At 61.5% G+C, this 122,449-nt stretch overlaps 25 pseudogenes; all 25 read right to left on the minus strand.

Moving 5' to 3' along the window:
• Positions 1-20,188: 20,188 nt before the first annotated feature.
• Positions 20,189-20,306, minus strand: LOC142862958 (uncharacterized; annotated as a pseudogene).
• A 3,404-nt stretch (positions 20,307-23,710) lies between these two features.
• Positions 23,711-23,828, minus strand: LOC142862956 (uncharacterized; annotated as a pseudogene).
• Positions 23,829-37,545: 13,717 nt separating this feature from the next.
• Positions 37,546-37,664, minus strand: LOC142862952 (uncharacterized; annotated as a pseudogene).
• Positions 37,665-41,036: 3,372 nt separating this feature from the next.
• On the minus strand, positions 41,037-41,155 carry LOC142862874 (uncharacterized; annotated as a pseudogene).
• A 9,350-nt stretch (positions 41,156-50,505) lies between these two features.
• LOC142862838 (uncharacterized) lies at positions 50,506-50,624 on the minus strand (annotated as a pseudogene).
• A 3,438-nt stretch (positions 50,625-54,062) lies between these two features.
• On the minus strand, positions 54,063-54,181 carry LOC142862825 (uncharacterized; annotated as a pseudogene).
• Positions 54,182-57,621: 3,440 nt separating this feature from the next.
• On the minus strand, positions 57,622-57,740 carry LOC142862826 (uncharacterized; annotated as a pseudogene).
• A 3,442-nt stretch (positions 57,741-61,182) lies between these two features.
• Positions 61,183-61,301, minus strand: LOC142862827 (uncharacterized; annotated as a pseudogene).
• A 3,433-nt stretch (positions 61,302-64,734) lies between these two features.
• LOC142862829 (uncharacterized) lies at positions 64,735-64,853 on the minus strand (annotated as a pseudogene).
• A 3,426-nt stretch (positions 64,854-68,279) lies between these two features.
• Positions 68,280-68,398, minus strand: LOC142862840 (uncharacterized; annotated as a pseudogene).
• A 3,427-nt stretch (positions 68,399-71,825) lies between these two features.
• On the minus strand, positions 71,826-71,944 carry LOC142862830 (uncharacterized; annotated as a pseudogene).
• Positions 71,945-75,356: 3,412 nt separating this feature from the next.
• LOC142862945 (uncharacterized) lies at positions 75,357-75,475 on the minus strand (annotated as a pseudogene).
• Positions 75,476-78,879: 3,404 nt separating this feature from the next.
• On the minus strand, positions 78,880-78,998 carry LOC142862841 (uncharacterized; annotated as a pseudogene).
• Positions 78,999-82,423: 3,425 nt separating this feature from the next.
• LOC142862842 (uncharacterized) lies at positions 82,424-82,542 on the minus strand (annotated as a pseudogene).
• Positions 82,543-85,956: 3,414 nt separating this feature from the next.
• LOC142862843 (uncharacterized) lies at positions 85,957-86,075 on the minus strand (annotated as a pseudogene).
• A 3,411-nt stretch (positions 86,076-89,486) lies between these two features.
• On the minus strand, positions 89,487-89,605 carry LOC142862831 (uncharacterized; annotated as a pseudogene).
• A 3,416-nt stretch (positions 89,606-93,021) lies between these two features.
• On the minus strand, positions 93,022-93,140 carry LOC142862849 (uncharacterized; annotated as a pseudogene).
• Positions 93,141-96,544: 3,404 nt separating this feature from the next.
• Positions 96,545-96,663, minus strand: LOC142862733 (uncharacterized; annotated as a pseudogene).
• A 3,415-nt stretch (positions 96,664-100,078) lies between these two features.
• On the minus strand, positions 100,079-100,197 carry LOC142862852 (uncharacterized; annotated as a pseudogene).
• Positions 100,198-103,588: 3,391 nt separating this feature from the next.
• LOC142862875 (uncharacterized) lies at positions 103,589-103,707 on the minus strand (annotated as a pseudogene).
• Positions 103,708-107,104: 3,397 nt separating this feature from the next.
• Positions 107,105-107,223, minus strand: LOC142862853 (uncharacterized; annotated as a pseudogene).
• A 3,397-nt stretch (positions 107,224-110,620) lies between these two features.
• On the minus strand, positions 110,621-110,739 carry LOC142862876 (uncharacterized; annotated as a pseudogene).
• Positions 110,740-114,143: 3,404 nt separating this feature from the next.
• On the minus strand, positions 114,144-114,262 carry LOC142862734 (uncharacterized; annotated as a pseudogene).
• A 3,397-nt stretch (positions 114,263-117,659) lies between these two features.
• On the minus strand, positions 117,660-117,778 carry LOC142862877 (uncharacterized; annotated as a pseudogene).
• A 3,397-nt stretch (positions 117,779-121,175) lies between these two features.
• LOC142862947 (uncharacterized) lies at positions 121,176-121,294 on the minus strand (annotated as a pseudogene).
• Positions 121,295-122,449: the final 1,155 nt, after the last annotated feature.

The following is a 122,449-nucleotide window of genomic DNA, read 5'->3' on the forward strand; positions in this document are numbered from 1 at the left end:
ACCCACGGGAGACGGGGAGGCAAAGCGCAGTGTGGATCTGGCTTTGTCCACTCACCCACGGGAGACGGGCAGAGAGGGTGCTGTGTGGATCTGGCTATGTCCACTGACTCACGGCAGACGGGCAGACAGGGCGCAGTGCGGATCTGGCTGTGTCCACTCACCCACGGCAGACGGTCAGGCAGGGTGCAGTGAGGATCTGGCTGTGTCCACTCACCCACGGCAGACGGTCAGGCAGGGCGCAGTGCGGATCTGGCTGTGTCCACTCACCCACGGGAGACGGGCAGGCAGGGTGCAGTGCGGATCTGGCTGTGTCCACTCGCCCACCGGAGAGTCGCAGGCAAGTCGCAGTGTGGATCTGGCTGTGTCCACTCACCCACGGGAGACGGGCAGAGAGGGTGCTGTGTGGATCTGGCTATGTCCACTGACCCACGGCAGACGGGCAGGCAGGGAGCAGTGCGGATCTTTCTGTGTCCAATCACCCACGGCAGACAAGAAGGCAGGGCGCAGTGCAGATCTGGCTGTGTCCACTGACCCACGGGAGACGGGCAGGCAAGGGGCAGTGTGGATCTGGTTGTGTCCACTGACCCACGGGTGACGGGTAGGCAAGGCGCTGTGCGGATCTGGCTGTGTCCACTCACCCACGGCAGACGGTCAGGCAGGGCGCAGTGCGGATCTGGCTGTGTCCACTGACCCACGGGAGACGGGCAGGCAAGGCGCAGTGTGGATCTGGCTGTGTCCACTCACCCACGGGAGACGGGTAGGCAAGGCTCAGTGTGGATCTGGCTGTGTCCACTCACCCACGGGAGACGGGCAGAGAGGGTGCTGTGTGGATATGGCTATGTCCACTGACCCACGGCAGACGGGCAGGCAGGGCGCAGTGCAGATCTGGTTGTGTCAACTCACCCACGGCAGACGGGCAGGCAGGGCGCAGTGCGGATCTGGCTGTGTGCACTAACCCACGGGAGACAGGCAGGCAAGGCGCAGTATGGAACTGGCTGTGTCCACTCACCCACGGGAGATAGGCAGAGAGGGTGCCGTGTAGATCTGGCTATGTCCAAAGACCCACGGCAGACGGGCAGGCCGGGCGCAAAGCGGATTTGGCTGTGTCCCCTCACCGACGGCAGACGGTCAGGCAGGGCGCAGTGCGGATCTGGCTGTGTCCACTCAACCATGGGATACGGGTAGGCAAGGCGCAGTGTGGATCTGGCAGTGTCCACTCACCATGGGAGACGGGCAGGCAAGGTGCAGTGTGGATCTGGCTGTGTCCACTCACCCAGGGGAAACGGGCAGAGAGGGTGCTGTGTGGACCTGGGTATGTCCACTGACCCACGGCAGACGGGCAGGCAGGGCGCAGTGCGGATCTGGCTGTGTCCAATCATCCACGGCAGACGGGCAGGCAGGGCGCAATGCGGATATGGCTGTGTCCACTCACCCACGGGAGACGGGCAGGCAAGGCGCACTCTGGATCTGGCTGTGTCCACTCACCCACGGCAGACGGGCAGACAGGGCACAGTACGGATCTGGCTGTGTCCACTTACCCACGGGAGACGTGCAGGCAAAGCGCAGTGTGGATCTGGCTGTGTCCACTCACCCACGGGAGACAGGCAGAGAGGGTGCCGTGTGGACCTGGCTATGTCCACTGACCCACGGCAGACGGGCAGGCAGGGCGCAGTGCGGATCTGGCTGTGTCCCCTCACCCACTGCAGACGGTCAGGCAGGGCGCAGTGCGGATCTGGCTGTGTCAACTCACCCACAGGAGATGGGTAGGCAAGACGCACTGTGGATCTGGCTGTGTCCACTCACCCACGGGAGACGGGCAGAGAGGGTGCTGTGTGGATCTGGCTATGTCCACTGACCCACGGCAGACAGGCAGGCAGGGCGCAGTGCGGATCTGGCTGTGTCCAATCACCCACGGCAGACGGGCAGGCAGTGTGCAGTGCGGATCTAGCTGTGTCCACTCACCCACGGCAGACGGTCAGGCAGGACGCAGTGCGGATCTGGCTGTGTCCACTCACCCACGGCAGACGGGCAGGCAGGGCGCAGTGCGGATCTGGCTGTGATCACTGACCCACGGCAGACGATCAGGCAGTGTGCAGTGCGGATCTAGCTGTGTCCACTCACCCACGGCAGACGGTCAGGCAGGGCGCAGTGCAAATCTGGCTGTGTCCACTTACCCACGGGAGATGGGCAGGCATAGCGCAGTGCGGATCTGGCTGTTTCCAATCACCCCCGGGAGACGGGCAGGCAGGGCGCAGTGCGGATCTGGCTGTGTCCTCTCACCCACGGGAGACGGGCAGAGAGGGTGCTGTGTGGATCTGGCTATGTCCACTGACCCTCGGTAAACGGGCAGGCAGGACGCAGTGCGGATCTGGCTGTGTCCAATCACCCACGGCAGACGGGCAGGCAGGGTGCAGTGCGGATCTGGCAGTGTCCACTCACCCACGGGAGACGGGCAGGCAAGGCGCACTGTGGATCTGGCTGTGTCCACTCACCCACGGCACACGGGCAAGCAGGGCACAGTGCGGATCTGGCTATGTCCACTCACCCACGGGAGACGGGGAGGCAAAGCGCAGTGTGGATCTGGCTGTGTTCACTCACCCACGGGAGACGGGCAGGCAAGGCGCAGTGTGGATCTCGCTGTGTCCACTCACCCACGGGAGACGGACAGAAAGGGAGCTGTGTGGATCTGGCTATGTCCACTGACCCACGTCAGACGGGCAGGCAGAACGCAGTGCGGATCTGGCTGTGTACTCTCACCCACGGCAGATTGTCAGGCAGGGCGCAATGCGGATCTGGCTGTGTCCACTCACCCACGGGAGACGGGTAGGCAAGGCGCAGTGTGGATCTGGATGTGTCCACTCACCCACGGGAGACGGGCAGAGAGGGTGCTGTGTGGATCTGTCTATGTCAACTGACCTACGGCAGACGGGCAGGGAGGGCGCAGTGCGGATCTGGCTGTGTCCACTGACCCACGGCACACGGGCAGGCAGGGCGCAGTGCGGATCTGGCTGTGTCCACTCAGCCATGGCAGACGGTCAGGCAGGGCGCAGTGCGGATCTGGCTGTGTCCACTCACCCAAGGGAGACGGGCAGGCAGGGAGCAGTGTGGATCTGGCTGTGTCCACTCACCCACGGGAGACGGGCAGGCAAGGTGCAGTGTGGATCTCGCTGTGTCCACTCACCCACGGGAGACGGACAGAAAGGGAGCTGTGTGGATCTGGCTATGTCCACTGACCCACGTCAGACGGGCAGGCAGAACGCAGTGCGGATCTGGCTGTGTACTCTCACCCACGGCAGATTGTCAGGCAGGGCGCAATGCGGATCTGGCTGTGTCCACTCACCCACGGGAGACGGGTAGGCAAGGCGCAGTGTGGATCTGGATGTGTCCACTCACCCAAGGGAGACGGGCAGAGAGGGTGCTGTGTGGATCTGTCTATGTCAACTGACCTACGGCAGACGGGCAGGGAGGGCGCAGTGCGGATCTGGCTGTGTCCACTGACCCACGGCACACGGACAGGCAGGGCGCAATGCGGATCTGGCTGTGTCCACTCAGCCACGGCAGACGGTCAGGCAGGGCGCAGTGCGGATCTGGCTGTGTCCACTCACCCAAGGGAGACGGGCAGGCAGGGCGCAGTGCGGATCTGGCTGTGTCCACTCACCCCGGGAGACGGGCAGAGAGGGTGCTGTGTGGATTTGGCTATGTCCACTGACCCACGGCAGACGGGCAGGCAGGGCGCAGTGAGGATCTGGCTGTTTCCCCTCACCCACGGCAGACGGTCAGGCAGGGCGCAGTGCGGATCTAGCTGTGTCCACTCACCCACGGGAGACGGGTAGGCAGGACGCAGTGTGGATCTGGCTGTGTCCACTCACCCACGGGAGACGGGCAGAGAGGGTGCTGTGTGGATCTGGCTATGTCCACTGACCCACGGCAGACGGGCAGACAGGGCGCAGTGCGGATCTGGCTGTGTCCACTCACCCACGGCAGACGGTCAGGCAGGGCGCAGTGAGGATCTGGCTGTGTCCACTCACCCACGGCAGACGGTCAGGCAGGGCGCAGTGCGGATCTGGGTGTGTCCACTCACGCACGGCAAACGGGTACACAGGGCGCAGTGCGGATCTAGCTGTGTCCACTCACCCACGAGAGACGGGTAGGCAAGGCGCAGTGTGGATCTGGATGTGTCCACTCACCCACGGGAGACGGGCAGAGAGGGTGCTGTGTGGATCTGTCTATGTCAACTGACCTACGGCAGACGGGCAGGGAGGACGCAGTGCGGATCTGGCTGTGTCCACTGACCCACGGCACACGGGCAGGCAGGGCGCAGTGCGGATCTGGCTGTGTCCACTCAGCCACGGCAGACGGTCAGGCAGGGCGCAGTGCGGATCTGGCTGTGTCCACTCACCCAACGGAGACGGGCAGGCAGGGCGCAGTGCTGATCTGGCTGTGTCCACTCACCCCGGGAGACGGGCAGAGAGGGTTCTGTGTGGATTTGGCTATGTCCACTGACCCACGGCAGACGGGCAGGCAGGGCGCAGTGAGGATCTGGCTGTTTCCTCTCACCCACGGCAGACGGTCAGGCAGGGCGCAGTGCGGATCTAGCTGTGTCCACTCACCCACGGGAGACGGGTAGGCAGGACGCAGTGTGGATCTGGCTGTGTCCACTCACCCACGGGAGACGGGCAGAGAGGGTGCTGTGTGGATCTGGCTATGTCCACTGACCCACGGCAGACGGGCAGACAGGGCGCAGTGCGGATCTGGCTGTGTCCACTCACCCACGGCAGATGGTCAGGCAGGGCGCAGTGAGGATCTGGCTGTGTCCACTCACCCACGGCAGACGGTCAGGCAGGGCGCAGTGCGGATCTGGGTGTGTCCACTCACGCACGGCAAACGGGTACACAGGGCGCAGTGTGGATCTGGCTGTGTCCACTCACCGACGGGAGACGGGGAAGCAAGGCGCAGTGTGTATATGGCTGTGTCCACTCACCCACGGGAGACGGGCAGGCAGGGCGCAGAGTGGATCTGGCTGTGTCCACTCACCCACGGGAGACGGGCAGGCAAGGCGCAGTGTGGATCTCGCTGTGTCCACTCACCCACGGGAGACGGACAGAAAGGGAGCTGTGTGGATCTGGCTATGTCCACTGACCCACGTCAGACGGGCAGGCAGAACGCAGTGCGGATCTGGCTGTGTACTCTCACCCACGGCAGATTGTCAGGCAGGGCGCAATGCGGATCTGGCTGTGTCCACTCACCCACGGGAGACGGGTAGGCAAGGCGCAGTGTGGATCTGGATGTGTCCACTCACCCACGGGAGACGGGCAGAGAGGGTGCTGTGTGGATCTGTCTATGTCAACTGACCTACGGCAGACGGGCAGGGAGGGCGCAGTGCGGATCTGGCTGTGTCCACTGACCCACGGCACACGGGCAGGCAGGGCGCAGTGCGGATCTGGCTGTGTCCACTCAGCCATGGCAGACGGTCAGGCAGGGCGCAGTGCGGATCTGGCTGTGTCCACTCACCCAAGGGAGACGGGCAGGCAGGGCGCAGTGCGGATCTGGCTGTGTCCACTCACCCCGGGAGACGGGCAGAGAGGGTGCTGTGTGGATTTGGCTATGTCCACTGACCCACGGCAGACGGGCAGGCAGGGCGCAGTGAGGATCTGGCTGTTTCCCCTCACCCACGGCAGACGGTCAGGCAGGGCGCAGTGCGGATCTAGCTGTGTCCACTCACCCACGGGAGACGGGTAGGCAGGACGCAGTGTGGATCTGGCTGTGTCCACTCACCCACGGGAGACGGGCAGAGAGGGTGCTGTGTGGATCTGGCTATGTCCACTGACCCACGGCAGACGGGCAGACAGGGCGCAGTGCGGATCTGGCTGTGTCCACTCACCCACGGCAGACGGTCAGGCAGGGCGCAGTGAGGATCTGGCTGTGTCCACTCACCCACGGCAGACGGTCAGGCAGGGCGCAGTGCGGATCTGGGTGTGTCCACTCACGCACGGCAAACGGGTACACAGGGCGCAGTGCGGATCTGGCTGTGTCCACTCACCGACGGGAGACGGGGAAGCAAGGCGCAGTGTGTATATGGCTGTGTCCACTCACCCACGGGAGACGGGCAGGCAGGGCGCAGTGTGGATCTGGCTGTGTCCGCTCACCCACGGGAGACGGGCAGAGAGTTTGCTTTGTGGATCTGGCTATGTCCAGTGACCCACGGCAAACGGGCAGGCAGGACGCAGTGCGGATCTGGCTGTGTCCAATCACCCACGGCAGACGGGCAGGCAGGGCGCAGTGCGGATCTGGCTGTGTCCACTCACCCACGGGAGACGGGCAGGCAAGGCGCACTGTGGATCTGGCTGTGTCCACTCTCCCACGGCACACGGGCAAGCAGGGCGCAGTGCGGATCTGGCTGTGTCCACTCACCCACAGGAGACGGGCAGGCAATGCGCAGTGTGGATCTGGCTATGTCCACTCACCCACGGGAGACGGGCCGAGAGGGTGCTGTGTGGATCTGGCTATGTCCACTGACCCACGGCATATGGGCTGGCAGGGCGCATTGCGGATCTGGCTGTGTCCCCTCACCCACGGCAGACGGTCAGGCAGGGCACAGTGCGGATCTGGCTGTGTCCACTCACCCACGGACACGGGCAGAGAATGTGCTGTGCGGATCTGGCTATGTCCACTGACCCACGGCAGACGGGCAGGCAGGGCGCAATGCGGATCTGGCTGTGTCCACTCACCCACGGGAGACGGGCAGGCAAGGCGCTGTGTGGATCTGGCTGTGTCCACTCACCCATGGGAGACGGGCAGGCAGGGCGCAGTGCGGATCTGGCTGTGTCCACTCACCCACGGGAGACGGGCAGGCAAGGCGCAGTGTGGATCTGGCTGTGTCCTCTCACCCATGGGAGACGGGCAGAGAGGGTGCTGTGTGGATCTGGCTATGTCCACTGACCCACGGCAGACGGGCAGGCAGGGCGCAGTGCGGATCTGGCTGTGTCCACTCACCCACGGGAGACGGGCAGGCAGGGCGCAGTGCGGATCTGGCTGTGTCCACTCACCCACGGGAGACTGGCAGGCAGGGCGCAGTGCGGATCTGGCTGTGTCCACTCACCCACGGGAGACGGGAAGGCAAGGCGCAGTGTGGATCTGGCTGTGTCCAATCACCCACGGGAGATGGGCAGAGAGGATGCTGTGTGGACCTGGCTATGTCCAATGACCCACGGCAGACGGGCTGGCAGGGCGCAGTGCAGATCTGGCTGTGTCCAATCACCAACGGCAGATGGGCAGGCAGGGCGCAGTGCGGATCTGGCTGTGTCCACTCACCCACGGCAGATGGGCAGGCAGGGCGCAGTGCAGATCTGGCTGTGTCCAATCACCAACGGCAGATGGGCAGGCAGGGCGCAGTGCGGATCTGGCTGTGTACTCGCACCCACGGAAAACGGGCAGGCAAAGCGCAGTGTGGATCTGGCTGTGTCCACTCACCCACGGGAGACGGGTAGAGAGGGTGCTGTGTGGATCTGTCTATGTCCACTGACCCACGGCAGACGGGCAGGCAGGGCGCAGTGCGGATCTGGCTGTGTCCACTCACCCACGGGAGACGGGCAGGGAGGGCGCAGTGCGGATCTGGCTGTGACCACTCACCCATGGGAGACGGGCAGGCAGGGCGCAGTGTGGATCTGGCTGTGTCCACTTACCCACGGGAGACGGGCAGGCAAGGCGCAGTGTGGATCTGGCTGTGTCCACTCACCCACAGGAGACGGGCAGAGAGGGTGCTGTGTGGATCTGGCTATGTCCAGTGACCCATGGCAGATGGGCAGGAAGGGCGCATTGTGGATCTTTCCGTGTCCACGCACCCACTGGAGATCGGCAGGAAGGGCGCATTGTGGATCTTGCCATGTCCACGCACCCACTGGAGATGGGCAGGCAGGGCCCAGTGTGGATCTTGCCGTGTCCACACCCCCACGGTAGATGGGCAGGCAGGGCGCTGTGTGGAACTGGCTGTGTCCACTCACCCACGGGAGACAGGCAGGCTGAGCGCCGAGTGGATCTTGCCGTGTCCACACACCCACGGGAGACGGGAAGGAAGGGTGCAGTGTGGATCTGGCTTGTCCAATCTCCAATGGGTGATGGGCAGGCAGGGCGCAGTGTGCAACTTGCTGTGTCCATGCATCCACTGGAGACGGGCAAGCTGGGCGCAGTGTGGATGTGTCTTTGTCCACTCACCCCTGGGAGACGGGCAGTCAGTGCACAGTCTGGAACTGGCTCTGTCCACTCACCCACGGCAGACGGGCAGACAGGGCTCTGTGTGGAACTGGCTGTGTCCACTCACCCACGGGAGATGTGCAGGTAGGGCGCAGTGTGGGACTGGCTGTGTCCACTCACCCATGGCAGACGGGCATGCAGGGCGCAGTATGAAAATGGCTGTGTCCCCACACCCACGAGAGCCGGGCAGCAAGGCTCTGTGTGGAACTGGCTGTGTCCACTCACCCACGGGAGACGGGCAGGCAGGGCGCAGTGTCGATCTGGCTGTGTCCACTCACGCATGGGTGACGAGAAGGCAGAGCGCAGTGTGGAACTGGCTATATCCACACACCTACGGGAGACGGTCAGGCATGGTTCTGTGTGGATCTGGATGTGTCCACACACCCATGGAAGATGGGCAGGCAGGGCGCAGTGTGGATCTGGCTGTGTCCACTCACCCATGAGTGACGGGCAGGCTGGGCGTAGTGTGGGACTGGCTGTGACCATTCACCCATGGGAGACGGGCATGCAGGGCGCAGTATGGATGTGGCTGTGTCCACTCACCGACGGGAGACGGGCAAGCAAGGCTCTGTGTGGAACTGGCTATGTCCACTCACTCATGGGAGAGGGGCAGGCAGGGCGCTGTGTGGATGTGGCTGTGTCCCCAAACCCAAGGGAGACGATCAGGCATGGCGCAGTGTGGATGTGGCTGTTTCCACTCATCCACGGGAGACGGGCAGTCAGGGCACAGTGTGGAACTGGCTGTGTCCACACACCCAAGGGAGACTGGCATGCAGGGCGCCGTGTGTTTCTGGCTGTGTCTACTCACCCATGGGTGACGGGTAGGCAGGGCGCAGTGTGGAACTGGCTGTGCCACAACCCATGGGAGATGGGCAGGCCGTGCGCTGTGTCGATATGGGTGTGTTCACACACCCATGGGAGACGGTCAGGCAGGGTGCTGTGTGGATCTGGCCGGGTCCACACAACCACGGGAGACGGGCAGGCAGGGCGATGTGTGGATCTGGCCATGTCCACAAACCCACGGAAGACGGACAGACAGGGGGCAGTCTGGATGTGGCCATGTCCACCCACCCACGGTACACGGGCAGGCAGGGCGCAGTGTGGAAATGGCTGTGTCCACTCACCCACGGGAGACGGGCAGGCTGGGCGCTGTGTGGATGTGGCTGTCTCCACTCACACACGGGAGACGGGCATGTAGGGCGCAGTGTGTAACAGGCTGTGTCCACTTACCTACGGGAAACGGGGAGGCAGGGCACAGTGTGGATCTTGCCGTGTCCACACACCCACAGGAGACGGGCAGGCAGGGTGCAGTGTGGATGTGGCTGTGTCCACTCACCAACGGGAGACGGGCAGACAGGGCACATTCTGGAACTGGCTGTGTCCACGCACTCACAGGAGACATGCAGACAGGGCTCTGTGTGGAACTGGCTGTGTCCACTCACCCATGGGAGATGGGTAGGCAGGGTGCAGTGTGGATTTGCTGTGTCCACTCACCCACGGGTGAAGGGCAGACAGGGCGCTGTGTGGATCTGGCTGTTTCCACACACCAATGGGATATGTTCAGGCAGGGCACTGTGTTGATCTGGCTGTGTCCACACACCCAAGTGAGACGGGCAGGTAGGGCGCAGTGTGGATCTTGCATTGTCCACACACCCACGGGAGACGGGCACCAGTGGGCAGTGTGGAACTGGCTGTGTCCACTCACCCATGGGTGACTGGCAGACAGGGCGCAGTATGGAACTGGCTGTGTCCACACACACACGGGAGATGGGCAGGCAGGGCGCAGTGTGGATGTGGCTGTGTCCACTCACCAAAGGGAGACGGGCAGACAGGGCACATTCTGGAACTGGCTGTGTCCACTCACTCACAGGAGACGTGCAGACAGGGCTCTGTGTGGAACTGGCTGTGTCCACTCACCCACGGGAGACGGGCAGGCAGGGCGCAGTGTGGATCTTGCTGTGCCCACACTCCCATGGGAGACAGGCAGGCAGGGCGCAGTTTGGATCTGGCTGTGTCCACACACCCATGGGAGACTGGCAGGCAGGGCTCTGTGTGGTACTGGCTTGTCCACTTACTCACGGGAGACGGGCAGGCAGGCGCAGTATGGATGTGGCTGTGTCCAAAAACCCAAGGGAGACGGTCAGGCAAGGCGCAGTGTGGATGTGGCTGAGTCCACTCATCCACGGGAGATGGGAAGGCTGGGCGCCGTGTTGATCAGGCTGTGTCTACTCACCCACGGAGGACGGGCAGGCAGGGTGCAGTGTGGATCTGGCTGTGTCCACTCTCCCATGTGTGACAGGCAGGCAGGGCGAAGTGTGCAACTGGCTGTGTCCACACACCCAACGGACACGAGCAGGCAGGGCGCAGTGTGGATGTGCCTGTGTCCATTCACTCATGGGAGACGGTCAGGCAGGGCGCAGTTTGGATATTGCCATGTCCACACACACACGGGAGATGGGCAGGCAGTGCGCTGTGTGGAACTGGCTGTGTCCACACACCCACCAGAGATGGGCAGGCAGAGGGTACTGTGGATGTGGCTGTGTCCTCTCACCCATGGGAGACGGGCAGGCAGGGCGCAGTGTGGATCTGGCTGTGTCCACTCACCTACGGGAGACGGGCAGGCAGGGCGCAGTGTGGATCTTGCCGTATCCACACACATACGGGAGACGGGCAGGCAGGGCGCAGTGTGGATGTGGCTGTGTCCACTCACCCACGGGAGATGGGCAGACAGGCCACAGTCTGGAACTGGCTGTGTCCACTCACCCACGGGAGACGGGCAGACAGGGCTCTGTGTGGAACTGGCTGTGTCCACTCACCCACGGGAGACGGGCAGGCAGGGCACAGTGTGGATCTTGCTGTGTCCACACACCCATGGGAGACAGGCAGGTACGGCGCAGTGTGATTCTGGCAGTGTCCACTCACCCATGAGTGATGGACAGGCAGGGCACAGTGTGCAACTGGCTGTGTCCACACACCCACGGGAGACGGGCAGGTAGGGCGCAGTGTGGATTTGACTGTGTCCACTCACCCACGGGAGTCGGGCAGGTAAGGCGCAGTGTGGAAATGGCTGTGTCCACTCACCCACGGGAGATGGGCAGGCAGGGTGCAGTGTGGATCTTGCCATGTCCATACATCCATGGGAGACAGGCTGGCAGGGCGCAGTGTGGATGTGGCCGAGTCCTCTCACCCACGAAGAGACGGGCAGGAGGGCGCAGTGTGGATCTTGCTGTGTCCACACACCCACCGGAGACGTCAGGTAGGGCGCTTTGTGGAACTGGCTGTGTCCACAGACCCATGAGAGACAGTGAAGCAGGGTACTGTGTGGATGTGGCTGTGTCCACTCACCCACGAGAGACGGGCAGGCTGTGTGCCGTGAGGATCTGGCTGTGTCCACTCACCCACGGGTGACGGGCAGGCAGGGCGCTGTGTGGATGTGGCTGTCTCCACTCACCCACGGGAGACGGGCATGTAGGGCGCAGTGTGTAACAGGCTGTGTCCACTTACCCACGGAAAACGGGGAGGCAGGGCACAGTGTGGATGTGGCTGTGTCCACTCACCAACGGGAGACGGGCCGACAGGGCACATTCTGGAACTGGCTGTGTCCACTCACTCACAGGAGACGTGTAGACAGGGCTCTGTGTGGAACTGGCTGTGTCCACTCACCCACGGGAGATGGGCAGGCAGGGCGCAGTGTGGATCTTGCTGTGTCCACACTCCCATGGGAGACGAGCAGGCAGGGTGCAGTGTGGATTTGGCTGTGTCCACACACCCACGGGAGAAGGGCAGGCAGGGTTCAGTGTGGATCTTGCCGTGTCCACACATACACGGTAGACGGGCAGGCAGTGCACAGTGTGGAACTGGCTGTGTCCACTCACCCATGGGTGACGGGCAGACAGGTCGCAGCATGGAACTGGCTGTGTCCACACACCCACCGGAGACACGCAGGCAGGGCACAATGTAGATGTGGCTGTGTCCTCACACCCACGGGAGACAGGCACGCTGGGCGCCGTGTGGATCTGGCTGTGTCCAAACACCCACGGTAGATGGGCAGGCAAGGCGCAATGTGGATGTGCCTGTGTCCACTCACCACGGGAGACGGGCAGGCAGGGCGCTGTGTGGATGTGGCTTTGTCCACACACCCACAGGAGAGGGCAGGCAAGGCACAGTGTGGATCTGGCTTTTCCACTCATCCAAGGGTGACTGGCAGGCAGGGCGCAGTGTGAAACTGTCTGTGTCCACTCACCCACGGGAGACATACAGGAAGGTCACAGTGTGGAATGGCTATGTCCACTCACCCACAGGAGACGGGCAGGCAGGGTGCAGTGTGGATGTGGCTGTGTCCACTCACCAACGGGAGACGGGCAGACAGGGCACAATCTGGAACTGGCTGTGTCCACTCACTCACAGGAGACGTGCAGACAGGGCTCTGTGTGGAACTGGCTGTGTCCACTCACCCACGGGAGATGGGCAGGCAGGGTGCAGTGTGGATCTTGCTGTGTCCACAATCCCATGGGAGACTGGCAGGCACGGCGCAGTGTGGATCTTGCTGTGTCCACATACCCACGGGTGAAGGGCAGGCAGGGCGCTGTGTGGATCTGGCTGTTTCCACACACCAATGGGATATGTTCAGGCAGGGCACTGTGTTGATCTGGCTGTGTCCACACACCCAAGTGAGACGGGCAGGTAGGGCGCAGTGTGGATCTTGCCTTGTCCACACACCCACGGGAGATGGGCACCAGTGGGCAGTGTGGAACTGGCTGTGTCCACTCACCCATGGGTGACTGGCAGGCAGGGCGCAGGGTGGATCTGGCTGTGTCCACTCACACACGGGAGACGGGCAGACAGGGCGCAGGGTGGATCTGGCTGTGTCCACTCACACACGGGAGACGGGCAGACAGGGCGCAGGGTGGATCTGGCTGTGTCCACTCACTCATGGGTGACGGGCAGGCAGGGCACACTCTGGAACTGGCTGTGTCCACACACACACCGGAGACGGGCAGGCAGGGCGCTGTGTGCATCTGGCTCTGTCCTTGCACCCAGGGGAGACGGGTAGTCAGGGCTCAGTGTGGATCTGGCTGTGTCCACTCACCCACGGTAGACGGGCAGGCAGGGCGCACTATGGATGTGGCTGTGTCCACTCACCCAAGGGAGAGAAGCAGGCAGGGCACTGTGTGGAACGGGCTGTGTCCACACACCCATGGGAGACGGTCAGGCAGGCCTCTGTGTGCATCTGGCTGTGTCCACTCACCCACGGGAGTCAGGCAGGCAAGGCGCTGTGTGGAACTGGATGTGTCCACACACCCATGGGAGACAGTCAGGCAGTGTGCTGTGTGGATGTGGCTGTGTCCACTCACCCACGGGTGAGGGGCAGGCAGGACGCCGTGTGGATCTGCCTGTGTCCACTCACCCATGGGTGATGGGCAGGCAGAGCTCTGTGTGGATCTGGCTGTGTCCACTCACCCACAGTAGACGGGCAGGCAGGGCGTAGGGTGGAACTGGCTGTGTCCACTCACCCATGGGAGACGGTAAGGCAGGGCGTTGTGTGGATCTGGCTGTGTCCACACACCCACGGTAGACGAGCAAGCAGGGCGCTGTGTGGATTGGCCGTGTCCACACACCCACGGGAGACTGGCAGGCAGGGCGCAGTGTGGATGTGGCCGTGTCCACAAACCCACGGGTGACGGTCAGGTAGTGCGCTGTGTGGATCTGGCTGTCTCCACTCACCCACGGGAGACGGGCAGGCAGGGCGCTGTGTGGATCTTGCTCTGTCCACTCACCCATGGGAAACGGGCAGGCAGGGCGTTTTGTGAATCTGGCCATGTCCACATACCCACGGGAGATGGGCAGGATGGGAGTAGTGTGGATGTGGCCGTGTCCACACACCCACGGAAGACGGGCAGGCAGTGCGCTGTGTGGATCTCGCTGTGTTCACTCACCCACGGGAGACGGGCATGCCGGGCGCTGTGTGGAACTGGCTGTGTCCACACACCCATGGGAGAAGGGCAGGCAAGGGGCTATGTGGATGTGGCTATGTCAACTCACCGACAGGAGACGGGCAGGCTGGCAGCCGTGTGGATTTGGCTGTGTCCACACACCCATGGGAGACCGGCAGGCAGGGCGCTGTGTGGAACTGGCTTTCTCCACTCACCCAGGGGAGACGGGCAGGCAAGGCGGTGTGTGGATCTGGCTGTGTCCACACACCCACGGGGGACGGGCAGGCAGGGTGCTGTGTGGATTTGGCTGTGTCCACACACCCACGGGAGATGGGCAGGAAGGGCGCTGTGTGGATCTGGCTGTGTCCACACACCCATGGGAGACAGGCAGGAATGGCGCTGTGTGGATCTGGCTGTGTCCACTAACCCACAGGAGACGGGCAAGCAGGGTGCAGTGTGGATCTGGCTGTATCCACACACCCTTGGGAGACGGGCAGGCAGGGCGCTGTGTAGATCTGTCTGTGTCCACTCACCCATGGGAGACGGCCTGGCAGGGCGCAGTGTGGATCTCGCTGTGTCCACACACCCACGGGAGACGGGCATGCAGGGCGCTGTGTGGATCTGGCTGTGTCCACACACCCACGGGAGACGGGCAAGCAGGGCGCAGTGTGGATGTGGCCGTGTACACAAGCCCACGGGAGACGGGCGTGCAGGGCGCTGTTTGGTCTGGCTGTGTCCACTCACACATGGGAGAGGGTCAGGCAGGGTGCTGTGTGGATGTGGCAGTGTCCACTCACCCACGGATGATGGGCAGGCTGGATGCCGTGTGGATCTGGCTCTGTCCACTCACCCACGGGAGACGGGCAGGCAGGGCGCAGTGTTGACCTGGCTGTGTACACACACCCACCGGGGACGGGCAGGCAGGGCGCTGGGTGGATTTGGCTGTGTCCACTCACCCACGGGAGATGGGCAGGCAGGGCGCTGGGTGGATCTGGCTCTGTCCACTCACCCACGGGAGATGGGCAGGCAGGGCGCTGTGTGGATCTGGCTGTGTACACACACCCACGGAAGATGGGCAGGCATGGTGCAGTGTGGATGTGGCTGTGTCCACTCACCCATGGGAGACGGGCAGGCAGGGCGCAGTGTGGATGTGGCTGTGTCCACTCACCCTTGGGTGATGGTCATGCAGGGCGCAGTGTGGAAATTGCTGTGTCCACACACTCACCGGAGTCGGGCTAGCCATACGCAGTGTGGATGTGGCCGTGTCCACTCACCCACGGGAGATAGGCAGGAAGGCGCAGTGTGGAACTGGCTGTGTCCACACACCCACGGGAGACAGGAAGGCAGGGCGCAGTGTGGATCTGGCTGTGTCAACTCACCCATGGGAGACGGGTAGACAGGGCGCAGTGTGGATCTTGCCGTGTCCACAAACCCACGGGAGATGGGCAGGCAGGGTGTTGTGTGGATCTGGCTGTGTCCACACACCTATGGGAGACGGTCAGGCAGGGAATTGTGTGGATGTGGCCGTGTTCACACACCCACAGGAGAAATGCAGGCAGGGCGCTGTGTGGAACTGGCTGTGTCCACACACCCATGGGTGACGGGCAGGCAGGGGGCAGTGTGGAACTTGCTGTGTCCACACACCCACTGGAGACGGACAGGTAAGGCACTGTGTGGACATGGCTGTGTCCACTCACCCATGGGACATGGTCACGCAGGGCGCTGTGTGGACCTGGCTGTGTCCACTCACCCTCAGGAGACAGGCAGGCAGGGCGCTGTGTGGATCTGGGTGTGTCCACACACCCACGGGAGACAGGCAGGATGGGCGCCGTGTGGATCTGGCTGTGTCCACTCACCCATGGGAGATGGGCAGGCAGGGCGCTGTGTGGAACTGGCTGTGTACACACAGCAACCGGAGACAGGAGGGAAGTGCGCAGTGTGGATGTGGCTGTGTGGACTCACCCATGGGAGACTCAGGCAGGGCGCAGTGTGGATCTTGCTCTTTCCACTCACCACGGGAGGCGGGAAGGCAGGGTGCAGTGTGGAACTGATTGTGTCCACACTCCCAACGGTGACGGGCAGGCAGGGCGCAGGGTGGAAATTGCCGTGTCCACACACCCACCGGAGACGGACAGGTAGGGTGCTGTGCAGACGTGGCTGTTTCCACTCACCCACGGGAGATGGGCAGGAAGGGTGCTGTGTGGACGTGGCTGTGTCCACTCACCCACGGGAGACAGGCAGGCAGGGCAATGTGTGGATCTGGGTGTGTCCACACACCCACCGGAGACAGGCAGGCTGGGCCCCATGTGTATCTGGCTGTGTCCACTCACCCATGGGAGACGGGCAGGCAGGGTGCAGGGTGGGTCTTGCCGTGTCCACACACCCACGGGAGACGGGCAGGCAGGGTGCAGGGTGGGTCTTGCCATGTCCACACACCCACGGGAGACGGGCAGGCAGAGTGCAGGGTGGGTCTTGCCGTGTCCACAAAGCCACGGTAGACAGGCAGGCAGGCACAGTGTGGATCTGGCTGTGTCCTCTCACCCATGGATGATGGGCAGGCAGGGCGCAGTGTGGAACTGGCTGTGTCCACACACTCACCGGAGTCGGGCAAGCAGGACGCAGTGTGGATGTGGCCGTGTCCACACACCCACGGGAGATAGGCAAGAAGGAGCAGTGTGGAACTGGCTGTGTCCACACACTCACGGGAGACGGGAAGGCAGGGCGCAGTGTGGATCTGGCTGTGTCAACTTGCCCATGGGAGACGGGTAGTCAGGGCGCAGTGTGGATCTTGCCCTGTCCACAAACCCACGGGAGATGGGCAGTCAGGGTGTTGTGTGGATCTGGCTGTGTCCACACACCCATGGGAGACGGTCAGGCAGGGTATTGTGTGGATATGGCCGTGTCCACACACCCACGGGAAACAAGCAGGCAGGGCACTGTGAGGAACTGGCTGTGTCCACACACCCATGGGTGACGGGCAGGCAGGGGGCAGTGTGGAACTCGCTGTGTCCACACACCCACCGGAGACGGGCAGGTAAGGCACTGTGTGGACGTGGCTGTGTCCATTCACCCACGGGACATGGTCAGGCAGGGCGCTGTTTGGACGTGGCTGTGTCCACTCACCCTCAGGAGACAGGCAGGCAGGGCGCTGTGTGGATCTGGTTGTGTCCACACACCCAAGGGAGACAGGCAGGCTGGACACCGTGTGGATCTGGCTGTGTCCACTCACCCACGGGAGACGGGCAGGCAGGGCGCTGTGTGGAACTGGCTGTGTCCACACAGCAACCGGAGATGGGCAGGAACTGCGCAGTGTGGATGTGGCTGTGTCGACACACCCACGGGAGACGGGAGGCTGGGCGCAGTGTGAAACTGGCTGTGTCCACACACCCACGGGAGACAAGCAGGCAGGGCGCAGTGTGGATCTGGCTGTGTCCACTCACACATGGGTGACAGGCAGGCAGGGCGCAGTTTGGAACTGGCTGTGTCCACACACCCATCGGAGACGGGCAGGCAGGGCGCTGTGTGTATGTGGCTGTCTCCACTCACCCACGGAAGTTGGGCAGGCAGGGCGCAGTGTGTAACTTGCCGTGTCCATACTCGCATGGGAGACGGGCAGGCAGGGCGCAGTGCTGATGTGGCTGTGTCCACTCACCAACGGGAGACGGTCAGGTAGTGCACAGTGTGGAACTGGCCGTGTCCATACTCCCACGGGAGATGGGCAGGCAGGGCGCAGTGTGGATGTGGCCCTGTCCACAACCCACGGGAGATGGGCAGGCAGGGCGCAGTGTGGATGTGGCCGTGTCCACACACCCATGGGTGACGGGCAGGCAGGGCACAGTGTGGAACTTGCTGTGTCCACACACCCACCAGAGACGGGAATGCAGGGCGCAGTGTGGATCTGTCTGTGTCTACTCACTCAGGGGAGACGAGCAGGCAGGGAGCTGTGTGGAACTGGCTGTGTCCACACACCCATGGGAGACGGGCTGGCAAGGCACTCTGTGGATCGGGCTGTGTCCACACACCTACGGCAGACGGGCAGGCAGGGCGCTGTTTGGATCTGGCTGTATCCACTAACCCACGGGAGACGGGCAGACAGGGCGCTGTGTAGATCTGTCTGTGCCCACTCACTCACGGGAGACGGTCTGGCAGGGTGCAGGGTGGATCTGGCTTGTCCAATCTCCAATGGGTGACGGGCAGGCAGGGCGCAGTGTGGAAATGGCTGTGTCCACGCACCCACTGCAGACGGGCAGGCTGGGTGCAGTGTGGATGTGGCTTTGTCCACTCACCCCTGGGAGACGGGCAGGCTGGGCGCTGTGTGGATGTGGCTGTCTCCTCTCACCCACGGAAGATGGGAAGGCAGGGCGCAGTGTGGAACTAGCTGTGTGTACTCACCCAAGGGAGACGGGCAGGCAGGGCACTGTGTGGATCTGGCTGTTTCCACACACCCATGGGATACGTTCAGGCAGGGCGCTGTGTGTATCTGGCTGTGTAAAAACACCCACGGGAGACGGGCAGGAACGTTGCTGTGTGGAACTTGATGCGTCCACACACCCACCGGAGGTGGGCAGGCAGGGCATAGTGTGGAACTGGCTGTGTCCACACACCCATGGGAGACTGTTAGGCAGGGTGCTGTGTGGATGTGGCTGTGTCCACTCACCCACCTGAGATGGGCAGGCTGGGCACCTTGTCGATCTGGCTGTGTCCACTCACCCACGGGAGACGGACAGGCAGGTCGCAGTGTGGATGTGGCTGTGTCCACTCACCCTCGGGATATGGGCAGGCAGGGCACAGTGTGGATGTGGGAGTGTCCACCCACCCACGGGAGATGGGCAGACAGGGCACAGTCTGCAAATGGCTGTGTCCACTCACCCACGGGAGACGGGCAGACAGGGCTCCTTGTGGAACTGGCTGTGTCCACACACCCACGGGAGACGGGCGGGCAGGGCGCAGTGTGGAACTGGCAGTGTCTAATCACCGATGGGAGACGGGCGGGCCGGGCTCTGTGTGGATCTGGCTGTGTCCACTCACCCATCGGAGACAGGCAGGCAGGGCGAAGTGTGGAACTGGCTCTGTCCACTCACCCACGAAAGACGGGCAGGCAGGGCGCAGTGTGGAACTGGCTGTGTCCACAAACCAACGGGAGGCGGGCATGCAGGGCTCTTTGTGGAACTTTCTGTGTCCACACACGCACGGGACATGGGCAGACAGGGCACAGTGTGGAACTTGTGTATCCACTCACCCATGGGTGACGTGCAGGCTGGGCTATGTGTGGAACTGTCAGTGTCCACACTCCCACGGGGCACGGGCAGACAGGGAGCAGTGTGGAACTTGCTGTGTTTACACATCAAACAGAGACGGGTAGGCAGGGCGCTGTGTGGACGTGGCTGTGTCCACTCACCCACGGGAGAGGGGTAAGCTGGGCGCCGTGTGGATTTATTGTGTCCCCTCATCCACGGGAGACGGGTAGGCAGGGCGCTGTGTGGAACTTGTTGTGTCCACACACCCACCAGAGACAGGCGGGCAGGGCGCAGTGGATGTGACTGTGTAAACTCACCCATGGGAGACGGGCAGTCAGGGCGCAGTGTCGAACTGGCTGTGTACACAAACCAAAGGGACACAGGCAGTCAGGGCGCGGTGTGGATCTAGCTGTGTCCACTCACCCATGGGAGACGGGCAGGCAGGGCTCTGTGTGGATCTGGCTGTGTCCACACACCCATGGGAGACGGGCAGGCCGTGCGATGTGTCGATCTGGGTGTGTCCACACACCCATGGGGGACGGTCAGAAAGGGTGCCAGACCTTTGGTCTGACACCTGACAGTCCAGATGCCACGCATGCCGCCGCGTGGCGGCGGTGTCACGGCTCGGGACAAGAGGAGGCCCCACGGTGCGGGCTGGGGCGCCTGGCACCGCGACGGGCGCTGAGGGTGGGGGTGACCCCCCTGACCGCCGCCGCGCTCCCAGAAAGGGGATAGAGCAAGTGGAAAAGAAAAAAAAAAGAAAAAAAAAGCCTACGGGACCGGTATTCCCAGGCGGTCTCCCATCCAAGTACTAACCAGGCCCGACCCTGCTTAGCTTCGGAGATCAGACGAGACCGGGCGCGTTCAGGCCAGCGTGGCCAGAGAGGGTGGAGGGCGCCCCTGCCCCGCTCAAGAAGCGGAGCCTAACTGCGCTTCCCCTCGCCGGGCCTGTTGCGTTAGTCGGCCGGGTCCCGCGGGCTCCGCGGGACTGGGGAGAGGGGCGGGGCGGTGGGGGGGCTGTACACACACACACACACACACACACACACACACACACACACAGAGATGGGCCTCCAAGGCTGGACCCGCCAAGGTGGAGACCTTCCAGCCCCCCTCCTCTCCTCGCCTCCTTCACCTACCTGACCCCACCCCCAGCGCGCCGCCCCTGCTGACTGCGCATGCGCACGGGGCGCTCGACCTTTGCCCCCAGCCAGGGCCCGCCCTCCCCCACAAACCCTTTCAGCTGTGCCCCCCGCCCTGTGCGTGGGCTGCCGCCTATTCCCCAGGGCCAGGGCTGGGGCACAGCGCATGGGGGAGGGGAGCGAGTGTAGGGGCGTCTCTCGGGATGTGTCCCATGGGTGTGGTGGGGTGGGATGGGGTGGTTTGGGGGGCTCTGAAGAAATCAATCCCCTCCATCTCCTCCCTCTGGAAAACCCCCAAGCCCTTGGAGAACTGCCCGCACCGCTACCGTGGGGGCTGGGACCCTCCTCTGTGTCCTCCTGTGGCCCAGTCCAAGGGGCCTGGGCCTGGCCAGGGCTGCATTGGACCCCGACCACCCTGGCGTGTGGACTCGCTAGAAATCGGCGATTAGATATTGGATTCCAGCTTCATTGAGGTCATTTCACTAATGAGTGCACCGGAGTTTCCTAATCCATCTGTGAGGGTGGCAACTGAAAGAGAATTTTAAAGCTGACAGAATAGGCGAGGGAAGGCATAGGAGATTTCCACACCCAGCAAGGAAGACTTTCCCGAAATGGAAGAAAGAAACGAGCAAACAGAGACACCGGTAGCCCGCCCGGATCAGAGTCTGCCCCTGAGAGAAAGTACCCTGACCAGGTTCACCCGTGGGTGGTTGGCGAGCTAGCGGCATTCAGAAGAGCGAGGCCCGCAGTCTGTGCGGAAGACACCTGCACTCGGGTGTGTGTGGCAGCACAATTCACAAGCAGCTCCAGATGTTAAACCAAGGAGAAGCCAGAGAGTTCCCAACGCCCCAGGTGTCCTCAGCCCACGACCGGCTGCTGTGGGAATGCAAAGCCCAGCTCCTTGTCTCAGAGCGGGACAACCAGGAGGTGTGATGTACACCCCGGGGTTCCCAGGAGGATCAGGCTGAAGCTGGGACTTGGCCTCAAAGTGTCCCCTCGCCTGGCCACCCCCTTCCCCTTCCTGCTCCTCTACTCCTGGTGCCCCTCCATCCAGGGGCCAGACCTTAAAGAGTCACCGCAAGAGAATCCTGGTCCCAAAGGAGCCTTCTGGGGGACCCCTGCTGAGAGAGGTTGTGGGCATGGCCCGCTGGGGCTCTGCCCGACCCAGGGCTGAGAGATGCAACCTCCCAGCTCTGGGTCCCTGCAGGAAGTGTTGGCAAGCACAGGGCCAGTCCTCCAAAGGCCCAGGTGCAGGGAGCCCAGGCCAAGCAGCCTGTGGAAGAAGCCACATGCCTTGCCACCCCGGGAACAGGACTGCAGGTCACGGCCCCTCCCACATCCTCCTCCTCCTCCTCCTCCTCCCCCCCACCCTGACATGGCCCAGGGCTCAGAGACACCTCAGACTCTTGCTACCCAAAGTGCAAAGGGCATCAGTTGCTCCTCCAAACCCCCCGCCCAGCAGACCACGTTGTCCAGCCAGCCCCCGGGCCTCCCTGGGGTGCCCAGCACAAAAGGGCAGACACCCACCGGACCCTCAATCTCAGTTTTCGGATGTTTTTGCCACTCTAAGGACCCGCGGGCCAGCTGGGCCTTCTGGCAGGACAGAGAGCCCCGGAATCCGACGTGGAGAGCTGCGTGTGGAGAGCTGCGTGTACGTCCCCATCAGGAGGCCGTCCCCACCTCCGCCGCTCTCCCCTCGCGGGGAGCGGCAGCCGCAGGGCCTCAGGGAAGACACCAGGCTGGGCCCCCACGGCACAGCGGGGGCACGTCCCCCACACGCGACTTAGGGATGGCTGCTCGAGACTGCTGCGTCCACCCTGCTGCCGGGTTTCTGGAGGGCTTCCTGGAAGCAGCGTCCACACCAAGCCCTTGGAAGGCCCAGGCGACGGGGGAGCCGGTCATGTAGGGGCCGAGGATGGTGACGGGCAAGGAGGAGCATGTCAGGCAGGGGCCGAAGACGGTGACGGTGACGGTGACGGGCAGGGTAGGAAGGAGCCGTTCAGGCAGGGGCCAAGGACGGTGACGGGCCTGGCCGGGGAGGAGTGTGTCAGGCAGGGGCACAGGAGACGGGCGGGGTAAGGGTTATGGTTACAGTTAGGGCACAATTCACAATCGCAAAGATGTGGAAGCGACCCGAGTGCCCATCCATCCAGGAGTGCATTAATTAAATCTGGCACGTGGACACCACGGAGTGCCATTCGGCTATGAGGAGCAGCGGTGAGAGGGCACCTCTCGTGTTCTCCCGGCCAGAGCTGGAACCCGTTCCAGTAAGCCAAGTGTCCCAAGAATGGACACACGAGCACCACGTGAGCGCGCTCACCACCAAATTGGTACGAACGGATGGACACCTAAGTGGACACAGAGGAATCACCTTCATCGGGTGGGTGTCGGGCGGGTGGGGGGAGGGGATGGGCATACACATCCATTAGGAATGGGGTGGGTGCGCACCGACTGGGGGATGGGCGCACTTGAAGCTAATGACCCGAGGGGGGAGGCTGGGAGAGGGCAACGTACCCGACCTTAACATTGGTACCCCCACAGTACGCTGGAACAACATGAGAGGTAAATGAATAAGAACACAGGGGGGAGGGGGGCACGGGCAACACATGTCACCTGGATACTTGGACTCCCATCAACTGCTTGAAAAGAGAGAGAAAAGAAAATGCAATAATAGAGGTAAGAGACACGTTTTAAAAATAATGAATCCGAAGAGAAAAGTAAAAGGAGGCCTGTGGAGCAGGTCTGGGTGTGACTCCGGATCCCCCAACATCAGGTGCCACCACCAAAGATTCCTACGTGGAGCCCATAGAACCCCAAAAGCAACGGGACGAGTTCTGGTCACATACTCCCTCAAAATGACATCCTGGCCTTCTTCTGGAACTCCCTCCCCTCTCAGACTCTCAAGGTTTCCTCCAGCGTGTCGGTTCCCACAGACCAGACCTTTGGTCTGAGACCTGACAGTCCAGATGCCACGCATGCTGTCGCGTGGGGCGGTGTCGCGGCTTGGGACAAGAGGAGGCCCCACGGTGCGGGCTGGGGTGCCAGGCACCGCGGCGGGCGCTGAGGGTGGGGGTGACCCCCACCCCGGTCCGCCGCCACGCTCCCAGAAAGGGGACAGAACAAGAGGCAAAAAAAAAAAAGCAGCAGCAGCCTACCGCACCCGGTATTCCCAGGCGGTCTACATCCAAGTACTAACCAGGTCCGACCCTGCTTAGCTTCCGAGAACAGACGAGATCCTGTGCGTTCAGGGTGGTGTGGCCCAAGACGGTGGAGGGCGCCCCTGCCATGCTCAAGAAGCCGAGCCTCTCTGTGCTTCCCCGCTGCCTCCTCCCGCCCCAGGCCCCGCGCTGGGCCAGGACTGTTGAGTTCGCTGGCCGGGTCTGGCGGGCTCCGAGGGACAGGGGTGACGGGCGGGGCGGGGCGGGCCGGGGTGGGGAGCTGTCTCTCTATACACACCCACACACACTCACACTCACTCAACAAGATGCGATTCCACGGCTGGACTTGCCAAGGTGGAGACCTTCCAGCCCCCCTCCTCTCCTCGCCTGGCCTACTTCACCTACCAGCTGCCCAACCCCCAGTGTGTCCCTGCTGCTGCCACTGCTGACTGTGCATGCCAGGCTCTTGCCCTTTGACCCCAGCCAGGGGCCGCCCTCCCCCACAACCCCTTTCAGCTGCGCCCCCCCAGCCCTGTGGGTGGGCTGCCCCCTATTCCCCCAGACCAGGTCCCGGGCACAGTGCAAAAGGGAGGGGAGCGAGTGTATGGGGCGTCTCTCTCTCTCTCTCTCTCTCTCTCACTCTCTCTCTCTCTCTTGGGATGTGTCCCATGGGTGGGGTGGGGTGGCGTGGTTTGTGTGGCGCTGAAGAAATCAGTCCCCTCCATCTCCTACCTCTGGAAAACGCCCAAGCCCTTGGAGAACTGCCCGCACCGCTACCGTGGGGGCCGGGACCCTCCTCTGTGTCCTCCTGTGGCCCAGCCCAAGGGGCCTGGGCCTGGCCGGGGCTGCATTGGACCCCGACCACCCCGGGGTGTGCACTTGCTAAAAATCGGCGATTAGATATTGGATTGGAGCTTCATTGAGGTCATTTCACTAATGAGTACAACGGAAAGAGTTTCCTAATCCATCTGTGAGGGTGGCAACTGAAAGAGAATTTTAAAGCTGACAGAATAGGAGAGGGAAGGCATAGGAGATTTCCACACCCAGTAAGGAAGCCTTTCCCGAAATGGAAGAAAGAAAGGAGCAAACAGAGACACCGGTAGCCCGCCCGGATCAGAGTCTGCCCCTGAGAGAAAGTACCCTGACCAGGTTCACCCGTGGGTGGGTGGCGAGCTAGCGGCATTCAGAAGAGCGAGGCCCGCAGTCTGTGCAGAAGACACCTGCACTCCGGTGTGTGTGGCGGCACGATTCACAAGCAGCTCCAAATGGTACCAGAAAGAGAAGCCAGGGAGTTCCTGATGCCCCAGATGTCCTCAGCCCAGTACTGGCTGCTATGGGAACGCGAAGCCCGGCTCCTGGTCTCAGAGCGGGACTGCCAGGAGGTGTGATGTACAGTCCGGGGGGTGCCCAGGAGGATGAGGCTGAAGCTGGGACTTGGCCTCAAAGTGTTCCCTCGCATGGGCAGCCCCTTCCGCTTCCTGCTCCTCTGCTCCTGGTGCCCCTCCATCCAGGGGCCAGACCTCAAAAATCACCTGCAGGAGAATCCTGGTCCCAAAGGAGCTTTCTGGGGGACCCGTGCTGAGAGAGGTTGTGGGCATGGCCCGCTGGGGCTCTGCCCGACCCAGGGCTGGGAGATGCAACCTCCCAGCTCTGGGTCCCTGCAGGAAGTGTCGGCAAGAACAGGGCCGTTCCTGCAAAGGCCCAGGTGCAGGGAGCCCAGGCCGAGCAGCCTGTGGAAGAAGCCTCCAGGGCTCAGAGACACCTCAGACACTGCTACCAAAGTCCTAAGGGCATCACTTGCTCCTCCAAAGCCTCTGAGCAGACCGCGTTGTCCAGCCAGCCCCTGGGCCTCCCTGGGGTGCCCAGCACAAAAGTGCAGACACCCACCGGACTCGCAATATCAATTTGAGGATGTTTCTGCCACCCTGAGGACCCGCAGGCCAGCTGGGACTCCGGGCAGGACAGAGAGCCCCGGAATCCGACGTGGAGAGCTGCGTGTACGTCCCCATCAGGAGGCGGCCCCCACCTCCATGGCAAGGCTCTCCCCTTGCGGGGAGCGGCAGCCACAGGGCATCAGGGAAGACACCAGGCTGGGCCCCCGCGGCACAGCCAGGGCACGTCCCCCGCATGCGAGTCGTCGCGGCCGCCCTGCTGCCGGGTTCCTGGAGGGCTTCCTGGAAGCAGCGTCCACACCAAGCCCTTGGAAGGCCCAGGCGACGGAGGAGCCCGTCAGGCAGGGGCCGAGGACGGTGACGGTGACGGGCCGGGCGGGAAGGAGCAGGCAGGGGCAGAGGAGACGGGCTGGGTAAGGGTTAGGGTTATAGTCTGGGCACAATTCACAATCGCAAAGATGTGGAAGCGACCCGAGTGACCATCGATCCACGGGTGCATTAATAAAATGTGGCACGTGGACACCACGGAGTGCCGTTCAGCTATGAGGAACAGCGGTGAGAGGGCACCTCTCGTGTTCTCCCGGCCAGAGCTGGAACCCGTTCCAGTGAGCCAAGTGTCCCAAGAATGGACACACGAGCACCACGTGCGTGCGCTCGCCAGCAAATTGGTAGGAACCAATGGACACCTAAGTGGACACAGAGGGATCGCTTTCATCGAGTGGGTGTCGGGCGGGCCTGGGGAGGGGATGGGCATGCACATCCATTAGGAATGGGGTGGGTGCACACCAACCGGGGCATGGGCGCACTTGAAGCTCTGACCCCACCCGAGGGGGGGGCGGGGAAAGGGCGATGCACCTGTGGACGGAAAAAATCCAAGCCCTGAAATATTTGAAAGAAGTTTATTTTGAGCGAAATTTGAGGACCATGACCTGGAGCCACTCTCAAGAAGCCTTGAGCAAGTGGGCTTGCTGTAGCTGGGTTACAGTTTAGTTTTATATATTTTTAGAGAGACAAAGGTTATAGGCAAGGTCACAAATCAATACATGAGAGGCATACATTGGTTTGGCCCAAAAAGGTGGGACATCTCGAAGCGGGGGCTTACAGGTTATAGGTGGGTTTAAAGATTCTTTGGCTGGCAATTGGCTGAGAGGGTTAGACTTTATCTAGAAGACCAGAAAGGATATGCTTACTTTAAGATAAGGTTGTGGGCACTCTGGGAGGTCCAGACAGGAGGACATTTTAAATTTACAATAGGCACCTGCTAAGATGTTTTAAGATGCTTTAAATTTAAGTATAGGCGCCTGCTAGGATACTCAGTTAAGACATTTTAGATTTATGATAGGCATCTGCCAGGATGCTTGAGTTAAGACAGGGGCTTCTTATCTTTTAGGTGATGTTAATGCCATACCAGAATCAGGTCAGGAAGTAAACCACTGCTTCGTTTGGTTAACAAAAGCCGCTTTGTGGGAATTTACCCTTTGTCAGCCTAACCCTGCTGGCCTCCTTACCATTTGCCAGCCTAACCTAGCTGGCCTCCTTAGGAAGGAGTTTTTAGCAAAAAATTAGAGTTTAGTCCTCAGTTCCCCCTGTTGGCCAAAGATCATTCCATGGAATGCATGTGTAGGCCAACAACCAGCATGATGTCCCATGGCGCTAGGAAGGCTCAAATTTAGAGTTGTCTATCTGGTCCCACGGTGCTAGGAAGGCTCATTCCTAGAGTTGCCTATCTGGTCCCATGGTGCTGTAGAATAGGCGGTGTTGTATCTTAGGGGAGGGACTTGACTCTACTTGATTTAGTAGCCAATTGTTAAAAGGGGCCAGATAGAGTCAGGCCTCGGGCTTAGTCTAAAAACACGTCTTGGACCAGATCTATTTTGCAAGCTATCATGATCTGGGCCTTTGATTGATTTTTTTTTTTCCTTTTTCTGTATCTGGTATAGCATTTACAAGAAACATATAATAATATGGCAATGAGTGTCATAAAAGTACTAAACAGAAGGTGCCCAAGAAAGTCATAGGTAGAATCAGAAGGTAGCAAGCAGCCTAACCAGCCAAAAAATCCTCTGCATGCATCATCATATTTTTTAATCAGACTTATAATATGTTTATCTTTTTTATCAACAGTCAATTGAACTTTATGGTAAATTTTATTTGAGGATTGTAAAACTGATACCAATTTGGAGTCTAATAAGTTTAATTTTTCCTCTGGCCAATTAGTCTCCATAGGTATAACATCCTGAGGAGGGTATAAATTGAATTTGAGAAACATTTGATCTTTAATATTTAAATTATTATAGGACTTGTTTACAGTTAGCAAATTTATTTTTCTCACCACCTTTGTGTTACACCATATACTAGTATTTAGGAGGGCAAAGGAGGCTTTGTTACAAAAGAAATATAATTCTATAATGTCATTTTGTTTTTTCTCCCAGCAAAATCGGCCCTTTTTCATATACCAGATGTTATGTTCTATGGGGGTGGATACTAGGGGCCAAATCTGGGAGAAATCAGGGTTTTAAGTGTTTTGAGGGCATAGCCATTTTCCTTTTTTATTTTTACAATCTGAGAGGGAAATGGGATGCCAGGTGTTTTTATCAGCTAAAATAGCCCATCGACTTTTTATGGGGAGTATTTTGGTATTATTGACAATGGTTTTAATGCCAGCTAGTTGAACTACAGGATATTGTTGAGCCTCATTTAACTTTGGTGCCAGAATTTTTAAAATATAATGTTTAAGATTACATCTACCATCTAAAAATTTTTATAGATTTGGGGAACCATATATTTTCCATAGGTGCCTAGACTGAGCCTTAGCACTGAGTATTGTAGGCCATTGTTTTATAGCCACTTTAGATTCTATTTGTAATAACATGGATATGAGTCCTTGTTGGGTCAGAGCACATGCTCGCTCCCACCTCTGGGTTTGGGCGTATGTCTTTAGGGTTTGTCTGGTCTCTTCTATCTACTTTATTAGAGCTGCATTATCTTTTAGGGCAGCTTTCCATCCCTTTTCTTTTTTTTGGAACAGCATTTTTTTTATGTGGCCTATTTTTGAGAGGGAATCTTTTTTTAGGGAATGTCTCTCCTCATTAGCTGCGAATTTAGCTTGCCCCAATATACCTAACCCAGCTCCAATTTTTTCCGTGAGATGGCGTTTTAGTCTTTTGGATGGCCAATTTTGGTGTATCCACCAGGAATGCTGTTGCCATTGTATACTAATGGCCTCAGTGCAATTTGGATAAATAGAGTTAACCCAGAACCGCTGGGTATCCCAGACAATTGTCAGATGGGTGGAGGTTACTCCTAAGTATGCCTTTGTCTGAGTGTGCCATAAGGCTTTTCAGAGGCGCCCTTGTCTTAGGGTGGAATTTGTACTGTCAGGGACTTCTGTCCACCAACTGACTCCCATAAATAGTTTTTTATGGGCAGTGTCAGTGTGGTTGGTGCTGGACAAGGGCATCCAGCCACAAGCACAGGGCTGGTGGTTGTCTGGGCAGCTTATGCTGTGACAGTTTACACAGGAAGCTGCTAGGTTTCTCCCATCATACCCAGGCAGTTGTCTGAGTTTGTCATCACCAATGTCTATTGTGACGCAGTATTTTATCTGATTAGATCTCCTCAATAATCGTCCTGAGGCATTATTTGGTAAATATTTCTGCAGGGCATTATACTTGGTTAAGGCTTTATAATAGAGGTACCCTGCAAAGGAGGCCCCTCTAGGGAGATTTACAGTGGAACTGTTTCATTCAGTGGCCTTCATTTCATCCTGATCTATGTCATACCAAATGATATGATTTTTACCGGCAGGGAAGGTAGTGAGATTTGCAGGAAGCCAGGAAAAATCTTTAGGTTTAAAGAGAACAGGAGTGTGGGGTAGGCAGATAGGGGAAATTATGGGAAGGAGGATGATCAGGTGAAATATTTTTTTAATCTTAACAAGGAAATTTATAACCATATCCATTTAGAAAGTTATACCAAGGGAGATTTTACAAATCCCAAACAACCTCTTGGGGGTCTTGGTTAAGGCATTTAGGGTTTGCAGCAATATACTCTATAGCAAATAAAGTAAGAATGAGAGCTATTTTAGGGTTTATGAGGACTGGCCTGGTCCAATGTCTTGGGAAGACACTCCGCTTCAGTTGTTGCTTTGGACGTCGCTTTGGAGGCCGATTGAGACTCAGATGTTTTCTGAAGTCGTAGGCGGGTGTCAGAGATTAATTTAGAAGTCCAGGTGTGGTCGGGAGCGTGGTCAGGCACTCGTTTTAGATGTGAGACATGAATCCAAGAGGCGACCCCCTTTAATTTTGCAGCACAAGAGTTAGTTAAGAGTACCTGGTAAGGTCTTTTTTAGCGAGGTTGTAAGGAGTCTTTGAGTTGGTGCCTTTTCCAATAAACAAAGTCACCTGGCTGTAATCCATGATCCTTGGGGTCTTTAGCTCCCGTAAGCTCACTGTGGAAAGACTCTGTTATCATCTTTGCATTATTTGTTAGAGCTTTAAGTAGTCCCTGACAATAATGTAGTATTTCTCCTTTAAGTAAGGCTGGCTCATATAAGCCCTCGTCCAGCCTCATAGGTCTCCCTGTTATTATTTCATAAGGTGATAGACAGTGCTTCCCAAAGGGAGAGGATCTAAGGTTAAGCAAAACCAGTGGGAGGGCTTTTGGCCAGGGGAGGTTAAAGGCCTCAGTTAATTTAGCTGATTGAGTTTTTATTGTGCCATTTGTTTGTTTTACCAACCCAGACGACTGAGGATGATAGGCACAATGGAAATGTTGTATTATGGGCCAAATTTTGCAGATGGATTGGATAATTTGTCCTGTAAAGTGAGTTCCACGATCACTGTGTAACTCAGAAGGGATTTCCCAAACTGGAATGATTTTTTCCAGCAGTATTTTGCCTACTGTTAAGGCAGTAGCCCTCCGACAAGGAAATGCTTCTACCCAATGGGAGAACATGCAAACCAGGACCAATACATATTTGTAATTCTGGGATGGTGGCATCTGGATAAAATCCAGTTGCCAAACTTTAAATGGTCCTGCAGGCAAAGGAAAGTGGCCTTGGGAGCCATGCAAAGGCTTGCCAGGGTTATGTTCTGGACATATAGTATAACGAAAATATACCTTTTGGGCTATTGTGGGGGATGGTTTTTAGAAATATTGTTTTTTTTCATAATATCATTTTTTCAGGGGCCCAGTGAGTCATTTTATGAATGAATTGAAGGAGAGGAAATTGTGCACCTAAAGGAACTATAGGTTTTTTGTTGGGACCCAGCCACAACTCCCTATTTGGGTCAAATACACCTCCCTTTTGCTGCCAGATTTGTTTTTTTTTAGGGGTTGATGCCTATTGGTACTGTAAAAGAATGTTAGTGAGAGTGTCGGTGGGTCGGAAGGGGCATTCTCGTACAGGACAGGTCATCTTTCCTAGGGCAGCATTCTTTGCTGCAGCATCAGCTAGATTGTTTCCCTTAGCTATTTTAGTGTTATCTTTGGAATGCCCAGGAATTTTTATGATTGCCAGTTGTTTAGGCATTTGAATTGCTTTTAATAGCTCTGAGACTTGGTGCCCATTTCTTATAGGTTGTCCAGATGAGGTAAGAAATCCTCTCTGTTTCCATAGCATGCCAAAATCATGGGCTATTTTAAAGGCATAGCGGCTATCAGTGTATATATTAGCTACCTTCCCTTCAGCCAAAATATAAGCTCTAGTTAATGCTATTAATTTAGCCATTTGGGCTGATTTTACTCCTTTGAGTTGGGCGCTTTTTATTATGTCTACCGTGGAAGTGACAGCATATCCCGCCTGATAATGTCCCTGATGGTCCTTTAAATAAGAACCAAATTAACTCAGCATTCTCGATAGGAGTTTCCTGCAAATCTGCTCTAGGAGAGAGTAAGATATCAGTTAGTAGACTGCAGTCATGTTTTTCCTCTTGCTCACCTGGAAGAGGGAGAAGAGTTGCAGGGTTAAGAATATTGCAGCGCTTCAAAGTGATGTTAGGGGCAGGAAGCAAAAGCACTTTATAGGCGACTTACAGAATAGTGTTGAGTGTGGTGAGAGTTTAGGAGAGATTCCACAGAATGAGGGGCATAAATTATTAGTGGGGACCCCAGGACAAATTTCTCAATTTTTTTATATAAAATGGCTGCAGCTGATATGGCTCTCATATAAGGGGGGTGTCCTTTTGCTACTGGGTCTAACTGTTGGCTGAAATAACCAACTGGCCTGTGACTGTCGCCATGCTTTTGAGTTAATACTCCAAGCGCATTTCCATCTACTTCATGTATAAAAAGGAAAAAAGGAAGGCTATAGTTTGGGTGTCCTAAAGCAGGTGCCTGGGTAAGAGCCTGTTTTAAATCCTCTATATATTGCTTTTCACTTTCCCCCCAGCAAATTGGGTCTGGTTGGTGATGCTTTAGTTTTTTGTATAAGGGCTGGGCCATTAATGAGTAGTTTGGAATCCAACTTCTGCAGTAGCCTGTTAGCCCTAAGAACCCTCTTAATTGTTTTTTTGTTTTGGGCAAAGGAAAGGCCATGATGGCAGAGATTCTTTCTGGGTTTATAAGAAGTCCCTTTGGGAAAATTGTGTGCCCTAAGTATTTAACTTGGGGGAGCCTAAATTGTAATTTATCTCTGGACACTTTGTGTCCCTTTAAGGCAAGCTGTTGCAGCAGGTATATAGTGTCTTCTCTGCATTCACTCAGGGAGGGTGAACACAACAGCAAATCATCCACATACTGAATCAGAGTAGATTCATTTTGGAATACAATATCATCTAAATCTGCCTTTAATATTTGAGAAAAATATGTAGGATTTTCAGAGTAACCCTGGGGCAAGACTGTCCATGTATACTGGCGATTTTCCCAAGTGAAGGCAAAAAGATATTGACTATCCTGATCTACAGGTATGCTAAAGAAAGCACTGCATAAGTCAATGACAGAGAAGTGGCTGGCAGTGATAGGAATATTGGACAGTAAGGTGTGGGGGTTAGGGACGACAGGATGCCTCGGAACCACTGTTTTATTTATGGCTCTTAGGTCCTGAACAAACCGCCAGCCTTTCCCATTTGGTTTTCTGACTGGGAGGATTGGTGTGTTACAAGGGCTGGTGCAGGGTATTATGAGTCCTTTATCTAAGTAGTCCTGAATGATTGGCTTGATTCCTAGTAAGGCTTCAGGCCTAAGGGGGTATTGTTTAATGTTTGGCAGGGGTTTAGACTCATCTATGGTGATCTCTATGGGAACTGCTGGCTTAATTTGTCCAATATCCATGGAAGAGTTTGCCCATAGAGAATCTGGTATTTTGGATAAGAAAGGCTCTACGTCCCCCTGTTCAAAATCTCCATTAACCTCAGCAAGCATGATACTGCATGTAGGGTTTTGTAAGTCTTCTGTGTCTCCCAAATTGAGAATCATCTCTCCCTTCTGTGAAAATGAGATGTGGGCATTATGGGTCTCTAAGAAATCCCGTCCCAGCAGGTGCATAGGAGCACTATCTATTAAAAGGAAAACATGCTGTCCTATAAGCTCTCCCAATTGATATTGGAGTGGATCAGATTTAAAGGCAACAACTGGGGAGTTTGAAACCCCTACCATTTGAATTTTTACTTTACTTTGAGGGAGAGGGTTTTTAATTAAGGTGGGGTTGAGGACTGACAGCGTGGCACCAGTGTCCACAAGGGCTCTGGTGTCTTTTTTTTTTTTTTTTTTTTTTTTGAGACAGAGTCTCGCTTTGTTGTCCAGGCTAGAGTGAGTGCCGTGGCGTCAGCCTAGCTCACAGCAACCTCAAACTCCTGGGCTCGAGCGATCCTTCTGCCTCAGCCTCCCGAGTAGCTGGGACTACAGGCATGCGCCACCATGCCCGGCTAATTTTTTATATATATATCAGTTGGCCAATTAATTTCTTTCTATTTATAGTAGAGACGGGGTCTCGCTCTTGCTCAGGCTGGTTTTGAACTCCTGACCTTGAGCAATCCGCCCGCCTCGGCCTCCCAAGAGCTAGGATTACAGGCGTGAGCCACAGCGCCCGGCCTGGTGTCTTTTTTATTTATGGATATTTCTATTTCCCCTAGAGTGTTTGTTAGAAGTAAGGGGAAAACCCTCTCTATTCCCTCGGAGCCTCCCTATTCTGGTTTTAAAGTTTCTTTGGTGCCTCCCTCTAAGGCCTTTTGCTCCTTTTGTGCAAGCACCCATTTAAGTTTTTTACAATCTTTTTTAAGGTGTCCCTTTTTTTTGCAGTAATAATAAATCACTTTCTCGGTGGCCAGCTGCGATCTCTGCAGGGGACGGAACCCCTCCGACCTTTTGACTTGGTTACTAAGTTGCTTTAGCTGTAAACTCATAATCTTGGAGGCCGTTTTCTTTTGCTTCTTAACTATTGTTTGTGACAACTGGCTGCTAGTGGGCAGAGAAGCCCAGGCCACATTATTTTTTTTTATCAGGGTTACTAATTTGTCGTCTAAGCCTTGTACAAATCCAGAATTTAGTAAAGTGTCACTTTTACCATGCTCAAAATTTTTAGGAGGTATCCCTGAATATTGTTTGAATGTTTTCTTAAACCTGTTATAAAAGTCAGGTATGGTTTTATTTGGGCGTATTTTACATTGTTGCACTTTTGCCCAATCTATAACTTTAGGGAAAATCTGTGGTAAGTTTTTATAGAGGCGGTCACAGAGCTCCCTGCATTTTTTTTTTATTTGCATCTATTTTATCAAAATCTTTTAAAGGTTGTTTTTAACCTGCTACCCTGAACCATTTTTTAGCTTTGTTTTTGGGGACTAGTAACTCAATTAGCTGATACAGGTCAGAGAAACCTGGATCATAGGTCTTAAGTGTTAATTGGAATTCTCTGGCAAACCCGAGGGGGTCTTGAGTTGGATCAGGGAACCCAGACACCAGAGCCTTTAACTCTGTCTTGGTCCAGGGTGTATATAATATATTAGGGTCCCCTCTCCCAGTGGGTTTTATTTTAAAGGGAGCAACAACTATTTTATCTTCTTTTTTAGCTATTTTTGATCCTTTTACAGCTCGAGGCGAAGGAATAGGGGAAAGAGGGGGGAAAATGAAATCATCAGGATAAGGAAATTTAGAGAACAGAGGGTTAGGGGGAGCAGAAGGAGAGACAATTTTTGGAGCGTTCCTGATTTTAGAAGCGGCTTCTGCTAGTTTCTTTAATTCTGAGACAGTCTCAAGTATTTTTTTATTAACTTCCTGGAGGGAGGCAAGTTTATCATTCTCTCTTTTGGATGATTCCAAGTGCCAGCAATAGTATGATTTTTATTTATTTTTCTTAATTTGAGAACCTAGTTTTTTTAGTTTAGCACGCAAGAAAACCAATTTGGGAATATTGAAAGTTCCCCATTTTGGAAACCTCAGACCTAGGTCATCTTTAGTAAGATCTTTCCATTTATATAAATACTTGCAAGTAGAGGCGCCATAATTATTAAACATAAAATCAGCTGGGGTGCCTGAAGGAGGTCGTTCTTTTTGCCTTTTCTCATTTTTACATAATTTGTTTCCCATTTTTTTTTTTTTTTTTAAGAAGGAACCGAACTGTGGTCTAGGGTTTGGTGTAGTGGATCAGAGTGTGCTGCTTGTGGGTGGGGCTCCTCAGTGCTTCACCACTGATTCGGTCCCACCCTCTTATGTGTCCCAGTTTCTCTCTTTGGGGGTCTAGTACCTCTGAGAGGGCTCAAAACGCCGAGTGATCAGCTCTTATGCGCGTTTTCTGGACGAGCCTTTTTTAAAATTAATTTGTTGGGCGGTTCCCTGTGGGGCTACTCCCGCCTCGGGGAATCGCCCCAGGCAACTCCCAATCAGGGCTCTGGTCACCCAGGGCTACCTTAGGTCTGGGAGGAGTAAGCTGCCCCTTATCTTTGGAGCTGAGAAACTCAGTCTCTCATTTATCTACCAATAGGACAGTTGGGTTCCTTATGCAAATATGCAGACAAGCCAATCGAAATTGGTCTTTGAGAGGAAAAAGGCAGCAGAGAAAGCCCTTCAGAGTGCACTTTTACATCAAATTAGGGTCCCAAACAACAATTTTTAGGAAGAGAATAGACAGCTCAGAATAAACTGGGACCTTTGACCAAGAGTGGGAGGTCCGGATCTCAGGAGGACTTACCGGTTCCCGCCGGAGGAGCGGCTAGAAGTCAGAAGGGCTTCAATGGGCCCGTGCTGATACCTTAGCTCCGGGTTCGGGCGACTCCTTCAGGGGTCCCGAGTCTTCTCTGAGATCCTGCCGACTACGCCAAAATTGTGGACGGAAAAAATCCAAGCCCTGAAATATTTGAAAGAAGTTTATTCTGAGCCAAATTTGAGGACCATGACCCGGAGCCACTCTCAAGAAGCCTTGAGCGAGTGGGCTCGCTGTAGCTGGGTTACAGCTTAGTTTTATATATTTTTAGAGAGACAAAGGTTATAGGCAAGGTCACAAATCAATACATGAGAGGCATACATTGCTTTGGCCCAAAAAGGTGGGACATCTCGAAGCGGGGGCTTACAGGTTATAGGTGGGTTTAAAGATTCTTTGGCTGGCAATTGGCTGAGAGGGTTGGACTTTATCTAGAAGACCAGAAAGGATATGCTTACTTTAATTTTTTTTTTCTTTTGAGACAGAGTCTCACTTTGTTGCCCAGGCTAGAGTGAGTGCCGTGGCATCAGCCTGGCTCACAGCAACCTCAATCTCCGGGGCTCAGCGATCCTACTGCCTCAGCCTCCCGAGTAGCTGGGACTACAGGCATGTGCCACCATGCCCGGCTAATTTTTTGTATATTTTTAGTTGGTCAATTAATTTCTTTCTATTTTTGGTAGAGACGGGGTCTAGCTCAGGCTGGTTTCGAACTCCTGACCTTGAGCAATCCGCCCCCCCTCGGCCTCCCAAAGTACTAGGATTATAGGCATGAGCCACCATGCACGGCAGGATATGCTTACTTTAAGATAAGGTTGTGGGCACTCTGGGAGGTCCAGACAGGAGGACATTTTAAATTTACAATAGGCGCCTGCTAGGATGTTTTAAGATGCTTTAAATTAAAGAATACGCGCCTGCTAGGATGCTCAGTTAAGACATTTTAGATTTATGATAGGCATCTGCCAGGATGCTGGAGTTAAGACAGGGGCTTCTTATCTGTTAGGTGATGTTAATGCCATACCAGAATCAGGTCAGGAAGTAAACCACTGCTTCGTTTGGTTAACAAAAGCCGCCTTGTGGGAATTTACCATTTGCCAGCCTAACCCAGCTGGCCTCCTTAGGAAGGAGTTTTTAGCAAAAAATTAGAGTTTAGTCCTCACACCCGACCTTAACATTGGTACCCCCACAGTCCGCTGGGGGAAAATGAGAAATAAATGAATCAGAAAACAGGGGGGAGGGAGGCATGGGCAGTACATGTCACCTCAATACTTGTACTCCCATAATCTGCTTGAAAAGAGAGAGAAAAGGAAATGCAACAATAGAGATAAGAGACACTTTTTAAGAAAATGAATCCGAAAAGAAATGTGAAATGGGGCCTGTCCAGCAGCTCTGGGTGTGACTCCGGATCCCCCAACATCAGGTGCCACCACCAAAGATTCCTACAGTGTAGCCCATAGAACTCCCAAAGCAACGGGACGAGTTCTGGTCACATACTTGCTCAAAATGACATCCTGGGAATTCTTCTGCAACTCCCTCCCCTCTCAGACTCTCAAGGTTCTCAAGGTTTCCTTCAGCGTGTCGGTCCCACACACCAGAGCTTTGGTCTGACACCTGACAGTAGAGATGGCACGCATGCTGCCGCATGGCGGCGGTGTCACCGCTCGGGACAAGAGGAGGCCCCACGGCGCCGGGTAGGGCGCCAGGCACCGCGGCGGGCACTGAGGGTGGGGGTGATCCGCCGGACCGCGGCCCCACTCCCAGAAAGGGGACAGAACAAGAGGCAAAAAGGAAAAAAAAAAAAAAAAGCCTATGGCACCCGGTATTCCCAGGCGGTCTCCCATCCAAGTACTGACCAGGCCCGACACTGCTTAGCTTCGGAGATCAGACGAGACCGGGCGCGTTAACGGCGGCGTGGCCAGAGATGGCAGAGGGAGCCCCTGCCCCGCTCAAGAAGCCGAGCCTCTCTGCGCTTCCCCGACGCCTCCTCCCGCCCCAGGCCCCGCGCCAGGTCGGGCCTGTTGAGTTCACTGGCCGGGTCTGGCGGGCTCCGCGGGACTGGGGTGATGGGCAGGGTGGGGCGGGCAGGGAGAGGCGGGCCAGGGTGGGGGGCTGTCTCTCTACACACACACACTCACACTCACTCACTCACACAAGACGCGCCTCCAAGGCTAGACCCGCCAAGGTGGAGACCTTCCAGCCCCCCTCCTCTCCTCCCCTCCCCTCCTTCACCTACCCCCCCCACACCCCCAGCGCGCCGCCACTGCTGACTGCGCACGCGCCCGCAGGGCGCTCGACCTTTGCCCCCAGCCAGGGGCCGCCCTCCCCCACAACCCCTTTCAGCTGAGCCCCCCGCCCTGTGCATGGGCTGTAGCCTATTCCCCCGGGCCAGGGCTGGGGCACAGCGCATGGGGGAGGGGAGCGAGTGTATGGGGCGTCTCCCTCTCGGGGTGTGTCCCATGGGTGGGGTGGGGTTGGGTGGCGTGGTTTGTGGGGTGCTGAAGAAATCAGTCCCCTCCATCTCCTACCTCTGGAAAACGCCCAAGGCCATGGAGAACTGCTGGCACCGCTACCTTGGGGGCCGGACCCTCCTCTGTGTCCTCCTGTGGCCCAGTCCAAGGGGCCTGGGCCTGGCCGGGGCTGCATTGGACCCCGACCACCCTGGCGTGTGGACTCTCGAAAAATCGGCGATTAGATATTGGATTTGAGCTTCATTGAGGTCATTTCACTAATGAGTGCACCGGAAAGAGTTTCCTAATCCACCTGTGAGGGTGGCAACTGAAAGAGAATTTTAAAGCTGACAGAATAGGAGAGGAAAGGCATAGGAGATTTCCACACCCAGTAAGGAAGTCTTTCCCGAAATGGAAGAAAGAAACAAGCAAACAGAGACACCGGTAGCCCGCCCGGGTCAGAGTCTGCTCCTTAGAGAAAGTACCCTGACCAGGTTCACCCGTGGGTGGGTGGCGAGCTAGCGGCATTCAAAAGAGCGAGGCCCGCAGTCTGTGCAGAAGACACCTGCACTCGGGCGTGTGTGGCGGCACGATTCACAAGCAGCTCCAAATGGTACCACAAAGAGAAGCCAGGGAGTTCCCGACGCCCCAGGTCTCCTCAGCCCAGGACTGGCTGCTGTGGGAACGCGAAGCCCGGCTCCCGGTCTCAGAGCAGGACAACCAGGAGGTGTGATGTACACCCCGGGGTTCCCAGGAGGATCAGGCTGAAGCTGGGACTTGGCCTCAAAGTGTCCCCTCACATGGCCACGCCCTTCCCCTTCCTGCTCCTCTACTCCTGGTGCCCCTCCATCCAGGGGCCAGACCTTACAGAGTCACCCGCAAGAGAATCCTGGTCCCAAAGGAGCCTTCTGGGGGACCCCTGCTGAGAGAGGTTATGGGCATGGCCCGCTGGGACTCTGCCCGACCCAGGGCTGAGAGATGCAACCTCCCAGCTCTGGGTCCCTGCAGGAAGTGTTGGCAAGCACAGGGCCAGTCCTCCAAAGGCCCAGGTGCAGGGAGCCCAGGCCAAGCAGCCTGTGGAAGAAGCCACGTGCCATGCCACCCCGGGAACACGACTGCAGGTCACGGCCCCTCCCACCTCCTCCTCCTCCTCCTCCTCCTCCCCCCCCCACCCCGACATGGCGCAGGGCTCAGAGACACCTCAGACACTTTCTACCCAAAGTCCAAAGGGCATCAGTTGCTCCTCCAAACCCCCCCCCCCGCCCAGCAGACAGCGTTGTCCAGCCAGCCCCTGGGCCTCCCTGGGGTGCCCGCCACAAAAGTGCAGACACCCACCGGACCGTCAATCTCAGTTTTCGGATGTTTTTGCCACTCTAAGGACCTGCAGGCCAGCTGGGGCTTCTGGCAGAAAGAGAGCCCCGGAATCCAACGTGGAGAGCTGGGTGTACGTCCCCATGAGGAGGCGGTCCCCACCTCCCCAGCTCTCCCCTTGTGGGGAGCGGCAGCCGCGGGGCCTCAGAGAAGACACCAGGCTGGGCCCCCGCCACACAGTGGGAGCACGTCCCCCGCAGGCCACTTAGCTAAGGCGGCCAGTGGACGGTTGGGTTGCGCGAGACGCTGGGGCAGCCCTGCTACCGGGTTCCTGGGAGGGCGTCCTGGAACCAGCGTCCACACCAAGCCCTTGGAAGGTCCAGGCGATGGAGGAGCCCCATCAGGCAGGGGCAGAGGACGGTGACAGGTGACAGGCCAGGCGGGAAGGAGTCAGTCAGGCAGGGGTCGAGGAGGAGACGGGCTGGGTAAGGGTTAGGGTTAGAGTCAGGGCACAAGTCACAATCGCAAAGACCTGGAAGCAACCCGAGTGCCCATCGACCCACGAGTGCATAAATAAAATGTGGCGCGTGGACACCACGCAGTGCCATTTGGCTATGAGGAGCAGCGGTGAGAGGGCACCTCTCGTGGTTCTCCTGGCCAGAGCTGGAACCCGTTCCAGTAAGCCAAGTATCCCAAGAATGGACACACGAGCACCACGTGCTCGCGCTCACCGGCAAATTGGTATGAACCGATGGACACTTAAGTGGACACAGAGGAATCACCTTCATCGGGTGGGTGTCGGGCAGGCGGGGGGAGGGGATGGGCATACACATCCATTAGGGATGGGGTGGGTGCGCACCGACTGGGGGATGGGCGCACTTGAAGCTCTGACCCGAGGGGGGAGGCTGGGAGAGGGCAACGTACCCGACCTTAACATTGGTACCCCCACAATACGCTGGAACAACATGAGAGGTAAATGAATAAGAACACAGGGGGGAGGGGGGCACGGGCAACACATGTCACCTGAATACTTGTACTCCCATCATAAGCTTGAAAAGAGAGAGAAAAGAAAATGCAATAATAGAGATAGGAGACACTTTTTAAAAATAATGAATCCGAAGAGAAAAGTAAAAGGAGGCCTGTGGAGCAAGTCTGGGTGTGACTCCGGATCCCCCAACATCAGGTGCCACCACCAAAGATTCCTACGTGGAGCCCATAGAACCCCAAAAGCAACGGGACGAGTTCTGGTCACATACTCCCTCAAAATGACATCCTGGCCTTCTTCTGGAACTCCCTCCCCTCTCAGACTCTCAAGGTTTCCTCCAGCGTGTCGGTTCCCACAGACCAGACCTTCGGTCTCACACCTGACAGTCCAGATGCCACGCATGCTGCCCTGTGGTGGCGATGTCGCGGCTTGGGACAAGAGGAGGCCCCACGGTGCGGGCGGGGGCGCCAGGCACCGCGGCGGGCGCTGAGGGTGGAGGTTGCGCTCCCAGAAAGGGGACAGAACAAGAGGCAAAAAAAAAAAAAAAAAAAAAGCCTACCGCACCTGGTATTCCCAGGCGGTCTCCCATCCAAGTACCAACCAGGCCCGACCTTGCTTAGCTTCCGAAAACAGACGAGATCCGGCGCGTTCAGGGTGGTGTGGCCCTAGACGGCGGAGGGCGCCACTGCCACGCTCAAGAAGCCGAGCCTCTCTGCGCTTCCCCGCCGCCTCCTCCCGCCCCAGGCCCCGCGCCGGGCCGGGACTGTTGAGTTCGCCGGCCGGGTCCGGCGGGCTCCGAGGGACAGGGGTGACGGGCGGGGCGGGGCGGGCCGGGGTGGGGGGCTGTCTCTCTATACACACACACACACATACTCACAGTCACTCACACTCACAGAAGATGCGCCTCCACGGCTGGACTGGCCAAGGTGGAGACCTTCCAGCCCCCCTCCTCTCCTCGCCTGGCCTCCTTCACCTACCCGCTGCCCACCCCCAGCGAGTCTCCGCCGCTGCCGCCACCGCCTCCGCCGCCGCCGCTGACTGCGCACGCGCGGGGCGCTCGCCCTTTGACCCCAGCCAGGGGCCGCCCTCTCCCACAACCCCTTTCAGCTGTGCCCCCCCCCCCCCCCCGTGCGTGGGCTGCCGCCTATTCCCCCAGGCCAGGGCTGGGGCACAGCGCAAGGGGGAGGGGAGCGAGTGTATGGGGCGTCTTCCTCTCAGGATGTGTCCCATGGGTGGGGTGGGGTGGCGTGGTTTGTGGGGTGCTGAAGAAATCAGTCCCCTCCATCTCCTACCTCTGGAAAACGCCCAAGCCCTTGGAGAACTGCGGGCACCGCTACCGTGGGGGCCGGGACCCTCCTCTGTGTCCTCCTGTGGCCCAGTCCAAGGGGCCTGGGCCTGGCCGGGGCTGCATTGGACCCCAACCACCCTGGTGTGTGGACTCGCGAAAAATCGGCGAGTAGATATTGGATTCCAGCTTCATTGAGGTCATTTCACTAATGAGTGCACCGGAAAGAGTTTCCTAATCCATCTGTGAGGGTGGTAACTGAAAGAGAATTTTAAAGCTGACAGAATAGGAGAGGAAAGGCATAGGAGATTTCCACACCCAGTAAGGAAGCCTTTCCCGAAATGGAAGAAAGAAACGAGCAAACAGAGACACCAGTAGCCCGCCCAGATCAGAGTCTGCCCCTGAGAGAAAGTACCCTGACCAGGTTCCCCGTGGGTGGGTCGCAAGCTAGCGGCATTCAGAAGAGTGAGGCCCACAGTCTGTGCGGAAGACACCTGCACTCGGGTGTGTGTGGCTGCACAATTCACAAGCAGCTCCAGATGTTAATCCAAGGAGAAACCAGGGAGTTCCCAACGCCCCAAGTGTCCTCAGCCCACGACCGGCTGCTGTGGGAATGCGAAGCCCGGCTCCCGGTCTCAGAGCGGGACAACCAGGAGGTGTGATGTACACCCCGGGGTTCCCAGGGTGTACATCACCCAGGAGGATCAGGCTGAAGCTGGGACTTGGCCTCAAAGTGTCCCCTCGCATGGCCACGCCCTTCCCCTTCCTGCTCCTCTACTCTTGGTGCCCCTCCATCCAGGGGCCAGACCTTAACAGTCACCCGCAAGAGAATCCTGGTCCCAAAGGAGCCTTCTGGGGGACCCGTGCTGAGAGAGGTTGTGGGCATGGCCCGCTGGGGCTCTGCCCGACCCAGGGCTGAGAGATGCAACCTCCCAGCTCTGGGTCCCTGCAGGAAGTGTTGGCAAGCACAGGGCCAGTCCTCCAAAGGCCCAGGTGCAGGGAGCCCAGGCCAAGCAGCCTGTGGAAGAAGCCACATGCTGTGCCACCCCGGGAACAAGACTGCAGGTCACGGCCCCTCCCACATCCTCCTCCTCCTCCTCCCCCCCACCCAGACATGGCCCAGGGCTCAGAGACACCTCAGACTCTTGCTACCCCAACTGCAAAGGCCATCAGTTGCTCCTCCAAACCCCCCGCCCAGCAGACCACGTTGTCCAGCCAGCCCCCGGGCCTCCCTGGGGTGCCCAGCACAAAAGTGCAGATAGCCACCGGACCCTCAATCTCAGTTTTCGGATGCTTTTGCCACTCTAAGGACCCGCAGGCCAGCTGGGCCTTCAGGCAGGACAGAGAGCCCCGGAATCTGACGTGGAGAGCTGCGTGTACGTCCCCATGAGGAGGCGGTCCCCACCTCCGCGGCTCTCCCCTTGTGGGGGGCGGCAGACGCAGGGCCTCAGGGAAGACACCAGGGACACTTAGGTATGGCTGCTCGAGACTGCTGCGGCCACCCTGTTGCCGGGTTTCTGGAGGGCTTCCTGGAAGCAGCGTCCACACCAAGCCCTTGGAAGGCCCAGGCGACGGAAGAGCCCGTCAGGCAGGGGCCGAGGACAGTGACAGGCTGGGCATGAAGGAGCCGGTCAGGCAGGAGCCGAGGACGGTGACGGGCCGGGCCGGGTGGGGAGGAGCGAGTCAGGCAGGGGCCCAGGTGATGGCCCGGGCGGGGAGGAGGGTGTCAGGCAGGGGCAGAGGATGGTGATAGGCCGGGCGGGAAGGAGCCATTCAGGCAGGGGCCCAGGACAGTGACGGGCCTGGCGGGGAGGAGTGCGTCAGGCAGGGGCACAGGAGACGGGCGGGGTAAGGGTTAGGGTTACAGTTAGGGCACGATTCACAATCGCAAAGATGTGGAAGCGACCGAGTGCCCATCCATCCAGGAGTGCATTAATAAAATGTGGCGCGTGGACACCACGGAGTGCTATTCGGCTATGAGGAGCAGCGGTGAGAGGGCACCTCTCATGTTCTCCCGGCCAGAGCTGGAACCCGTTCCAGTAAGCCAAGTATCCCAAGAATGGTCACACGAGCACCACGTGAGCGTGCTCACCGGCAAATTGGTACGAACGGATGGACACCTAAGTGGTCAGAGAGGAATCACCTTCATCGGGTGGGTGTCGGGTGGGTGGGGGGAGGGGATGGGCATACACATTTATTAGGAATGGGGTGGGTGCCTACCGACTGGGGGATGGGCGAACTTGAAGCTCTGACCCGAGGGGGGAGGCTGGGAGAGGGCAAGGTACCCGACCTTAACATTGGTACCCCCACAATACGCTGGAACAACATGAGAGGTAAATGAATAAGAACACAGGGGGGAGGGGGGCACGGGCAACACATGTCACCTGAATACTTGTACTCCCATCATAAGCTTGAAAAGACAGAGAAAAGAAAATGCAATAATAGAGGTAAGAGACACTTTTTAAAAATAATGAATCCGAAGAGAAAAGTAAAAGGAGGCCTGTGGAGCAGGTCTGGGTGTGACTCCGGATCCCCCAACATCAGGTGCCACCACCAAAGATTCCTACGTGGAGCCCATAGAACCCCAAAAGCAACGGGATGAGTTCTGGTCACATACTCCCTCAAAATGACATCCTGGCCTTCTTCTGCAACTCCCTCCCCTCTCAGCCTGTCAAGGTTTCCTCCAGCGTGTCGGTTCCCAAGGAGCAGACGCTGTGTGGATCTGGCCGTATCCACACACCCACGGGAGACAGGCAGGCAGGGCGCTGTGTGGAACTGGCTGTGTCCACTCACGCATGGGTGACGAGAAGGCAGAGCGCAGTGTGAAACTGGCTATGTCCACAGACCGACAGGAGACAGTCAGGCAGGGGTTTGTATGGAAGTGGCTGTGTCCACACAAACACGGGAGAAGAGCAGGCAGGGCGCAGTGTGGACCTGGCTGTGTCCACTCACCTATGGGAGACGGGCAGGTAGGGCACAGTTTGGAACTGGCTGTGTCCACTCACCCAGGAGAGACGGGCAGGCAGGGTGTGGTATAGATCTGGCTGTTTACACACACCCATGGGATACGGTCAGGCCGGGCGCTGTGTGGATCTGGCTGTGTCCACACACCCATGGGAGATGGGAAGGCAGGGCACTGTGTGGAACTTGCTGTGTCCACACAGCCACCGGAGACGGGCAGGTAGGGCGCAGTGTGGAACTGGCTGTGTCCACTCACCCACAGGAGACGGGCAGGCAGGGCGCAGTGTGGATGTGGCTGTGTCCAATCACCCATGGGAGAGGGGCAGGCAGGGCTCTGTGTGGAACTGGCTGTGTCCACTCTCCCACGGGAGACAGGCATGCAGGCGCAGTGTGGATGTGGCTGGATACACGCACCCACGGGAGACGGGCAGGCAGGATGCTGTGTGGAACTGGCTGTGTCCACACACCCATGGGAGACAGGCAGGCAGGGTGTAGTGTGGATCTGGTGTTTCCACAAACTCACGGGACACAGGCAGGCTAGGCGCTGTGTGGATCAGGCTGTGTCCACACACTCACGGGAGACAGGCAGGCAAGTTGCAGTGTGGAACTGGCTGTGTCCACACACCCATGGGAGACCGGCAGGCAGGGCGCAATGTGGACTGGCTTTGTCCACACACCCACGGGAGATGGGCAGGCAGGTATCTGTGTGAAACTTTCTGTGTCCACTCACCCACTGGAGATGGACAGGCAGGGCACAGTGTGGATGTGCCTGTTTCCACTCAACCATGGGTGACGGGCACTCAGGGCGCAGTGTGGATCTGGCTGTGTCAACTCAGCCATGGGAGACGGGCAGGCAGGGCACAGTGTGGAATTGGCTGTGTCCGCACACCCACGGGAGACGGGCAGGCAGGGCGCAGTATGGATGTAGCTGTGTTCACTCACCCAAGGGAGACGGGCAGACTGGGCACAGTGTGGAACTGGCTGTGTCCACACACCTACGGGAGACGGGCAGGTAGGGCGCAGTGTGGATCTGGCTGTTTCCACACACCCATGGGTGATGGGCGGGCAGGGCGCCTTGTGGAACTGGCAGTGTCTAATCACCCATGGGAGATGGGCAGGCAGGGCTCTGTGTGGAACTGGATGTGTCCACTCACCTATGGGAGATGCGCAGGCAGGGCGCAGTGTGGATGTGGCTGTGTCCACTCACCCATGGGTGACGGGCAGGCAGGGCGCAGTGTGGAACTGGCTGTGTCCAAGAACCAACGGGAGGCGGGCAGGCAGGGCTCTGTGTGGAACTTCCTGTATCCCCACACCCACGGGACATGGGCAGGCAGGACGCAGTGTGGAACTGGCTGTGTCCACACACCCACCGGAGACGGGCAGGTAAGGCGCAGTGTGGACGTGGCTGTGTCCACTAACCCATGGGAGACAGGCAGGTAGGGCGCTGCGTGGAACTGGCTGTGTCCACACTCCATCGGGAGACGGTCAGGCAGGGTCCTGTGTGGATGTGGCTGTGTCCACAAACCCAAGGAAGACGGGTAGGCAGGGCGCAGTGTGGATGGGGCTGTGTCCACTCACCCATGGGAGACGGTCAGGCTGGGAGCCGTGGGGATCTGGCTGTGTCCACTCACCCACGGGAGATGGGCAGGCATGACGCTGTGTCCACAAACCCAAGGAAAACGGACAGGCAGGGCGCAGTGTGGAACTGACTGTGTCCAAACACCCACGGGAGTCGGGAAGGCAGGGCGCAGTGTGGATCTGGCTGTGTCCACTCAACCATGGTTGACGGGGAGGCAGAGAGCAGTGTGGATCTTGCCGAGTCCACACAACCACGGGAGGCGGGCTGGCAAGCCTTGTAAGGGTCTGGCTCTGTCCAAACACCCATGAGAGACAGTCAGGCAGGGTGTTGTGTGGATTTGGCCGTGTCCACACCCACAGGAAACGGGCAGGAAGGGCGCTGTGTGGAACTGGCTGTGTCCACACACCCATGGGGACCGTTAGGGAGTGCGCAGTGTGGAACTTGCTGTGTCTACACACCCAATGGAGATGGGCAGGAAGGACGCTTTGTGGATGTGGCTGTGTCCACTCACCCTCGGGAGATGGGCAGGCAGGGCGCTGTTTAGAACTAGCTGTGTCCACACACCTATGTGAGACGGTCAGACAGGGTGCTTGTGGATGTGGCTGTGTCCAGAAACCCACGGAACTGGCTGTGTCCACTCACCCACGGGAGACGGGCAGGCAGGGTGCAGTGTGGATGTGGCCGTGTCCACACATCCATGGTAGACGGGCAGGCAAGGCGCTGTGTGGATCTGGCTGTGTCCACTCACCCACAGGAGACGGGCAGGCAGGGTGCTGTGTGGATCTAGCCGTGTCCACACACCCACGGGAGACGGGCAGGCAGGGCGCAGTGTGGATCTGGCCGTGTCCACACACCCACGGGAGACGGGCAGGCAGGGCGCAGTGTGGATGTGGCTGTGTCCAATCACCCACGGGAGATGGGCTGGCAGGGCACAGTGTAGATCTTGCCATGTCCACACACCCACGGGAGATGGGCAGGCTGGGTGCCGTGTGGATCTGGCTGTGTCCACTCAGACACGGGAGACGTGTAGGCCGGGCGCAGTGTGGATCTGGCTGTGTCAACACACCCCCGGGAGATGGGCAGGCAGGGCGCAGTGTGGATCTGGCTGTGTCCACTCACCCTTGGGTGACGAGCAGGCAGGGCGCAGGGTGGAACTGGCAGTGTCTCCTCGCCAACGGGAGACGGGCAGGCAGGGCGCAGTGTGGATCTGGCTGTGTCCACTCACCCTTGGGTGATGAGCAGGCAGGGCGCAGGGTGGAACTGGCAGTGTCTACTCGCCCACGGGAGACGGGCAGGCAGGGTGTTGTGTGAATCTGGCCGTGTCCACACACTCACGAGAGACGGGCAGGCAGGGCGCATTTTGGAACGGGCTGTGTCCACAAACCCATGAGAGACGGTCAGGCAGAATGCTGTGTGGATGTGGCTTGTCAACACACACACGGGAGACGGGCAGGCTGGGCGCATAGTGGATCTGGCTGTGTCCACACACCCAAGGGAGACAGGAAGGTAGGGCACAATGTGGATATGACTGTGTCCACTCACTGACGGGAGACTGGCAGGCAGGGTGCAGTGTGGAACTGGCTGTGTCCACTCTCCCACGGGAGACGGGAAGGTAGGGCGCAGTGTGGAACTGGCTGTGTCCACAAACCAACGGAAGACGGGCAGGCCTGTTGCAGTATGGATATGGCTGTGTCCACTCTCCCACGGGAGACGGGAAGGTAGGGCGCAGTGTGGATCTTGCCATGTCCACACATCCACGGGAGACGGGCAAGCAGGGCGAAGTGTGTATGTGGCTGTGTCCACTCACCCACGGGAGACGGGCAGGCAAGGCGCAGTGTGGATCTGGTTGTGTCCACTCACCCAGGGGAGACGGGCAGAGAGGGTGCTGTGTGGATCTGGCTATGTCCACTGACCCACGACAGACGGGAAGGGAGGGCGCAGTGCAGATCTGGCTGTGTCCACTCACCCACGGGAGACGGGCAGGCAGGGTGCAGTGTGGATCTGGCTGTGTCCACTCACCCACGGGAGATGGGCAGAGAGGGTGCTGTGTGGATGTGGCTATGTCCACTGACCCACGGCAGACGGGCAGGCAGGGCGCAGTGCGGATCTGGCTGTGTCCACTCACTCACAGCTGACGGGCAGGCAGGGCGCAATGCGGATCTGGCTGTGTCCACTCACCCACGGCAGACGGGCAGGCAGGGCGCAGTGCGGATCTGGCTGTGTCCACTCACCCACGGGAGACGGGCAGAGAAGGTGCTGTGTGGGTCTGGCTATGTCCACTGACCCACGGCAGACGTGCAGGCAGGGCGCAGTGCGGACCTGGCTGTGTCCACTGACCCACGGCAGACGAGCAGGCAGGGCACAGGGCGGATCTGGCTGTGTCCACTCACCCACGGGAGACGGGCAGGCAAGGCACAGTGTGGATTTGGCTGTGTCCACTCATCCACGGGAGACAGTCAGAGAGGGTGCTTTGTGCATCTGGCTATGTCCACAGACCCACGGCAGACGGGCAGGCAGGGCGCAGTGCTGATCTGGCTGTGTCCACTAACCCACGGCAGATGGGCAGGCAGGGCGCAGTGCGGATCTGGCTGTGTCCACTCACCCACGGGAGACGGGCAGGTAGGGCGCAGTGCGGATCTGGCTGTGTCCACTCAGCCACGGGAGACGGGCAGGCAAGGCGCAGTGTGGATCTGGCTGTCTCCACTCACCCACGGAGGACGGGCAGAGAGGGTGCTGTGTGGATCTGGCTACGTCCACTGACCCACGGCAGACGGGCAGGCAGGGCGCAGTGTGGATCTGGCTGTGTCCACTGACCCACGGCAGACGGGCAGGCAGGGCGCAGTGCGGATCTGGCTGTGTCCACTCACCCACGGGAGACGGGCAGGCAAGGCACAGTGTGGATCTGGCTGTGTACATACACCCACAGGAGACGGACAGAGAGGGTGCTGTGTGGATCTGGCTATGTCCACTGACCCACGGCAGACGGGCCGGCCGTGCGCAGTGCGGATCTGGCTTGTCCACTCACCCACGGCAGACGGGCAGGCAGGGCGCAGTGCGGATCTGACTGTGTCCACTCACCCACGGGAGACGGGCAGGCAAGGCACAGTGTTGATCTGGCTGTGTCCACTCACCCACGGGAGACGGGCAGAGAGGGTGCTGTGTGGATCTGGCTATGTCCACTGACACACGGCAGACGGACAGGCAGGGCGCAGTGCGGATCTGGCTGTGTCCACTCACCCACGGGAGACGGGCAGGCAAGGCGCAGTGTGGATCTGGCTGTGTCCACTCACCCACGGGAGATGGGCATAGAGGGTGCTGTGTGGATCTGGCTATGTCCACTGACACACGGCAGACGGACAGGCAGGGCTCAGTGCGGATCTGGCTGTGTCCACTCACCCACGGCAGACGGGCAGGCAAGGCGCAGTGCGGATCTGGCTGTGTCCACTCACCCACGGGAGACGGGCAGGCAAGGTGCAGTTGGATCTGGCTAGTGTCTGCGCACCAACCGGGGCATGGGCGCACTTGAAGCTCTGACCCGAGGGGGGAGGCGGGGACAGGGCGATGCAGCTGACCTTAACATTGGTACCCCCACCATACGCTGGGAGAAAATGAGAAATAAATGAATCAGAAAACGGGGGGGAGGGGGGCACGGGCAATACATGTCACCTCAATACGTGGACTCCCATGATCTGCTCGGAGAGAGAGAGAAAAGGAAATGTAATCATAGAGATAAGAGACACCTTTTCAGAAAATGAATCCGAAAAGAAAAGTAAAATGAGGCCTGTGGAGCAGGTCTGCGTGTGACTCCGGATCCCCCAACATCCAGTGCCACCACCAAAGATTCCTACGTGTAGCCCGTAGAACCCCAAAAGCAACGGGACGAGTTCTGGTCACATACTCGCTCAAAATGACGTCCTGGAATTCTCCTGGAACTCCCTCCCCTCTCAGCCTCTCAAGGTTTCCTCCAGCGTGTCGGTTCCCACAGACCAGACCTTTGGTCTGACACCTGACAGTCCAGATGCCACGCATGCTGCCGCGTGGCGGCGGTGTCACGGCTCGGGACAAGAGGAGGCCCCACGGTGCGGGCTGGGGCGCCAGGCACCGCGACGGGCGCTGAGGGTGGGGGTGATCCCCCGGACCGCCGCCGCGCTCCCAGAAAGGGGACAGAACAAGAGGCAAAAAACAAAAAAAACAAAAGCCTACGGCGCCCGGTATTCCCGGGCGGTCTCCCATCCAAGTACTAACCAGGCCCGACCCTGCTTAGCTTCGGAGATCAGACGAGACCGGGCGCGTTCAGGCCGGCTTGGCCGGAGACGGTGGAGGGCGCCCCTGCCCCGCTCAAGAAGCCGAGCCTCTCTGCGCTTCCCCTCGCCGGCCGGGTCCGGCGGGCTCCGCGGGACTGGGGAGAGGGGCGGGGCGGCGTGGGGGGCTGTCCACACACACACACACACACACACACACACACGCGCGCGCGCGCGAGATGGGCCTCCACGGGTGGACCCGCCAAGGTGGAGACCTTCCAGCCCCCCTCCTCTCCTCGCCTCGCCTCCTTCACCTACCCGCCCCCCACCCCCAGCGCGCCGCCGCTGCTGACTGCGCACGCGCGCGCGCGCGCGCGGGGCGCTCGACCTTTGCCCCCAGCCAGGGGCCGCCCTCCCCCACAAACCCTTTCAGCTGTGCCCCCCGCCCTGTGCGTGGGCTGCCGCCTATTCCCCAGGGCCAGGGCTGGGGCACAGCGCATGGGGGAGGGGAGCGAGTGTAGGGGCGTCTCTCGGGATGTGTCCCATGGGTGGGGTGGGGTGGGGTGGGGTGGTTTGGGGGGCTCTGAAGAAATCAATCCCCTCCGTCTCCTCCCTCTGGAAAACCCCCAAGCCCTTGGAGAACTGCGGGCACCGCTACCGTGGGGGCCGGACCCTGCTCTGTGTCCTTCTCTGGCCCGGTCCAAGGGGCCTGGGCCTGGCCCGGGGTGGATTGGACCCCAACCACCCCGGGGTGTGGACTTGCTAAAAATGGGCGATGAGCTATTGGATTCGAGCTTCATCTGGGTCATTTCACTAATGAATGCACCGAAAAGAGTTTCCTAATACATCTGTGAGGGTGGCAACTGAAAGAGAAATTTAAAGCTGACAGAATAGGCGAGGAAAGGCACAGGAGATTTCCAAACCCAGTAAGGAAGCCTTTCCCGAAATGGAAGAAAGAAAGGAGCAAATGAAAACACCGGTAGCCCGCCGGGGTCAGAGTCTGCTCCTTAGAGAAAGTACCCTGACCAGGTTCACCCGTGGGTGGGTGGCGAGCTAGCGGCATTCAGAAGAGCGAGGCCCACAGTCTGTGCAGAAGACACCTGCACTCGGGCGTGTGTGGCGGCTCGATTCACAAGCAGCTCAGATGTTAAACCAAGGAGAAGCCAGGGAGTTCCCAACGCCCCAGGTGTCCTCAGCCCACGACTGGCTGCTGTGAAAATGCGAAGCCCGGGTCCCGGTCTCAGAGCAGGACAACCAGGAGGTGTGATGTACACCCCGGGGTTCCCAGGAGGATCAGGCTGAAGCTTGGACTTGGCCTCAAAGTGTCCCCTCGCCTGGCCACCCCCTTCCCCTTCCTGCTCCTCTACTCCTGGTGCCCCTCCACCCAGGGGCCAGACCTTAAACAGTCACCCGCAAGAGAATCCTGGTCCCAAAGAAGCCTTCTGGGGGACCCGTGCTGAGAGAGGTTGTGGGCATGGCCCGCTGGGGCTCTGCCCGACCCAGGGCTGGGAGATGCAACCTCCCAGCTCTGGGTCCCTGCAGGAAGTGTCGGCAAGAACAGGGCCAGTCCTCCAAAGGCCCAGGTGCAGGGAGCCCAGGCCAAGCAGCCTGTGGAAGAAGCCACGTGCCGTGCCACCCCGGGAACACGACTGTAGGTCACGGCCCCTGCCACCACCTCCTTCTCCTCCTCCTCCTCCTCCTCCTCCTCCTCCTCCTCCTCTCCCCGACATGGAGCAGGGCTCAGAGACACCTCAGACGCTGCTAGCAAAGTCCAAAGGGCATCGGTTGCTCCTCCAAAGCGCACCCCCGACCCCCAGCAGGCCGCGTTGTCCAGCCAGCCCCTGGGCCTCCCCGGGGTGCCCGGCACAAAAGTGCAGACACCCACCTGACTGGCAATATCAGCTTGAGGACGTTTCTGCCACTCTAAGGACCCGCAGGCCAGCTGGGCCTCCGGGCAGGACAGAGAGCCCCGGAATCCGACGCGGAGAGCTGGGTGTACGTCCCCACCAGGAGGCGGTCCCCACCTCCACGGCTCTCCCCTTGCGGGGAGCGGCAGCCGCAGGGCCTCAGAGAAGACACCAGGCTGGGCCCCCGCGGCACAGTGGGGGCACGTGCCCCGCGCGCGACTTAGCGAGGGCTGCGCGAGACTGCTGCGGCCGCCCTGCTGCCGGGTTCCTGGAGGGCTTCCTGGAAGCAGCGTCCACACCAAGCCCTTGGAAGGCCCAGGCGACGGAGGAGCCCGTCAGGCAGGGGCCGAGGTGGGGAGGAGCGAGTCAGGCAGGGGCCAAGGTGATGGGCCGGGCGGGGAGGAGCGTGTCACGCAGGGGCAGAGGACGGTGACAGGCCGGGCGGGAAGGAGCCGGTCAGGCAGGGGACCAGGACAGTGACGGGCCTGGCGGGGGAGGAGCGCCTCAGGCTGGGGCAGAGGAGACTGGGCTGGGTAGGGGTCAGGGTTACAGTTAGGGCGCCATTCACAATCGCAAAGATGTGGAAGCGCCCCGAGTGCCCATCGATCCACGGGTGCATTAATGAAATGTGGCGCGTGGACACCACGGAGTGCCGTTCAGCTATGAGGAACAGCGGTGAGAGGGGAGGGCACCTCTCGTGTTCTCCCGGCCAGAGCTGGAACCCGTTCCAGTAAGCCAAGTGTCCCAAGAACGGACACAAGAGCGCCACGTGCGCGCGCTCGTCAGCAGATTGGTAGGAACCGATGGACACCTAAGTGGACACAGAGGAATCGCCTTCATCGGGTGGGTGTCGGGCGGGCGTGGGGAGGGGATGGGCGTGCACATCCATTAGGAATGGGGTGGGTGCGCACCAACCGGGGCATGGGCGCACTTGAAGCTCTGACCCGAGGGGGGAGGCGGGGACAGGGCGATGCAGCTGACCTTAACATTGGTACCCCCACCATACGCTGGGAGAAAATGAGAAATAAATGAATCAGAAAACGGGGGGGAGGGGGGCACGGGCAATACATGTCACCTCAATACGTGGACTCCCATGATCTGCTCGGAAAGAGAGAGAAAAGGAAATGTAATCATAGAGATAAGAGACACCTTTTCAGAAAATGAATCCGAAAAGAAAAGTAAAATGAGGCCTGTGGAGCAGGTCTGCGTGTGACTCCGGATCCCCCAACATCCAGTGCCACCACCAAAGATTCCTACGTGTAGCCCGTAGAACCCCAAAAGCAACGGGACGAGTTCTGGTCACATACTCGCTCAAAATGACGTCCTGGAATTCTCCTGGAACTCCCTCCCCTCTCAGCCTCTCAAGGTTTCCTCCAGCGTGTCGGTTCCCACAGACCAGACCTTTGGTCTGACACCTGACAGTCCAGATGCCACGCATGCTGCCGCGTGGCGGCGGTGTCACGGCTCGGGACAAGAGGAGGCCCCACGGTGCGGGCTGGGGCGCCAGGCACCGCGACGGGCGCTGAGGGTGGGGGTGATCCCCCGGACCGCCGCCGCGCTCCCAGAAAGGGGACAGAACAAGAGGCAAAAAACAAAAAAAACAAAAGCCTACGGCGCCCGGTATTCCCGGGCGGTCTCCCATCCAAGTACTAACCAGGCCCGACCCTGCTTAGCTTCGGAGATCAGACGAGACCGGGCGCGTTCAGGCCGGCTTGGCCGGAGGCGGTGGAGGGCGCCCCTGCCCCGCTCAAGAAGCCGAGCCTCTCTGCGCTTCCCCTCGCCGGCCGGGTCCGGCGGGCAACGCGGGACTGGGGAGAGGGGCGGGGCGGCGTGGGGGGCTGTCCACACAGACACACACACACACACGCGCGCGCGCGCGCGCGCGCGAGATGGGCCTCCACGGGTGGACCCGCCAATGTGGAGACCTTCCAGCCCCCCTCCTCTCCTCGCCTCGCCTCCTTCACCTACCCGCCCCCCACCCCCAGCGCGCCGCCGCTGCTGACTGCGCACGCGCGCGCGCGCGCGCGCGGGGCGCTCGACCTTTGCCCCCAGCCAGGGGCCGCCCTCCCCCACAAACCCTTTCAGCTGTGCCCCCCGCCCTGTGCGTGGGCTGCCGCCTATTCCCCAGGGCCAGGGCTGGGGCACAGCGCATGGGGGAGGGGAGCGAGTGTAGGGGCGTCTCTCGGGATGTGTCCCATGGGTGGGGTGGGGTGGGGTGGGGTGGTTTGGGGGGCTCTGAAGAAATCAATCCCCTCCGTCTCCTCCCTCTGGAAAACCCCCAAGCCCTTGGAGAACTGCGGGCACCGCTACCGTGGGGGCCGGACCCTGCTCTGTGTCCTTCTCTGGCCCGGTCCAAGGGGCCTGGGCCTGGCCCGGGGTGGATTGGACCCCAACCACCCCGGGGTGTGGACTTGCTAAAAATGGGCGATGAGCTATTGGATTCGAGCTTCATCTGGGTCATTTCACTAATGAATGCACCGAAAAGAGTTTCCTAATACATCTGTGAGGGTGGCAACTGAAAGAGAAATTTAAAGCTGACAGAATAGGCGAGGAAAGGCACAGGAGATTTCCAAACCCAGTAAGGAAGCCTTTCCCGAAATGGAAGAAAGAAAGGAGCAAATGAAAACACCGGTAGCCCGCCGGGGTCAGAGTCTGCTCCTTAGAGAAAGTACCCTGACCAGGTTCACCCGTGGGTGGGTGGCGAGCTAGCGGCATTCAGAAGAGCGAGGCCCACAGTCTGTGCAGAAGACACCTGCACTCGGGCGTGTGTGGCGGCTCGATTCACAAGCAGCTCAGATGTTAAACCAAGGAGAAGCCAGGGAGTTCCCAACGCCCCAGGTGTCCTCAGCCCACGACTGGCTGCTGTGAAAATGCGAAGCCCGGGTCCCGGTCTCAGAGCAGGACAACCAGGAGGTGTGATGTACACCCCGGGGTTCCCAGGAGGATCAGGCTGAAGCTTGGACTTGGCCTCAAAGTGTCCCCTCGCCTGGCCACCCCCTTCCCCTTCCTGCTCCTCTACTCCTGGTGCCCCTCCACCCAGGGGCCAGACCTTAAACAGTCACCCGCAAGAGAATCCTGGTCCCAAAGAAGCCTTCTGGGGGACCCGTGCTGAGAGAGGTTGTGGGCATGGCCCGCTGGGGCTCTGCCCGACCCAGGGCTGGGAGATGCAACCTCCCAGCTCTGGGTCCCTGCAGGAAGTGTCGGCAAGAACAGGGCCAGTCCTCCAAAGGCCCAGGTGCAGGGAGCCCAGGCCAAGCAGCCTGTGGAAGAAGCCACGTGCCGTGCCACCCCGGGAACACGACTGTAGGTCACGGCCCCTGCCACCACCTCCTTCTCCTCCTCCTCCTCCTCCTCCTCCTCCTCCTCCTCCTCTCCCCGACATGGAGCAGGGCTCAGAGACACCTCAGACGCTGCTAGCAAAGTCCAAAGGGCATCGGTTGCTCCTCCAAAGCGCACCCCCGACCCCCAGCAGGCCGCGTTGTCCAGCCAGCCCCTGGGCCTCCCCGGGGTGCCCGGCACAAAAGTGCAGACACCCACCTGACTGGCAATATCAGCTTGAGGACGTTTCTGCCACTCTAAGGACCCGCAGGCCAGCTGGGCCTCCGGGCAGGACAGAGAGCCCCGGAATCCGACGCGGAGAGCTGGGTGTACGTCCCCACCAGGAGGCGGTCCCCACCTCCACGGCTCTCCCCTTGCGGGGAGCGGCAGCCGCAGGGCCTCAGAGAAGACACCAGGCTGGGCCCCCGCGGCACAGTGGGGGCACGTGCCCCGCGCGCGACTTAGCGAGGGCTGCGCGAGACTGCTGCGGCCGCCCTGCTGCCGGGTTCCTGGAGGGCTTCCTGGAAGCAGCGTCCACACCAAGCCCTTGGAAGGCCCAGGCGACGGAGGAGCCCGTCAGGCAGGGGCCGAGGTGGGGAGGAGCGAGTCAGGCAGGGGCCAAGGTGATGGGCCGGGCGGGGAGGAGCGTGTCACGCAGGGGCAGAGGACGGTGACAGGCCGGGCGGGAAGGAGCCGGTCAGGCAGGGGACCAGGACAGTGACGGGCCTGGCGGGGGAGGAGCGCCTCAGGCTGGGGCAGAGGAGACTGGGCTGGGTAGGGGTCAGGGTTACAGTTAGGGCGCCATTCACAATCGCAAAGATGTGGAAGCGCCCCGAGTGCCCATCGATCCACGGGTGCATTAATGAAATGTGGCGCGTGGACACCACGGAGTGCCGTTCAGCTATGAGGAACAGCGGTGAGAGGGGAGGGCACCTCTCGTGTTCTCCCGGCCAGAGCTGGAACCCGTTCCAGTAAGCCAAGTGTCCCAAGAACGGACACAAGAGCGCCACGTGCGCGCGCTCGTCAGCAGATTGGTAGGAACCGATGGACACCTAAGTGGACACAGAGGAATCGCCTTCATCGGGTGGGTGTCGGGCGGGCGTGGGGAGGGGATGGGCGTGCACATCCATTAGGAATGGGGTGGGTGCGCACCAACCGGGGCATGGGCGCACTTGAAGCTCTGACCCGAGGGGGGAGGCGGGGACAGGGCGATGCAGCTGACCTTAACATTGGTACCCCCACCATACGCTGGGAGAAAATGAGAAATAAATGAATCAGAAAACGGGGGGGAGGGGGGCACGGGCAATACATGTCACCTCAATACGTGGACTCCCATGATCTGCTCGGAAAGAGAGAGAAAAGGAAATGTAATCATAGAGATAAGAGACACCTTTTCAGAAAATGAATCCGAAAAGAAAAGTAAAATGAGGCCTGTGGAGCAGGTCTGCGTGTGACTCCGGATCCCCCAACATCCAGTGCCACCACCAAAGATTCCTACGTGTAGCCCGTAGAACCCCAAAAGCAACGGGACGAGTTCTGGTCACATACTCGCTCAAAATGACGTCCTGGAATTCTCCTGGAACTCCCTCCCCTCTCAGCCTCTCAAGGTTTCCTCCAGCGTGTCGGTTCCCACAGACCAGACCTTTGGTCTGACACCTGACAGTCCAGATGCCACGCATGCTGCCGCGTGGCGGCGGTGTCACGGCTCGGGACAAGAGGAGGCCCCACGGTGCGGGCTGGGGCGCCAGGCACCGCGACGGGCGCTGAGGGTGGGGGTGATCCCCCGGACCGCCGCCGCGCTCCCAGAAAGGGGACAGAACAAGAGGCAAAAAACAAAAAAAACAAAAGCCTACGGCGCCCGGTATTCCCGGGCGGTCTCCCATCCAAGTACTAACCAGGCCCGACCCTGCTTAGCTTCGGAGATCAGACGAGACCGGGCGCGTTCAGGCCGGCTTGGCCGGAGGCGGTGGAGGGCGCCCCTGCCCCGCTCAAGAAGCCGAGCCTCTCTGCGCTTCCCCTCGCCGGCCGGGTCCGGCGGGCAACGCGGGACTGGGGAGAGGGGCGGGGCGGCGTGGGGGGCTGTCCACACAGACACACACACACACACGCGCGCGCGCGCGCGCGCGCGAGATGGGCCTCCACGGGTGGACCCGCCAATGTGGAGACCTTCCAGCCCCCCTCCTCTCCTCGCCTCGCCTCCTTCACCTACCCGCCCCCCACCCCCAGCGCGCCGCCGCTGCTGACTGCGCACGCGCGCGCGCGCGCGCGCGGGGCGCTCGACCTTTGCCCCCAGCCAGGGGCCGCCCTCCCCCACAAACCCTTTCAGCTGTGCCCCCCGCCCTGTGCGTGGGCTGCCGCCTATTCCCCAGGGCCAGGGCTGGGGCACAGCGCATGGGGGAGGGGAGCGAGTGTAGGGGCGTCTCTCGGGATGTGTCCCATGGGTGGGGTGGGGTGGGGTGGGGTGGTTTGGGGGGCTCTGAAGAAATCAATCCCCTCCGTCTCCTCCCTCTGGAAAACCCCCAAGCCCTTGGAGAACTGCGGGCACCGCTACCGTGGGGGCCGGACCCTGCTCTGTGTCCTTCTCTGGCCCGGTCCAAGGGGCCTGGGCCTGGCCCGGGGTGGATTGGACCCCAACCACCCCGGGGTGTGGACTTGCTAAAAATGGGCGATGAGCTATTGGATTCGAGCTTCATCTGGGTCATTTCACTAATGAATGCACCGAAAAGAGTTTCCTAATACATCTGTGAGGGTGGCAACTGAAAGAGAAATTTAAAGCTGACAGAATAGGCGAGGAAAGGCACAGGAGATTTCCAAACCCAGTAAGGAAGCCTTTCCCGAAATGGAAGAAAGAAAGGAGCAAATGAAAACACCGGTAGCCCGCCGGGGTCAGAGTCTGCTCCTTAGAGAAAGTACCCTGACCAGGTTCACCCGTGGGTGGGTGGCGAGCTAGCGGCATTCAGAAGAGCGAGGCCCACAGTCTGTGCAGAAGACACCTGCACTCGGGCGTGTGTGGCGGCTCGATTCACAAGCAGCTCAGATGTTAAACCAAGGAGAAGCCAGGGAGTTCCCAACGCCCCAGGTGTCCTCAGCCCACGACTGGCTGCTGTGAAAATGCGAAGCCCGGGTCCCGGTCTCAGAGCAGGACAACCAGGAGGTGTGATGTACACCCCGGGGTTCCCAGGAGGATCAGGCTGAAGCTTGGACTTGGCCTCAAAGTGTCCCCTCGCCTGGCCACCCCCTTCCCCTTCCTGCTCCTCTACTCCTGGTGCCCCTCCACCCAGGGGCCAGACCTTAAACAGTCACCCGCAAGAGAATCCTGGTCCCAAAGAAGCCTTCTGGGGGACCCGTGCTGAGAGAGGTTGTGGGCATGGCCCGCTGGGGCTCTGCCCGACCCAGGGCTGGGAGATGCAACCTCCCAGCTCTGGGTCCCTGCAGGAAGTGTCGGCAAGAACAGGGCCAGTCCTCCAAAGGCCCAGGTGCAGGGAGCCCAGGCCAAGCAGCCTGTGGAAGAAGCCACGTGCCGTGCCACCCCGGGAACACGACTGTAGGTCACGGCCCCTGCCACCACCTCCTTCTCCTCCTCCTCCTCCTCCTCCTCCTCCTCCTCCTCCTCTCCCCGACATGGAGCAGGGCTCAGAGACACCTCAGACGCTGCTAGCAAAGTCCAAAGGGCATCGGTTGCTCCTCCAAAGCGCACCCCCGACCCCCAGCAGGCCGCGTTGTCCAGCCAGCCCCTGGGCCTCCCCGGGGTGCCCGGCACAAAAGTGCAGACACCCACCTGACTGGCAATATCAGCTTGAGGACGTTTCTGCCACTCTAAGGACCCGCAGGCCAGCTGGGCCTCCGGGCAGGACAGAGAGCCCCGGAATCCGACGCGGAGAGCTGGGTGTACGTCCCCACCAGGAGGCGGTCCCCACCTCCACGGCTCTCCCCTTGCGGGGAGCGGCAGCCGCAGGGCCTCAGAGAAGACACCAGGCTGGGCCCCCGCGGCACAGTGGGGGCACGTGCCCCGCGCGCGACTTAGCGAGGGCTGCGCGAGACTGCTGCGGCCGCCCTGCTGCCGGGTTCCTGGAGGGCTTCCTGGAAGCAGCGTCCACACCAAGCCCTTGGAAGGCCCAGGCGACGGAGGAGCCCGTCAGGCAGGGGCCGAGGTGGGGAGGAGCGAGTCAGGCAGGGGCCAAGGTGATGGGCCGGGCGGGGAGGAGCGTGTCACGCAGGGGCAGAGGACGGTGACAGGCCGGGGGCGGGAAGGAGCCGGTCAGGCAGGGGACCAGGACAGTGACGGGCCTGGCGGGGGAGGAGCGCCTCAGGCTGGGGCAGAGGAGACTGGGCTGGGTAGGGGTCAGGGTTACAGTTAGGGCGCCATTCACAATCGCAAAGATGTGGAAGCGCCCCGAGTGCCCATCGATCCACGGGTGCATTAATGAAATGTGGCGCGTGGACACCACGGAGTGCCGTTCAGCTATGAGGAACAGCGGTGAGAGGGGAGGGCACCTCTCGTGTTCTCCCGGCCAGAGCTGGAACCCGTTCCAGTAAGCCAAGTGTCCCAAGAACGGACACAAGAGCGCCACGTGCGCGCGCTCGCCAGCAGATTGGTAGGAACCGATGGACACCTAAGTGGACACAGAGGAATCGCCTTCATCGGGTGGGTGTCGGGCGGGCGTGGGGAGGGGATGGGCGTGCACATCCATTAGGAATGGGGTGGGTGCGCACCAACCGGGGCATGGGCGCACTTGAAGCTCTGACCCGAGGGGGGAGGCGGGGACAGGGCGATGCAGCTGACCTTAACATTGGTACCCCCACCATACGCTGGGAGAAAATGAGAAATAAATGAATCAGAAAACGGGGGGGAGGGGGGCACGGGCAATACATGTCACCTCAATACGTGGACTCCCATGATCTGCTCGGAAAGAGAGAGAAAAGGAAATGTAATCATAGAGATAAGAGACACCTTTTCAGAAAATGAATCCGAAAAGAAAAGTAAAATGAGGCCTGTGGAGCAGGTCTGCGTGTGACTCCGGATCCCCCAACATCCAGTGCCACCACCAAAGATTCCTACGTGTAGCCCGTAGAACCCCAAAAGCAACGGGACGAGTTCTGGTCACATACTCGCTCAAAATGACGTCCTGGAATTCTCCTGGAACTCCCTCCCCTCTCAGCCTCTCAAGGTTTCCTCCAGCGTGTCGGTTCCCACAGACCAGACCTTTGGTCTGACACCTGACAGTCCAGATGCCACGCATGCTGCCGCGTGGCGGCGGTGTCACGGCTCGGGACAAGAGGAGGCCCCACGGTGCGGGCTGGGGCGCCAGGCACCGCGACGGGCGCTGAGGGTGGGGGTGATCCCCCGGACCGCCGCCGCGCTCCCAGAAAGGGGACAGAACAAGAGGCAAAAAACAAAAAAAACAAAAGCCTACGGCGCCCGGTATTCCCGGGCGGTCTCCCATCCAAGTACTAACCAGGCCCGACCCTGCTTAGCTTCGGAGATCAGACGAGACCGGGCGCGTTCAGGCCGGCTTGGCCGGAGGCGGTGGAGGGCGCCCCTGCCCCGCTCAAGAAGCCGAGCCTCTCTGCGCTTCCCCTCGCCGGCCGGGTCCGGCGGGCAACGCGGGACTGGGGAGAGGGGCGGGGCGGCGTGGGGGGCTGTCCACACACACACACACACACACACACACACACACGCGCGCGCGCGCGCGAGATGGGCCTCCACGGGTGGACCCGCCAAGGTGGAGACCTTCCAGCCCCCCTCCTCTCCTCGCCTCGCCTCCTTCACCTACCCGCCCCCCACCCCCAGCGCGCCGCCGCTGCTGACTGCGCAGGCGCGCGCGGGGCGCTCGACCTTTGCCCCCAGCCAGGGGCCGCCCTCCCCCACAAACCCTTTCAGCTGTGCCCCCCGCCCTGTGCGTGGGCTGCCGCCTATTCCCCAGGGCCAGGACTGGGGCACAGCGCATGGGGGAGGGGAGCGAGTGTAGGGGCGTCTCTCGGGATGTGTCCCATGGGTGGGGTGGGGTGGGGTGGGGTGGTTTGGGGGGCTCTGAAGAAATCAATCCCCTCCGTCTCCTCCCTCTGGAAAACCCCCAAGCCCTTGGAGAACTGCGGGCACCGCTACCGTGGGGGCCGGACCCTGCTCTGTGTCCTTCTCTGGCCCGGTCCAAGGGGCCTGGGCCTGGCCCGGGGTGGATCGGACCCCAACCACCCCGGGGTGTGGACTTGCTAAAAATGGGCGATGAGCTATTGGATTCGAGCTTCATCTGGGTCATTTCACTAATGAATGCACCGAAAAGAGTTTCCTAATACATCTGTGAGGGTGGCAACTGAAAGAGAAATTTAAAGCTGACAGAATAGGCGAGGAAAGGCACAGGAGATTTCCAAACCCAGTAAGGAAGCCTTTCCCGAAATGGAAGAAAGAAAGGAGCAAATGAAAACACCGGTAGCCCGCCGGGGTCAGAGTCTGCTCCTTAGAGAAAGTACCCTGACCAGGTTCACCCGTGGGTGGGTGGCGAGCTAGCGGCATTCAGAAGAGCGAGGCCCACAGTCTGTGCAGAAGACACCTGCACTCGGGCGTGTGTGGCGGCTCGATTCACAAGCAGCTCAGATGTTAAACCAAGGAGAAGCCAGGGAGTTCCCAACGCCCCAGGTGTCCTCAGCCCACGACTGGCTGCTGTGAAAATGCGAAGCCCGGGTCCCGGTCTCAGAGCAGGACAACCAGGAGGTGTGATGTACACCCCGGGGTTCCCAGGAGGATCAGGCTGAAGCTTGGACTTGGCCTCAAAGTGTCCCCTCGCCTGGCCACCCCCTTCCCCTTCCTGCTCCTCTACTCCTGGTGCCCCTCCACCCAGGGGCCAGACCTTAAACAGTCACCCGCAAGAGAATCCTGGTCCCAAAGAAGCCTTCTGGGGGACCCGTGCTGAGAGAGGTTGTGGGCATGGCCCGCTGGGGCTCTGCCCGACCCAGGGCTGGGAGATGCAACCTCCCAGCTCTGGGTCCCTGCAGGAAGTGTCGGCAAGAACAGGGCCAGTCCTCCAAAGGCCCAGGTGCAGGGAGCCCAGGCCAAGCAGCCTGTGGAAGAAGCCACATGCCGTGCCACCCCGGGAACACGACTGTAGGTCACGGCCCCTGCCACCACCTCCTTCTCCTCCTCCTCCTCCTCCTCCTCCTCCTCCTCCTCTCCCCGACATGGAGCAGGGCTCAGAGACACCTCAGACGCTGCTAGCAAAGTCCAAAGGGCATCGGTTGCTCCTCCAAAGCGCACCCCCGACCCCCAGCAGGCCGCGTTGTCCAGCCAGCCCCTGGGCCTCCCCGGGGTGCCCGGCACAAAAGTGCAGACACCCACCTGACTGGCAATATCAGCTTGAGGACGTTTCTGCCACTCTAAGGACCCGCAGGCCAGCTGGGCCTCCGGGCAGGACAGAGAGCCCCGGAATCCGACGCGGAGAGCTGGGTGTACGTCCCCACCAGGAGGCGGTCCCCACCTCCACGGCTCTCCCCTTGCGGGGAGCGGCAGCCGCAGGGCCTCAGAGAAGACACCAGGCTGGGCCCCCGCGGCACAGTGGGGGCACGTGCCCCGCGCGCGACTTAGCGAGGGCTGCGCGAGACTGCTGCGGCCGCCCTGCTGCCGGGTTCCTGGAGGGCTTCCTGGAAGCAGCGTCCACACCAAGCCCTTGGAAGGCCCAGGCGACGGAGGAGCCCGTCAGGCAGGGGCCGAGGTGGGGAGGAGCGAGTCAGGCAGGGGCCAAGGTGATGGGCCGGGCGGGGAGGAGCGTGTCACGCAGGGGCAGAGGACGGTGACAGGCCGGGGGCGGGAAGGAGCCGGTCAGGCAGGGGACCAGGACAGTGACGGGCCTGGCGGGGGAGGAGCGCCTCAGGCTGGGGCAGAGGAGACTGGGCTGGGTAGGGGTCAGGGTTACAGTTAGGGCGCCATTCACAATCGCAAAGATGTGGAAGCGCCCCGAGTGCCCATCGATCCACGGGTGCATTAATGAAATGTGGCGCGTGGACACCACGGAGTGCCGTTCAGCTATGAGGAACAGCGGTGAGAGGGGAGGGCACCTCTCGTGTTCTCCCGGCCAGAGCTGGAACCCGTTCCAGTAAGCCAAGTGTCCCAAGAACGGACACAAGAGCGCCACGTGCGCGCGCTCGCCAGCAGATTGGTAGGAACCGATGGACACCTAAGTGGACACAGAGGAATCGCCTTCATCGGGTGGGTGTCGGGCGGGCGTGGGGAGGGGATGGGCGTGCACATCCATTAGGAATGGGGTGGGTGCGCACCAACCGGGGCATGGGCGCACTTGAAGCTCTGACCCGAGGGGGGAGGCGGGGACAGGGCGATGCAGCTGACCTTAACATTGGTACCCCCACCATACGCTGGGAGAAAATGAGAAATAAATGAATCAGAAAACGGGGGGGAGGGGGGCACGGGCAATACATGTCACCTCAATACGTGGACTCCCATGATCTGCTCGGAAAGAGAGAGAAAAGGAAATGTAATCATAGAGATAAGAGACACCTTTTCAGAAAATGAATCCGAAAAGAAAAGTAAAATGAGGCCTGTGGAGCAGGTCTGCGTGTGACTCCGGATCCCCCAACCTCCAGTGCCACCACCAAAGATTCCTACGTGTAGCCCGTAGAACCCCAAAAGCAACGGGACGAGTTCTGGTCACATACTCGCTCAAAATGACGTCCTGGAATTCTCCTGGAACTCCCTCCCCTCTCAGCCTCTCAAGGTTTCCTCCAGCGTGTCGGTTCCCACAGACCAGACCTTTGGTCTGACACCTGACAGTCCAGATGCCACGCATGCTGCCGCGTGGCGGCGGTGTCACGGCTCGGGACAAGAGGAGGCCCCACGGTGCGGGCTGGGGCGCCAGGCACCGCGACGGGCGCTGAGGGTGGGGGTGATCCCCCGGACCGCCGCCGCGCTCCCAGAAAGGGGACAGAACAAGAGGCAAAAAACAAAAAAAACAAAAGCCTACGGCGCCCGGTATTCCCGGGCGGTCTCCCATCCAAGTACTAACCAGGCCCGACCCTGCTTAGCTTCGGAGATCAGACGAGACCGGGCGCGTTCAGGCCGGCTTGGCCGGAGGCGGTGGAGGGCGCCCCTGCCCCGCTCAAGAAGCCGAGCCTCTCTGCGCTTCCCCTCGCCGGCCGGGTCCGGCGGGCAACGCGGGACTGGGGAGAGGGGCGGGGCGGCGTGGGGGGCTGTCCACACACACACACACACACACACACACACACGCGCGCGCGCGCGCGAGATGGGCCTCCACGGGTGGACCCGCCAAGGTGGAGACCTTCCAGCCCCCCTCCTCTCCTCGCCTCGCCTCCTTCACCTACCCGCCCCCCACCCCCAGCGCGCCGCCGCTGCTGACTGCGCAGGCGCGCGCGGGGCGCTCGACCTTTGCCCCCAGCCAGGGGCCGCCCTCCCCCACAAACCCTTTCAGCTGTGCCCCCCGCCCTGTGCGTGGGCTGCCGCCTATTCCCCAGGGCCAGGACTGGGGCACAGCGCATGGGGGAGGGGAGCGAGTGTAGGGGCGTCTCTCGGGATGTGTCCCATGGGTGGGGTGGGGTGGGGTGGGGTGGTTTGGGGGGCTCTGAAGAAATCAATCCCCTCCGTCTCCTCCCTCTGGAAAACCCCCAAGCCCTTGGAGAACTGCGGGCACCGCTACCGTGGGGGCCGGACCCTGCTCTGTGTCCTTCTCTGGCCCGGTCCAAGGGGCCTGGGCCTGGCCCGGGGTGGATCGGACCCCAACCACCCCGGGGTGTGGACTTGCTAAAAATGGGCGATGAGCTATTGGATTCGAGCTTCATCTGGGTCATTTCACTAATGAATGCACCGAAAAGAGTTTCCTAATACATCTGTGAGGGTGGCAACTGAAAGAGAAATTTAAAGCTGACAGAATAGGCGAGGAAAGGCACAGGAGATTTCCAAACCCAGTAAGGAAGCCTTTCCCGAAATGGAAGAAAGAAAGGAGCAAATGAAAACACCGGTAGCCCGCCGGGGTCAGAGTCTGCTCCTTAGAGAAAGTACCCTGACCAGGTTCACCCGTGGGTGGGTGGCGAGCTAGCGGCATTCAGAAGAGCGAGGCCCACAGTCTGTGCAGAAGACACCTGCACTCGGGCGTGTGTGGCGGCTCGATTCACAAGCAGCTCAGATGTTAAACCAAGGAGAAGCCAGGGAGTTCCCAACGCCCCAGGTGTCCTCAGCCCACGACTGGCTGCTGTGAAAATGCGAAGCCCGGGTCCCGGTCTCAGAGCAGGACAACCAGGAGGTGTGATGTACACCCCGGGGTTCCCAGGAGGATCAGGCTGAAGCTTGGACTTGGCCTCAAAGTGTCCCCTCGCCTGGCCACCCCCTTCCCCTTCCTGCTCCTCTACTCCTGGTGCCCCTCCACCCAGGGGCCAGACCTTAAACAGTCACCCGCAAGAGAATCCTGGTCCCAAAGAAGCCTTCTGGGGGACCCGTGCTGAGAGAGGTTGTGGGCATGGCCCGCTGGGGCTCTGCCCGACCCAGGGCTGGGAGATGCAACCTCCCAGCTCTGGGTCCCTGCAGGAAGTGTCGGCAAGAACAGGGCCAGTCCTCCAAAGGCCCAGGTGCAGGGAGCCCAGGCCAAGCAGCCTGTGGAAGAAGCCACGTGCCGTGCCACCCCGGGAACACGACTGTAGGTCACGGCCCCTGCCACCACCTCCTTCTCCTCCTCCTCCTCCTCCTCCTCCTCCTCCTCTCCCCGACATGGAGCAGGGCTCAGAGACACCTCAGACGCTGCTAGCAAAGTCCAAAGGGCATCGGTTGCTCCTCCAAAGCGCACCCCCGACCCCCAGCAGGCCGCGTTGTCCAGCCAGCCCCTGGGCCTCCCCGGGGTGCCCGGCACAAAAGTGCAGACACCCACCTGACTGGCAATATCAGCTTGAGGACGTTTCTGCCACTCTAAGGACCCGCAGGCCAGCTGGGCCTCCGGGCAGGACAGAGAGCCCCGGAATCCGACGCGGAGAGCTGGGTGTACGTCCCCACCAGGAGGCGGTCCCCACCTCCACGGCTCTCCCCTTGCGGGGAGCGGCAGCCGCAGGGCCTCAGAGAAGACACCAGGCTGGGCCCCCGCGGCACAGTGGGGGCACGTGCCCCGCGCGCGACTTAGCGAGGGCTGCGCGAGACTGCTGCGGCCGCCCTGCTGCCGGGTTCCTGGAGGGCTTCCTGGAAGCAGCGTCCACACCAAGCCCTTGGAAGGCCCAGGCGACGGAGGAGCCCGTCAGGCAGGGGCCGAGGTGGGGAGGAGCGAGTCAGGCAGGGGCCAAGGTGATGGGCCGGGCGGGGAGGAGCGTGTCACGCAGGGGCAGAGGACGGTGACAGGCCGGGCGGGAAGGAGCCGGTCAGGCAGGGGACCAGGACAGTGACGGGCCTGGCGGGGGAGGAGCGCCTCAGGCTGGGGCAGAGGAGACTGGGCTGGGTAGGGGTCAGGGTTACAGTTAGGGCGCCATTCACAATCGCAAAGATGTGGAAGCGCCCCGAGTGCCCATCGATCCACGGGTGCATTAATGAAATGTGGCGCGTGGACACCACGGAGTGCCGTTCAGCTATGAGGAACAGCGGTGAGAGGGGAGGGCACCTCTCGTGTTCTCCCGGCCAGAGCTGGAACCCGTTCCAGTAAGCCAAGTGTCCCAAGAACGGACACAAGAGCGCCACGTGCGCGCGCTCGCCGGCAGATTGGTAGGAACCGATGGACACCTAAGTGGACACAGAGGAATCGCCTTCATCGGGTGGGTGTCGGGCGGGCGTGGGGAGGGGATGGGCGTGCACATCCATTAGGAATGGGGTGGGTGCGCACCAACCGGGGCATGGGCGCACTTGAAGCTCTGACCCGAGGGGGGAGGCGGGGACAGGGCGATGCAGCTGACCTTAACATTGGTACCCCCACCATACGCTGGGAGAAAATGAGAAATAAATGAATCAGAAAACGGGGGGGAGGGGGGCACGGGCAATACATGTCACCTCAATACGTGGACTCCCATGATCTGCTCGGAAAGAGAGAGAAAAGGAAATGTAATCATAGAGATAAGAGACACCTTTTCAGAAAATGAATCCGAAAAGAAAAGTAAAATGAGGCCTGTGGAGCAGGTCTGCGTGTGACTCCGGATCCCCCAACATCCAGTGCCACCACCAAAGATTCCTACGTGTAGCCCGTAGAACCCCAAAAGCAACGGGACGAGTTCTGGTCACATACTCGCTCAAAATGACGTCCTGGAATTCTCCTGGAACTCCCTCCCCTCTCAGCCTCTCAAGGTTTCCTCCAGCGTGTCGGTTCCCACAGACCAGACCTTTGGTCTGACACCTGACAGTCCAGATGCCACGCATGCTGCCGCGTGGCGGCGGTGTCACGGCTCGGGACAAGAGGAGGCCCCACGGTGCGGGCTGGGGCGCCAGGCACCGCGACGGGCGCTGAGGGTGGGGGTGATCCCCCGGACCGCCGCCGCGCTCCCAGAAAGGGGACAGAACAAGAGGCAAAAAACAAAAAAAACAAAAGCCTACGGCGCCCGGTATTCCCGGGCGGTCTCCCATCCAAGTACTAACCAGGCCCGACCCTGCTTAGCTTCGGAGATCAGACGAGACCGGGCGCGTTCAGGCCGGCTTGGCCGGAGACGGTGGAGGGCGCCCCTGCCCCGCTCAAGAAGCCGAGCCTCTCTGCGCTTCCCCTCGCCGGCCGGGTCCGGCGGGCAACGCGGGACTGGGGAGAGGGGCGGGGCGGCGTGGGGGGCTGTCCACACACACACACACACACACACACACGCGCGCGCGCGCGCGAGATGGGCCTCCACGGGTGGACCCGCCAAGGTGGAGACCTTCCAGCCCCCCTCCTCTCCTCGCCTCGCCTCCTTCACCTACCCGCCCCCCACCCCCAGCGCGCCGCCGCTGCTGACTGCGCACGCGCGCGCGGGGCGCTCGACCTTTGCCCCCAGCCAGGGGCCGCCCTCCCCCACAAACCCTTTCAGCTGTGCCCCCCGCCCTGTGCGTGGGCTGCCGCCTATTCCCCAGGGCCAGGACTGGGGCACAGCGCATGGGGGAGGGGAGCGAGTGTAGGGGCGTCTCTCGGGATGTGTCCCATGGGTGGGGTGGGGTGGGGTGGGGTGGTTTGGGGGGCTCTGAAGAAATCAATCCCCTCCGTCTCCTCCCTCTGGAAAACCCCCAAGCCCTTGGAGAACTGCGGGCACCGCTACCGTGGGGGCCGGACCCTGCTCTGTGTCCTTCTCTGGCCCGGTCCAAGGGGCCTGGGCCTGGCCCGGGGTGGATTGGACCCCAACCACCCCGGGGTGTGGACTTGCTAAAAATGGGCGATGAGCTATTGGATTCGAGCTTCATCTGGGTCATTTCACTAATGAATGCACCGAAAAGAGTTTCCTAATACATCTGTGAGGGTGGCAACTGAAAGAGAAATTTAAAGCTGACAGAATAGGCGAGGAAAGGCACAGGAGATTTCCAAACCCAGTAAGGAAGCCTTTCCCGAAATGGAAGAAAGAAAGGAGCAAATGAAAACACCGGTAGCCCGCCGGGGTCAGAGTCTGCTCCTTAGAGAAAGTACCCTGACCAGGTTCACCCGTGGGTGGGTGGCGAGCTAGCGGCATTCAGAAGAGCGAGGCCCACAGTCTGTGCAGAAGACACCTGCACTCGGGCGTGTGTGGCGGCTCGATTCACAAGCAGCTCAGATGTTAAACCAAGGAGAAGCCAGGGAGTTCCCAACGCCCCAGGTGTCCTCAGCCCACGACTGGCTGCTGTGAAAATGCGAAGCCCGGGTCCCGGTCTCAGAGCAGGACAACCAGGAGGTGTGATGTACACCCCGGGGTTCCCAGGAGGATCAGGCTGAAGCTTGGACTTGGCCTCAAAGTGTCCCCTCGCCTGGCCACCCCCTTCCCCTTCCTGCTCCTCTACTCCTGGTGCCCCTCCACCCAGGGGCCAGACCTTAAACAGTCACCCGCAAGAGAATCCTGGTCCCAAAGAAGCCTTCTGGGGGACCCGTGCTGAGAGAGGTTGTGGGCATGGCCCGCTGGGGCTCTGCCCGACCCAGGGCTGGGAGATGCAACCTCCCAGCTCTGGGTCCCTGCAGGAAGTGTCGGCAAGAACAGGGCCAGTCCTCCAAAGGCCCAGGTGCAGGGAGCCCAGGCCAAGCAGCCTGTGGAAGAAGCCACATGCCGTGCCACCCCGGGAACACGACTGTAGGTCACGGCCCCTGCCACCACCTCCTTCTCCTCCTCCTCCTCCTCCTCCTCCTCCTCCTCCTCTCCCCGACATGGAGCAGGGCTCAGAGACACCTCAGACGCTGCTAGCAAAGTCCAAAGGGCATCGGTTGCTCCTCCAAAGCGCACCCCCGACCCCCAGCAGGCCGCGTTGTCCAGCCAGCCCCTGGGCCTCCCCGGGGTGCCCGGCACAAAAGTGCAGACACCCACCTGACTGGCAATATCAGCTTGAGGACGTTTCTGCCACTCTAAGGACCCGCAGGCCAGCTGGGCCTCCGGGCAGGACAGAGAGCCCCGGAATCCGACGCGGAGAGCTGGGTGTACGTCCCCACCAGGAGGCGGTCCCCACCTCCACGGCTCTCCCCTTGCGGGGAGCGGCAGCCGCAGGGCCTCAGAGAAGACACCAGGCTGGGCCCCCGCGGCACAGTGGGGGCACGTGCCCCGCGCGCGACTTAGCGAGGGCTGCGCGAGACTGCTGCGGCCGCCCTGCTGCCGGGTTCCTGGAGGGCTTCCTGGAAGCAGCGTCCACACCAAGCCCTTGGAAGGCCCAGGCGACGGAGGAGCCCGTCAGGCAGGGGCCGAGGTGGGGAGGAGCGAGTCAGGCAGGGGCCAAGGTGATGGGCCGGGCGGGGAGGAGCGTGTCACGCAGGGGCAGAGGACGGTGACAGGCCGGGGGCGGGAAGGAGCCGGTCAGGCAGGGGACCAGGACAGTGACGGGCCTGGCGGGGGAGGAGCGCCTCAGGCTGGGGCAGAGGAGACTGGGCTGGGTAGGGGTCAGGGTTACAGTTAGGGCGCCATTCACAATCGCAAAGATGTGGAAGCGCCCCGAGTGCCCATCGATCCACGGGTGCATTAATGAAATGTGGCGCGTGGACACCACGGAGTGCCGTTCAGCTATGAGGAACAGCGGTGAGAGGGGAGGGCACCTCTCGTGTTCTCCCGGCCAGAGCTGGAACCCGTTCCAGTAAGCCAAGTGTCCCAAGAACGGACACAAGAGCGCCACGTGCGCGCGCTCGCCAGCAGATTGGTAGGAACCGATGGACACCTAAGTGGACACAGAGGAATCGCCTTCATCGGGTGGGTGTCGGGCGGGCGTGGGGAGGGGATGGGCGTGCACATCCATTAGGAATGGGGTGGGTGCGCACCAACCGGGGCATGGGCGCACTTGAAGCTCTGACCCGAGGGGGGAGGCGGGGACAGGGCGATGCAGCTGACCTTAACATTGGTACCCCCACCATACGCTGGGAGAAAATGAGAAATAAATGAATCAGAAAACGGGGGGGAGGGGGGCACGGGCAATACATGTCACCTCAATACGTGGACTCCCATGATCTGCTCGGAAAGAGAGAGAAAAGGAAATGTAATCATAGAGATAAGAGACACCTTTTCAGAAAATGAATCCGAAAAGAAAAGTAAAATGAGGCCTGTGGAGCAGGTCTGCGTGTGACTCCGGATCCCCCAACATCCAGTGCCACCACCAAAGATTCCTACGTGTAGCCCGTAGAACCCCAAAAGCAACGGGACGAGTTCTGGTCACATACTCGCTCAAAATGACGTCCTGGAATTCTCCTGGAACTCCCTCCCCTCTCAGCCTCTCAAGGTTTCCTCCAGCGTGTCGGTTCCCACAGACCAGACCTTTGGTCTGACACCTGACAGTCCAGATGCCACGCATGCTGCCGCGTGGCGGCGGTGTCACGGCTCGGGACAAGAGGAGGCCCCACGGTGCGGGCTGGGGCGCCAGGCACCGCGACGGGCGCTGAGGGTGGGGGTGATCCCCCGGACCGCCGCCGCGCTCCCAGAAAGGGGACAGAACAAGAGGCAAAAAACAAAAAAAACAAAAGCCTACGGCGCCCGGTATTCCCGGGCGGTCTCCCATCCAAGTACTAACCAGGCCCGACCCTGCTTAGCTTCGGAGATCAGACGAGACCGGGCGCGTTCAGGCCGGCTTGGCCGGAGGCGGTGGAGGGCGCCCCTGCCCCGCTCAAGAAGCCGAGCCTCTCTGCGCTTCCCCTCGCCGGCCGGGTCCGGCGGGCAACGCGGGACTGGGGAGAGGGGCGGGGCGGCGTGGGGGGCTGTCCACACACACACACACACACACACACACACGCGCGCGCGCGCGCGCGCGCGAGATGGGCCTCCACGGGTGGACCCGCCAAGGTGGAGACCTTCCAGCCCCCCTCCTCTCCTCGCCTCGCCTCCTTCACCTACCCGCCCCCCACCCCCAGCGCGCCGCCGCTGCTGACTGCGCACGCGCGCGCGGGGCGCTCGACCTTTGCCCCCAGCCAGGGGCCGCCCTCCCCCACAAACCCTTTCAGCTGTGCCCCCCGCCCTGTGCGTGGGCTGCCGCCTATTCCCCAGGGCCAGGGTGGGGCACAGCGCATGGGGGAGGGGAGCGAGTGTAGGGGCGTCTCTCGGGATGTGTCCCATGGGTGGGGTGGGGTGGGGTGGGGTGGTTTGGGGGGCTCTGAAGAAATCAATCCCCTCCGTCTCCTCCCTCTGGAAAACCCCCAAGCCCTTGGAGAACTGCGGGCACCGCTACCGTGGGGGCCGGACCCTGCTCTGTGTCCTTCTCTGGCCCGGTCCAAGGGGCCTGGGCCTGGCCCGGGGTGGATCGGACCCCAACCACCCCGGGGTGTGGACTTGCTAAAAATCGGCGATGAGCTATTGGATTCGAGCTTCATCTGGGTCATTTCACTAATGAATGCACCGAAAAGAGTTTCCTAATACATCTGTGAGGGTGGCAACTGAAAGAGAAATTTAAAGCTGACAGAATAGGCGAGGAAAGGCACAGGAGATTTCCAAACCCAGTAAGGAAGCCTTTCCCGAAATGGAAGAAAGAAAGGAGCAAACGAAAACACCGGTAGCCCGCCGGGGTCAGAGTCTGCTCCTTAGAGAAAGTACCCTGACCAGGTTCACCCGTGGGTGGGTGGCGAGCTAGCGGCATTCAGAAGAGCGAGGCCCGCAGTCTGTGCGGAAGACACCTGCACTCGGGCGTGTGTGGCGGCACGATTCACAAGCAGCTCAGATGTTAAACCAAGGAGAAGCCAGGGAGTTCCCGACGCCCCAGGTGTCCTCAGCCCACGACTGGCTGCTGTGAAAATGCGAAGCCCGGGTCCCGGTCTCAGAGCAGTTCAACCAGGAGGTGTGATGTACACCCCGGGGTTCCCAGGAGGATCAGGCTGAAGCTTGGACTTGGCCTCAAAGTGTCCCCTCGCCTGGCCACCCCCTTCCCCTTCCTGCTCCTCTACTCCTGGTGCCCCTCCACCCAGGGGCCAGACCTTAAACAGTCACCCGCAAGAGAATCCTGGTCCCAAAGAAGCCTTCTGGGGGACCCGTGCTGAGAGAGGTTGTGGGCATGGCCCGCTGGGGCTCTGCCCGACCCAGGGCTGGGAGATGCAACCTCCCAGCTCTGGGTCCCTGCAGGAAGTGTCGGCAAGAACAGGGCCAGTCCTCCAAAGGCCCAGGTGCAGGGAGCCCAGGCCAAGCAGCCTGTGGAAGAAGCCACATGCCGTGCCACCCCGGGAACACGACTGTAGGTCACGGCCCCTGCCACCTCCTCCTCCTCCTCCTCCTCCTCTCCCCGACATGGAGCAGGGCTCAGAGACACCTCAGACGCTGCTAGCAAAGTCCAAAGGGCATCGGTTGCTCCTCCAAAGCGCACCCCCGACCCCCAGCAGGCCGCGTTGTCCAGCCAGCCCCTGGGCCTCCCCGGGGTGCCCGGCACAAAAGTGCAGACACCCACCTGACTGGCAATATCAGCTTGAGGACGTTTCTGCCACTCTAAGGACCCGCAGGCCAGCTGGGCCTCCGGGCAGGACAGAGAGCCCCGGAATCCGACGCGGAGAGCTGGGTGTACGTCCCCACCAGGAGGCGGTCCCCACCTCCACGGCTCTCCCCTCGCGGGGAGCGGCAGCCAGCCGCAGGGCCTCAGAGAAGACACCAGGCTGGGCCCCCGCGGCACAGTGGGGGCACGTGCCCCGCGCGCGACTTAGCGAGGGCTGCGCGAGACTGCTGCGGCCGCCCTGTTGCCGGGTTCCTGGAGGGCTTCCTGGAAGCAGCGTCCACACCAAGCCCTTGGAAGGCCCAGGCGACGGAGGAGCCCGTCAGGCAGGGGCCGAGGTGGGGAGGAGCGAGTCAGGCAGGGGCCAAGGTGATGGGCCGGGCGGGGAGGAGCGTGTCACGCAGGGGCAGAGGACGGTGACAGGCCGGGGGCGGGAAGGAGCCGGTCAGGCAGGGGACCAGGACAGTGACGGGCCTGGCGGGGGAGGAGCGCCTCAGGCTGGGGCAGAGGAGACTGGGCTGGGTAGGGGTCAGGGTTACAGTTAGGGCGCCATTCACAATCGCAAAGATGTGGAAGCGCCCCGAGTGCCCATCGATCCACGGGTGCATCAATGAAATGTGGCGCGTGGACACCACGGAGTGCCGTTCAGCTATGAGGAACAGCGGTGAGAGGGCACCTCTCGTGTTCTCCCGGCCAGAGCTGGAACCCGTTCCAGTAAGCCAAGTGTCCCAAGAACGGACACAAGAGCGCCACGTGCGCGCGCTCGCCAGCAGATTGGTAGGAACCGATGGACACCTAAGTGGACACAGAGGAATCGCCTTCATCGGGTGGGTGTCGGGCGGGCGTGGGGAGGGGATGGGCGTGCACATCCATTAGGAATGGGGTGGGTGCGCACCAACCGGGGCATGGGCGCACTTGAAGCTCTGACCCGAGGGGGGAGGCGGGGACAGGGCGATGCAGCTGACCTTAACATTGGTACCCCCACCATACGCTGGGAGAAAATGAGAAATAAATGAATCAGAAAACGGGGGGGAGGGGGGCACGGGCAATACATGTCACCTCAATACGTGGACTCCCATGATCTGCTCGGAAAGAGAGAGAAAAGGAAATGTAATCATAGAGATAAGAGACACCTTTTCAGAAAATGAATCCGAAAAGAAAAGTAAAATGAGGCCTGTGGAGCAGGTCTGCGTGTGACTCCGGATCCCCCAACCTCCAGTGCCACCACCAAAGATTCCTACGTGTAGCCCGTAGAACCCCAAAAGCAACGGGACGAGTTCTGGTCACATACTCGCTCAAAATGACGTCCTGGAATTCTCCTGGAACTCCCTCCCCTCTCAGCCTCTCAAGGTTTCCTCCAGCGTGTCGGTTCCCACAGACCAGACCTTTGGTCTGACACCTGACAGTCCAGATGCCACGCATGCTGCCGCGTGGCGGCGGTGTCACGGCTCGGGACAAGAGGAGGCCCCACGGTGCGGGCTGGGGCGCCAGGCACCGCGACGGGCGCTGAGGGTGGGGGTGATCCCCCGGACCGCCGCCGCGCTCCCAGAAAGGGGACAGAACAAGAGGCAAAAAACAAAAAAAACAAAAGCCTACGGTGCCCGGTATTCCGGGGCGGTCTCCCATCCAAGTACTAACCAGGCCCGACCCTGCTTAGCTTCGGAGATCAGACGAGACCGGGCGCGTTCAGGCCGGCTTGGCCGGAGACGGTGGAGGGCGCCCCTGCCCCGCTCAAGAAGCCGAGCCTCTCTGCGCTTCCCCTCGCCGGCCGGGTCCGGCGGGCAACGCGGGACTGGGGAGAGGGGCGGGGCGGCGTGGGGGGCTGTCCACACACACACACACACACACACACACGCGCGCGCGCGCGCGAGATGGGCCTCCACGGGTGGACCCGCCAAGGTGGAGACCTTCCAGCCCCCCTCCTCTCCTCGCCTCGCCTCCTTCACCTACCCGCCCCCCACCCCCAGCGCGCCGCCGCTGCTGACTGCGCACGCGCGCGCGGGGCGCTCGACCTTTGCCCCCAGCCAGGGGCCGCCCTCCCCCACAAACCCTTTCAGCTGTGCCCCCCGCCCTGTGCGTGGGCTGCCGCCTATTCCCCAGGGCCAGGGTGGGGCACAGCGCATGGGGGAGGGGAGCGAGTGTAGGGGCGTCTCTCGGGATGTGTCCCATGGGTGGGGTGGGGTGGGGTGGGGTGGTTTGGGGGGCTCTGAAGAAATCAATCCCCTCCGTCTCCTCCCTCTGGAAAACCCCCAAGCCCTTGGAGAACTGCGGGCACCGCTACCGTGGGGGCCGGACCCTGCTCTGTGTCCTTCTCTGGCCCGGTCCAAGGGGCCTGGGCCTGGCCCGGGGTGGATCGGACCCCAACCACCCCGGGGTGTGGACTTGCTAAAAATCGGCGATGAGCTATTGGATTCGAGCTTCATCTGGGTCATTTCACTAATGAATGCACCGAAAAGAGTTTCCTAATACATCTGTGAGGGTGGCAACTGAAAGAGAAATTTAAAGCTGACAGAATAGGCGAGGAAAGGCACAGGAGATTTCCAAACCCAGTAAGGAAGCCTTTCCCGAAATGGAAGAAAGAAAGGAGCAAACGAAAACACCGGTAGCCCGCCGGGGTCAGAGTCTGCTCCTTAGAGAAAGTACCCTGACCAGGTTCACCCGTGGGTGGGTGGCGAGCTAGCGGCATTCAGAAGAGCGAGGCCCGCAGTCTGTGCGGAAGACACCTGCACTCGGGCGTGTGTGGCGGCACGATTCACAAGCAGCTCAGATGTTAAACCAAGGAGAAGCCAGGGAGTTCCCGACGCCCCAGGTGTCCTCAGCCCACGACTGGCTGCTGTGAAAATGCGAAGCCCGGGTCCCGGTCTCAGAGCAGTTCAACCAGGAGGTGTGATGTACACCCCGGGGTTCCCAGGAGGATCAGGCTGAAGCTTGGACTTGGCCTCAAAGTGTCCCCTCGCCTGGCCACCCCCTTCCCCTTCCTGCTCCTCTACTCCTGGTGCCCCTCCACCCAGGGGCCAGACCTTAAACAGTCACCCGCAAGAGAATCCTGGTCCCAAAGAAGCCTTCTGGGGGACCCGTGCTGAGAGAGGTTGTGGGCATGGCCCGCTGGGGCTCTGCCCGACCCAGGGCTGGGAGATGCAACCTCCCAGCTCTGGGTCCCTGCAGGAAGTGTCGGCAAGAACAGGGCCAGTCCTCCAAAGGCCCAGGTGCAGGGAGCCCAGGCCAAGCAGCCTGTGGAAGAAGCCACATGCCGTGCCACCCCGGGAACACGACTGTAGGTCACGGCCCCTGCCACCTCCTCCTCCTCCTCCTCCTCCTCTCCCCGACATGGAGCAGGGCTCAGAGACACCTCAGACGCTGCTAGCAAAGTCCAAAGGGCATCGGTTGCTCCTCCAAAGCGCACCCCCGACCCCCAGCAGGCCGCGTTGTCCAGCCAGCCCCTGGGCCTCCCCGGGGTGCCCGGCACAAAAGTGCAGACACCCACCTGACTGGCAATATCAGCTTGAGGACGTTTCTGCCACTCTAAGGACCCGCAGGCCAGCTGGGCCTCCGGGCAGGACAGAGAGCCCCGGAATCCGACGCGGAGAGCTGGGTGTACGTCCCCACCAGGAGGCGGTCCCCACCACCACGGCTCTCCCCTCGCGGGGAGCGGCAGCCAGCCGCAGGGCCTCAGAGAAGACACCAGGCTGGGCCCCCGCGGCACAGTGGGGGCACGTGCCCCGCGCGCGACTTAGCGAGGGCTGCGCGAGACTGCTGCGGCCGCCCTGTTGCCGGGTTCCTGGAGGGCTTCCTGGAAGCAGCGTCCACACCAAGCCCTTGGAAGGCCCAGGCGACGGAGGAGCCCGTCAGGCAGGGGCCGAGGTGGGGAGGAGCGAGTCAGGCAGGGGCCAAGGTGATGGGCCGGGCGGGGAGGAGCGTGTCACGCAGGGGCAGAGGACGGTGACAGGCCGGGGGCGGGAAGGAGCCGGTCAGGCAGGGGACCAGGACAGTGACGGGCCTGGCGGGGGAGGAGCGCCTCAGGCTGGGGCAGAGGAGACTGGGCTGGGTAGGGGTCAGGGTTACAGTTAGGGCGCCATTCACAATCGCAAAGATGTGGAAGCGCCCCGAGTGCCCATCGATCCACGGGTGCATCAATGAAATGTGGCGCGTGGACACCACGGAGTGCCGTTCAGCTATGAGGAACAGCGGTGAGAGGGCACCTCTCGTGTTCTCCCGGCCAGAGCTGGAACCCGTTCCAGTAAGCCAAGTGTCCCAAGAACGGACACAAGAGCGCCACGTGCGCGCGCTCGCCAGCAGATTGGTAGGAACCGATGGACACCTAAGTGGACACAGAGGAATCGCCTTCATCGGGTGGGTGTCGGGCGGGCGTGGGGAGGGGATGGGCGTGCACATCCATTAGGAATGGGGTGGGTGCGCACCAACCGGGGCATGGGCGCACTTGAAGCTCTGACCCGAGGGGGGAGGCGGGGACAGGGCGATGCAGCTGACCTTAACATTGGTACCCCCACCATACGCTGGGAGAAAATGAGAAATAAATGAATCAGAAAACGGGGGGGAGGGGGGCACGGGCAATACATGTCACCTCAATACGTGGACTCCCATGATCTGCTCGGAAAGAGAGAGAAAAGGAAATGTAATCATAGAGATAAGAGACACCTTTTCAGAAAATGAATCCGAAAAGAAAAGTAAAATGAGGCCTGTGGAGCAGGTCTGCGTGTGACTCCGGATCCCCCAACATCCAGTGCCACCACCAAAGATTCCTACGTGTAGCCCGTAGAACCCCAAAAGCAACGGGACGAGTTCTGGTCACATACTCGCTCAAAATGACGTCCTGGAATTCTCCTGGAACTCCCTCCCCTCTCAGCCTCTCAAGGTTTCCTCCAGCGTGTCGGTTCCCACAGACCAGACCTTTGGTCTGACACCTGACAGTCCAGATGCCACGCATGCTGCCGCGTGGCGGCGGTGTCACGGCTCGGGACAAGAGGAGGCCCCACGGTGCGGGCTGGGGCGCCAGGCACCGCGACGGGCGCTGAGGGTGGGGGTGATCCCCCGGACCGCCGCCGCGCTCCCAGAAAGGGGACAGAACAAGAGGCAAAAAACAAAAAAAACAAAAGCCTACGGCGCCCGGTATTCCCGGGCGGTCTCCCATCCAAGTACTAACCAGGCCCGACCCTGCTTAGCTTCGGAGATCAGACGAGACCGGGCGCGTTCAGGCCGGCTTGGCCGGAGACGGTGGAGGGCGCCCCTGCCCCGCTCAAGAAGCCGAGCCTCTCTGCGCTTCCCCTCGCCGGCCGGGTCCGGCGGGCAACGCGGGACTGGGGAGAGGGGCGGGGCGGCGTGGGGGGCTGTCCACACACACACACACACACACACACACGCGCGCGCGCGCGCGAGATGGGCCTCCACGGGTGGACCCGCCAAGGTGGAGACCTTCCAGCCCCCCTCCTCTCCTCGCCTCGCCTCCTTCACCTACCCGCCCCCCACCCCCAGCGCGCCGCCGCTGCTGACTGCGCACGCGCGCGCGGGGCGCTCGACCTTTGCCCCCAGCCAGGGGCCGCCCTCCCCCACAAACCCTTTCAGCTGTGCCCCCCGCCCTGTGCGTGGGCTGCCGCCTATTCCCCAGGGCCAGGACTGGGGCACAGCGCATGGGGGAGGGGAGCGAGTGTAGGGGCGTCTCTCGGGATGTGTCCCATGGGTGGGGTGGGGTGGGGTGGGGTGGTTTGGGGGGCTCTGAAGAAATCAATCCCCTCCGTCTCCTCCCTCTGGAAAACCCCCAAGCCCTTGGAGAACTGCGGGCACCGCTACCGTGGGGGCCGGACCCTGCTCTGTGTCCTTCTCTGGCCCGGTCCAAGGGGCCTGGGCCTGGCCCGGGGTGGATTGGACCCCAACCACCCCGGGGTGTGGACTTGCTAAAAATGGGCGATGAGCTATTGGATTCGAGCTTCATCTGGGTCATTTCACTAATGAATGCACCGAAAAGAGTTTCCTAATACATCTGTGAGGGTGGCAACTGAAAGAGAAATTTAAAGCTGACAGAATAGGCGAGGAAAGGCACAGGAGATTTCCAAACCCAGTAAGGAAGCCTTTCCCGAAATGGAAGAAAGAAAGGAGCAAATGAAAACACCGGTAGCCCGCCGGGGTCAGAGTCTGCTCCTTAGAGAAAGTACCCTGACCAGGTTCACCCGTGGGTGGGTGGCGAGCTAGCGGCATTCAGAAGAGCGAGGCCCACAGTCTGTGCAGAAGACACCTGCACTCGGGCGTGTGTGGCGGCTCGATTCACAAGCAGCTCAGATGTTAAACCAAGGAGAAGCCAGGGAGTTCCCAACGCCCCAGGTGTCCTCAGCCCACGACTGGCTGCTGTGAAAATGCGAAGCCCGGGTCCCGGTCTCAGAGCAGGACAACCAGGAGGTGTGATGTACACCCCGGGGTTCCCAGGAGGATCAGGCTGAAGCTTGGACTTGGCCTCAAAGTGTCCCCTCGCCTGGCCACCCCCTTCCCCTTCCTGCTCCTCTACTCCTGGTGCCCCTCCACCCAGGGGCCAGACCTTAAACAGTCACCCGCAAGAGAATCCTGGTCCCAAAGAAGCCTTCTGGGGGACCCGTGCTGAGAGAGGTTGTGGGCATGGCCCGCTGGGGCTCTGCCCGACCCAGGGCTGGGAGATGCAACCTCCCAGCTCTGGGTCCCTGCAGGAAGTGTCGGCAAGAACAGGGCCAGTCCTCCAAAGGCCCAGGTGCAGGGAGCCCAGGCCAAGCAGCCTGTGGAAGAAGCCACATGCCGTGCCACCCCGGGAACACGACTGTAGGTCACGGCCCCTGCCACCACCTCCTTCTCCTCCTCCTCCTCCTCCTCCTCCTCCTCCTCCTCTCCCCGACATGGAGCAGGGCTCAGAGACACCTCAGACGCTGCTAGCAAAGTCCAAAGGGCATCGGTTGCTCCTCCAAAGCGCACCCCCGACCCCCAGCAGGCCGCGTTGTCCAGCCAGCCCCTGGGCCTCCCCGGGGTGCCCGGCACAAAAGTGCAGACACCCACCTGACTGGCAATATCAGCTTGAGGACGTTTCTGCCACTCTAAGGACCCGCAGGCCAGCTGGGCCTCCGGGCAGGACAGAGAGCCCCGGAATCCGACGCGGAGAGCTGGGTGTACGTCCCCACCAGGAGGCGGTCCCCACCTCCACGGCTCTCCCCTTGCGGGGAGCGGCAGCCGCAGGGCCTCAGAGAAGACACCAGGCTGGGCCCCCGCGGCACAGTGGGGGCACGTGCCCCGCGCGCGACTTAGCGAGGGCTGCGCGAGACTGCTGCGGCCGCCCTGCTGCCGGGTTCCTGGAGGGCTTCCTGGAAGCAGCGTCCACACCAAGCCCTTGGAAGGCCCAGGCGACGGAGGAGCCCGTCAGGCAGGGGCCGAGGTGGGGAGGAGCGAGTCAGGCAGGGGCCAAGGTGATGGGCCGGGCGGGGAGGAGCGTGTCACGCAGGGGCAGAGGACGGTGACAGGCCGGGCGGGAAGGAGCCGGTCAGGCAGGGGACCAGGACAGTGACGGGCCTGGCGGGGGAGGAGCGCCTCAGGCTGGGGCAGAGGAGACTGGGCTGGGTAGGGGTCAGGGTTACAGTTAGGGCGCCATTCACAATCGCAAAGATGTGGAAGCGCCCCGAGTGCCCATCGATCCACGGGTGCATTAATGAAATGTGGCGCGTGGACACCACGGAGTGCCGTTCAGCTATGAGGAACAGCGGTGAGAGGGGAGGGCACCTCTCGTGTTCTCCCGGCCAGAGCTGGAACCCGTTCCAGTAAGCCAAGTGTCCCAAGAACGGACACAAGAGCGCCACGTGCGCGCGCTCGCCAGCAGATTGGTAGGAACCGATGGACACCTAAGTGGACACAGAGGAATCGCCTTCATCGGGTGGGTGTCGGGCGGGCGTGGGGAGGGGATGGGCGTGCACATCCATTAGGAATGGGGTGGGTGCGCACCAACCGGGGCATGGGCGCACTTGAAGCTCTGACCCGAGGGGGGAGGCGGGGACAGGGCGATGCAGCTGACCTTAACATTGGTACCCCCACCATACGCTGGGAGAAAATGAGAAATAAATGAATCAGAAAACGGGGGGGAGGGGGGCACGGGCAATACATGTCACCTCAATACGTGGACTCCCATGATCTGCTCGGAAAGAGAGAGAAAAGGAAATGTAATCATAGAGATAAGAGACACCTTTTCAGAAAATGAATCCGAAAAGAAAAGTAAAATGAGGCCTGTGGAGCAGGTCTGCGTGTGACTCCGGATCCCCCAACCTCCAGTGCCACCACCAAAGATTCCTACGTGTAGCCCGTAGAACCCCAAAAGCAACGGGACGAGTTCTGGTCACATACTCGCTCAAAATGACGTCCTGGAATTCTCCTGGAACTCCCTCCCCTCTCAGCCTCTCAAGGTTTCCTCCAGCGTGTCGGTTCCCACAGACCAGACCTTTGGTCTGACACCTGACAGTCCAGATGCCACGCATGCTGCCGCGTGGCGGCGGTGTCACGGCTCGGGACAAGAGGAGGCCCCACGGTGCGGGCTGGGGCGCCAGGCACCGCGACGGGCGCTGAGGGTGGGGGTGATCCCCCGGACCGCCGCCGCGCTCCCAGAAAGGGGACAGAACAAGAGGCAAAAAACAAAAAAAACAAAAGCCTACGGCGCCCGGTATTCCCGGGCGGTCTCCCATCCAAGTACTAACCAGGCCCGACCCTGCTTAGCTTCGGAGATCAGACGAGACCGGGCGCGTTCAGGCCGGCTTGGCCGGAGACGGTGGAGGGCGCCCCTGCCCCGCTCAAGAAGCCGAGCCTCTCTGCGCTTCCCCTCGCCGGCCGGGTCCGGCGGGCAACGCGGGACTGGGGAGAGGGGCGGGGCGGCGTGGGGGGCTGTCCACACACACACACACACACACACACACACACGCGCGCGCGCGCGCGCGCGCGAGATGGGCCTCCACGGGTGGACACGCCAAGGTGGAGACCTTCCAGCCCCCCTCCTCTCCTCGCCTCGCCTCCTTCACCTACCCGCCCCCCACCCCCAGCGCGCCGCCGCTGCTGACTGCGCACGCGCGCGCGGGGCGCTCGACCTTTGCCCCCAGCCAGGGGCCGCCCTCCCCCACAAACCCTTTCAGCTGTGCCCCCCGCCCTGTGCGTGGGCTGCCGCCTATTCCCCAGGGCCAGGGTGGGGCACAGCGCATGGGGGAGGGGAGCGAGTGTAGGGGCGTCTCTCGGGATGTGTCCCATGGGTGGGGTGGGGTGGGGTGGGGTGGTTTGGGGGGCTCTGAAGAAATCAATCCCCTCCGTCTCCTCCCTCTGGAAAACCCCCAAGCCCTTGGAGAACTGCGGGCACCGCTACCGTGGGGGCCGGACCCTGCTCTGTGTCCTTCTCTGGCCCGGTCCAAGGGGCCTGGGCCTGGCCCGGGGTGGATCGGACCCCAACCACCCCGGGGTGTGGACTTGCTAAAAATCGGCGATGAGCTATTGGATTCGAGCTTCATCTGGGTCATTTCACTAATGAATGCACCGAAAAGAGTTTCCTAATACATCTGTGAGGGTGGCAACTGAAAGAGAAATTTAAAGCTGACAGAATAGGCGAGGAAAGGCACAGGAGATTTCCAAACCCAGTAAGGAAGCCTTTCTCGAAATGGAAGAAAGAAAGGAGCAAACGAAAACACCGGTAGCCCGCCGGGGTCAGAGTCTGCTCCTTAGAGAAAGTACCCTGACCAGGTTCACCCGTGGGTGGGTGGCGAGCTAGCGGCATTCAGAAGAGCGAGGCCCGCAGTCTGTGCGGAAGACACCTGCACTCGGGCGTGTGTGGCGGCACGATTCACAAGCAGCTCAGATGTTAAACCAAGGAGAAGCCAGGGAGTTCCCGACGCCCCAGGTGTCCTCAGCCCACGACTGGCTGCTGTGAAAATGCGAAGCCCGGGTCCCGGTCTCAGAGCAGTTCAACCAGGAGGTGTGATGTACACCCCGGGGTTCCCAGGAGGATCAGGCTGAAGCTTGGACTTGGCCTCAAAGTGTCCCCTCGCCTGGCCACCCCCTTCCCCTTCCTGCTCCTCTACTCCTGGTGCCCCTCCACCCAGGGGCCAGACCTTAAACAGTCACCCGCAAGAGAATCCTGGTCCCAAAGAAGCCTTCTGGGGGACCCGTGCTGAGAGAGGTTGTGGGCATGGCCCGCTGGGGCTCTGCCCGACCCAGGGCTGGGAGATGCAACCTCCCAGCTCTGGGTCCCTGCAGGAAGTGTCGGCAAGAACAGGGCCAGTCCTCCAAAGGCCCAGGTGCAGGGAGCCCAGGCCAAGCAGCCTGTGGAAGAAGCCACATGCCGTGCCACCCCGGGAACACGACTGTAGGTCACGGCCCCTGCCACCTCCTCCTCCTCCTCCTCCTCCTCTCCCCGACATGGAGCAGGGCTCAGAGACACCTCAGACGCTGCTAGCAAAGTCCAAAGGGCATCGGTTGCTCCTCCAAAGCGCACCCCCGACCCCCAGCAGGCCGCGTTGTCCAGCCAGCCCCTGGGCCTCCCCGGGGTGCCCGGCACAAAAGTGCAGACACCCACCTGACTGGCAATATCAGCTTGAGGACGTTTCTGCCACTCTAAGGACCCGCAGGCCAGCTGGGCCTCCGGGCAGGACAGAGAGCCCCGGAATCCGACGCGGAGAGCTGGGTGTACGTCCCCACCAGGAGGCGGTCCCCACCTCCACGGCTCTCCCCTCGCGGGGAGCGGCAGCCAGCCGCAGGGCCTCAGAGAAGACACCAGGCTGGGCCCCCGCGGCACAGTGGGGGCACGTGCCCCGCGCGCGACTTAGCGAGGGCTGCGCGAGACTGCTGCGGCCGCCCTGTTGCCGGGTTCCTGGAGGGCTTCCTGGAAGCAGCGTCCACACCAAGCCCTTGGAAGGCCCAGGCGACGGAGGAGCCCGTCAGGCAGGGGCCGAGGTGGGGAGGAGCGAGTCAGGCAGGGGCCAAGGTGATGGGCCGGGCGGGGAGGAGCGTGTCACGCAGGGGCAGAGGACGGTGACAGGCCGGGGGCGGGAAGGAGCCGGTCAGGCAGGGGACCAGGACAGTGACGGGCCTGGCGGGGGAGGAGCGCCTCAGGCTGGGGCAGAGGAGACTGGGCTGGGTAGGGGTCAGGGTTACAGTTAGGGCGCCATTCACAATCGCAAAGATGTGGAAGCGCCCCGAGTGCCCATCGATCCACGGGTGCATCAATGAAATGTGGCGCGTGGACACCACGGAGTGCCGTTCAGCTATGAGGAACAGCGGTGAGAGGGCACCTCTCGTGTTCTCCCGGCCAGAGCTGGAACCCGTTCCAGTAAGCCAAGTGTCCCAAGAACGGACACAAGAGCGCCACGTGCGCGCGCTCGCCAGCAGATTGGTAGGAACCGATGGACACCTAAGTGGACACAGAGGAATCGCCTTCATCGGGTGGGTGTCGGGCGGGCGTGGGGAGGGGATGGGCGTGCACATCCATTAGGAATGGGGTGGGTGCGCACCAACCGGGGCATGGGCGCACTTGAAGCTCTGACCCGAGGGGGGAGGCGGGGACAGGGCGATGCAGCTGACCTTAACATTGGTACCCCCACCATACGCTGGGAGAAAATGAGAAATAAATGAATCAGAAAACGGGGGGGAGGGGGGCACGGGCAATACATGTCACCTCAATACGTGGACTCCCATGATCTGCTCGGAAAGAGAGAGAAAAGGAAATGTAATCATAGAGATAAGAGACACCTTTTCAGAAAATGAATCCGAAAAGAAAAGTAAAATGAGGCCTGTGGAGCAGGTCTGCGTGTGACTCCGGATCCCCCAACATCCAGTGCCACCACCAAAGATTCCTACGTGTAGCCCGTAGAACCCCAAAAGCAACGGGACGAGTTCTGGTCACATACTCGCTCAAAATGACGTCCTGGAATTCTCCTGGAACTCCCTCCCCTCTCAGCCTCTCAAGGTTTCCTCCAGCGTGTCGGTTCCCACAGACCAGACCTTTGGTCTGACACCTGACAGTCCAGATGCCACGCATGCTGCCGCGTGGCGGCGGTGTCACGGCTCGGGACAAGAGGAGGCCCCACGGTGCGGGCTGGGGCGCCAGGCACCGCGACGGGCGCTGAGGGTGGGGGTGATCCCCCGGACCGCCGCCGCGCTCCCAGAAAGGGGACAGAACAAGAGGCAAAAAACAAAAAAAACAAAAGCCTACGGCGCCCGGTATTCCCGGGCGGTCTCCCATCCAAGTACTAACCAGGCCCGACCCTGCTTAGCTTCGGAGATCAGACGAGACCGGGCGCGTTCAGGCCGGCTTGGCCGGAGACGGTGGAGGGCGCCCCTGCCCCGCTCAAGAAGCCGAGCCTCTCTGCGCTTCCCCTCGCCGGCCGGGTCCGGCGGGCAACGCGGGACTGGGGAGAGGGGCGGGGCGGCGTGGGGGGCTGTCCACACACACACACACACACACACACACACACACGCGCGCGCGCGCGCGCGAGATGGGCCTCCACGGGTGGACCCGCCAAGGTGGAGACCTTCCAGCCCCCCTCCTCTCCTCGCCTCGCCTCCTTCACCTACCCGCCCCCCACCCCCAGCGCGCCGCCGCTGCTGACTGCGCACGCGCGCGCGGGGCGCTCGACCTTTGCCCCCAGCCAGGGGCCGCCCTCCCCCACAAACCCTTTCAGCTGTGCCCCCCGCCCTGTGCGTGGGCTGCCGCCTATTCCCCAGGGCCAGGGTGGGGCACAGCGCATGGGGGAGGGGAGCGAGTGTAGGGGCGTCTCTCGGGATGTGTCCCATGGGTGGGGTGGGGTGGGGTGGGGTGGTTTGGGGGGCTCTGAAGAAATCAATCCCCTCCGTCTCCTCCCTCTGGAAAACCCCCAAGCCCTTGGAGAACTGCGGGCACCGCTACCGTGGGGGCCGGACCCTGCTCTGTGTCCTTCTCTGGCCCGGTCCAAGGGGCCTGGGCCTGGCCCGGGGTGGATCGGACCCCAACCACCCCGGGGTGTGGACTTGCTAAAAATCGGCGATGAGCTATTGGATTCGAGCTTCATCTGGGTCATTTCACTAATGAATGCACCGAAAAGAGTTTCCTAATACATCTGTGAGGGTGGCAACTGAAAGAGAAATTTAAAGCTGACAGAATAGGCGAGGAAAGGCACAGGAGATTTCCAAACCCAGTAAGGAAGCCTTTCCCGAAATGGAAGAAAGAAAGGAGCAAACGAAAACACCGGTAGCCCGCCGGGGTCAGAGTCTGCTCCTTAGAGAAAGTACCCTGACCAGGTTCACCCGTGGGTGGGTGGCGAGCTAGCGGCATTCAGAAGAGCGAGGCCCGCAGTCTGTGCGGAAGACACCTGCACTCGGGCGTGTGTGGCGGCACGATTCACAAGCAGCTCAGATGTTAAACCAAGGAGAAGCCAGGGAGTTCCCGACGCCCCAGGTGTCCTCAGCCCACGACTGGCTGCTGTGAAAATGCGAAGCCCGGGTCCCGGTCTCAGAGCAGTTCAACCAGGAGGTGTGATGTACACCCCGGGGTTCCCAGGAGGATCAGGCTGAAGCTTGGACTTGGCCTCAAAGTGTCCCCTCGCCTGGCCACCCCCTTCCCCTTCCTGCTCCTCTACTCCTGGTGCCCCTCCACCCAGGGGCCAGACCTTAAACAGTCACCCGCAAGAGAATCCTGGTCCCAAAGAAGCCTTCTGGGGGACCCGTGCTGAGAGAGGTTGTGGGCATGGCCCGCTGGGGCTCTGCCCGACCCAGGGCTGGGAGATGCAACCTCCCAGCTCTGGGTCCCTGCAGGAAGTGTCGGCAAGAACAGGGCCAGTCCTCCAAAGGCCCAGGTGCAGGGAGCCCAGGCCAAGCAGCCTGTGGAAGAAGCCACATGCCGTGCCACCCCGGGAACACGACTGTAGGTCACGGCCCCTGCCACCTCCTCCTCCTCCTCCTCCTCCTCTCCCCGACATGGAGCAGGGCTCAGAGACACCTCAGACGCTGCTAGCAAAGTCCAAAGGGCATCGGTTGCTCCTCCAAAGCGCACCCCCGACCCCCAGCAGGCCGCGTTGTCCAGCCAGCCCCTGGGCCTCCCCGGGGTGCCCGGCACAAAAGTGCAGACACCCACCTGACTGGCAATATCAGCTTGAGGACGTTTCTGCCACTCTAAGGACCCGCAGGCCAGCTGGGCCTCCGGGCAGGACAGAGAGCCCCGGAATCCGACGCGGAGAGCTGGGTGTACGTCCCCACCAGGAGGCGGTCCCCACCTCCACGGCTCTCCCCTTGCGGGGAGCGGCAGCCGCAGGGCCTCAGAGAAGACACCAGGCTGGGCCCCCGCGGCACAGTGGGGGCACGTGCCCCGCGCGCGACTTAGCGAGGGCTGCGCGAGACTGCTGCGGCCGCCCTGCTGCCGGGTTCCTGGAGGGCTTCCTGGAAGCAGCGTCCACACCAAGCCCTTGGAAGGCCCAGGCGACGGAGGAGCCCGTCAGGCAGGGGCCGAGGTGGGGAGGAGCGAGTCAGGCAGGGGCCAAGGTGATGGGCCGGGCGGGGAGGAGCGTGTCACGCAGGGGCAGAGGACGGTGACAGGCCGGGCGGGAAGGAGCCGGTCAGGCAGGGGACCAGGACAGTGACGGGCCTGGCGGGGGAGGAGCGCCTCAGGCTGGGGCAGAGGAGACTGGGCTGGGTAGGGGTCAGGGTTACAGTTAGGGCGCCATTCACAATCGCAAAGATGTGGAAGCGCCCCGAGTGCCCATCGATCCACGGGTGCATTAATGAAATGTGGCGCGTGGACACCACGGAGTGCCGTTCAGCTATGAGGAACAGCGGTGAGAGGGGAGGGCACCTCTCGTGTTCTCCCGGCCAGAGCTGGAACCCGTTCCAGTAAGCCAAGTGTCCCAAGAACGGACACAAGAGCGCCACGTGCGCGCGCTCGCCAGCAGATTGGTAGGAACCGATGGACACCTAAGTGGACACAGAGGAATCGCCTTCATCGGGTGGGTGTCGGGCGGGCGTGGGGAGGGGATGGGCGTGCACATCCATTAGGAATGGGGTGGGTGCGCACCAACCGGGGCATGGGCGCACTTGAAGCTCTGACCCGAGGGGGGAGGCGGGGACAGGGCGATGCAGCTGACCTTAACATTGGTACCCCCACCATACGCTGGGAGAAAATGAGAAATAAATGAATCAGAAAACGGGGGGGAGGGGGGCACGGGCAATACATGTCACCTCAATACGTGGACTCCCATGATCTGCTCGGAAAGAGAGAGAAAAGGAAATGTAATCATAGAGATAAGAGACACCTTTTCAGAAAATGAATCCGAAAAGAAAAGTAAAATGAGGCCTGTGGAGCAGGTCTGCGTGTGACTCCGGATCCCCCAACATCCAGTGCCACCACCAAAGATTCCTACGTGTAGCCCGTAGAACCCCAAAAGCAACGGGACGAGTTCTGGTCACATACTCGCTCAAAATGACGTCCTGGAATTCTCCTGGAACTCCCTCCCCTCTCAGCCTCTCAAGGTTTCCTCCAGCGTGTCGGTTCCCACAGACCAGACCTTTGGTCTGACACCTGACAGTCCAGATGCCACGCATGCTGCCGCGTGGCGGCGGTGTCACGGCTCGGGACAAGAGGAGGCCCCACGGTGCGGGCTGGGGCGCCAGGCACCGCGACGGGCGCTGAGGGTGGGGGTGATCCCCCGGACCGCCGCCGCGCTCCCACAAAGGGGACAGAACAAGAGGCAAAAAACAAAAAAAACAAAAGCCTACGGCGCCCGGTATTCCCGGGCGGTCTCCCATCCAAGTACTAACCAGGCCCGACCCTGCTTAGCTTCGGAGATCAGACGAGACCGGGCGCGTTCAGGCCGGCTTGGCCGGAGGCGGTGGAGGGCGCCCCTGCCCCGCTCAAGAAGCCGAGCCTCTCTGCGCTTCCCCTCGCCGGCCGGGTCCGGCGGGCAACGCGGGACTGGGGAGAGGGGCGGGGCGGCGTGGGGGGCTGTCCACATACACACACACACACACACGCGCGCGCGCGCGCGCGCGCGAGATGGGCCTCCACGGGTGGACCCGCCAAGGTGGAGACCTTCCAGCCCCCCTCCTCTCCTCGCCTCGCCTCCTTCACCTACCCGCCCCCCACCCCCAGCGCGCCGCCGCTGCTGACTGCGCACGCGCGCGCGCGCGCGCGCGCGCGCGGGGCTCTCGACCTTTGCCCCCAGCCAGGGGCCGCCCTCCCCCACAAACCCTTTCAGCTGTGCCCCCCGCCCTGTGCGTGGGCTGCCGCCTATTCCCCAGGGCCAGGGTGGGGCACAGCGCATGGGGGAGGGGAGCGAGTGTAGGGGCGTCTCTCGGGATGTGTCCCATGGGTGGGGTGGGGTGGGGTGGGGTGGTTTGGGGGGCTCTGAAGAAATCAATCCCCTCCGTCTCCTCCCTCTGGAAAACCCCCAAGCCCTTGGAGAACTGCGGGCACCGCTACCGTGGGGGCCGGACCCTGCTCTGTGTCCTTCTCTGGCCCGGTCCAAGGGGCCTGGGCCTGGCCCGGGGTGGATCGGACCCCAACCACCCCGGGGTGTGGACTTGCTAAAAATCGGCGATGAGCTATTGGATTCGAGCTTCATCTGGGTCATTTCACTAATGAATGCACCGAAAAGAGTTTCCTAATACATCTGTGAGGGTGGCAACTGAAAGAGAAATTTAAAGCTGACAGAATAGGCGAGGAAAGGCACAGGAGATTTCCAAACCCAGTAAGGAAGCCTTTCCCGAAATGGAAGAAAGAAAGGAGCAAACGAAAACACCGGTAGCCCGCCGGGGTCAGAGTCTGCTCCTTAGAGAAAGTACCCTGACCAGGTTCACCCGTGGGTGGGTGGCGAGCTAGCGGCATTCAGAAGAGCGAGGCCCGCAGTCTGTGCGGAAGACACCTGCACTCGGGCGTGTGTGGCGGCTCGATTCACAAGCAGCTCAGATGTTAAACCAAGGAGAAGCCAGGGAGTTCCCGACGCCCCAGGTGTCCTCAGCCCACGACTGGCTGCTGTGAAAATGCGAAGCCCGGGTCCCGGTCTCAGAGCAGGACAACCAGGAGGTGTGATGTACACCCCGGGGTTCCCAGGAGGATCAGGCTGAAGCTTGGACTTGGCCTCAAAGTGTCCCCTCGCCTGGCCACCCCCTTCCCCTTCCTGCTCCTCTACTCCTGGTGCCCCTCCACCCAGGGGCCAGACCTTAAACAGTCACCCGCAAGAGAATCCTGGTCCCAAAGAAGCCTTCTGGGGGACCCGTGCTGAGAGAGGTTGTGGGCATGGCCCGCTGGGGCTCTGCCCGACCCAGGGCTGGGAGATGCAACCTCCCAGCTCTGGGTCCCTGCAGGAAGTGTCGGCAAGAACAGGGCCAGTCCTCCAAAGGCCCAGGTGCAGGGAGCCCAGGCCAAGCAGCCTGTGGAAGAAGCCACATGCCGTGCCACCCCGGGAACACGACTGTAGGTCACGGCCCCTGCCACCTCCTCCTCCTCCTCCTCCTCCTCTCCCCGACATGGAGCAGGGCTCAGAGACACCTCAGACGCTGCTAGCAAAGTCCAAAGGGCATCGGTTGCTCCTCCAAAGCGCACCCCCGACCCCCAGCAGGCCGCGTTGTCCAGCCAGCCCCTGGGCCTCCCCGGGGTGCCCGGCACAAAAGTGCAGACACCCACCTGACTGGCAATATCAGCTTGAGGACGTTTCTGCCACTCTAAGGACCCGCAGGCCAGCTGGGCCTCCGGGCAGGACAGAGAGCCCCGGAATCCGACGCGGAGAGCTGGGTGTACGTCCCCACCAGGAGGCGGTCCCCACCTCCACGGCTCTCCCCTTGCGGGGAGCGGCAGCCGCAGGGCCTCAGAGAAGACACCAGGCTGGGCCCCCGCGGCACAGTGGGGGCACGTGCCCCGCGCGCGACTTAGCGAGGGCTGCGCGAGACTGCTGCGGCCGCCCTGCTGCCGGGTTCCTGGAGGGCTTCCTGGAAGCAGCGTCCACACCAAGCCCTTGGAAGGCCCAGGCGACGGAGGAGCCCGTCAGGCAGGGGCCGAGGTGGGGAGGAGCGAGTCAGGCAGGGGCCAAGGTGATGGGCCGGGCGGGGAGGAGCGTGTCACGCAGGGGCAGAGGACGGTGACAGGCCGGGCGGGAAGGAGCCGGTCAGGCAGGGGACCAGGACAGTGACGGGCCTGGCGGGGGAGGAGCGCCTCAGGCTGGGGCAGAGGAGACTGGGCTGGGTAGGAGTCAGGGTTACAGTTAGGGCGCCATTCACAATCGCAAAGATGTGGAAGCGCCCCGAGTGCCCATCGATCCACGGGTGCATCAATGAAATGTGGCGCGTGGACACCACGGAGTGCCGTTCAGCTATGAGGAACAGCGGTGAGAGGGCACCTCTCGTGTTCTCCCGGCCAGAGCTGGAACCCGTTCCAGTAAGCCAAGTGTCCCAAGAACGGACACAAGAGCGCCACGTGCGCGCGCTCGCCAGCAGATTGGTAGGAACCGATGGACACCTAAGTGGACACAGAGGAATCGCCTTCATCGGGTGGGTGTCGGGCGGGCGTGGGGAGGGGATGGGCGTGCACATCCATTAGGAATGGGGTGGGTGCGCACCAACCGGGGCATGGGCGCACTTGAAGCTCTGACCCGAGGGGGGAGGCGGGGACAGGGCGATGCAGCTGACCTTAACATTGGTACCCCCACCATACGCTGGGAGAAAATGAGAAATAAATGAATCAGAAAACGGGGGGGAGGGGGGCACGGGCAATACATGTCACCTCAATACGTGGACTCCCATGATCTGCTCGGAAAGAGAGAGAAAAGGAAATGTAATCATAGAGATAAGAGACACCTTTTCAGAAAATGAATCCGAAAAGAAAAGTAAAATGAGGCCTGTGGAGCAGGTCTGCGTGTGACTCCGGATCCCCCAACATCCAGTGCCACCACCAAAGATTCCTACGTGTAGCCCGTAGAACCCCAAAAGCAACGGGACGAGTTCTGGTCACATACTCGCTCAAAATGACGTCCTGGAATTCTCCTGGAACTCCCTCCCCTCTCAGCCTCTCAAGGTTTCCTCCAGCGTGTCGGTTCCCACAGACCAGACCTTTGGTCTGACACCTGACAGTCCAGATGCCACGCATGCTGCCGCGTGGCGGCGGTGTCACGGCTCGGGACAAGAGGAGGCCCCACGGTGCGGGCTGGGGCGCCAGGCACCGCGACGGGCGCTGAGGGTGGGGGTGATCCCCCGGACCGCCGCCGCGCTCCCAGAAAGGGGACAGAACAAGAGGCAAAAAACAAAAAAAACAAAAGCCTACGGCACCCGGTATTCCCGGGCGGGCACCCATCCAAGTACTAACCAGGCCCCACCCTGCTTAGCTTCGGAGATCAGACGAGACCGGGCGCGTTCAGGCCGGCTTGGCCGGAGACGGTGGAGGGCGCCCCTGCCCCGCTCAAGAAGCCGAGCCTCTCTGCGCTTCCCCTCGCCGGCCGGGTCCGGCGGGCTCCGCGGGACTGGGGAGAGGGGCGGGGCGGCGTGGGGGCTGTCCACACACACACACACACACACACACACACGCGTGCGCGCGCGCGCGAGATGGGCCTCCACGGGTGGACCCGCCAAGGTGGAGACCTTCCAGCCCCCCTCCTCTCCTCGCCTCGCCTCCTTCACCTACCCGCCCCCCACCCCCAGCGCGCCGCCGCTGCTGACTGCGCACGCGCGCGCGGGGCGCTCGACCTTTGCCCCCAGCCAGGGGCCGCCCTCCCCCACAAACCCTTTCAGCTGTGCCCCCCGCCCTGTGCGTGGGCTGCCGCCTATTCCCCAGGGCCAGGGCTGGGGCACAGCGCATGGGGGAGGGGAGCGAGTGTAGGGGCGTCTCTCGGGATGTGTCCCATGGGTGGGGTGGGGTGGGGTGGGGTGGGGTGGGGTGGGGTGGTTTGGGGGGCTCTGAAGAAATCAATCCCCTCTGTCTCCTCCCTCTGGAAAACCCCCAAGCCCTTGGAGAACTGCGGGCACCGCTACCGTGGGGGCCGGACCCTGCTCTGTGTCCTTCTCTGGCCCGGTCCAAGGGGCCTGGGCCTGGCCCGGGGTGGATTGGACCCCAACCACCCCGGGGTGTGGACTTGCTAAAAATCGGCGATTAGCTATTGGATTCGAGCTTCATCTGGGTCATTTCACTAATGAATGCACCGAAAAGAGTTTCCTAATACATCTGTGAGGGTGGCAACTGAAAGAGAAATTTAAAGCTGACAGAATAGGCGAGGAAAGGCACAGGAGATTTCCAAACCCAGTAAGGAAGCCTTTCCCGAAATGGAAGAAAGAAAGGAGCAAATGAAAACACCGGTAGCCCGCCGGGGTCAGAGTCTGCTCATTAGAGAAAGTACCCTGACCAGGTTCACCCGTGGGTGGGTGGCGAGCTAGCGGCATTCAGAAGAGCGAGGCCCACAGTCTGTGCAGAAGACACCTGCACTCGGGCGTGTGTGGCGGCTCGATTCACAAGCAGCTCAGATGTTAAACCAAGGAGAAGCCAGGGAGTTCCCAACGCCCCAGGTGTCCTCAGCCCACGACTGGCTGCTGTGAAAATGCGAAGCCCGGGTCCCGGTCTCAGAGCAGGACAACCAGGAGGTGTGATGTACACCCCGGGGTTCCCAGGAGGATCAGGCTGAAGCTTGGACTTGGCCTCAAAGTGTCCCCTCGCCTGGCCACCCCCTTCCCCTTCCTGCTCCTCTACTCCTGGTGCCCCTCCACCCAGGGGCCAGACCTTAAACAGTCACCCGCAAGAGAATCCTGGTCCCAAAGAAGCCTTCTGGGGGACCCGTGCTGAGAGAGGTTGTGGGCATGGCCCGCTGGGGCTCTGCCCGACCCAGGTCTGGGAGATGCAACCTCCCAGCTCTGGGTCCCTGCAGGAAGTGTCGGCAAGAACAGGGCCAGTCCTCCAAAGGCCCAGGTGCAGGGAGCCCAGGCCAAGCAGCCTGTGGAAGAAGCCACATGCCGTGCCACCCCGGGAACACGACTGTAGGTCACGGCCCCTGCCACCTCCTCCTCCTCCTCCTCCTCCTCCTGCTCCTCCTCCTCTCCCCGACATGGAGCAGGGCTCAGAGACACCTCAGACGCTGCTAGCAAAGTCCAAAGGGCATCGGTTGCTCCTCCAAAGCGCACCCCCGACCCCCAGCAGGCCGCGTTGTCCAGCCAGCCCCTGGGCCTCCCCGGGGTGCCCGGCACAAAAGTGCAGACACCCACCTGACTGGCAATATCAGCTTGAGGACGTTTCTGCCACTCTAAGGACCCGCAGGCCAGCTGGGCCTCCGGGCAGGCAGGACAGAGAGCCCCGGAATCCGACGCGGCGGAGAGCTGGGTGTACGTCCCCACCAGGAGGCGGTCCCCACCTCCACGGCTCTCCCCTCGCGGGGAGCGGCAGCCGCAGGGCCTCAGAGAAGACACCAGGCTGGGCCCCCGCGGCACAGTGGGGGCACGTGCCCCGCGCGAGACTGCTGCGGCCGCCCTGCTGCCGGGTTCCTGGAGGGCTTCCTGGAAGCAGCGTCCACACCAAGCCCTTGGAAGGCCCAGGCGACGGAGGAGCCCGAGGTGGGGAGGAGCGAGTCAGGCAGGGGCCAAGGTGATGGGCCGGGCGGGGAGGAGCGTGTCACGCAGGGGCAGAGGACGGTGACAGGCCGGGCGGGAAGGAGCCGGTCAGGCAGGGGACCAGGACAGTGACGGGCCTGGCGGGGGAGGAGCGCCTCAGGCTGGGGCAGAGGAGACTGGGCTGGGTAGGGGTCAGGGTTACAGTTAGGGCGCCATTCACAATCGCAAAGATGTGGAAGCGCCCCGAGTGCCCATCGATCCACGGGTGCATTAATGAAATGTGGCGCGTGGACACCACGGAGTGCCGTTCAGCTATGAGGAACAGCGGTGAGAGGGCACCTCTCGTGTTCTCCCGGCCAGAGCTGGAACCCGTTCCAGTAAGCCAAGTGTCCCAAGAACGGACACAAGAGCGCCACGTGCGCGCGCTCGCCGGCAGATTGGTAGGAACCGATGGACACCTAAGTGGACACAGAGGAATCGCCTTCATCGGGTGGGTGTCGGGCGGGCGTGGGGAGGGGATGGGCGTGCACATCCATTAGGAATGGGGTGGGTGCGCACCAACCGGGGCATGGGCGCACTTGAAGCTCTGACCCGAGGGGGGAGGCGGGGACAGGGCGATGCAGCTGACCTTAACATTGGTACCCCCACCATACGCTGGGAGAAAATGAGAAATAAATGAATCAGAAAACGGGGGGGAGGGGGGCACGGGCAATACATGTCACCTCAATACGTGGACTCCCATGATCTGCTCGGAGAGAGAGAGAAAAGGAAATGTAATCATAGAGATAAGAGACACCTTTTCAGAAAATGAATCCGAAAAGAAAAGTAAAATGAGGCCTGTGGAGCAGGTCTGCGTGTGACTCCGGATCCCCCAACATCCAGTGCCACCACCAAAGATTCCTACGTGTAGCCCGTAGAACCCCAAAAGCAACGGGACGAGTTCTGGTCACATACTCGCTCAAAATGACGTCCTGGAATTCTCCTGGAACTCCCTCCCCTCTCAGCCTCTCAAGGTTTCCTCCAGCGTGTCGGTTCCCACAGACCAGACCTTTGGTCTGACACCTGACAGTCCAGATGCCACGCATGCTGCCGCGTGGCGGCGGTGTCACGGCTCGGGACAAGAGGAGGCCCCACGGTGCGGGCTGGGGCGCCAGGCACCGCGACGGGCGCTGAGGGTGGGGGTGATCCCCCGGACCGCCGCCGCGCTCCCAGAAAGGGGACAGAACAAGAGGCAAAAAACAAAAAAAACAAAAGCCTACGGCACCCGGTATTCCCGGGCGGTCTCCCATCCAAGTACTAACCAGGCCCGACCCTGCTTAGCTTCGGAGATCAGACGAGACCGGGCGCGTTCAGGCCGGCTTGGCCGGAGACGGTGGAGGGCGCCCCTGCCCCGCTCAAGAAGCCGAGCCTCTCTGCGCTTCCCCTCGCCGGCCGGGTCCGGCGGGCTCCGCGGGACTGGGGAGAGGGGCGGGGCGGCGTGGGGGGCTGTCCACACACACACACACACACACACACACACGCGTGCGCGCGCGCGCGAGATGGGCCTCCACGGGTGGACCCGCCAAGGTGGAGACCTTCCAGCCCCCCTCCTCTCCTCGCCTCGCCTCCTTCACCTACCCGCCCCCCACCCCCAGCGCGCCGCCGCTGCTGACTGCGCACGCGCGCGCGCGCGCGCGCGCGCGCGGGGCGCTCGACCTTTGCCCCCAGCCAGGGGCCGCCCTCCCCCACAAACCCTTTCAGCTGTGCCCCCCGCCCTGTGCGTGGGCTGCCGCCTATTCCCCAGGGCCAGGGCTGGGGCACAGCGCATGGGGGAGGGGAGCGAGTGTAGGGGCGTCTCTCGGGATGTGTCCCATGGGTGGGGTGGGGTGGGGTGGGGTGGGGTGGGGTGGGGTGGTTTGGGGGGCTCTGAAGAAATCAATCCCCTCTGTCTCCTCCCTCTGGAAAACCCCCAAGCCCTTGGAGAACTGCGGGCACCGCTACCGTGGGGGCCGGACCCTGCTCTGTGTCCTTCTCTGGCCCGGTCCAAGGGGCCTGGGCCTGGCCCGGGGTGGATTGGACCCCAACCACCCCGGGGTGTGGACTTGCTAAAAATCGGCGATTAGCTATTGGATTCGAGCTTCATCTGGGTCATTTCACTAATGAATGCACCGAAAAGAGTTTCCTAATACATCTGTGAGGGTGGCAACTGAAAGAGAAATTTAAAGCTGACAGAATAGGCGAGGAAAGGCACAGGAGATTTCCAAACCCAGTAAGGAAGCCTTTCCCGAAATGGAAGAAAGAAAGGAGCAAATGAAAACACCGGTAGCCCGCCGGGGTCAGAGTCTGCTCATTAGAGAAAGTACCCTGACCAGGTTCACCCGTGGGTGGGTGGCGAGCTAGCGGCATTCAGAAGAGCGAGGCCCACAGTCTGTGCAGAAGACACCTGCACTCGGGCGTGTGTGGCGGCTCGATTCACAAGCAGCTCAGATGTTAAACCAAGGAGAAGCCAGGGAGTTCCCAACGCCCCAGGTGTCCTCAGCCCACGACTGGCTGCTGTGAAAATGCGAAGCCCGGGTCCCGGTCTCAGAGCAGGACAACCAGGAGGTGTGATGTACACCCCGGGGTTCCCAGGAGGATCAGGCTGAAGCTTGGACTTGGCCTCAAAGTGTCCCCTCGCCTGGCCACCCCCTTCCCCTTCCTGCTCCTCTACTCCTGGTGCCCCTCCACCCAGGGGCCAGACCTTAAACAGTCACCCGCAAGAGAATCCTGGTCCCAAAGAAGCCTTCTGGGGGACCCGTGCTGAGAGAGGTTGTGGGCATGGCCCGCTGGGGCTCTGCCCGACCCAGGTCTGGGAGATGCAACCTCCCAGCTCTGGGTCCCTGCAGGAAGTGTCGGCAAGAACAGGGCCAGTCCTCCAAAGGCCCAGGTGCAGGGAGCCCAGGCCAAGCAGCCTGTGGAAGAAGCCACATGCCGTGCCACCCCGGGAACACGACTGTAGGTCACGGCCCCTGCCACCTCCTCCTCCTCCTCCTCCTGCTCCTCCTCCTCTCCCCGACATGGAGCAGGGCTCAGAGACACCTCAGACGCTGCTAGCAAAGTCCAAAGGGCATCGGTTGCTCCTCCAAAGCGCACCCCCGACCCCCAGCAGGCCGCGTTGTCCAGCCAGCCCCTGGGCCTCCCCGGGGTGCCCGGCACAAAAGTGCAGACACCCACCTGACTGGCAATATCAGCTTGAGGACGTTTCTGCCACTCTAAGGACCCGCAGGCCAGCTGGGCCTCCGGGCAGGCAGGACAGAGAGCCCCGGAATCCGACGCGGCGGAGAGCTGGGTGTACGTCCCCACCAGGAGGCGGTCCCCACCTCCACGGCTCTCCCCTCGCGGGGAGCGGCAGCCGCAGGGCCTCAGAGAAGACACCAGGCTGGGCCCCCGCGGCACAGTGGGGGCACGTGCCCCGCGCGAGACTGCTGCGGCCGCCCTGCTGCCGGGTTCCTGGAGGGCTTCCTGGAAGCAGCGTCCACACCAAGCCCTTGGAAGGCCCAGGCGACGGAGGAGCCCGAGGTGGGGAGGAGCGAGTCAGGCAGGGGCCAAGGTGATGGGCCGGGCGGGGAGGAGCGTGTCACGCAGGGGCAGAGGACGGTGACAGGCCGGGCGGGAAGGAGCCGGTCAGGCAGGGGACCAGGACAGTGACGGGCCTGGCGGGGGAGGAGCGCCTCAGGCTGGGGCAGAGGAGACTGGGCTGGGTAGGGGTCAGGGTTACAGTTAGGGCGCCATTCACAATCGCAAAGATGTGGAAGCGCCCCGAGTGCCCATCGATCCACGGGTGCATTAATGAAATGTGGCGCGTGGACACCACGGAGTGCCGTTCAGCTATGAGGAACAGCGGTGAGAGGGCACCTCTCGTGTTCTCCCGGCCAGAGCTGGAACCCGTTCCAGTAAGCCAAGTGTCCCAAGAACGGACACAAGAGCGCCACGTGCGCGCGCTCGCCGGCAGATTGGTAGGAACCGATGGACACCTAAGTGGACACAGAGGAATCGCCTTCATCGGGTGGGTGTCGGGCGGGCGTGGGGAGGGGATGGGCGTGCACATCCATTAGGAATGGGGTGGGTGCGCACCAACCGGGGCATGGGCGCACTTGAAGCTCTGACCCGAGGGGGGAGGCGGGGACAGGGCGATGCAGCTGACCTTAACATTGGTACCCCCACCATACGCTGGGAGAAAATGAGAAATAAATGAATCAGAAAACGGGGGGGAGGGGGGCACGGGCAATACATGTCACCTCAATACGTGGACTCCCATGATCTGCTCGGAGAGAGAGAGAAAAGGAAATGTAATCATAGAGATAAGAGACACCTTTTCAGAAAATGAATCCGAAAAGAAAAGTAAAATGAGGCCTGTGGAGCAGGTCTGCGTGTGACTCCGGATCCCCCAACATCCAGTGCCACCACCAAAGATTCCTACGTGTAGCCCGTAGAACCCCAAAAGCAACGGGACGAGTTCTGGTCACATACTCGCTCAAAATGACGTCCTGGAATTCTCCTGGAACTCCCTCCCCTCTCAGCCTCTCAAGGTTTCCTCCAGCGTGTCGGTTCCCACAGACCAGACCTTTGGTCTGACACCTGACAGTCCAGATGCCACGCATGCTGCCGCGTGGCGGCGGTGTCACGGCTCGGGACAAGAGGAGGCCCCACGGTGCGGGCTGGGGCGCCAGGCACCGCGACGGGCGCTGAGGGTGGGGGTGATCCCCCGGACCGCCGCCGCGCTCCCAGAAAGGGGACAGAACAAGAGGCAAAAAACAAAAAAAACAAAAGCCTACGGCACCCGGTATTCCCGGGCGGGCTCCCATCCAAGTACTAACCAGGCCCGACCCTGCTTAGCTTCGGAGATCAGACGAGACCGGGCGCGTTCAGGCCGGCTTGGCCGGAGACGGTGGAGGGCGCCCCTGCCCCGCTCAAGAAGCCGAGCCTCTCTGCGCTTCCCCTCGCCGGCCGGGTCCGGCGGGCTCCGCGGGACTGGGGAGAGGGGCGGGGCGGCGTGGGGGGCTGTCCACACACACACACACACACACGCGTGCGCGCGCGCGCGAGATGGGCCTCCACGGGTGGACCCGCCAAGGTGGAGACCTTCCAGCCCCCCTCCTCTCCTCGCCTCGCCTCCTTCACCTACCCGCCCCCCACCCCCAGCGCGCCGCCGCTGCTGACTGCGCACGCGCGCGCGGGGCGCTCGACCTTTGCCCCCAGCCAGGGGCCGCCCTCCCCCACAAACCCTTTCAGCTGTGCCCCCCGCCCTGTGCGTGGGCTGCCGCCTATTCCCCAGGGCCAGGGCTGGGGCACAGCGCATGGGGGAGGGGAGCGAGTGTAGGGGCGTCTCTCGGGATGTGTCCCATGGGTGGGGTGGGGTGGGGTGGGGTGGGGTGGGGTGGGGTGGTTTGGGGGGCTCTGAAGAAATCAATCCCCTCTGTCTCCTCCCTCTGGAAAACCCCCAAGCCCTTGGAGAACTGCGGGCACCGCTACCGTGGGGGCCGGACCCTGCTCTGTGTCCTTCTCTGGCCCGGTCCAAGGGGCCTGGGCCTGGCCCGGGGTGGATTGGACCCCAACCACCCCGGGGTGTGGACTTGCTAAAAATCGGCGATTAGCTATTGGATTCGAGCTTCATCTGGGTCATTTCACTAATGAATGCACCGAAAAGAGTTTCCTAATACATCTGTGAGGGTGGCAACTGAAAGAGAAATTTAAAGCTGACAGAATAGGCGAGGAAAGGCACAGGAGATTTCCAAACCCAGTAAGGAAGCCTTTCCCGAAATGGAAGAAAGAAAGGAGCAAATGAAAACACCGGTAGCCCGCCGGGGTCAGAGTCTGCTCATTAGAGAAAGTACCCTGACCAGGTTCACCCGTGGGTGGGTGGCGAGCTAGCGGCATTCAGAAGAGCGAGGCCCACAGTCTGTGCAGAAGACACCTGCACTCGGGCGTGTGTGGCGGCTCGATTCACAAGCAGCTCAGATGTTAAACCAAGGAGAAGCCAGGGAGTTCCCAACGCCCCAGGTGTCCTCAGCCCACGACTGGCTGCTGTGAAAATGCGAAGCCCGGGTCCCGGTCTCAGAGCAGGACAACCAGGAGGTGTGATGTACACCCCGGGGTTCCCAGGAGGATCAGGCTGAAGCTTGGACTTGGCCTCAAAGTGTCCCCTCGCCTGGCCACCCCCTTCCCCTTCCTGCTCCTCTACTCCTGGTGCCCCTCCACCCAGGGGCCAGACCTTAAACAGTCACCCGCAAGAGAATCCTGGTCCCAAAGAAGCCTTCTGGGGGACCCGTGCTGAGAGAGGTTGTGGGCATGGCCCGCTGGGGCTCTGCCCGACCCAGGTCTGGGAGATGCAACCTCCCAGCTCTGGGTCCCTGCAGGAAGTGTCGGCAAGAACAGGGCCAGTCCTCCAAAGGCCCAGGTGCAGGGAGCCCAGGCCAAGCAGCCTGTGGAAGAAGCCACATGCCGTGCCACCCCGGGAACACGACTGTAGGTCACGGCCCCTGCCACCTCCTCCTCCTCCTCCTCCTGCTCCTCCTCCTCTCCCCGACATGGAGCAGGGCTCAGAGACACCTCAGACGCTGCTAGCAAAGTCCAAAGGGCATCGGTTGCTCCTCCAAAGCGCACCCCCGACCCCCAGCAGGCCGCGTTGTCCAGCCAGCCCCTGGGCCTCCCCGGGGTGCCCGGCACAAAAGTGCAGACACCCACCTGACTGGCAATATCAGCTTGAGGACGTTTCTGCCACTCTAAGGACCCGCAGGCCAGCTGGGCCTCCGGGCAGGCAGGACAGAGAGCCCCGGAATCCGACGCGGCGGAGAGCTGGGTGTACGTCCCCACCAGGAGGCGGTCCCCACCTCCACGGCTCTCCCCTCGCGGGGAGCGGCAGCCGCAGGGCCTCAGAGAAGACACCAGGCTGGGCCCCCGCGGCACAGTGGGGGCACGTGCCCCGCGCGAGACTGCTGCGGCCGCCCTGCTGCCGGGTTCCTGGAGGGCTTCCTGGAAGCAGCGTCCACACCAAGCCCTTGGAAGGCCCAGGCGACGGAGGAGCCCGAGGTGGGGAGGAGCGAGTCAGGCAGGGGCCAAGGTGATGGGCCGGGCGGGGAGGAGCGTGTCACGCAGGGGCAGAGGACGGTGACAGGCCGGGCGGGAAGGAGCCGGTCAGGCAGGGGACCAGGACAGTGACGGGCCTGGCGGGGGAGGAGCGCCTCAGGCTGGGGCAGAGGAGACTGGGCTGGGTAGGGGTCAGGGTTACAGTTAGGGCGCCATTCACAATCGCAAAGATGTGGAAGCGCCCCGAGTGCCCATCGATCCACGGGTGCATTAATGAAATGTGGCGCGTGGACACCACGGAGTGCCGTTCAGCTATGAGGAACAGCGGTGAGAGGGCACCTCTCGTGTTCTCCCGGCCAGAGCTGGAACCCGTTCCAGTAAGCCAAGTGTCCCAAGAACGGACACAAGAGCGCCACGTGCGCGCGCTCGCCGGCAGATTGGTAGGAACCGATGGACACCTAAGTGGACACAGAGGAATCGCCTTCATCGGGTGGGTGTCGGGCGGGCGTGGGGAGGGGATGGGCGTGCACATCCATTAGGAATGGGGTGGGTGCGCACCAACCGGGGCATGGGCGCACTTGAAGCTCTGACCCGAGGGGGGAGGCGGGGACAGGGCGATGCAGCTGACCTTAACATTGGTACCCCCACCATACGCTGGGAGAAAATGAGAAATAAATGAATCAGAAAACGGGGGGGAGGGGGGCACGGGCAATACATGTCACCTCAATACGTGGACTCCCATGATCTGCTCGGAGAGAGAGAGAAAAGGAAATGTAATCATAGAGATAAGAGACACCTTTTCAGAAAATGAATCCGAAAAGAAAAGTAAAATGAGGCCTGTGGAGCAGGTCTGCGTGTGACTCCGGATCCCCCAACATCCAGTGCCACCACCAAAGATTCCTACGTGTAGCCCGTAGAACCCCAAAAGCAACGGGACGAGTTCTGGTCACATACTCGCTCAAAATGACGTCCTGGAATTCTCCTGGAACTCCCTCCCCTCTCAGCCTCTCAAGGTTTCCTCCAGCGTGTCGGTTCCCACAGACCAGACCTTTGGTCTGACACCTGACAGTCCAGATGCCACGCATGCTGCCGCGTGGCGGCGGTGTCACGGCTCGGGACAAGAGGAGGCCCCACGGTGCGGGCTGGGGCGCCAGGCACCGCGACGGGCGCTGAGGGTGGGGGTGATCCCCCGGACCGCCGCCGCGCTCCCAGAAAGGGGACAGAACAAGAGGCAAAAAACAAAAAAAACAAAAGCCTACGGCACCCGGTATTCCCGGGCGGGCTCCCATCCAAGTACTAACCAGGCCCCACCCTGCTTAGCTTCGGAGATCAGACGAGACCGGGCGCGTTCAGGCCGGCTTGGCCGGAGACGGTGGAGGGCGCCCCTGCCCCGCTCAAGAAGCCGAGCCTCTCTGCGCTTCCCCTCGCCGGCCGGGTCCGGCGGGCTCCGCGGGACTGGGGAGAGGGGCGGGGCGGCGTGGGGGGCTGTCCACACACACACACACACACACGCGTGCGCGCGCGCGCGAGATGGGCCTCCACGGGTGGACCCGCCAAGGTGGAGACCTTCCAGCCCCCCTCCTCTCCTCGCCTCGCCTCCTTCACCTACCCGCCCCCCACCCCCAGCGCGCCGCCGCTGCTGACTGCGCACGCGCGCGCGGGGCGCTCGACCTTTGCCCCCAGCCAGGGGCCGCCCTCCCCCACAAACCCTTTCAGCTGTGCCCCCCGCCCTGTGCGTGGGCTGCCGCCTATTCCCCAGGGCCAGGGCTGGGGCACAGCGCATGGGGGAGGGGAGCGAGTGTAGGGGCGTCTCTCGGGATGTGTCCCATGGGTGGGGTGGGGTGGGGTGGGGTGGGGTGGGGTGGGGTGGTTTGGGGGGCTCTGAAGAAATCAATCCCCTCTGTCTCCTCCCTCTGGAAAACCCCCAAGCCCTTGGAGAACTGCGGGCACCGCTACCGTGGGGGCCGGACCCTGCTCTGTGTCCTTCTCTGGCCCGGTCCAAGGGGCCTGGGCCTGGCCCGGGGTGGATTGGACCCCAACCACCCCGGGGTGTGGACTTGCTAAAAATCGGCGATGAGCTATTGGATTCGAGCTTCATCTGGGTCATTTCACTAATGAATGCTCCGAAAAGAGTTTCCTAATACATCTGTGAGGGTGGCAACTGAAAGAGAAATTTAAAGCTGACAGAATAGGCGAGGAAAGGCACAGGAGATTTCCAAACCCAGTAAGGAAGCCTTTCCCGAAATGGAAGAAAGAAAGGAGCAAATGAAAACACCGGTAGCCCGCCGGGGTCAGAGTCTGCTCCTTAGAGAAAGTACCCTGACCAGGTTCACCCGTGGGTGGGTGGCGAGCTAGCGGCATTCAGAAGAGCGAGGCCCGCAGTCTGTGCAGAAGACACCTGCACTCGGGCGTGTGTGGCGGCACGATTCACAAGCAGCTCAGATGTTAAACCAAGGAGAAGCCAGGGAGTTCCCAACGCCCGAGGTGTCCTCAGCCCACGACTGGCTGCTGTGAAAATGCGAAGCCCGGGTCCCGGTCTCAGAGCAGGACAACCAGGAGGTGTGATGTACACCCCGGGGTTCCCAGGAGGATCAGGCTGAAGCTTGGACTTGGCCTCAAAGTGTCCCCTCGCCTGGCCACCCCCTTCCCCTTCCTGCTCCTCTACTCCTGGTGCCCCTCCACCCAGGGGCCAGACCTTAAACAGTCACCCGCAAGAGAATCCTGGTCCCAAAGAAGCCTTCTGGGGGACCCGTGCTGAGAGAGGTTGTGGGCATGGCCCGCTGGGGCTCTGCCCGACCCAGGTCTGGGAGATGCAACCTCCCAGCTCTGGGTCCCTGCAGGAAGTGTCGGCAAGAACAGGGCCAGTCCTCCAAAGGCCCAGGTGCAGGGAGCCCAGGCCAAGCAGCCTGTGGAAGAAGCCACATGCCGTGCCACCCCGGGAACACGACTGTAGGTCACGGCCCCTGCCACCTCCTCCTCCTCCTCCTCCTCCTCCTGCTCCTCCTCCTCTCCCCGACATGGAGCAGGGCTCAGAGACACCTCAGACGCTGCTAGCAAAGTCCAAAGGGCATCGGTTGCTCCTCCAAAGCGCACCCCCGACCCCCAGCAGGCCGCGTTGTCCAGCCAGCCCCTGGGCCTCCCCGGGGTGCCCGGCACAAAAGTGCAGACACCCACCTGACTGGCAATATCAGCTTGAGGACGTTTCTGCCACTCTAAGGACCCGCAGGCCAGCTGGGCCTCCGGGCAGGCAGGACAGAGAGCCCCGGAATCCGACGCGGCGGAGAGCTGGGTGTACGTCCCCACCAGGAGGCGGTCCCCACCTCCACGGCTCTCCCCTCGCGGGGAGCGGCAGCCGCAGGGCCTCAGAGAAGACACCAGGCTGGGCCCCCGCGGCACAGTGGGGGCACGTGCCCCGCGCGAGACTGCTGCGGCCGCCCTGCTGCCGGGTTCCTGGAGGGCTTCCTGGAAGCAGCGTCCACACCAAGCCCTTGGAAGGCCCAGGCGACGGAGGAGCCCGAGGTGGGGAGGAGCGAGTCAGGCAGGGGCCAAGGTGATGGGCCGGGCGGGGAGGAGCGTGTCACGCAGGGGCAGAGGACGGTGACAGGCCGGGCGGGAAGGAGCCGGTCAGGCAGGGGACCAGGACAGTGACGGGCCTGGCGGGGGAGGAGCGCCTCAGGCTGGGGCAGAGGAGACTGGGCTGGGTAGGGGTCAGGGTTACAGTTAGGGCGCCATTCACAATCGCAAAGATGTGGAAGCGCCCCGAGTGCCCATCGATCCACGGGTGCATTAATGAAATGTGGCGCGTGGACACCACGGAGTGCCGTTCAGCTATGAGGAACAGCGGTGAGAGGGCACCTCTCGTGTTCTCCCGGCCAGAGCTGGAACCCGTTCCAGTAAGCCAAGTGTCCCAAGAACGGACACAAGAGCGCCACGTGCGCGCGCTCGCCGGCAGATTGGTAGGAACCGATGGACACCTAAGTGGACACAGAGGAATCGCCTTCATCGGGTGGGTGTCGGGCGGGCGTGGGGAGGGGATGGGCGTGCACATCCATTAGGAATGGGGTGGGTGCGCACCAACCGGGGCATGGGCGCACTTGAAGCTCTGACCCGAGGGGGGAGGCGGGGACAGGGCGATGCAGCTGACCTTAACATTGGTACCCCCACCATACGCTGGGAGAAAATGAGAAATAAATGAATCAGAAAACGGGGGGGAGGGGGGCACGGGCAATACATGTCACCTCAATACGTGGACTCCCATGATCTGCTCGGAGAGAGAGAGAAAAGGAAATGTAATCATAGAGATAAGAGACACCTTTTCAGAAAATGAATCCGAAAAGAAAAGTAAAATGAGGCCTGTGGAGCAGGTCTGCGTGTGACTCCGGATCCCCCAACATCCAGTGCCACCACCAAAGATTCCTACGTGTAGCCCGTAGAACCCCAAAAGCAACGGGACGAGTTCTGGTCACATACTCGCTCAAAATGACGTCCTGGAATTCTCCTGGAACTCCCTCCCCTCTCAGCCTCTCAAGGTTTCCTCCAGCGTGTCGGTTCCCACAGACCAGACCTTTGGTCTGACACCTGACAGTCCAGATGCCACGCATGCTGCCGCGTGGCGGCGGTGTCACGGCTCGGGACAAGAGGAGGCCCCACGGTGCGGGCTGGGGCGCCAGGCACCGCGACGGGCGCTGAGGGTGGGGGTGATCCCCCGGACCGCCGCCGCGCTCCCAGAAAGGGGACAGAACAAGAGGCAAAAAACAAAAAAAACAAAAGCCTACGGCACCCGGTATTCCCGGGCGGGCTCCCATCCAAGTACTAACCAGGCCCGACCCTGCTTAGCTTCGGAGATCAGACGAGACCGGGCGCGTTCAGGCCGGCTTGGCCGGAGACGGTGGAGGGCGCCCCTGCCCCGCTCAAGAAGCCGAGCCTCTCTGCGCTTCCCCTCGCCGGCCGGGTCCGGCGGGCTCCGCGGGACTGGGGAGAGGGGCGGGGCGGCGTGGGGGGCTGTCCACACACACACACACACACACGCGTGCGCGCGCGCGCGAGATGGGCCTCCACGGGTGGACCCGCCAAGGTGGAGACCTTCCAGCCCCCCTCCTCTCCTCGCCTCGCCTCCTTCACCTACCCGCCCCCCACCCCCAGCGCGCCGCCGCTGCTGACTGCGCACGCGCGCGCGGGGCGCTCGACCTTTGCCCCCAGCCAGGGGCCGCCCTCCCCCACAAACCCTTTCAGCTGTGCCCCCCGCCCTGTGCGTGGGCTGCCGCCTATTCCCCAGGGCCAGGGCTGGGGCACAGCGCATGGGGGAGGGGAGCGAGTGTAGGGGCGTCTCTCGGGATGTGTCCCATGGGTGGGGTGGGGTGGGGTGGGGTGGGGTGGGGTGGGGTGGTTTGGGGGGCTCTGAAGAAATCAATCCCCTCTGTCTCCTCCCTCTGGAAAACCCCCAAGCCCTTGGAGAACTGCGGGCACCGCTACCGTGGGGGCCGGACCCTGCTCTGTGTCCTTCTCTGGCCCGGTCCAAGGGGCCTGGGCCTGGCCCGGGGTGGATTGGACCCCAACCACCCCGGGGTGTGGACTTGCTAAAAATCGGCGATGAGCTATTGGATTCGAGCTTCATCTGGGTCATTTCACTAATGAATGCTCCGAAAAGAGTTTCCTAATACATCTGTGAGGGTGGCAACTGAAAGAGAAATTTAAAGCTGACAGAATAGGCGAGGAAAGGCACAGGAGATTTCCAAACCCAGTAAGGAAGCCTTTCCCGAAATGGAAGAAAGAAAGGAGCAAATGAAAACACCGGTAGCCCGCCGGGGTCAGAGTCTGCTCCTTAGAGAAAGTACCCTGACCAGGTTCACCCGTGGGTGGGTGGCGAGCTAGCGGCATTCAGAAGAGCGAGGCCCGCAGTCTGTGCAGAAGACACCTGCACTCGGGCGTGTGTGGCGGCACGATTCACAAGCAGCTCAGATGTTAAACCAAGGAGAAGCCAGGGAGTTCCCAACGCCCCAGGTGTCCTCAGCCCACGACTGGCTGCTGTGAAAATGCGAAGCCCGGGTCCCGGTCTCAGAGCAGGACAACCAGGAGGTGTGATGTACACCCCGGGGTTCCCAGGAGGATCAGGCTGAAGCTTGGACTTGGCCTCAAAGTGTCCCCTCGCCTGGCCACCCCCTTCCCCTTCCTGCTCCTCTACTCCTGGTGCCCCTCCACCCAGGGGCCAGACCTTAAACAGTCACCCGCAAGAGAATCCTGGTCCCAAAGAAGCCTTCTGGGGGACCCGTGCTGAGAGAGGTTGTGGGCATGGCCCGCTGGGGCTCTGCCCGACCCAGGTCTGGGAGATGCAACCTCCCAGCTCTGGGTCCCTGCAGGAAGTGTCGGCAAGAACAGGGCCAGTCCTCCAAAGGCCCAGGTGCAGGGAGCCCAGGCCAAGCAGCCTGTGGAAGAAGCCACATGCCGTGCCACCCCGGGAACACGACTGTAGGTCACGGCCCCTGCCACCTCCTCCTCCTCCTCCTCCTCCTCCTGCTCCTCCTCCTCTCCCCGACATGGAGCAGGGCTCAGAGACACCTCAGACGCTGCTAGCAAAGTCCAAAGGGCATCGGTTGCTCCTCCAAAGCGCACCCCCGACCCCCAGCAGGCCGCGTTGTCCAGCCAGCCCCTGGGCCTCCCCGGGGTGCCCGGCACAAAAGTGCAGACACCCACCTGACTGGCAATATCAGCTTGAGGACGTTTCTGCCACTCTAAGGACCCGCAGGCCAGCTGGGCCTCCGGGCAGGCAGGACAGAGAGCCCCGGAATCCGACGCGGCGGAGAGCTGGGTGTACGTCCCCACCAGGAGGCGGTCCCCACCTCCACGGCTCTCCCCTCGCGGGGAGCGGCAGCCGCAGGGCCTCAGAGAAGACACCAGGCTGGGCCCCCGCGGCACAGTGGGGGCACGTGCCCCGCGCGAGACTGCTGCGGCCGCCCTGCTGCCGGGTTCCTGGAGGGCTTCCTGGAAGCAGCGTCCACACCAAGCCCTTGGAAGGCCCAGGCGACGGAGGAGCCCGAGGTGGGGAGGAGCGAGTCAGGCAGGGGCCAAGGTGATGGGCCGGGCGGGGAGGAGCGTGTCACGCAGGGGCAGAGGACGGTGACAGGCCGGGCGGGAAGGAGCCGGTCAGGCAGGGGACCAGGACAGTGACGGGCCTGGCGGGGGAGGAGCGCCTCAGGCTGGGGCAGAGGAGACTGGGCTGGGTAGGGGTCAGGGTTACAGTTAGGGCGCCATTCACAATCGCAAAGATGTGGAAGCGCCCCGAGTGCCCATCGATCCACGGGTGCATTAATGAAATGTGGCGCGTGGACACCACGGAGTGCCGTTCAGCTATGAGGAACAGCGGTGAGAGGGCACCTCTCGTGTTCTCCCGGCCAGAGCTGGAACCCGTTCCAGTAAGCCAAGTGTCCCAAGAACGGACACAAGAGCGCCACGTGCGCGCGCTCGCCGGCAGATTGGTAGGAACCGATGGACACCTAAGTGGACACAGAGGAATCGCCTTCATCGGGTGGGTGTCGGGCGGGCGTGGGGAGGGGATGGGCGTGCACATCCATTAGGAATGGGGTGGGTGCGCACCAACCGGGGCATGGGCGCACTTGAAGCTCTGACCCGAGGGGGGAGGCGGGGACAGGGCGATGCAGCTGACCTTAACATTGGTACCCCCACCATACGCTGGGAGAAAATGAGAAATAAATGAATCAGAAAACGGGGGGGAGGGGGGCACGGGCAATACATGTCACCTCAATACGTGGACTCCCATGATCTGCTCGGAGAGAGAGAGAAAAGGAAATGTAATCATAGAGATAAGAGACACCTTTTCAGAAAATGAATCCGAAAAGAAAAGTAAAATGAGGCCTGTGGAGCAGGTCTGCGTGTGACTCCGGATCCCCCAACATCCAGTGCCACCACCAAAGATTCCTACGTGTAGCCCGTAGAACCCCAAAAGCAACGGGACGAGTTCTGGTCACATACTCGCTCAAAATGACGTCCTGGAATTCTCCTGGAACTCCCTCCCCTCTCAGCCTCTCAAGGTTTCCTCCAGCGTGTCGGTTCCCACAGACCAGACCTTTGGTCTGACACCTGACAGTCCAGATGCCACGCATGCTGCCGCGTGGCGGCGGTGTCACGGCTCGGGACAAGAGGAGGCCCCACGGTGCGGGCTGGGGCGCCAGGCACCGCGACGGGCGCTGAGGGTGGGGGTGATCCCCCGGACCGCCGCCGCGCTCCCAGAAAGGGGACAGAACAAGAGGCAAAAAACAAAAAAAACAAAAGCCTACGGCACCCGGTATTCCCGGGCGGGCTCCCATCCAAGTACTAACCAGGCCCCACCCTGCTTAGCTTCGGAGATCAGACGAGACCGGGCGCGTTCAGGCCGGCTTGGCCGGAGACGGTGGAGGGCGCCCCTGCCCCGCTCAAGAAGCCGAGCCTCTCTGCGCTTCCCCTCGCCGGCCGGGTCCGGCGGGCTCCGCGGGACTGGGGAGAGGGGCGGGGCGGCGTGGGGGCTGTCCACACACACACACACACACACACACACACGCGTGCGCGCGCGCGCGAGATGGGCCTCCACGGGTGGACCCGCCAAGGTGGAGACCTTCCAGCCCCCCTCCTCTCCTCGCCTCGCCTCCTTCACCTACCCGCCCCCCACCCCCAGCGCGCCGCCGCTGCTGACTGCGCACGCGCGCGCGGGGCGCTCGACCTTTGCCCCCAGCCAGGGGCCGCCCTCCCCCACAAACCCTTTCAGCTGTGCCCCCCGCCCTGTGCGTGGGCTGCCGCCTATTCCCCAGGGCCAGGGCTGGGGCACAGCGCATGGGGGAGGGGAGCGAGTGTAGGGGCGTCTCTCGGGATGTGTCCCATGGGTGGGGTGGGGTGGGGTGGGGTGGGGTGGGGTGGGGTGGTTTGGGGGGCTCTGAAGAAATCAATCCCCTCTGTCTCCTCCCTCTGGAAAACCCCCAAGCCCTTGGAGAACTGCGGGCACCGCTACCGTGGGGGCCGGACCCTGCTCTGTGTCCTTCTCTGGCCCGGTCCAAGGGGCCTGGGCCTGGCCCGGGGTGGATTGGACCCCAACCACCCCGGGGTGTGGACTTGCTAAAAATCGGCGATTAGCTATTGGATTCGAGCTTCATCTGGGTCATTTCACTAATGAATGCACCGAAAAGAGTTTCCTAATACATCTGTGAGGGTGGCAACTGAAAGAGAAATTTAAAGCTGACAGAATAGGCGAGGAAAGGCACAGGAGATTTCCAAACCCAGTAAGGAAGCCTTTCCCGAAATGGAAGAAAGAAAGGAGCAAATGAAAACACCGGTAGCCCGCCGGGGTCAGAGTCTGCTCATTAGAGAAAGTACCCTGACCAGGTTCACCCGTGGGTGGGTGGCGAGCTAGCGGCATTCAGAAGAGCGAGGCCCACAGTCTGTGCAGAAGACACCTGCACTCGGGCGTGTGTGGCGGCTCGATTCACAAGCAGCTCAGATGTTAAACCAAGGAGAAGCCAGGGAGTTCCCAACGCCCCAGGTGTCCTCAGCCCACGACTGGCTGCTGTGAAAATGCGAAGCCCGGGTCCCGGTCTCAGAGCAGGACAACCAGGAGGTGTGATGTACACCCCGGGGTTCCCAGGAGGATCAGGCTGAAGCTTGGACTTGGCCTCAAAGTGTCCCCTCGCCTGGCCACCCCCTTCCCCTTCCTGCTCCTCTACTCCTGGTGCCCCTCCACCCAGGGGCCAGACCTTAAACAGTCACCCGCAAGAGAATCCTGGTCCCAAAGAAGCCTTCTGGGGGACCCGTGCTGAGAGAGGTTGTGGGCATGGCCCGCTGGGGCTCTGCCCGACGCAGGTCTGGGAGATGCAACCTCCCAGCTCTGGGTCCCTGCAGGAAGTGTCGGCAAGAACAGGGCCAGTCCTCCAAAGGCCCAGGTGCAGGGAGCCCAGGCCAAGCAGCCTGTGGAAGAAGCCACATGCCGTGCCACCCCGGGAACACGACTGTAGGTCACGGCCCCTGCCACCTCCTCCTCCTCCTCCTCCTCCTCCTGCTCCTCCTCCTCTCCCCGACATGGAGCAGGGCTCAGAGACACCTCAGACGCTGCTAGCAAAGTCCAAAGGGCATCGGTTGCTCCTCCAAAGCGCACCCCCGACCCCCAGCAGGCCGCGTTGTCCAGCCAGCCCCTGGGCCTCCCCGGGGTGCCCGGCACAAAAGTGCAGACACCCACCTGACTGGCAATATCAGCTTGAGGACGTTTCTGCCACTCTAAGGACCCGCAGGCCAGCTGGGCCTCCGGGCAGGCAGGACAGAGAGCCCCGGAATCCGACGCGGCGGAGAGCTGGGTGTACGTCCCCACCAGGAGGCGGTCCCCACCTCCACGGCTCTCCCCTCGCGGGGAGCGGCAGCCGCAGGGCCTCAGAGAAGACACCAGGCTGGGCCCCCGCGGCACAGTGGGGGCACGTGCCCCGCGCGAGACTGCTGCGGCCGCCCTGCTGCCGGGTTCCTGGAGGGCTTCCTGGAAGCAGCGTCCACACCAAGCCCTTGGAAGGCCCAGGCGACGGAGGAGCCCGAGGTGGGGAGGAGCGAGTCAGGCAGGGGCCAAGGTGATGGGCCGGGCGGGGAGGAGCGTGTCACGCAGGGGCAGAGGACGGTGACAGGCCGGGCGGGAAGGAGCCGGTCAGGCAGGGGACCAGGACAGTGACGGGCCTGGCGGGGGAGGAGCGCCTCAGGCTGGGGCAGAGGAGACTGGGCTGGGTAGGGGTCAGGGTTACAGTTAGGGCGCCATTCACAATCGCAAAGATGTGGAAGCGCCCCGAGTGCCCATCGATCCACGGGTGCATTAATGAAATGTGGCGCGTGGACACCACGGAGTGCCGTTCAGCTATGAGGAACAGCGGTGAGAGGGCACCTCTCGTGTTCTCCCGGCCAGAGCTGGAACCCGTTCCAGTAAGCCAAGTGTCCCAAGAACGGACACAAGAGCGCCACGTGCGCGCGCTCGCCGGCAGATTGGTAGGAACCGATGGACACCTAAGTGGACACAGAGGAATCGCCTTCATCGGGTGGGTGTCGGGCGGGCGTGGGGAGGGGATGGGCGTGCACATCCATTAGGAATGGGGTGGGTGCGCACCAACCGGGGCATGGGCGCACTTGAAGCTCTGACCCGAGGGGGGAGGCGGGGACAGGGCGATGCAGCTGACCTTAACATTGGTACCCCCACCATACGCTGGGAGAAAATGAGAAATAAATGAATCAGAAAACGGGGGGGAGGGGGGCACGGGCAATACATGTCACCTCAATACGTGGACTCCCATGATCTGCTCGGAGAGAGAGAGAAAAGGAAATGTAATCATAGAGATAAGAGACACCTTTTCAGAAAATGAATCCGAAAAGAAAAGTAAAATGAGGCCTGTGGAGCAGGTCTGCGTGTGACTCCGGATCCCCCAACATCCAGTGCCACCACCAAAGATTCCTACGTGTAGCCCGTAGAACCCCAAAAGCAACGGGACGAGTTCTGGTCACATACTCGCTCAAAATGACGTCCTGGAATTCTCCTGGAACTCCCTCCCCTCTCAGCCTCTCAAGGTTTCCTCCAGCGTGTCGGTTCCCACAGACCAGACCTTTGGTCTGACACCTGACAGTCCAGATGCCACGCATGCTGCCGCGTGGCGGCGGTGTCACGGCTCGGGACAAGAGGAGGCCCCACGGTGCGGGCTGGGGCGCCAGGCACCGCGACGGGCGCTGAGGGTGGGGGTGATCCCCCGGACCGCCGCCGCGCTCCCAGAAAGGGGACAGAACAAGAGGCAAAAAACAAAAAAAACAAAAGCCTACGGCACCCGGTATTCCCGGGCGGTCTCCCATCCAAGTACTAACCAGGCCCGACCCTGCTTAGCTTCGGAGATCAGACGAGACCGGGCGCGTTCAGGCCGGCTTGGCCGGAGACGGTGGAGGGCGCCCCTGCCCCGCTCAAGAAGCCGAGCCTCTCTGCGCTTCCCCTCGCCGGCCGGGTCCGGCGGGCTCCGCGGGACTGGGGAGAGGGGCGGGGCGGCGTGGGGGGCTGTCCACACACACACACACACACACGCGTGCGCGCGCGCGCGAGATGGGCCTCCACGGGTGGACCCGCCAAGGTGGAGACCTTCCAGCCCCCCTCCTCTCCTCGCCTCGCCTCCTTCACCTACCCGCCCCCCACCCCCAGCGCGCCGCCGCTGCTGACTGCGCACGCGCGCGCGGGGCGCTCGACCTTTGCCCCCAGCCAGGGGCCGCCCTCCCCCACAAACCCTTTCAGCTGTGCCCCCCGCCCTGTGCGTGGGCTGCCGCCTATTCCCCAGGGCCAGGGCTGGGGCACAGCGCATGGGGGAGGGGAGCGAGTGTAGGGGCGTCTCTCGGGATGTGTCCCATGGGTGGGGTGGGGTGGGGTGGGGTGGGGTGGGGTGGGGTGGTTTGGGGGGCTCTGAAGAAATCAATCCCCTCTGTCTCCTCCCTCTGGAAAACCCCCAAGCCCTTGGAGAACTGCGGGCACCGCTACCGTGGGGGCCGGACCCTGCTCTGTGTCCTTCTCTGGCCCGGTCCAAGGGGCCTGGGCCTGGCCCGGGGTGGATTGGACCCCAACCACCCCGGGGTGTGGACTTGCTAAAAATCGGCGATGAGCTATTGGATTCGAGCTTCATCTGGGTCATTTCACTAATGAATGCTCCGAAAAGAGTTTCCTAATACATCTGTGAGGGTGGCAACTGAAAGAGAAATTTAAAGCTGACAGAATAGGCGAGGAAAGGCACAGGAGATTTCCAAACCCAGTAAGGAAGCCTTTCCCGAAATGGAAGAAAGAAAGGAGCAAATGAAAACACCGGTAGCCCGCCGGGGTCAGAGTCTGCTCCTTAGAGAAAGTACCCTGACCAGGTTCACCCGTGGGTGGGTGGCGAGCTAGCGGCATTCAGAAGAGCGAGGCCCGCAGTCTGTGCAGAAGACACCTGCACTCGGGCGTGTGTGGCGGCACGATTCACAAGCAGCTCAGATGTTAAACCAAGGAGAAGCCAGGGAGTTCCCAACGCCCCAGGTGTCCTCAGCCCACGACTGGCTGCTGTGAAAATGCGAAGCCCGGGTCCCGGTCTCAGAGCAGGACAACCAGGAGGTGTGATGTACACCCCGGGGTTCCCAGGAGGATCAGGCTGAAGCTTGGACTTGGCCTCAAAGTGTCCCCTCGCCTGGCCACCCCCTTCCCCTTCCTGCTCCTCTACTCCTGGTGCCCCTCCACCCAGGGGCCAGACCTTAAACAGTCACCCGCAAGAGAATCCTGGTCCCAAAGAAGCCTTCTGGGGGACCCGTGCTGAGAGAGGTTGTGGGCATGGCCCGCTGGGGCTCTGCCCGACCCAGGTCTGGGAGATGCAACCTCCCAGCTCTGGGTCCCTGCAGGAAGTGTCGGCAAGAACAGGGCCAGTCCTCCAAAGGCCCAGGTGCAGGGAGCCCAGGCCAAGCAGCCTGTGGAAGAAGCCACATGCCGTGCCACCCCGGGAACACGACTGTAGGTCACGGCCCCTGCCACCTCCTCCTCCTCCTCCTCCTCCTCCTGCTCCTCCTCCTCTCCCCGACATGGAGCAGGGCTCAGAGACACCTCAGACGCTGCTAGCAAAGTCCAAAGGGCATCGGTTGCTCCTCCAAAGCGCACCCCCGACCCCCAGCAGGCCGCGTTGTCCAGCCAGCCCCTGGGCCTCCCCGGGGTGCCCGGCACAAAAGTGCAGACACCCACCTGACTGGCAATATCAGCTTGAGGACGTTTCTGCCACTCTAAGGACCCGCAGGCCAGCTGGGCCTCCGGGCAGGCAGGACAGAGAGCCCCGGAATCCGACGCGGCGGAGAGCTGGGTGTACGTCCCCACCAGGAGGCGGTCCCCACCTCCACGGCTCTCCCCTCGCGGGGAGCGGCAGCCGCAGGGCCTCAGAGAAGACACCAGGCTGGGCCCCCGCGGCACAGTGGGGGCACGTGCCCCGCGCGAGACTGCTGCGGCCGCCCTGCTGCCGGGTTCCTGGAGGGCTTCCTGGAAGCAGCGTCCACACCAAGCCCTTGGAAGGCCCAGGCGACGGAGGAGCCCGAGGTGGGGAGGAGCGAGTCAGGCAGGGGCCAAGGTGATGGGCCGGGCGGGGAGGAGCGTGTCACGCAGGGGCAGAGGACGGTGACAGGCCGGGCGGGAAGGAGCCGGTCAGGCAGGGGACCAGGACAGTGACGGGCCTGGCGGGGGAGGAGCGCCTCAGGCTGGGGCAGAGGAGACTGGGCTGGGTAGGGGTCAGGGTTACAGTTAGGGCGCCATTCACAATCGCAAAGATGTGGAAGCGCCCCGAGTGCCCATCGATCCACGGGTGCATTAATGAAATGTGGCGCGTGGACACCACGGAGTGCCGTTCAGCTATGAGGAACAGCGGTGAGAGGGCACCTCTCGTGTTCTCCCGGCCAGAGCTGGAACCCGTTCCAGTAAGCCAAGTGTCCCAAGAACGGACACAAGAGCGCCACGTGCGCGCGCTCGCCGGCAGATTGGTAGGAACCGATGGACACCTAAGTGGACACAGAGGAATCGCCTTCATCGGGTGGGTGTCGGGCGGGCGTGGGGAGGGGATGGGCGTGCACATCCATTAGGAATGGGGTGGGTGCGCACCAACCGGGGCATGGGCGCACTTGAAGCTCTGACCCGAGGGGGGAGGCGGGGACAGGGCGATGCAGCTGACCTTAACATTGGTACCCCCACCATACGCTGGGAGAAAATGAGAAATAAATGAATCAGAAAACGGGGGGGAGGGGGGCACGGGCAATACATGTCACCTCAATACGTGGACTCCCATGATCTGCTCGGAGAGAGAGAGAAAAGGAAATGTAATCATAGAGATAAGAGACACCTTTTCAGAAAATGAATCCGAAAAGAAAAGTAAAATGAGGCCTGTGGAGCAGGTCTGCGTGTGACTCCGGATCCCCCAACATCCAGTGCCACCACCAAAGATTCCTACGTGTAGCCCGTAGAACCCCAAAAGCAACGGGACGAGTTCTGGTCACATACTCGCTCAAAATGACGTCCTGGAATTCTCCTGGAACTCCCTCCCCTCTCAGCCTCTCAAGGTTTCCTCCAGCGTGTCGGTTCCCACAGACCAGACCTTTGGTCTGACACCTGACAGTCCAGATGCCACGCATGCTGCCGCGTGGCGGCGGTGTCACGGCTCGGGACAAGAGGAGGCCCCACGGTGCGGGCTGGGGCGCCAGGCACCGCGACGGGCGCTGAGGGTGGGGGTGATCCCCCGGACCGCCGCCGCGCTCCCAGAAAGGGGACAGAACAAGAGGCAAAAAACAAAAAAAACAAAAGCCTACGGCACCCGGTATTCCCGGGCGGGCTCCCATCCAAGTACTAACCAGGCCCCACCCTGCTTAGCTTCGGAGATCAGACGAGACCGGGCGCGTTCAGGCCGGCTTGGCCGGAGACGGTGGAGGGCGCCCCTGCCCCGCTCAAGAAGCCGAGCCTCTCTGCGCTTCCCCTCGCCGGCCGGGTCCGGCGGGCTCCGCGGGACTGGGGAGAGGGGCGGGGCGGCGTGGGGGGCTGTCCACACACACACACACACACACGCGTGCGCGCGCGCGCGAGATGGGCCTCCACGGGTGGACCCGCCAAGGTGGAGACCTTCCAGCCCCCCTCCTCTCCTCGCCTCGCCTCCTTCACCTACCCGCCCCCCACCCCCAGCGCGCCGCCGCTGCTGACTGCGCACGCGCGCGCGGGGCGCTCGACCTTTGCCCCCAGCCAGGGGCCGCCCTCCCCCACAAACCCTTTCAGCTGTGCCCCCCGCCCTGTGCGTGGGCTGCCGCCTATTCCCCAGGGCCAGGGCTGGGGCACAGCGCATGGGGGAGGGGAGCGAGTGTAGGGGCGTCTCTCGGGATGTGTCCCATGGGTGGGGTGGGGTGGGGTGGGGTGGGGTGGGGTGGGGTGGTTTGGGGGGCTCTGAAGAAATCAATCCCCTCTGTCTCCTCCCTCTGGAAAACCCCCAAGCCCTTGGAGAACTGCGGGCACCGCTACCGTGGGGGCCGGACCCTGCTCTGTGTCCTTCTCTGGCCCGGTCCAAGGGGCCTGGGCCTGGCCCGGGGTGGATTGGACCCCAACCACCCCGGGGTGTGGACTTGCTAAAAATCGGCGATGAGCTATTGGATTCGAGCTTCATCTGGGTCATTTCACTAATGAATGCTCCGAAAAGAGTTTCCTAATACATCTGTGAGGGTGGCAACTGAAAGAGAAATTTAAAGCTGACAGAATAGGCGAGGAAAGGCACAGGAGATTTCCAAACCCAGTAAGGAAGCCTTTCCCGAAATGGAAGAAAGAAAGGAGCAAATGAAAACACCGGTAGCCCGCCGGGGTCAGAGTCTGCTCCTTAGAGAAAGTACCCTGACCAGGTTCACCCGTGGGTGGGTGGCGAGCTAGCGGCATTCAGAAGAGCGAGGCCCGCAGTCTGTGCAGAAGACACCTGCACTCGGGCGTGTGTGGCGGCACGATTCACAAGCAGCTCAGATGTTAAACCAAGGAGAAGCCAGGGAGTTCCCAACGCCCCAGGTGTCCTCAGCCCACGACTGGCTGCTGTGAAAATGCGAAGCCCGGGTCCCGGTCTCAGAGCAGGACAACCAGGAGGTGTGATGTACACCCCGGGGTTCCCAGGAGGATCAGGCTGAAGCTTGGACTTGGCCTCAAAGTGTCCCCTCGCCTGGCCACCCCCTTCCCCTTCCTGCTCCTCTACTCCTGGTGCCCCTCCACCCAGGGGCCAGACCTTAAACAGTCACCCGCAAGAGAATCCTGGTCCCAAAGAAGCCTTCTGGGGGACCCGTGCTGAGAGAGGTTGTGGGCATGGCCCGCTGGGGCTCTGCCCGACCCAGGTCTGGGAGATGCAACCTCCCAGCTCTGGGTCCCTGCAGGAAGTGTCGGCAAGAACAGGGCCAGTCCTCCAAAGGCCCAGGTGCAGGGAGCCCAGGCCAAGCAGCCTGTGGAAGAAGCCACATGCCGTGCCACCCCGGGAACACGACTGTAGGTCACGGCCCCTGCCACCTCCTCCTCCTCCTCCTCCTCCTCCTGCTCCTCCTCCTCTCCCCGACATGGAGCAGGGCTCAGAGACACCTCAGACGCTGCTAGCAAAGTCCAAAGGGCATCGGTTGCTCCTCCAAAGCGCACCCCCGACCCCCAGCAGGCCGCGTTGTCCAGCCAGCCCCTGGGCCTCCCCGGGGTGCCCGGCACAAAAGTGCAGACACCCACCTGACTGGCAATATCAGCTTGAGGACGTTTCTGCCACTCTAAGGACCCGCAGGCCAGCTGGGCCTCCGGGCAGGCAGGACAGAGAGCCCCGGAATCCGACGCGGCGGAGAGCTGGGTGTACGTCCCCACCAGGAGGCGGTCCCCACCTCCACGGCTCTCCCCTCGCGGGGAGCGGCAGCCGCAGGGCCTCAGAGAAGACACCAGGCTGGGCCCCCGCGGCACAGTGGGGGCACGTGCCCCGCGCGAGACTGCTGCGGCCGCCCTGCTGCCGGGTTCCTGGAGGGCTTCCTGGAAGCAGCGTCCACACCAAGCCCTTGGAAGGCCCAGGCGACGGAGGAGCCCGAGGTGGGGAGGAGCGAGTCAGGCAGGGGCCAAGGTGATGGGCCGGGCGGGGAGGAGCGTGTCACGCAGGGGCAGAGGACGGTGACAGGCCGGGCGGGAAGGAGCCGGTCAGGCAGGGGACCAGGACAGTGACGGGCCTGGCGGGGGAGGAGCGCCTCAGGCTGGGGCAGAGGAGACTGGGCTGGGTAGGGGTCAGGGTTACAGTTAGGGCGCCATTCACAATCGCAAAGATGTGGAAGCGCCCCGAGTGCCCATCGATCCACGGGTGCATTAATGAAATGTGGCGCGTGGACACCACGGAGTGCCGTTCAGCTATGAGGAACAGCGGTGAGAGGGCACCTCTCGTGTTCTCCCGGCCAGAGCTGGAACCCGTTCCAGTAAGCCAAGTGTCCCAAGAACGGACACAAGAGCGCCACGTGCGCGCGCTCGCCGGCAGATTGGTAGGAACCGATGGACACCTAAGTGGACACAGAGGAATCGCCTTCATCGGGTGGGTGTCGGGCGGGCGTGGGGAGGGGATGGGCGTGCACATCCATTAGGAATGGGGTGGGTGCGCACCAACCGGGGCATGGGCGCACTTGAAGCTCTGACCCGAGGGGGGAGGCGGGGACAGGGCGATGCAGCTGACCTTAACATTGGTACCCCCACCATACGCTGGGAGAAAATGAGAAATAAATGAATCAGAAAACGGGGGGGAGGGGGGCACGGGCAATACATGTCACCTCAATACGTGGACTCCCATGATCTGCTCGGAGAGAGAGAGAAAAGGAAATGTAATCATAGAGATAAGAGACACCTTTTCAGAAAATGAATCCGAAAAGAAAAGTAAAATGAGGCCTGTGGAGCAGGTCTGCGTGTGACTCCGGATCCCCCAACATCCAGTGCCACCACCAAAGATTCCTACGTGTAGCCCGTAGAACCCCAAAAGCAACGGGACGAGTTCTGGTCACATACTCGCTCAAAATGACGTCCTGGAATTCTCCTGGAACTCCCTCCCCTCTCAGCCTCTCAAGGTTTCCTCCAGCGTGTCGGTTCCCACAGACCAGACCTTTGGTCTGACACCTGACAGTCCAGATGCCACGCATGCTGCCGCGTGGCGGCGGTGTCACGGCTCGGGACAAGAGGAGGCCCCACGGTGCGGGCTGGGGCGCCAGGCACCGCGACGGGCGCTGAGGGTGGGGGTGATCCCCCGGACCGCCGCCGCGCTCCCAGAAAGGGGACAGAACAAGAGGCAAAAAACAAAAAAAACAAAAGCCTACAGCACCCGGTATTCCCGGGCGGGCTCCCATCCAAGTACTAACCAGGCCCCACCCTGCTTAGCTTCGGAGATCAGACTAGACCGGGCGCGTTCAGGCCGGCTTGGCCGGAGACGGTGGAGGGCGCCCCTGCCCCGCTCAAGAAGCCGAGCCTCTCTGCGCTTCCCCTCGCCGGCCGGGTCCGGCGGGCTCCGCGGGACTGGGGAGAGGGGCGGGGCGGCGTGGGGGGCTGTCCACACACACACACACACACACGCGTGCGCGCGCGCGCGAGATGGGCCTCCACGGGTGGACCCGCCAAGGTGGAGACCTTCCAGCCCCCCTCCTCTCCTCGCCTCGCCTCCTTCACCTACCCGCCCCCCACCCCCAGCGCGCCGCCGCTGCTGACTGCGCACGCGCGCGCGGGGCGCTCGACCTTTGCCCCCAGCCAGGGGCCGCCCTCCCCCACAAACCCTTTCAGCTGTGCCCCCCGCCCTGTGCGTGGGCTGCCGCCTATTCCCCAGGGCCAGGGCTGGGGCACAGCGCATGGGGGAGGGGAGCGAGTGTAGGGGCGTCTCTCGGGATGTGTCCCATGGGTGGGGTGGGGTGGGGTGGGGTGGGGTGGGGTGGGGTGGTTTGGGGGGCTCTGAAGAAATCAATCCCCTCTGTCTCCTCCCTCTGGAAAACCCCCAAGCCCTTGGAGAACTGCGGGCACCGCTACCGTGGGGGCCGGACCCTGCTCTGTGTCCTTCTCTGGCCCGGTCCAAGGGGCCTGGGCCTGGCCCGGGGTGGATTGGACCCCAACCACCCCGGGGTGTGGACTTGCTAAAAATCGGCGATGAGCTATTGGATTCGAGCTTCATCTGGGTCATTTCACTAATGAATGCTCCGAAAAGAGTTTCCTAATACATCTGTGAGGGTGGCAACTGAAAGAGAAATTTAAAGCTGACAGAATAGGCGAGGAAAGGCACAGGAGATTTCCAAACCCAGTAAGGAAGCCTTTCCCGAAATGGAAGAAAGAAAGGAGCAAATGAAAACACCGGTAGCCCGCCGGGGTCAGAGTCTGCTCCTTAGAGAAAGTACCCTGACCAGGTTCACCCGTGGGTGGGTGGCGAGCTAGCGGCATTCAGAAGAGCGAGGCCCGCAGTCTGTGCAGAAGACACCTGCACTCGGGCGTGTGTGGCGGCACGATTCACAAGCAGCTCAGATGTTAAACCAAGGAGAAGCCAGGGAGTTCCCAACGCCCCAGGTGTCCTCAGCCCACGACTGGCTGCTGTGAAAATGCGAAGCC

The sequence above is a fragment of the Microcebus murinus genome, chromosome 20 (genome assembly GCF_040939455.1).
Source record: "Microcebus murinus isolate Inina chromosome 20, M.murinus_Inina_mat1.0, whole genome shotgun sequence".
Taxonomy (NCBI): domain Eukaryota; kingdom Metazoa; phylum Chordata; class Mammalia; order Primates; family Cheirogaleidae; genus Microcebus; species Microcebus murinus.